General features: G+C 41.2%; 3 protein-coding genes across 7 annotated transcripts; 2 read left to right on the plus strand and 1 right to left on the minus strand.

Annotated features, from left to right (window-relative positions):
- The first annotated feature begins 6,313 nt into the window (after positions 1-6,313).
- Positions 6,314-11,431, plus strand: kcnj15 (potassium inwardly rectifying channel subfamily J member 15). 2 transcript variants are annotated; one of them, XM_010870861.4, is made up of 3 exons: positions 6,314-6,375; positions 8,417-8,547; positions 9,704-11,431. In XM_010870861.4, the coding sequence occupies exon 3, from the start codon at positions 9,772-9,774 to the stop codon at positions 10,792-10,794; it is 1,023 nt and encodes a 340-aa protein (XP_010869163.1). In that variant the 5' UTR covers positions 6,314-6,375; positions 8,417-8,547; positions 9,704-9,771; the 3' UTR covers positions 10,795-11,431. The 2 variants fall into 2 exon arrangements, with proteins under 2 accessions (XP_010869163.1, XP_019904048.1); XM_020048489.3 differs by lacking the exon at positions 6,314-6,375 and adding an exon at positions 8,162-8,228.
- Positions 11,432-11,700: 269 nt separating this feature from the next.
- Positions 11,701-85,732, minus strand: erg (ETS transcription factor ERG). Of its 4 annotated transcripts, XM_029120997.2 has the most exons (12): positions 85,649-85,731; positions 65,013-65,097; positions 28,264-28,481; positions 23,638-23,792; positions 18,845-19,048; positions 16,908-16,988; positions 16,378-16,452; positions 15,841-15,903; positions 15,578-15,634; positions 15,449-15,496; positions 15,185-15,247; positions 11,701-15,023 (listed from the first exon to the last, which is right to left on the minus strand). In XM_029120997.2, exons 2-12 carry the CDS (start codon positions 65,049-65,051, stop codon positions 14,503-14,505), a joined length of 1,524 nt encoding a protein of 507 aa, XP_028976830.1. In that variant the 5' UTR covers positions 65,052-65,097; positions 85,649-85,731; the 3' UTR covers positions 11,701-14,502. The 4 variants fall into 4 exon arrangements, with proteins under 4 accessions (XP_028976830.1, XP_019904046.1, XP_028976832.1 ...); XM_020048487.3 differs by lacking the exon at positions 16,908-16,988 and having other exon boundaries at positions 85,649-85,732; XM_029120999.2 differs by lacking the exon at positions 15,185-15,247.
- An 8,927-nt stretch (positions 85,733-94,659) lies between these two features.
- ets2 (v-ets avian erythroblastosis virus E26 oncogene homolog 2) lies at positions 94,660-102,264 on the plus strand. The gene is made up of 10 exons (XM_010870865.5): positions 94,660-94,869; positions 95,394-95,460; positions 97,273-97,393; positions 97,794-97,913; positions 98,141-98,341; positions 98,535-98,609; positions 98,783-98,986; positions 99,167-99,436; positions 99,918-100,036; positions 100,220-102,264. The coding sequence occupies exons 2-10, from the start codon at positions 95,401-95,403 to the stop codon at positions 100,433-100,435; spliced, it is 1,386 nt and encodes a 461-aa protein (XP_010869167.1). The 5' UTR covers positions 94,660-94,869; positions 95,394-95,400; the 3' UTR covers positions 100,436-102,264.
- Positions 102,265-115,163: the final 12,899 nt, after the last annotated feature.

Here is a 115,163-nt window from a genome sequence, read left to right on the forward strand (position 1 = left end):
ATAACAAATATATATAGCTGCTGGGGCCTATAAAATCTGTGCTCTCTGGACTGGAAAGAAATATAGAATTGGAGCCTCTGGCCTAAAGGAAGGGTGCCACAGTGCACTTCCTGTCATCCGCACTTCCCAGACCTGCCCCAACCCCTTCCTCGGATGGCGTCACCGGGTTCCGTTGAGAGACTATTTTTGGTGCTCAGATTTTGTTTGGTGCTCTGATAACATGCTCTCATTTTCCCAATGTGAAGACTGGGTCTTCCTTTGCCCTAATCTGCCTGGAGGAAGAGAGAGAATCTGAGAGTCTGGAAGTACTTCGGGGGTCACTGGGAAGATCTCCAAAAAGTGTTTGTTTTATTTCTGGCCTAACCTTGAAGATGGGAAACATGAAACCAAAAATAACATTTTAATCATGTCAACAAAACAATAACTTTATTAAGTCTGTCAAATAGATTTCAAATAAATGGATAGAAATAATAAAGGAGAACCAGATAGTGAGACACTATAGTATATAGTTTATCAGGGATTTGTCATCACCCATTTACATCAGAAGGGCCAATGTTGTTCACATTAGCAGTTTGAATTGACACACACACCATTTTTACTCTGTATCTGATAGAATCAAATGTATTCCTGCAGCAAATCTTATGTCCATGTGGCTGGTGTCTGAACGGTCATATCTGATTTATTTGACCCAAATTGCTTTTTCAGTCACTACCTATGAGACATGTTGTCCGGTGTCTTCACACGTTCACAAATAAGACAAGGTTCATGGAGTCTCATAACTATAACAACTACCATAGAATGCAGTCAGTGGCAAATAGAACAATGACAATATCATTGGCATAGTCAAAAACTCTCATGATGTATCATAAAAGGTCCACAATGTAGTTGCTTAACATTTAGAAATAGTATTTTTCCAGTTGAGAAGTGACTGGTAATGGGTAAACGCAGGTGGTATGAGCTGGTAGCATTGCTAACACAGTTCATGGTTTTAAAGTTAGTTTATGAGGTTTTTTAACTGTAATGCTGTGGATTGTTGACATTAACAATATTGGGGTTGACACCGTTACTAGCATCATACATACATGTTTACTTTAATTATAGTGTGAAACAATAATGAGGAGATTCAAAAGGTTTCCCCCATGGCAATGTTCCCCAATGCTGTGACATTTCTGTTGCTTGGTGTGACTCCCATGAACCTCTAATACATCTATGTTAAATTTGACCTTACTGTCTGAACGCAGACACATCTGATTTGTCACTAGTAAACGGTGTTTGAACAGTCAGTATTCCAAATCGCTTTTTTTTATTTATTTACAGCTTCAACAGCTTATGTTACTTAGCAATGGATGGTCATATTGTGCCCACCTCCCTTTCACACAGAGCAGGCAGCTGCAGTGTTACGGTACAATAATATTCGTGTCAACAGCTTCTCCTTCATTGAATGCATTCATCTCAAGATAGTAACTAGGTGGGATAATCACACAACCCGGCATTAGCACAAAAAAAATTACATAATAATGTAGCTATCTGCAATGTCGGTGCTAGAAGAAACAAATAAATATACCGGGTGGCAGAACAAATAAACCGTACCATGCTGATTGTGACATGGAATTAAGCGACACATCAAAGGGGGGGGGGCATTGTGTTTTTCTCTCAGTCAAGGTTGGTGCAAGGACGTCACAATAATGTCTTAATTATGCTCTTCTGACCTGGAATCCTGTTTTCATACACTGTAACACTACTACTCACCTTGTGAATTTCACTCAGTTTGGCTGGAGTTTACATTGCTCCACGGGGCCTGATTCCACCCTAGTACAATTACTGGAAGACTGTGTAACTGAGGAGGAACACAAACACCCACAATCTACAATGATCATGGGGTGTTATAACCACATACATCATTAACAAGCTATTTCCAGACACAAACCACATGATGAAACTCTGGACCATGTATACCGTTCTATTTAAGAAGCTCAGGGCATGTGAATGTGATGCTCCAACTCATCCCAACATAGAGACAGCAACTTAAAATTGCAAATCCTGTAAACCATACAGTGAAGAAATGGACTGACAAAGCCACTGGAGGGCTTTGCCTTGACACTAGAGATATTCAAAGACAACAATGACAACAAATACACAAATACACTTAATAACATCACATTCTACATCAAGGTATGTGAAGAATTTGCATCCCATCTAAAAGCGTTTGTGTCACATGCCATGGTTAACTAACAAGCTCATAAGTTTCCACGAAGAGAAAGAGGCAAGGCAAGTTTATTTGTACAGCACATTTTGTATACAGGACAATTCATAGTGTTTAAATTTGATTTTTTTTTTAGGAAAATATCAAATACATTTTGCATAAAATAGACAGCATACAAATAAAGACATCACATTTAAGGGACATTGTTCAGGTACAGATCCTTTAATCGGGGGGCCAACACATAACAGCATAGCAAAGTCACAGGTACACAGCCGGAGCATAAAAGCTGTTTTTTTTGTTGTTTTCTTTTGTTAAAGCATTCTGGAGTTCACCAGGTACAAACCAAAATCCCACGCAGTTCCTGTATGCCTAGTCAGGCCAAAAAAAGCACTGGGTTGTAGTGCAGGCTCATAAAGCCCCCCCAATAACCAGACAATCTCACTCCCCACCTCCTCCTTTTCTCCCCCTCTCAAAACTGTTCCCTATCAGTCCCCCTACCCTCTACCCTATGGGAGCTTTTCCACTGCATGGTACCAGCTTGACTCTACCCTATGGGAGCTTTTCCACTGCATTGTACCAGCTTGACTCTACCCTATGGGAGCTTTTCCACTGCATGGTACCAGCTTGACTCTACCCTATGGGAGCTTTTCCACTGCATGGTACCAGCTTGACTCAGTGCTACACGACTACACGAGCTGGTACTATGCGGTGGAAAAGCTCCCAAAGCAAGTAGAGGTGAGACGAGTAGAGTCGAGCCAGTACCATGTAGTGGAAAAGCTCCCAAGTAGAGGTGAGGCCAGTAGAGTCGAGACCAGTACCATGCAGTGGAAAAGCTCCCAAGTAGAAGTGAGGCCAGTAGAGTCGAGCCAGTACCATGCAGTGGAAAAGCTCACAAGTAGAGGTGAGGCCAGTAGAGTCGAGACCAGTACCATGTAGTGGAAAAGCTCCCAAGTAGAGGTGAGGCCAGTAGAGTCGAGCCAGTACCATGCAGTGGAAAAGCTCCCAAAGTGAGGTGAGGCCAGTAGAGTCGAGCCAGTACCATGCAGAGGAAAAGCGCCATATCTGTCATCCGTCATGGTCCCAGAATAGGAAGTGTCCGGTCTGAACAACTACAGACCTGATGTGGTACTCACAGCAGTTATTGTGTAATTGTTTGAGCACCTAGTCCTGCACAGATTTCCCCTTATACTGACCCCAGTTTGCCAACAGTTCTGTGGAAGATGCAATCGACATACAGCAGGCCTACACTACACTCTCCAGCGCCTCAAAAACTATACAAAGGATACCGTTAGTGGACTTTAATTAAGGATGCAACATACTACAACACAAATTCTCCAAACGTAAAGAAGCCAAATCCATCTTTGACCAGTTCCAGCTATCACCATAGAGAACATGCGCATTCTTCCTCAGCCTGGGTCCGCGTTGGCCCGTTGTAAAGGGTGAACTGCAAAACACTGTATAATCTGCAGGAAGGGCAGTAGACTGCCACCGGCTCTTCATCAACACTTGCCATAATTCTAGGGCTAGAAAGCATGCAGCGAAGTCCAAGCCTCTGCCCCATTTCACTTCCTGGGATTTTCTAGATTTTAGGTTTCTAGGTTTTTGGATTCTAGGTTTTGCTCACCAATTACAATATGTTTCTCTTTGAATACTTCTTTCAATGCATCACGCTGCAAATCCATCAAAGTGTTGTGCATATTGTAGCGGGGCAAAGCAAGGACACCAGACGGGATGCCAGTAACAAGGCCTGAGAGTGTTTTATTTCAACAAACCAAGGTACTAATGAAGAAAAGAACGAGAGCTCAGGAACACTTTCAACAATAAGCTAGTTTGTGCTGTATCACTGATGCGGGTTTGTCTGTGATCTTCAGTCACAGTCTGAAAAACATGTACATGAACACACAAGTCAATAGAGTAGTCATCTTTATCTCTCTCCCCCTACCAACTTTTCATCCAGCTCACAAAGCTGTACTTCCGAAATTACTTGTAATTAGAGGCAGGTGCAAACAGTGCCATCTCTAGTCTTTTGAGGGCCCTAAGCAGAATTTCATTTGGCTCCCCCTCTCTCGTAGCGGTTTGGGGCCCGAAGCGACTGCTTATGTTGTTTATGCCTAGAGCTGGCCCTGGGTGCAAACAAGTGTGGCTATCCATACCAGCCACCTCTTGAATGTTCCAGCAGTCTGCCGTGCTCTCCCAGAGCGCAGGGCACTCTCCAGTGTTGTGAAACTCCATAGTCAATGCAGTCTTGCTTGACGGGAGCGAGACACTAGCCGGAACAACATTCGCTGAGCTGTCTGAAGAGGCAATAAAGCTATAAAATAGTCTGTATTTTCCTATAGTCATTGGCCGCTACTGGGGTTCATATGCTGGTGGGTCATTAACATGATACTTGACTAACGTGAACATTTTTGAGATTTGCATTGATTTGGCTAGCGCTCTAAGTCAAGCCCACTGATCAACACAAAAAAGTCCATAATGTCAAAGTAAAAATTAAAATCTACAAATAATTTGAATTTAATTACAAATACAAAAAAGAAAATAATTGACTGAATAATCCCCTTTGATAGATGCACGTTTGGCATCAATTACAGTCAGTCTTTAGATAAGTCTCTGCCAGCTTTGCACATCTGTACACAGTAACATTTGCCCATCCTTCTTTGCAAAATCGTTCAAGCTCTGTCTTTTTCGTTGGTGACCTTTGGAGAACAGTAATTTGAAACTCTTTACACATATTCCCAAGTGGATTGAGGTTTCTTTTTGCCATTCTACCATGAAGGCCACTTTTGTGAAACACCTGGGCTCCACCGTGGAAGACTATATCAATAAGACTTCCCATGGGCCTCTTGGTGTCCTCCCTGAGTAGTGCCCTCCTCGTCCCGATACTCCGTTTTTGAGGACGCCCTGTGGTAGACAGATTCACAGTTCCGTCATATTCTCTCTATTTCTTAATAATGGCCTCTACTGTGTTACAACAGATATTCAGTGTCTTGGAAAAGTTATATTATCACACTCCTGATTGGGGTAGAAAGTAATTTCTTGACATCCAATCTATATTTAAGACAACTCAAATCGGTCTGTGTCCTCCGATGCACATCTCTCTCGCAAGTGTCTTATCAAACGGCGCACTCAACCAGTTATCCACTGGGACATACTGTACACGTTGCAAAGAGAGTGCTTTCTCTGGCCAACAACCACAATACAGGCCTGTAGACACCCAACCTACCACAATGGTTGCAAGAGCACAAGACAATCCTGTCTGCCATCCCACCACGGCTGTGCTGAGACAATGTGCACCATCCTCTGTGTGACCACTGAGCATTGTCGGTGTTAGGCAAAACTGCTCTTTCTTTGAATTCTCTTCTTCTTTCTTGCCTTTATCCGGGACTAGGTTGGGTCGGCTGGGTATTTCAATGATTTTCTCAGGCTCCATTACCCCTCTAAGTACCTCTCTACCCCTCAGGCTTATTTGGGAATTGAACATTTGGCAAACATTTTAATTCTACATATTTGACTTCACATATCAACATATCTTCACAGCTGACCTATAAAATAGATTTGAGAGCCTCGGGCCCAGCATTTACAAAATAACCTTTTAATTTAATGATCTATTCAGCTCTGCACACTTAAATAAAGATATGCAAATTAATGCTTTGCTTCAGGCCGTGTGTGTGTGTGTGATCCAAGGTTTTACTATACATGTGGGGACCAGAAGTCCCCACAGTATATGTTTCTGTGCTATGTCCATGCAAGAGTGTATGGCTGTATATGATACATTAGCCATTAACTGCCTTCATAAAATTTTAACTTATCTTTAGTTATTGGTTGCAAATCTTAGTGCAGGATCCTAAGGCAATGTGTTTGGTTATGAAAAAAAGTCTGTTAACAAGTAAGTGAACCATACAATAACACACAACCATACTGACACAGATAAAAGGAAAAACAGACAAAAAACTCTTCGTTTAAAAAATAACCCCCAAACAGTGAAAAAGGGCAATTCTCCAATTAAAAGACGAAAATGTAGGCTATATTTAAATTAGAGCGTGAAATGCACGTTCAATTAGGTTACTTTCCTGTCCTATTACTTGATCGCTGTAGTTTTTTTTGTTGAACTAACCCTACAGGAAAAATGCACGTGAAACAAAGCCGCGCTCTGCCTACTTATTGCTTCTGTGGTGAGGCTATCGTCTTTAGTGAATACGTTTTCATTTTATCTGCAAATAATCGCTGTTTGAGTAAAAAAAAAATTATATGAAATTAGGGAGGCAAATTACTAACGTTTCCTTTCACCAATGCGATTTGGCACCGTTTCCATAATGAGCTATTTCGTTTATTTATTTGAAGAACATGGAATTGGCAATTTCATACGCGAAAGATTGACCTCGGACGCTTATTTCGATTGCAGATGCCCTAGTCCTTTCTGTTTTATCCTTCAAAAACTAACGTGTTTCTGGATATAGGCTACCCCAACCCTATACTGTCGACACACATGTGCAAAGAGTCGTAGCACAGCAGATAAAGATTGCCATCTACTGGTTCCTTTTAAAAGTAATACGTGTGTAATGGACCATGAATGGCATATAAACAAGAGAGAATCAATCATATCCATTGTCGATCGTGTTCTGAGCATTACGAATGTGTAAATTAACATACAAAAATATATGTAATGCATTTGTATTAGGTTAAGGTGTGATCATCGTTGACTGATTTGGAATTGCATTGCAACAAGTTTGCATATTACTCTAAATCCAAGCGGAAGGATTTGGGTCTAGTAAAACAAATGTTCTTATCTGATCCACGTTAGGTTTATCGGTGTCATGACATAAAGACATGCTAGCCACTAGATATAAGGTTTTCTGTTAGCCTACCTGACAGCTATCCAGCAAAGTTTGATCACAAGATATGCATACTAGCTCGCCAAACAATTCTTAAAGTAGCTAAACCATCAAAAGCCAAACCCAACCGAATTGTTTATTAGTTCCATAACAGCAATTGCCTTTGTCTGTGGTGCTTTATTAGGTAGCTTGACGAATACTCCGTCCCATCCCACAAACATAGAAAAGTTGGAAGGCTTACCTGTGAGATGTATATCATATGTAATTGTTATCCACTATTTGTTGTTATTGTAAACATTGAAATGAAATTAACACCATCAGTACCGAACCATCACCTAACGTGCGCAATTAAAGAGGTTTTACAACTCTAATACGGTCTTCTAAAGTAATTCCAAAACTCAACACTCCAAAGTCATGTAATTTTTTTAATCTTCACTAGTTATAATAACATGAATCAGTTCTCGTAAAGGATCCTGCATGAAAGTTGCAGGGAAGAGAAGATTATGCCAATTGTAAGCTAGAAAAAATACCAACTCAAAGGAAGTCATTCTTTAATGAGATAGACTAAACTAAAAAACCTTGCGCTATGAGAGATTTCCAAGTTGACGAGTAAGACGATTCTGGAGCAGTAAGTTAATAATTTAATGGCTTAAACTTTACATTTTGTCACATCTGAGGATTTCTTTATATCACGAAATATGATATCTAAACACACTTGAGTATGTTACAATGTATGACACCTAATTCAGTTTTATGAGAGGAGCTGAAAAGTTGCAGGGAAATAGGGAGGAAATACGTCATGAGTTGGCTTCAAGTATAACCAGCCTGAGAACATAAGATTATTCACTACCAATTCGACTCATTATATGTCACACTACCAATTAGACTCATTCACATTTGGCTAGATATAGGTTTTAGGTAAACAGTTCACATGCATGTGCTTTGCAAAACAGCTGCAATATATTTGATATGAGTATTTTAGATATGATGGATTCGGATTTGACTTCCCATTTTATTAATGGAAAAACAAATTATAATATTGAACACAATTTTTACATTTGTTTTTAGCTGTTTATTTGTATAGTTAACTAACATGACACAAGGTTAATTTAATTTCCCATTCAAGGATTTTGAAAGTCAGTACAAGGCCTTGGAGATGGTAAATCAGGTGTGAGTACAAAACAAACCATGAGGTCAGTGAAATTAAAGTGTGAGAAGGAGCACTTGTTGCCATGATTTCCTCTGGTGGGGTGGGGTGGAGTCGATAGGTGGAGTTGAAATACAAGGAGACCTTCAGGTAGCTAAGAAGTCATTGAAGTTGTTTTCTTTCTTCCCTCTCCTTTTGTTTTCACAAACTGCCCTAAATATTATTGTGCCAAAGTTCAATGCGCATATGCAAGGACAATGGAGGTGTGGACTTTGTGAAACTCCCCAGAAGGGACATCAGGGTTCATATTACAGAATACATCTACTGAGAAAAAGTTTATCCACACACCTGAGGAAGCAACAAATGTAAGTATTTATCTCCTACTGTGCATTTTTACGTTATAGAACTGTAAACATAATAGAGAAGTCAGAACTTTGACAAACTTAAATGACCTTAGACGTTCTTCAAAATGTGTTGCTGCCTTCTGCTGAGTTAATTTACAACTTCACATAATTGTTTATTAACTTCAGACATCAATGAGTAAAATTCGCTTCATTTTTGTCTTTGCCGTGTCTTTGGGAACACCATTAACACAATATATTTGATAAATAAGGGAATGTTTTTGGTTCACTGGTGAGATTTCTGTCGACATCATGAAGGGCATATCAAACAAATTACTATCTGTATTGTGATGGTCCAGATATTTCACTCTGTTACCATCTGACAGTAGTATCAGGTCTATTACCATCAGACTCTGATGCAGCTTTTACCACAAGGCTGTTAGGACTGTTGAACAGCCATCAACCAGTCACATACATTTCATAAAGCCCTTTTTACATCTGCCGATGTCACACCATGCTTACGCAGATATATAGCATAAACCCCTATAGAGCAAGCAGAACAGTTGTTGAAGCACAGTTGCTAGGAGAAATTCCATAGAAAAGAACCTAGGAAGAGGAGCCAGACACTCAGGAGCCAATCAGGGTAACCAGTCCCCAGTACCAGGCTATCATACACCAACCTGCAGCTTTGGTACTGTACCCTTCTGTAAACATACAGCCTCATACACATTCACATACAGTAATCAAATACACGCTCACTCATTGGTACAGTACACACTCACTCACTGAATTACTCACACACGCTCAGTCTACACTGCTGTCCCATATATAAATAGATATAGAACATGTCATACTTAATGGCTCTACATAGCTCAAATTAATATTCAAATCTATTTGTGGGGATTATAATAGTACATTTATCTCATGCACATACTAACATACATTCTTGAAATTTGAAATATTGTTTTAGATTTGTCAATTCAGGCATTTTTCTGCATTCACTATAACATCGACTTAAATGTGTATCAGACCAATAAACTTGAAATACATTTTGATTTGAACCTGGTTTTCAGATGACCTAATTTCAGTTTGATACCAACCGATTATAAAATAATGTGTAAAATGTCCCTTATTGTGTCCTAACTGGTTTCCATTAACACTGATTCTTCTTCATTTTCAGTCCCACTGCTTGAGATAAAAAAGGGTGACGTCAAAGTGCCATCCAAAGAGAGAACCCTTTGGACCACAATGATCACCACGAAGGCAGATTTCCAGCGGAGGATTGTCTCCAAGGATGGACACAACCAAGTGCGTATCGATAACGTGGAGGGTATGGTAAAGCTTTACCTCCACGACATCTGGACCACAGTGGTGGACATGAAATGGCGCTACAAACTCACCCTTTTCTCCTCGACCTTCATCGTAACCTGGTTTCTCTTTGGCGTCATCTTCTACTTAATCGGCATGGGCAACAGTGACTTTGAGGGTGAGCTACTGTCCAACCACACGCCCTGCATCATGAATGTCAAAACCCTGACCGGCGCCTTCCTTTTCTCTCTGGAGTCTCAGACCACCATTGGCTATGGCTTCCGCTACATCACTAGTGAGTGTCCGTTGGCCATTTTCGTCCTAGTGGTCCAGCTAGTCACCACAGGCCTGGCTGAGATCTTTGTGACCGGGGCCTTCCTGGCCAAACTGGCAAGACCCAAAAAGCGGGCCGAGACCATCAAGTTCAGCCAGTCGGCGGTGATCTGCTGGCACAATGGCAAGCGATGTCTGATGATACGCGTGGCCAACATGAGGAAGAGCCTGCTGATTCAGTGCCAGCTGAGTGGCAAGCTGCTCTCGCCCAACGTAACTGAGGAGGGCGAGAAGACTCTGATACACCAGAGGGCTGTGGACTTCTGCATGGATTCGTGTGGGGAATGCCCATTTCTAATTCTTCCCCTCACATTCTACCACGTGCTTGATGAGAGCAGCCCGCTGGCAGGACTGACCGCCGAGAGGTTGCAGACACGTGACTTTGAGCTGGTCGTCACCCTGAATGCCACCATGGAGTCCACGGCAGCCACCTGCCAGAGTCGGACCTCTTACATTCCCCAGGAGATCCTGTGGGGCTACGAGTTTAAACCTGTGCTCTTCAGCACCGACAGTGGCCGATACATAGCGGACTTCAACTTCTTTGATAAGGTGCAGATGAGCAGTGATCGCACGTCACTCAGCGACAACAAAGAAAAGCTGAAACTAGAGGAGGAGTACAATAATGAATAAGGGCTGTTTATAGGTGCGTACCCTGAGTAGAATCACTGTCATTCCATAGTTGTAATGACATGGGCCAAACATTGGCACATAGATGTCTCCATAGCACACAATATTTGGGGTCCTCTTTTGGCTCGACACTTTTACAACCAGTGGCTAATAATCACTGAAGGCATCTTTATGATCTGTCCTGCTACTAATAACTGTTTTGAAACCCTTTCTACATTTACTGAATGGAAATATGTCTGTATTTTGAATAACTCCTAAACCCAATACATTTGAGTGAATGTTGACACATTGGCATGTTCCTAATCAGTATGTATCTGGTCAAGGTACATTCAGGTGCAGATTTGGCACAATGTTTGGATCTATATGACACAAATAGGAGAATATACAAGCAGAACAGTAGTTGGGTCTCAGGGTCTGGTGTTGGAGTTTAATAAAATGTTTGTGGCAATTAAAAAATCGATAAAGAAAACAGATGAAGATATTCAATATATTATTGCTGTGTATCACCAAATTTCCTATTTTAATGTATTAAACATAGTTGATTAGGTAGATTCCAGGGCAAAAAAAAAAATCTGATAAGCGATGTGTCATGATTAAGAGCTGTTTTGTTCATCTATGAATAAACTATTGACTTTCGAAAGAGGTGTTCTGTATTGTTCCATTGTGAGAGGATGCTTTTATCTATAGAGAAGTACCTCTATAAAACTCAGCCGGCCTCCTTACATTACCCTCATCCCACACTCTTCTAGTCCTCATCCTCGTTGTTGTGGCAACACTCAGAGAACAGCCATTGAGGTCTGTCGTTTGGGTCATGGCACACTGACTATTTTGGGTCAAAACAATAGGACGTGGAAACTTCTTTTTATACTGTATGCAGAGGAAGCACAAAAACATAATTGTTGACCTTCCAAGACAAGTGGACAGCAAATTGGTGGAAAATACTTTATTAGAAAGGACACAGTAGAAAATCTATCCAAGTAAGCATATCATTTTAATCGTCCCTTTAAGTCAAAAATCTCAGTATCTCAGTCCTGTTTCCCAGCTGATAAGGCTGGCATAGGTGTTTTACCCAAGCCTGCATCCCATAAAATAATACTGAACAGGTCTGAAATGGCACGCCTGGTCTGAAATGGCATGTCTGGCCAACACAAAATCAGTTTTATATTAGTATATATAGTTTATGTTGTAAACATATACAGAGCTTAATGTTCAGGCCACAATTGTTTTTTAATTGTTCACTGCCTGATTTGGTCCATTTCAAAGACTTCTGTTTTGTCACTATCTCTATAATAAAACATTGTGTCTTTGGCTGGCTGAGATCAACTCGTAGTGTATGAATGTATTAGTTATACATTTATCATATAAAAACAAATATAACACTGACTTGTATACTTCAATCTAACAAACGCACAGCGTTCGCGACTCAGAAAAACAATAACACAAAATTGGCATTTTGTAAAGTCTCTTCAACTAAACTGTGAGTTTCTGTGGTAAGGCACTGGTCAAGAAAACTCCTTCCATCCAAAAAGATTTGAGGTCACACACAATATTTTACGAATGTTGCTTAATTCCAGTTTTTCAAAAAAAATCCAAAACACAGATTAATTGTTTTCAAGGCACTCTCTTTAAGAATAACAGTCAAGTAACAAAAAGCTCCCCTTTAAGTTTAATTATGCCATATGCACTAGTATGTACTATAATGATACTGATTAGGCATAAGGCAGTTTATATCCAAGGAATAATACTTTTCACATATTTCAGTGTCTTATGATCTGCGGTCCTCTCTGATGTGGCCCCACCCTTGGTCAGAAACAGTCCGTGAGCCCGTCCATGAACACGCGAGGTGATCATCTAGCACACGTCTACCCAAGGTGTTTCCTGCTGGTGCCTGTTTCACAGTTTACTACAGCCAAGTTCAGGTGCCCTCTCTTCCTCTGTGTACTCTGAAGGGAGTCCTCATCTGTCACACCACAACCCTCTCCTTACCCAAATTCCCCTTATCCCGCCCCTTCTTTACAGTCTTTGATATGTTTGCTTCATTAAATAAGGTATTCAAAACATATATAATAAGAGCTGGATTCAATATGTAGCGCTGAATTTCATCAGCTGAGAATGCATTCTGGGTAAACATAAATTTCCTTTTTCATTTTGATCATTACATTTGTAATGATTCTGCGATACAAACTGAATCCTGCCCTAAGAAACTGTTCATGCAGCTATTGTATTTTTTGGTATACTTATCGCCCCTTACAAGGAGTATCATGTAATATAATCCACTGCTTATTCCCTTTTATGTCAACACCACAAGTGTGAGACCGATTCCACGGACGGACTGGTGACCAAGACAAACAGTTGAGGAGAGATCCTTTACTGATTATTGACCTAATTAATCAATCAAGCACAGCAACAAAACCTGCAGATACCTGGCCCTCCGTGGAACCCATTTGCCACCTGTGATCTACACTAAGATTTTCTTTCACTGTTTTTAGAAACGACATATCGCACAATGCCCTTGGTTACAATAACGTCTTCTGTGACCTTTTTTTACAACATCCTCTGTGACCTTTTTTTACATTTACAGTTTTCCCTCCCATGTTGTCGCATAGCAACACGTCCGTAGCCCTCCTCTCAATCCTTCAAACCTTGAGTTCCTCACCTGCTAATGCCCTTGACTTAGGGTGGAAATACATTGGCGTATCAAATGTCCAGCGTTGCGTGGGGAAAAGAATAGTGGGAGAATAGGTCCTGTTGTAGCCAACCAAAGCAGCTATGTTCCCTGTTCTGTGTTGGTTCTTCGTGCATTTTGGCTGGGTTGGTAGGGTTCTATGTTTTGCAGCAGACTCTCGGCTCAGAGCCTTAGAAACCATTCCAACATTATCATTGGTGGAAACATGAAATTAGCTGATATAATGGGACAATATGGATTTCTTTAGGCCATTGTTATACCCTTTTCAGTTGTTGTTGATTCAAATTACCAGGCTACAAAAGAATATATACATTAAGTGAGAAGTTGTCTTGTATCTTCATCCATTTACCTGTGACATGGGGGTGTGTATGGGCAGTGAGTTGATGGGAAGAAAATACATATTTTAAAGATATTTTAATAGGCTATATATATCAATATATATAGTTACCATTTGTATTTAGCATTCATATATTTTCCTATTTGATCAGGTTACTAACATAGGCCTCTGGTACTGAAAATTGTGAGACGTATCCAGATTACTGACCAGAAAGCGCTTGTTTAAATTCTCAAGTTTAGTAGGACTCATTATTGTGACTATCATCTAAGCGCAGTTTAAATGCAGTTTCATTCCGGATCTAATCATCTTTTGTTGTTTGGATTTATTGTTATATTTGTCATGACTAGGTGCTAGTATTTACACATACTAAATGAGTCCTTTTAAATCTTTTTGCAGAAGAGCTGTGGATAGGTTTAGCTTTCAAATGAGTCGACTTTGACCGACGGGTTTGCGCTCTGCTTACAGCGTGTTTATAGCAACCTAAATACTTAAGCCGACACCACGCTGTGGCGATGCACCAATGTACCCCAAGTCTCATTCCTGATTCCCTACCTCAACATTAGTCCTTTATCATTGATCCTGACCCATTTTTCTTTTGATTCCGACACTTCTCAAACGGAAGCACGTTTTGTTTGCCCCTTATTCCTGTTTTGTCCTGCGGTAGCAAGACGCCCTCCCCCAGGCAGATCTAATAGTAGGTGCCCAGGTGGGAGGGCATGTGGGCGGCTGGGTGCCGGGTGTTGGGGTAGAGGCCCCCGGTGGGAGAGTTCCAGTAGGGATTGGGAGCAGCAAAGAAGCTGGAGGAGGTGACAGGCAGCGCTGGGGGATGAGGAGTGACAAAGTTGACCTTCTGTTGGTGTGCATGGTAGGTGCTCATATAGGACAGGTCGGAGGGGTACTTGTACATGGAGGACTCTGGCGGGTGGGGTTGCAGGGCCTGGGCGATGCCGTGGAAGTCAAACTTGTAGGCGTAGCGCTTGCCGTGCACCTTGGTCATGATGTTCTTGTCGTAGTAGTAGCGCAGGGCGCGGCTCAGCTTGTCGTAGTTCATGTTAGGCTTGCTCTTCCTCTCGCCCCAGCGCCTCGCCACCTCGTCGGGGTCGGTCATCTTGAACTCACCGTTGGTGCCCTCCCAGGTGATGCAGCCGGAGTTGGCGCTGTCTGACAGGAGCTCCAGGAGGAACTGCCACAGCTGGATCTGTCCTGAGCCTGCAGGCACACCGGGAGTCAAGACAGTTACTAATAAAGGCCGGGATTCAAAGTGCCCTACGCCGACGTCGCACCGCACTTCAGTTTCAAAGGCGATTTCCTTGACCTTCGCGATCGCATTCAGGGTAAGCGCCGCGGATGTCAGCTCAAGCGTAAATTACCTTTGAAGCTCAAGAGTAGTGCGATGTCGGCAGACTGCGGTTTGTTTGAGTCCCGGCCACAGCCTGGACAGAGATGGGAAGTCAAAACCGTAACAATGTACAACACAGTCTGGTGAGAGACCTTACGCCACAACAACCACTCATAGCAACAGTCACTACCATGAAAACTATTTATGCGAATGGTGCCATTGTTGTAGCATTAAAAGAAAAAATAACGTAATCTGGTCTGAGGTGACAATCACTTCCACCTTCCCTTAAACCTACCAGGGTTTGCCAGCCTGCTGCTTGTGGGACCCAGGATCTGGTAAGGATCTAAGAAGGAAACATTTACATTAGTCTGAGACAAGCTTTCATTGGGCTCAGTTAGAGTACTGTTCAACGCTAGTGTCTTACCGAGCTGAGGTCTCTGCTCCTCTGTTTTGGTGACAATGGCTGGCGAGGTCTGGGAACCTTGAGGAATAAAGTTCCCAAAATATTAACAGGGTTTTCCTTGAGGGCAACGTTCCAAGTGTATACAGTGTAGAAATACCTTCTTATCTTGAGGTATACAATTTCCTGTTATGTGATTCTGCCAGGCCTGTTTTGTTCATGTCTAGTCCAGAGGCTTGTGATGTTGTCACCTCTCAAATGAATTGGGATTCATGTTGACTCCTTACCTTTGGTGGAAGACACAGCTTGTGGAGCCCATCCAGATCGTCTTGCAGCTTCATATGCCAGGTCTGTAAAATGTAATAAATGACATCAGGTCACCTTGCTGTCTGTAGTTATGGAAATTACCCCTAGAGGGCGCTATAATAAAAACACAAGAACATGCTGATGGGAAAGTGCATTTCTGTGGTTTACCTCATCGGTTTGAGGCAAGAGTGGTGGATTGCCAGAGACTTCCCATAATATAAAGGGCGCAAACACAGAGGCACAACCTCTGCAGTCCGAAATATTATTTTAAGGGCAGGGGATGCTTGAGTTGAGATATAAACATATTAAATCACCACTGAAATATTATTTTGGCATACTTCTAAATATACCTTTAGATTTATTTCTAAACGGACAAAGGGCAAAGTGTAGTACTTTGTTTGCCCTGGGTTTTGTTCCCTTTTTCTGTTTGACCCTGTACCTTGCTGTCTCATTGGATGTGCTTACAGAACGATCTTACGTTTATCAAAATAAACCTTCAGGCGTAATGATTCACCCACCTGGACGATGGGAAACTCTGGGGGAGGTATCTGTGGGATAGACAGGAGTGTTGGGGAAAATAAAACTTGCACCCCCTGCAGAGAGTGAAAGAGTGGATCATTAATATGTCATTTTAATGATGATGTACCCGCAATGACACATTCTCATAATACATTCCAGCTTATTGCTTTGACGAATATCCACATGAGGAGGGACTTCGCGCAGCACACGGGCAATTACAGCATGACGCACCCACGTTTTACTGGAGCGCATGCTTTCGTCTACGCGTTAAAGCCACATTGAATAACTGTAATGTCGTACAGCAACCTTCGGGGGCGCCGCACAGAAACACACATTAGGAGTGATAACAAAACGATCAGATTAGGTTACTAAATAATCTGATAACTGTAAGAATAACCAAAACGAGCAGTGTGCATGTATATAAAGAATACACTGTACATACATAGGTGAGAGCTGTGTGCGTGTGAGGGTACTGTAGTGGCGGGAGCAAAGCCAGGGAAGGGGGGGGGGGGGGCAGGGGTCTCCTTACCTGTGTTGCGAGCATGCATTAACCGCGGGGAGTTTTGTAAGGCTTTGTCAACATCATCGGAAGTCAAGTGAGGAAGTGGAGCTGAGAAATAAAACATTCTTTTGAAAAACCAAAAAAAAATAAAAGAAAACAGCTCAAAACAACCTATGATGTGCAAGGACTGATGCGTTGGGGGGGAGGGGGAGTGGGGTGGGGGGTGGGGTGGGGGGGAGGTTGGGGGGGGGGGGGAGCAGCCATGACAAACACAGAGATGCACCAGGGTTATGAGCTGCTCACGGAGCTGCAGGCAAGGCGCGGCGGAGGGAAGGAGAGGTTGGGGGGAGAGGGGACGTGGACTGGGTGAAAGGGGGAGAGACGAGGAGAGAGGGAGCTCGTAAGTGTGGCACACATCGCCAAAGCATCGGCGGGAGACGATGGTAGAGGGGGCCCAACCCAAATAAACAGTTAATCGCCCGTGCCCACAGATGTCCGTGAGAATCCATCGCGGTCCCCAATTTTCCCTCCTCCAGAGTCAATTTGGCGAGCGTGTGTACACATAGGAGGGAAAGAAGAGCAGCAGTCTTTGCCAATAACAGAAAGAGGGTGGATAGCGGCATGAAAGGAAAGCTTGTAAGGGCATTCTTCCTTTTCACCCCATCACTAGTGGCTTTTCCAGGCAAGCAGACCTGAAAGTCAAAGGCAGCCACCATCAGTGGCATGAATAGTGAAGGTGTACCTACCCATTCCCTCATACCATTTCTAATCTAGGGCAGGGAAGAAGACTTCTCTGGAGACAGCCAGGAGGACCAAAATGTATTATTTATTATTTTCAAACTGTCCACAAGATAGAAATGAGGGTGTGGGGAAGAGGTGATGACATTAAAAGAATGTATGGGTAAAGGCCATTCAAAGGATGTTGTGAGACTCATGCATATCAAGAGAGCTTCACGCACAAGGTTATGGAATAATGCAGTGTTACACAGCACCTACATTCAGTCTGAATGGTGACAGTTGTTTGGATGTGATCACACACGAAAATGAACAACAGCCCAGGTCAGCCCGGTGGTTCCAGCTGTGTCTGGCTTTCTCATTTCTGTGTGCATCTGCGTGCCTTAGTGGCTAGCGTGATGGCAGGCTCTATCGCACCGCTTCGTTTGAAACTTTCTCCTATCACTCACCTTCCCTGTACATCTGCAAATCAGTAAATCCTACCAAAACTGACACTAATATAAAACCAAAAAAGAAAAACGTTCTGAGAAATATAACGGATCATTGGAAAGTTCTCTGCGTGACCAAATGGAACGTGAAGTCCCTTATTACTGCCATGAGATGATGAATTTATCAAATTATTATAACTAGAATAGGCTTTTAAGACAATTATTCCTTTATTGATGCAGGATATATTCCTACTCAAAATCAACTACTGTTAACGGTGCTGTTATGGTTACACTACCACAGTTACTACACAGTTACTACACAGTTACTACACAGTTATCGCTGTCAAACAGCTAACATCATTAAAGCGCGGTGCTTGTCTGTGTACGCTCGTGCGGTGGGTGTGTGCACTTGTACATGAGCACTTGAACAAGCATGTGGGTGACATACACAAAGACAGCAGAGAGGGGGTGAGGTGGACAGGAAAGCAGGCCTTGGAGCAGTGAGTCATTCAGCCCAAACAGCAGAAGCAGTTACAATCCCCAGTCAAGTGGCTGGGGCCCTCCGGTGTTTGTTAATGACAACTCAGCCTTAATGGACAAAACATAAAAAGGACCAGTGTGGCTCGCTGCTGGAAGACCACAGCAGCCCTTCAGCGGTAGCCGTTAGCAGCCCGTTTCTTTAACTGCCTGCTATTGCCTCGTGTCGGCCGGCTGGGGAAGAGGGGGCAGGGGGCGGCAGCGCGGATGGGTGGAGAGAAGAGAGGGACGAGGAGGGGGGAAAGAGAAAGGCACGACACTCACTCTCTCTGAGGTAGTGCAGGTGGGAGAGCAGGATGTCTGCGTTGTAGCTGAGCGTGAGCCTCTGGAAGTCCTCCTTGCTCATCTTACACAGGTCCTTGCCGTCCACGTTGTGGAAGAGAGCCACGTCAACCTCCAGCAGGCCGTACTCCTTCACTGCCCACTCCAGCCACTGGCGCACGTGCTCCGTCGACCAGAGGGTGGGGTCTGCCAGAATGTAGTAAGGGGCAGATTGTGTGTTAACGCCACAGAAGAGTGGGTAGAAACAAGGATCTGAAGCAAAGGACAGTAGTAAACTCTCACCTCCAAACGTATTTAGTTTATTACAGTTGATACTTGCCCTTTTTTTATTTGATAATAAAAAAAATATGTACAGTTATAGACCACCTACATTACTTTGATCAGTACTGTGTTTGGTACTGTGTTTTAGTACTGTGTTTTAGTACTGTGTTTTAGTACTGTGGGTATCTGTTCCAGACAGAACTTTATTCCTTACTTTGTGCCCTAACTACACCCTAACAGGCCCTACGACCAGAGCCCTAACAGGCCCTACGACCAGAGCCCTAACAGGCCCTACGACCAGAGCCCTAACAGGCCCTACGACCAGAGCCCTAACAGGCCCTACGACCAGAGCCCTAACAGGCCCTACAACCAGAGCCCTAACAGGCCCTACGACCAGAGCCCTAACAGGCCCGACAACCAGAGCCCTAACAGGCCCTATGACCAGAGCCCTAACAGGCCCTATGACCAGAGCCCTAACAGGCCCTATGAAGAGAGCCCTAACAGGCCCTATGACCAGAGCCCTAACAGGCCCTATGACCAGAGCCCTAACAGGCCCGATGACCAGAGCCCTAACAGGCCCTATGACCAGAGCCCCAATAGCCTAAGTGAGGCCTGGCAAAATGAAGTTGAAAAACTTGGATTAAAGATGTAGAACCTGGTTTAAATTAGTAATGCCTCACAACACATGAAACCCAATGAAATGCTTTACTTGGGTGGAGCTCCAAAAGGTGCTCACTAAATATGGTCATGGCTCCAAGGGATGTAGCTCAGGTCAATTTGATGTCAAACTCAGGACTCAGACTTTCCATCAGATAGTTATAGCTGCTATAGCTGACTGCTATAGCTGACACCACCAATTGTTATAGTATACAGTATATCACTTACTCGTTTAAATTCACATAACTTTTCTATGACAGTGTCATGCCCATTATCAAACATTAGTCCCTTAAAACATAACATCATGCTTTCCAATAATGAATAGCTTCCCCCAAAAAATAACTCTCCAGCAATTATTTTGTCTACCGCCATTTGAACTGTAAGCAGCAGAGTTTCCTTAGAACCTGATCCTCAAAAGAAATAACTTTTCATTGATTTCACTTAATTTTAATACACCAAAGAGTATAGGTGGTGTTAAATGGCCACACAGTTGGCTAGGCAGCCAGTGGGCCAGGGAACAAGCTTCATGGGTCAGGGTTTTGGAGGAGCGTGGTTTACTGGGCAGATAGTGTGGAGACGGGCCAAAATGTATTTTTTCTGCAGTACAGTGTTTAAGCTGAGGAGTTGTAATGGCTTCATTGACTCCATTTTGTAAGTACTGCGCAATATGCCCAAAACAGAAATAAACTTAAATTTTCTTCCAATTTCTGCAATTTTGCAAACTAGAATATAAAAATAACAACTCTCTGGAATATATTTATTTTCATACTGTATAACAGAAAGGAAAACTGTTGAACCACACCTTCACGAGCATCTGTGTAGAAGTTACTTAACATCCAATTGAAATCTTACCACTAGGAGCCTACAAATTCAAACCTTTTTTGAAATATAATAGTTTCCAGACCTCCAAGGAGCGAGATTTGGAGGGTATAGCTTCTATACTGGGCCTTATGACCAGAGCCCTAATGGACTTTTGTCAAAAGTAGTGCATTGTAAAGGTGTTTTCTAGAATCTAAGAGTGTAGGGAAAAGGGTTCTGTTCAGGGCACAGCCAGTATCTCATCTCTTTGTACAGGGGTTAGAGAGGGACAAATAGTAAACAGAGGATCTGGAATAAACAAGTACTTCCACAAGCTCAGAGAGCAAGGGGCTACTGTAACTGTGTTAGCATTCCTCACTACAGAGACACGAGGCAAGGATCAGTGGGCTGAAGGGGAGGCTGGCTGGCTCAAGGTCTACTCAGCCCTCAGGTCTGTCTCGGTGCAATTTTGGAGGACTTAACCATCCAAACAATATAGTGGATGTGGCATTTAGCAATGAATCCACCGTAATGCAGATGTGAGGAAACAAATACAATGTACTGGATGAATACCTTTTTCAATACTGCGCTTTTCTGCCACTCCAACAATATATTGTTGTTAAAGACTGTGACATTGGGTGGGGCAGGGGCTTGTTGTATTTGAAGTTTAAATGTCCTTCCCAAGTCCATCTACCAAAATATCAGGAATGCATTTCCTATACGTAGAGCAGAGAAGCCAGAGGCAACCTCCCATTCCATTCCACAGAGAAGTGTGTGCCTATTGTCCTCTGAATGAACAGCAAAAACAGGATGTTCTTAACATGCCGCGTCATTGTCCTTGTCAGCTTCGGTTGAAGAGGAAGTTGCGCTACGCCAGAAAAACTGTGTTGCACCACCCTTAGACAGAGAGTACGATGCTGCATGCAATCATGGACAGGTCTCTCTGTGGGAAAAGTATTTGAAACTAATTATTTGATAAAGGTCTGTGCATCGATTTAAAACATGTTTATGTTGAGATAGATTAAGCAAAAGGAGTGACTAAGTCTGGCTTTACATCTGAGTTAACCTGTTTAGTTACTATTATGTAACTAAATTAAACAAAAAGAAGAATATATTTTTTCTAGTTTTCTAGAATTAGTGGGCTGATTCATTAGAAAACCTTAAAGAGTGTTCTTTGGGAAATCACTGCAACCCTAAACAAAGAGACTCAGTGTTAAAATGTTGATCATATCTGAAACCACAAGCTTTGAATTTGGTACGAACCGTCCCTAGGTTCAGACAGGTGTACAGTGCGTTGTCTACAGAACAAGCCATGGCTACATGAACCTCCCATTTGAAAACAAACAAATACAATAACAACTCTTGACGCAACACTGGCACAAGCATGTTGTTGTGTGTCTTCCCAGGTCAAATGACAATGTATTCTCATTCAACCCTACCAGGTCAAAGAAAGAACATTTTGACTAAAAGGGTTGTCATTAAAAGGGCCAACCTTTCTGGTTGCAAGACTGAATTGAAAGCGACATTTCTGACCTCTGAATTTGTATGAGAGTTCTTAGGCCGGCCCTGTGTTTTAAAGACTGGATTCGTGCTGGGACACATTTTGACTGTGCACTGCTGCAATGAGATCCCTCCATTTTTCAAACTACAAAAACATTCTCTACTCGCTAAATTTGCCTTTCTTGCCATGCTCACTTCACTTGGCACATGCTTGCAGTTCTGGTTTTGAAAGCGGATGTAAGGGTAATGTATTCATCATTTATTTAAGTTATCCATCAATGGTTTTACATTTTGCGAATATTGCAATTCCTCAACAAAATGTAAAAGTTAGCATTCTTAGTGGTATAGTTAAAAGGGAAAAGTGTATATATTTTTAGAACTACTTCAAAAAAGTTGTTCATAACATTTAGTTTTTTGTATATTTTATATATTCTAATTTATTAAATAAGTGGGTCCATTTTAACACACTTAAGTATACTTATTAATGCTTAAAAAGTACTTAAATGCTATGTGGTCAGGGGTTTGAATGCGTTGCAAGGCACTGTATTGTTGTGTTTTTATCGTTATAATCAATGTTATTTTAGCTGGGAGCTCTGTTTAATCACCAGTTAGAGGGTCTGCTTCAGGGTCTGTGATATGTACCCACATGTGTGTTTTTGACAGAAGGTCCGAAGGAAGATGATGTTACAGGTTTCATTTGCCATTAAATTTCACTGGATTTGCTCATGCTTTGTAAAATCTTGTAAAAGGACTCTCCTGTTTCCATTAACTTGCAATGGATTTCCTTCTTCTGCATGTTCAATAGAGACGTGGGTGTGAGAATGTGTGTGTGGATTTCTACAGATAATTACTTTATGTATAACGGTTTAGGCATCTAAAACTAGCTACATGGTTATAAAAAGGTTTCCTGTTTTCTATATGTTTTTTTTCCCGGGATCTGGCTTCAGCTTATTGAGCTTGGGTTGGACCAGCTTGAATTTCCAAGCCTGTTGAGAACTCTAATTTATATCAAAGTAAAAACATTATTTTAGAATTTCCACAAGGTCAGCATTTCATTTCAAAGGTGCTTTATTTTGGCTACTCTACAGCCCCTTTATACTTCCAAAGACACAGCACAGCCTTGTGGGTGTTCTCCAGTCAGGATTTAGTGCTTGTATTCTAGGTGTGTACCTTTGAATGGGGAACTGATAAGAATACATCCGCCCCATTGGTCCTGGACCATAGGATGCCGTCTAGACAAGGAACACTTCGTTACAAAATGCTGGGGCTTCTGTCCTGCAGATCACAGGAAGTCTCTCCTCGTGACAGATGAATGTATGTCAGAAACACAAGGTCCCCTAATCAAAAGCATCGAGTGACCCACAGACTGGACCAAACTGATTGGGATAGGCACGGACAGCAACACCCTGCTTCTCATTCCTAAGAAGGTCCTCCAGAAAGCTGCGTATACCCACTGTAATTGAGTTGATCTAACTAAGGGTTCCGCTGTCTAAAGAATCTGGGGGTTTTCGTGTTCAAACCCCTATGATGTCCGTCGGTGTGATGTGGTGTCCTGTTACCTGCAGGAACGATGACGCGCCGCTCGTTGGTGGTCATGTTGGGGGGAGCGATGTGCTTATCCTCCAGGTAGCTGCTGTAGGTGACAGGGACTGTGCCCTCCACTCCGCTGGGCAGCTTCCCGTTCTTCCCCACACTGCAGTTGTCAGGAGAGTTCCTGTCAGGACAGGACACAGAGGGGTGGAGTCAGTCACAGTGATGAGCGGGGTCATCCACGTGGGTGGCATCAACCCTACAATGATCACCAAGGCGAGATCACCAAGATCTAACTACATTGGGGACATTTGTTGGCCAGCAGTTTGTACTGTAAGCCATTGGCCATTGGTTTGTAAACCATAAGTAAAATGTTCGTTGATGATTATTTAGCCATTGTTCACGTATTTATCACATGCAGTCAGATTGACCCAGAAATCCACAAAGGCTAGAGTCAATTCACAAACAAAGGAAACTGTTTACAATAATTGTGATTTCAATTCTCATCCCACCACAGAATGCAAAACAGTAGTCTCAGATTTTTTTCGTCTCCGGCATTCCAATCCCTCATTCTTTCAAATATCCTAACTTTGCCCCGCAGCTCTCCTGAAGCCACATAAAAAGAGGGATCTCCACTAAAACAGAGTGGGAGTAGTGGGGGGGTGAACCCATATTCCAAATTACTTTTCAGCCATTATCATAGCTGCTGATTCCCCCTGGGCTGTGGCCACCATATGGGCCAGATCAGCCATTGGAATGTCACATAAATTCATATCAACCTGCCATGGCCAAGATACAAACCATTTTGGGACCATTTGTTGGAATCAAAGTCATGTGTCAACCAACTGTTGGCCTCCCCTGACCTGACAAGATGGACGGCCTGTTCTGCCACGGGTACAGGCCCCAGATGCATGTGACTTGGGAATAGCTGTTTCAAAGTTAAAGTAACTGCCCAGGCAAAAGTACCCAAATAATGTCCGGTGTCAAAACGCATTGCGTTAAGTTAAACGATCTGCTTCAGTGCCTGAAATATGAAATACCATAGTATGCTGCCATACTCGAGAGGAGGTTGAGTTGGTCAATCAGCAGTCTAGACCAGTGTTTTTCAACCCTGCTCCTGGGTGCCCCCCTGCCCTGTGTGTTTTTAGATCTCTCCCTGCTCTGTCACACCTGATTCAAATGATCGGCTCATTATCAAGTCCTTGATGAGCTACATCAGATATGTTAGGACAGGGAGAGATCTGCAGGGCAGGGTGTCCAGGAGCAGGGATGAAAAACACTGGTCTAGACAAGGAGCTGGCCAATATTTGCAGCAATATTTTATATGACCGGTAAACTGTATGCCCAGACATTGTCCAAAACAGAAAAAGGGTTTATTATAAATCAGTCGTAGTCTGGTGTTAGAGTTTTTTTTTTAACCAGTCATATATATCCCGTCATATTATTCTATTGCACTTTAATCAACAGATAATTGGTACTATTTATCTGTAATGAAACCACAGTGTGAGTAAGATAATGAGAAGCATTAGTTCCTGTGCACTAAACAAATAGCAAAATCCCAGGTGTTGACACATTTCAGAAACGCAGGGAAGGGAAGTTAGAGCGCATCTTTCTTGTTCAAATCTCCACGCATATGGACCCAACTTAATTGAGCATCTGATCCAATTACATTCAGTTTGAGTTTGACAAGTATATGACACAGGACTAGGCAAAAACCTCTAATATGATTGGAGGGAATTAACATGGTCCAAAGTATTATAAAATGTATCCCAAAAACATATCAAAATCTGTCATTTCTTTTGGATAAAGACAAACCTAAACTCATTCAAGGTACATTTATCTGGAATTTATGTTTTATTGAATGGAAAAAAATGGGAAGGATTGAGAGTTTTCTTTCTGAACGGGCAGTGGGCAGGATCCAGACCCCTGCAGCAGTACACCCTCAATGGGCTGGGACATCCAGGCCACATAAAATTATTATCTGCATTTGGAGACAAATCATACATTTGATGCTTTCCCACAATCTAATGCACAATGCCGATAGTCAAAATGTCGTATGTCATTTTAGATAATGCATAGAGAAAAATACACAAAGATGAAGAGAATTAGCAACAGCATTCAGTTTTGAAAAGAATATACTTTTTTTTCCAGCTGGAGAGGGGGACAACCAGATTGTGTTTCTGTGATCAATTTATGCTTTACAATTTGGGCACAAGATCATACTGCTGCAGCCTTCCAAGATTTAATGGAGAAATAATCTGTTGTTCGTTTGACTGTGGAAAGCTGCCATGTCTGCACATGTTGTTTGAAAAACATCAGAAAACCTGAGGATATTATCTATTATTGTCAAATGGATTGAGGCGTGTGTGCTAAACTTGAGCTAATTATCTAACACAAATGAATGAAATGTTGATGCAATGGGATCAGGGGTGTACTGTATATGGTTCTCCTTGTCTCCATTCAGAGACACAAACTCTGACAGAGTGGCTACACCACACATCTTAAATCCATACCCGCAGTACTGGAAAAACTTGAATTGCAATCAATGTACACACGTTGCAGTAACAGATAGGAGCACCACAAAGACAATTCCTCAGATCCGAGGGCATCAGCTTTCTACCTAGGAGAGGAAAACCGTACCCTGGACATTATGTTAGGGGGTCATCGATCATATCAGTAATTAGAATTAATTTAATGTTCGGTATATTTAGTCTGTCTTAGTTAGTTCAGATTTAAAGCCACTAGTTTCCATTGTTGGTGATAATGTGTATCTGAGGCAACTGAGGGAGGCTTAATACAAAAATGCAGTGATGCAGCTAAGTATGCTTAAGTTCAGCCTTACTGGAGTGTGGGTATCTGTGTGCTTGCGTATGTAGGCTTGCAGAGAGAAGGAAAGAGCGAGAGACAGGTAAAAAGAAAAGAAATGGAGAGATAAGGAGGGTAAGGTAAATTAGACAGAGACAGAAAGAGAGACAGAAACAGAGAAGAACAAACAATCCAAGGAAGCCTAGTGTAGAGGAGGCCTGTAGTCCTGTCTTCAAGCTAACATTGTTCATTGTTCTCCAGGTTCGGGTCGGCTAATTAATCTGCCAACTGCTTTGGCTCCAGGGCCCACTTAAGCTCCCACAAACCCTGCGGCAGATCATGGAGGATACTGGCGTGGGGGGCGTGGGAGGGTTTGTCCGAACACCCCTTAAATCCTGATAATGAGGGTGGCCTCACGACCCCACCGTCAGCGTTCCCTGTAATAATTTCCATGGCTGAAGCTATCCGTCACCCAGGCTATCCCTCATCCAGGCTATCCGTCATCCAGCTTCACGCGAACGCCACCTCCCTTCTGGAAAGCTTCAGCCCATAACTCAGGCTGAAACCCCCCGTTGCTGTGGCATGTAATGCAATCTTTAAGATTATCCACTGTGGAAACTGGACCAACCTCCTGGGACGTCAGAGTGCTGTGGAGCTCTCCGGGTTTCTCTTTGGATCTCAAGGTTCCCACATACTGGGCACATGCATGCACCTCGCCTACACATAGACCTTGAAAACACACACACACAGACACACACACACATACACATAGCTCCCAACATGCTAACACCTGCAGTCTCTCCTTCCACATACGTCTCAGTTTGGCAGGACAGTAGACCTCCCTCTGGCAGCCTGGCGAACAGAGGGGTGGATGCTGGTGTGTGCAGAAGCAGCAGCGCTGTCTGAGGGTCTCAGCTGTAAATCCTCCACTGCTCCCTGACTCATCACTAATTGGAACAATCTTTCCCGTGTCTCAACGGCAGATAAATAAGACCCTCTCCCGAAGTCTGTGGAGAAGCCTGTTCCAAAGATGTGGGGGGGGGGTGGGGGTGGGGGGGGGCTGGAAGGATGGAGCGGGGGATTTAGCGCGTGTGAGACATGATATAAATATTACTGCAAATGCGGGCCTTTTTTTAGGGGTACAGCTGTTTTGAGTTTGGAATTCCAGCAGCAGCAATTCGGTCTTAGATTGGGGCTCAAGCAGATTTGCCTGTTGTTTTTTTCCCTCTGCTCCCTTCTTTCCTCTGAAAAACCCGGTTAAGTTGGTAGTCTGTTTGGCAGGTGGCTTGGCTGTCACTGTGCAGGCCAGGTGAGACCACTTACTATCAATGGCCGGCTTTGGGGTGTGAACCACACACGCCTCTGTAACGGACCAAAAACAACTGCATTGCCTTTTTTGTCGCCGTCATTCCAAAAAAGTTTCAATTTCAGGCCACAGTGACCTGACTGTTTAAAATACATTCATAGAAATGTGGACAATAGACAGGAAAGGAGAGTCACAGGGAGCCCAGGCTGCAGCACAGTGCATGGTGGCCTCAGAGTTTGGCACTGCGACCCAAAGGAAGAGGTGGTTCTATGTCACGCCATAAAGTTGAACTCTCCTGAGCACCAAGGATACTGGCCAGACACATCATATCATGTAGCATAATATCTCACTCCACTGACCAGAAATCCGCACTGTGAATGCAAAGACAGGACCACAGGCAAGCCATCTTTCAAACATAATTATGATCTGCTCCGGAAAGCAGGTTATATGGGTTTACTGAGATTTTATTGAAAGTACACTGAGAAGTGCAAGTGATTTTACCACGATGGAAGTCAACGTGGAGGTTGTGGGGACTGGTGTGTACCTGCTGCCGTTGACGTGTCCACTGTTGCCTTCCATCTTGATGGTGACGCGTGTGGACGTCTGGGACAGCCAGTCCTGCTGGTGCACCCTGGGGCTCATCTTAGCTGCCTGGCTGTACTCGCTGGCTGCTGCCGCCGTCATCTCCGCCTTGGCGTGGTGAGGCGTTCCGTAGGTACACTCAAACAGCGACTGGTCCTCACTCACCACGGACAAAGCTTCCTGTCGTGACAAAATAAAATAATCAAATGAAGATCCTCTTATGTATATATCATTTCTGTTCACTTGGTTTACAATAAACTGGAGCAGATTCATTGAGAACCCTAATTTAGCTAGAACCCTTAATGTAATTGGTAAATCAGTGGTTGGACTTACTGCTACAGTGGATATAAAAAGTAGAAAATTACAAATAAAAAATTACAATAACCTGGTTGCATAAGTGTGCACACCCTCTTATAACTGGCGAGGTGGCTGTGTTCAGAATTAACCAATCACATTCAAACTCATGTTAAATTTAATTCATTACACACCTGCCATTCATTTAAACTGACTCTGATTAATCACAAATAAAGTTCAGCTGTTCTAGAAGGATTTTCCTGACATTTTCTTAGTTGCATCTCAGAGCAAAAGCCATGGTCCACAGAAAGCTTCCAAAGCATCAGAAGGATCTCATTATTGAAATATATCAGTCAGGAGAAGGGTACAAAATATTTTCCAAAGCATTAGATGTACCATGGAACACAGTGAAGACAGTCATCATCAGGTGGAGAAAATATGGCACAACAGAGACATTACCAAGGACTGGATGTCCCTCCAAAATTGATGAAAAGACGAAAAGAAAACTGGTCAGTGAGGCTTCTAAGAGGCATAGAGTGAAGAACACAGTGAAGACAGTCATCATCAGGTGGAGAAAATATGGCACAACAGAGACATTACCAAGGACTGGATGTCCCTCCAAAACTGATGAAAAGACGAAAAGAAAACTGGTCAGGGAGGCTTCTAAGAGGCCTAGAGCAACCTTAAAGGAACTGCAGGAATTTCTGCCAAGTACTGGCTGTGTGCTACATGTGACAACAATCTCCCGTATTCTACATATGAATGGGCTATAGGGTAAGGTGGCAAGACGGAAGCCTTTTCTTACAAAGAAAAACATCCAAGCCTGGCTGTATGTGGGAAAATGTGTTATGTTCTGATGAAACCGAGGTTGAACTTTTTGGCCATAATTCCAAAAGGTATGTTTGGAGCAAAAACAACACTGCACATCACCCAAAGAACACCATACCCACACTCAAGCATGGTGGTGGCAGCATCATGCTTTGGGGCTGTTTTTCTTCAGCTGGATCCAGGGCCTTAGTCAGGGTGGAGGGAATTATGAACAGTTCCAAAAACCAGGCAATTTTGGCACAAAATCCGTTAGAAAGCTGAAGATGAAGTTCTCCTTTCAGTATGACCATGACCAAAAGCACATATCCAAATCCACAAAAGCATGGCTTCACCAGAAGAAGATAAACTTTTTGGAATGACCCAGCCAGAGCCCAGACCTGAATCCAACTGAACATCTGTGGGGTGATCTGAAGAGGGCTGTGCAAAGGAGATGTCCTCACAATCTGACAATTTTAGCTAGGAGTCCTGTCTCGTTAGTTAAGTTTAAAGAAAACAAGCAGTAAACTGCACAAAACATTCAGGTCAAACATCAATAACTCTAGAAAGCTCACCTGAAAACCAGGCACCCTTATTATAGTGACATTACTGTGGCCAATAAAAGGAATTCAGTTTGACTGACTTGGGTTAAATAAGAGCAGAAATGAACAGAAGAATCCGTGATAATTAAACCATCAGGGTGTCTACCAGTCCCTTTGATACAGAATATCTACATTAGAAAGTGATAATCTGCATATGATCCATTCCAGAATATGGGCAAGAATACTTTAAACAATTCCAGCATCTATTTTAGACATAACAACTATGCCAAACCTGTTGGATTGCTCACAGGAAATAAGCTAGCCTACATCCTGGCATAACAGGTCAGAGATAACGTTCATCCAGTGACAAGCAGAAGTGGATAGACCTCGACAAGAGTTTGGGGTCTTCTAAAGTGACTTCCTGTTCTTTTACATTTTAATTGTTATGTAATTAATTAAATTTAAACAGATAACTCTCATATCTCTTAATAATATAAAATAACCCAAAGCCTGCTTAAAGGGTTTCAAATTAAATACTCTGTGTCAATGACATTGACAATCATCCAAATCAAAATTAATGTAAATTCATTTAAACTTTTTAGACTTTTAAAGGTTCAGTATCTTGCTGTCCAAGGACCCCCGGTTTAGCTGTAGAATGAGCTGCAGGCAAAGCAGAATGCAACAATGCCCTGACAGAGACATCAACAATCAATTTGTATTTGATACCTAGGTATTATTTAGTTCATTGGGTTAAGTCAGGGCATGTTATTCTGCCATTCTTGGAGACAATAACAGTTGAGACCGTTCTTCCACCAATTTGTTGTAATGTCAGGAGACCACAGTGCAAACCACTTCCATCACTGGTTATCCTCCCTAAAACCACAGTGGTAGAAATGCTTCAGTCAAGTCTCTATGTGTCCTACTTCCTACTCCAACAAAGATGCAATCACATGCAATACATAACAAACACAAACAACAAAAAAGTGTGCCTAAAATATATCAACAGTTTATACTATACAAAAATAAATGGCATGCTCTAGCTGAGGATTTAAATCCTAAATCTGGATTAATCTAGTGGTTGTCCTTTAATTCAGAGCAATCCCTTCTGGTCTACCTCAAATCGAGATCCCACAGTAAAAGTCTATTCAACACCAATGACTAACAACATGACTAACAAAAGTGCACCTTTCATGGCAACAAATGCCATGACGTGGAAACATGTCTACATTTGTTCCCAGGATTGTTCTCAGAATATTCGAATTTTAGTTCCATATACCTCAGAGGGCTCCCTAAAGCTGAACAGCAACCCCTCCCTTCTCTATTTCCTCTGCGCTCCTCAGCCCTCCTCAACCTGCCCTTCTCTCTGTCTCTTTCTCTCATAAGGAGTGCCCCACGAAATATCCCTGAGTAAGTGACCCATCCTGATCAGGTGACGGGTCAAGAGGCTGGCCTCAAATCAGTTAGGAGGAAAAGGAAGCTGTGTCGGAAAGCAGATTAATCTAGAGGGAACTGGGCTTCCCTGATATGTCAGCTGCAAACCACATTACAGAGCAGAGCAGGCCGGGCACACTGACCCTCACCTGGGAGGAAGGAGAGACAGGGTCGCACAGAGCGAAAGACGGAGAGAGAAATCGAAAGATGCACTATTCCTAATATGGGTGAAGGGAAGAGACAATAGTAAATACAGAAAAACACACACACACAAACACACACGCACACGCACGTCAAACACTAACAAAACAAAATCACTTCCAGTCACCGCTAATGTTCTACCAGACAGCTCTGTACTTCCTGTGCTTTGATCCTATGGAAAAAAGTTGACAGGCCAACTCAGAGATGTGTCATAAATCACAGCAGCAACTCTTGCTAGACATGTTTATTTTCGTAATTTTTTTTATGATCAGGGTCTTTTTACATCAACAGATACCCACCCTAAAACCCAAAACAGCAAGAGAAGAGAAGTGGCTAGCAGGGACAAACCTAAAAGAAGCCTAGCTGAGCAGACAGAAGTCAAGAAAACGATTGAGTGGCATTTTAATGTATTCTGTTAACACTGTGTCTGGGACCAACTTATGGAAAACAACTGGTTTCTAACCAGTTATTGGAAAATATTTGGCCATCATGAAGCCAACAGAAATATGTGAGAACACAGCATGACACTAAATACTAGATCTGGCGTTCATAAAATAGAGCATATTGAGATATTCCATAAATATCAGGACAAAATGAAGCAGACATAATTCACATTTAGATTTAAAGGTCCTCATTTGGCAAAAAAAAATAAATAGCAGCTTTAAACTAAGTACCATCATACCACATAATTTAATGCATATCTATTTTTATTTTGTGTACAGGCCATTTAAAAAAAAAAAAAATGATTCAGACCCCTTCACATATTTTGTTACATGACAGCAATAGTCTAAAATGGATTAAAGGGTTTTTTCTCTCATTAACCTAAACACAGTACCACATAACAACAAAGCAAAAAAAGGTTTTAAGAAATAATAAATAAATAAAAAACTGAAAACAGAACAATGTACAGCAATATTCAGACCCTTGTTCATTATTTTTCCATTAACAATCCTTGAGAGGTTTCTGCAACTTCATTGGAGTCCACCTGGACATGATTTAGAAACGCACACACCTGTCTATTCAAGTTAACAATTAACAGGTCATGTTAGAGCAAAAACTAAGCCATGATATCGAGGGAACAGTCCGTAGAGCTCCAAGACAAGGATGGCGTTGAGGCACAGATCTGGGGAAGGGTACCAAAATGTCTGCAGCATTGAAGGTCCCCAAGAACACAGTGGCTTCCATCATTATTAAACGGGATACATTTGGAACCACCAACACTTCCTATAGCTGGCCACCTGGCCAAATGGAGCAATCAGGGACAAAGGGTCTTGGTGAAGGATTGCAACCAAAAACCTGATGGTCACTCTGACAGAGCACCAGAGTTCCTTTGTTGAGATGGGAGAACCTTCCAGAAGGACCGTCTCTGCAGCACTTCATCAATCAGGCCTTGATTGTAAAGTGGCCAGACGGAAGCTGCCCCAGTAAAAGGCACATGACAGCATGCTTGGAGAATGTGACCAATACCATCCCTACGGTGAAGCATGGTGGTGGCAGCATAATGCTGTGGGGACGTTTTTCAGGATAGAGGGAAAGATGAATGGAGCAATGTACAGCCAGATCCTTGAGGAAACTCCAAAAGCGCTCCTTACCTCAGACACGGCTAACAGTTCTCCTCCAAACAGGACAGCGACCCTAAGCACACAGCCAAGAGAATGCAGGAGTGGCTTTGGGACAAGTCTGTGAATGTCCTTGAGTGGCTGAGTCAGAGCACAGACTTGTACACCTCTGGAGAGACTTGAAAATGACGGCGCAGCGACATTCCACATCCAAACTGACAGAGCTTTGGAGGATGGGAGAAACTCTCCAGATACAGTTGTGTCAAGCTTGTATCTTCTTACCCAAGAAGACTCTAGTTTGTAATCGCTGCTTCAGCAATGTACTGAGTAAAGAGGTCTGAATACTTTTGTAATTGGGATATTTCTGTTTTTTTTATATACATTTGCAAAAATGCTTGGTCATTATGAAGTTTTGATTGATAAATAAATAAAATTATGTAATACATTTTAGCATAAAGCTGTAACATAACAAAATGTGGACAACTGAAGAGGTCTGAATACTCTCTGATTGAACTGTAAGTACCACTTCATACCAATTTCTACAGCCTCCATCCAGAAAACAATAGGTTAAGAAAATGTGGCGCAGACCCAGCTGACTCTCCACCCAGATGCTATGACAGTATCTGGCAGTCTGGAGTACTTTAAAATCCCCTCTCCACCCAGATGCTATGACAGTATCTGGCAGTCTGGAGTACTTTAAAATCCCCTCTCCACCCAGATGCTATGACAGTATCTGGCAGTCTGGAGTACTTTAAAATCCCCTCTCCACCCAGATGCTATGACAGTATCTGGCAGTCTGGAGTACTTTAATATCCTCTCCACCCAGATACTATAACAGTATCTGGCAGTCTGGAGTACTTTAATATCCTCTCCACCCAGATACTACGACAGTCTCTGGCAGTCTGGAGTACTTTATCAACCTCATCCTGCATTAACCAACAAAGGCATATCCAAGTCTGTTTTAAAATGGAGAACAAGTTTTACTGTTTTTCGTGGCCAACGTCAACCTTAAAACTAACAGGCAGCACAACAGCAGACTGGCCAGGTCTCCATCTTCCCCAAACTCAGTACTCATTCCTCTATGGCCCATTATTCCTCCTCTGAGAAAAGTGAGAGATTGTTTCACCGACGTAGTGTCCCAGCCAAAGAAAATGAACACAGAATTATGCAGGGAAGAATGAGGCTGCGTTGAGCACAATTTTCCTACAGAACACCGAGTCCACCAGAGAATAAGTCATACAGTATAATGCACACTTTCATGGAGGTCCTCTATGGGAGCGTGTTGTAGTTCCACAGGCTGACGTTCAAATGGACTGCAGCACGGCCTTCTAGGTAGGGGAATGAACTGGTGACCAGAAGGGCAGCTGTTTCAGATCAGAACTTGAGCCCCTCAGAGGCATTTATAGTAAATTACCCTCCATAAATATTGAGCTTCATAGCATAAAGTGTGTAAAGTTCATGGGTCAGCAACCTGCATCTCTTGAGCTGCGAACGTCTTTATTAACATCCCTCTCAAGCTTCATTGCTCCATTTTTAGATATTGTTTTTTATATTTTCAATTAGAAATGTTAGTAGACCAAAATTTTTGTTGGGCCCTGGCGCCCCCTCACAGATCGCATTTTTTAAAAAACGTCTCACTTAGACCACATGGGAAATGATTTACAGTTAGAAAGTCTGCCATTTGACCTTTAACCTACTTAACCCAAACATTTCCAAAATGTTTCACCATTGTGACCAATGCTTTAGTTATGTTGTAATGTTTGGATTCAGTCTTGTATCAGGTAAACTGTTGTGCCCACACATTGCAGATAATTTCCTCATAATCGCCAAACTGTTCTCTTTCAACTACTAGTGTATAAATCCTTCTCATCCTGTATTCCCTCTAAATGGGCCACTGGACTCATTCAAGCAGAATAACCTCGGCAGTCTTCCCATTAAGACGTGGCAGCAGACAGGAAGCTTCCCTTTTCCAGCATTTCCTCCATTGAAAGTTCCTGATAGTGCAGGAGGGATATCGGGAGGCGGGTTGCGCAAAAGGGGAAGTGCCCGTCCATCGGCATTTTGATTGTGACCAAAAGACTTGGAATGCTAATGGAGTTGATGGGCGGACGAAGAGAGGGAGAAAGAGAGAGAACGAGGAATGGGAAGGAATACGCCCTGCCATTTCTAAACAGCAGGACATTGGGCAGTTAAACTTGCAGTAACGTCAATAGTGTAGATTATGGCCTCACACGTCCCCCTCCTGCCATCTGGGGCACCCATTCTGGATGTTGTTTCAGTAGCTCCCTCCCTGATTCCATCAATTCTGACAAGCATACTTTCCATTTAGTCAGATGGAAAGGCAACATTGGGATGCCCTACTATGAATTGACAGAGACAAAGCTTCCTAGTCCGAAACATAAGATCCGTTTACAAAATCCCTTCTCCTTAAAACATGACAAACGCCTGTGTTACATTTCCACGGAAGCCATTTTGTTATCACTGAAAAGCAGCCCCTCTTCAAAGGATATGGGAAAGTGTCTGGAATACAGAATTGGCTGAGGAGGTATTGTTTAAGATGTAATACCCCATTACATATCTTATTTGACCCATGTTAAAATAACACGTCCATCTTTTCTCTGACTTGAGACAATGCGTTTCTTTGTCATTAAAGTTTCGGAAAGCTTCTGCAAATGTGCTGATCCCTTTCTGTGCATGTATTTATTGTATATATACACTCTTTAAAGAGTCCTGCTGAATTTGTCTCTACATTTACTTTCTTGCCCGCTGCTCTCATTTGATAGACCTGCGAATTTAGCCCACGTCTGTTAAACAGGAATAATTTAGAGACTAAATATATGCGCAGATCGTGATCCGCACTGCCTTAACTTAAACCATATGTTCCTAAACACTTCACCAACATTTCTCTTCCATGTTTTTGCCCATTTTCTGCAATGTTGCTAACTAGCATATGGAACAACTCTACAAAATATCCAGTGGGAAACAGTAGCAAACAAAAAACTTACCATGCTTTCAACAGTCGTGTGGGGGAAGGGTTCTTAAAATATAACGTCCAATAGAAATCTTAGAGCTAATATAATAAAATAAAGGTTTCCAGACCTCCAAGGAGACATTATGAGATGTTGAGGTAAGGCCTTGGGAGGCTAGGATGCAGATAAACCCCTCTGATCCATTTTACCTTTAATAGTATGTTGTTTGCTGCCATTAATACTAAGTTGTTATGCTTACAGGGATAATTCAGAGCTTTCAAAATAACATTATACTAACTGTCATAACTGAATATGCTGCAAAAGACTTTGACTGTCGCTTGTATGCTTTTTTATTTTTCAGCTTGTCTTTAGTCATTATTATGGAACGAAAAGGAAGAATATTATTGGTGTATTTATTTCCATTTCCATAGGTCAATGACAGAGTTCAGACATTAATCCAAGCCAGAGTTCTGTAAATGTTGGTTGGCCACAACATGGATGCCGCTCTGGTATGAGTATTACACATATACACACCATCTACATTGTTTCTCTGTGATATCCTGATAAATCTATAGACTGGAAACTGGTGCTACAGTATAACATGTCTTTAAGCTGACTCTAGACTGTAAACTGGTGCTACAGTATAACATGTCTTTAAGCTGAATCTAGACTGGAAACTGGTGCTATAATATGTCTTTAAGATGACTATAGACTGTAGCTTGGTGCTACAGTATAACTGGTCTTTAAGCTGACTATAGACTGTAAACAGGTGCTACAGTATAACGTGTTTAAGATGACTATAGACTGTAAACTGGTGCTATAACATGTCTTTGAGCTGACTATACAGTAGACTGTACATTGTTGCTATAACATGTCTTTAAGCTGAATGTAGACTGTACACTGTAGCTATAAAGAGAATTCAAATTGACAATAGCGTGACACTATAAAAAATAACATGACACAACTTTTCAGTCTTTGCTTTTGCTCTATTCAGCAAAGCTATTACCCAATCATCTTGTGTTATTGTGACAGAGTTCTCCAAGAAACATTGACAGTATCTGTGTCTGTAGTTCTGAATGCTCTTTATTATAGCCATCCATAAAATATGATATATCTCCATCAGTTGTAAATTAGAAGAAGCACTGACAAGTGGAATAAACCCTGTCAAAGCAAGGGGGAGACTGAGGACAAAGCACACTGGCTGGATTTAACCCCCACCAGCAGACTTGTTTAACACAAAGCCAGCCAATGCAGAAGGAGTTGATAAACAACGGTCACACTCTCCTCTCCCTGGGACCTCAACTCAACCGCAGTCCCACTGCCACCATATTATAGGTCAAAGAGAACCAAAATCCTTTTCTAAACATTTGTGTCCTACTCCCAAACCTGTAACTGTTTACATCCAGTGCCAGCAAGACAGCTGATTATGTAATTATAACTTCCTTGTCTTTGTTTTATTGTTCACACTGTGTTTAGGCTCTTGCTGTAAACCTCTTTGTGCTGCCACTGGCAGACACACTAGAGAGTGGAAAGCTTAGGCGCCGTTTTGAATTAGGTTTCCAGGTGACTTTGACTCCTTAGCCTGTTTATTTAGCATGTGGGTGACACACCAGTCAGTGCCTTCCTATTCTGTCCATTGTCTAATGGGCATTGTTACAGTACCTATACAAAGTTAAAGACTAACACAAGGATAGCCAATCTGAAACTACTAACTACTAGTGTAAATACAACAATTGACCATTAATAATTTGAAGAGAGGATAGGCACTAGTGCAGTAATAAGAACAATGTCATGTGTAAACGCAGCCTGAAAGTAGTGGCTTAAGGCTGCTTTTACATGGGCAGCAAAAATAATATATTTGTAGTAAAAAAAGTACACTACACTTTTAATGTGTGTTTTACAGTGTGAAGATAAAGTATACACAGAATATACTTGGGATATACTATAACAGTTGTGTGTTACTGTGATGTCATTCTCCAGTTTGGGTCCTAGAAAACACCATGATGCCCGTGAACGCAACTCTCCCCTCGCCATCACCTGGACAACGCCAGGGTGCCCTTGAACATAGCTCTGCCCTCAGGTCGCGATCACCTGAATTCTGACCGCCTGTGTTTGTTCTGTGTTCCCTAATAAGTTCAGGTCTGTGTCTCATTTCTGTTGTGTGGTATTTTTTGTCTTGTGTGCATCAGTACTAAGCCTGTATTTTCCTTGTTAAAGTCTGACTACCCTCCTTGTGTCCTGACCTGTGCCTGCCTTTTTCACCATGGTCTTAGGGATTATCCCTTTTGTGCTTCTGCTCCGCTCATTCCGACTCTTGTGAACCGACCTTCTGCCTGTGCTCTGTGCTTGTGTCCAACTACCTCCCTGTCATCCGAGTGCATTTGTTACAATTACTGACATGATAGTCTTTCTAAGTGTATGTAAATATTCTTGTAATACAGTCGATTTCCTTTTTTCATTTGGGAATTCATTTAAATTGGTGTACGACTGAATGGATATGTTGTGGCCTTTGTCATCCAGGTTATAAAAGTGTTTGAGAAAATATGAATCAGGAATTTGGAACCAGTTGAGGGAACAAAACAGAAACCTGAAAAATGTTTTTCAAGAAACCAAAACAGAACCAGAATCAAAATGATCTTGTGTTCAAAGTGAACAAACTCATAATTTATAAAGTATTGGAACTGGTTAATAATTGTGTTTTTGTTCTAGGCACTGTTTTCAAGACCCACAAAAAAAATTATAAACATTCATTCCAAAAAATCTCTGTCACTCAAACAGCCTGCCAGCTGTAAATATTTGTCATTGTATGTGTGTATGTGTATGTGTCTGTGTGGAGGCTGCCTGCCCTCCCCCTCCAAGACATAAACCTTACTGTACTGAAACTAAGTATGATTCAGAAGATAGTACCAGACAGCTTTGATCAGAGAAGAATGGAGTAGCATTTTCAAGGCTATCTAAGGATACTATTGTTATCACCTTTCACCATGGATTTAACTACAAAAGCCATATACGTGATTTTGTTGCCACTCTGCACACAAGCCTGTAACCCTTCTCCAGGGTTTGACCCAACCCAGTGTTCAGAGAAAATTTGAGTTTCTTTCACTGTACCCACTTCGTATTTGAGTATATGATTAGTTAAGTAATCATTACTGATTATCTTATGATGATGCCTAGGGCTTCAAGTAAAGCCTTTTATGTCAACCATTCAACAGTAAGAGGCTTTGTTTTTTCTGCATTGATTGCATAATTTATTAGATAAGTGTAAAAACCCAAATTGCAAAAAAATTGCTAAAAGGACCAATATAAACAGGTGCATTTTTGGTTGTTCAAACTGCCCCATAACCTTATTTCTGCTGATCAGTATAGTGTAATGAAAAAAAATTTGGGGGTTCTATTCAGAACTAATTACAGAAAAATACTTTTGGTAAGAAAATTTGCAAATCATAGTAAACATAAAATCTAATAGTAAATTACACAAAATACAGAACATAGATAAACATTTTGAAATAATTTTTGGCTGTGCAAAGATAAAATATTAACAGGAAAAACATACTGAACGTTAAAATGTATTCCCCTTTATAATCAATAAAAGTCTATTTGAAGTCTGCTTTATTCGACAGACGTCACAAAAGCCCACTGAAAAAGTTACTTCAGCATCCAAAATAATCAAATCCCATTTTTTAAACCCTCTGAATAGAAAAAACAACATTTGCTAGGAAGTTTTGATGCACTGCTATGGTAGAAGGGTGTTACCCTTTGCGTATCTGGTCAGTGTTTAACAGCGCTTAACAGTGCCACTAAAACAAAAGACAATGCCCAAACATTACAGAAAATGACAAAAAAAATCACAAATATTTGCACATAAATACCAAACAGACTTACCTTTATAGTACTAGCCATATCTCTTCAGGACCTTTAAGTCCTGGTAAAACCAAAAACTGTAATTTTTTATGAATTTTTTTTTCTGGATAGCAAGCTAGTTGAGGTTCCACTATGCGTTGTTTGGAGCGGATGAGATTGTGCTAACGTTGGGAAGTGAAGTCAGCCAATAGCAGGAAGCGGTTTCTATTGGTCCTGGCCACCGCAACTCAAAGAAACAGGATATTTGGGAGTGAGGAGATAAGAAGGGCTAAAAACAATGTTGTTATTCTTGATGATGCATGTTAGAAGTTTTTATTTTTCATAAGGGCCCCCCCAAGAAGGCAGAAGCAGGCAGGTGCGAGGTGTGTGTGTGTGTGAAGTGTGTGTATATGTGTGTCTCACACACGTAAACCAATGACAGGATGCAGATGTCTGATCATACGTTCCATACATGACACGCTTGGCTGCCATGAGCCTCTCTAGAGGGCTAAGAGTGGAGGACAGAACCACTGTTTTGACTTTACTAGCACTCCAAACTGTTGAGCAGCAAATGTCAATACTTTTGAACAAGGGGCAATTAAAAATTATTACCCCTTTAAAAAATTCGGGTTTTGTACAGTGTACTCCAGTAGAAACATACTTACATAAACCCACTGGTCAGGTCACATGTACGCCTCAACTCATTAGACCGCCTGCATAATGAAAAGAGCTAAATGTCCTCAAATTGAATCAGTGTTGAATTAACGGAGAACGGGATGAGAGCGGCCTGGCCCTCCGTACTTTAGGGTCTGCAGACTAGAGGTGAGAAAACAAAAAAGGCTGAGAAGGCCTGATAAGGAGGTAAAGTCAAGGAGAAAGTAAAGGACAGGAAATCAGAGCACAGCCTGACATCCTGCTGCCGACCTCTGTCAAAACACACCCGTGACTGACCACCCCTTGTCCTGGACGGTGATTACACACGCACACACGCACACAAACACGAACGCACACACACGAACGCACACACACGAACACACACACACACAAAAAAAAACTGAGCAGATTAAACTGCACAGCGGCCTCTTCCACTGTCAGGTGTGGTTGAACGACAGTAAAGACGTGAAAATCCTACTCACGTAGGACTCCATTTTACTGACTGCTGAGAAGTTATGTGGTCCGAGACAGCATGGCAGGGGGTCGCATTGTGTTTGCAAAGCAAAGCGTTGCGTCACATCGGTTATAAAGAGGAAATAACTATGACAAGAACAGTGCTTTCTCTATTTTGTGAGGAATTTTGTAATTTAACACCTGATATGTGACCATTATCTGTTATTGAATACAAGGCTGTGGCCTATTATTTTTTTGCAGAATTCAACACATTGTGTTTGGGAGGGTGTCCGATGTGCTGTCCAAGTCAGTATGCAGTATTACCAAAAGCAACTGTGACCTGACAGCATCTTGTGATTTAAAACAACATTTGTGTGTGTGTTTTGTAAATCTTTGCAATGTTGCAATTATTTCAAAAAACTGTCTTTCAACAGAAAATCACAAGATGTGACCAAATAACACAATATCAAGGAAAAGCTTGAGGATTTTGTTTTTACAAGAGGAAAATTCATCAAAACATTTGCTGGCACTCAAAATGTTCCAACTGAAAAACATTGTTGGACAGTAAGACTACAATATGCTCCATTCCTTTGGCTTGAATGGGTCTTAACTTTATATATATTGAGATATATATATTGAGATCGTGGAAACGTCCACTCTCACAAAGAATGCTAACAATGTCGTTTTACACTGTAGAACATTGACAACTTGCTATGGTGAGTTAAAGAAAGCTACACTGATTTTGTGCCTAACAGATCGGCCAGTGGGGAAGGGCGGGTTGGCATTGGTGGGATACTTTCAGGGTTTACTCTCATATTTTATTTTGTCTTGCTAGAATTACTGTAAAGTGACTTATAGTTGCTTGTAAGGATGTAAACTGTAATTAATATATTGTGTCTACTGAATAAGCAATACTTCTGGTCAAGCCACGACAATGCAATCACTGTGTATAATGATTAAGTGCATAAGAGTATTTACTGACAAAATAAATCATATGTTTTCTGTGAATCTTCAGTTAATAATGTCAGACCATGGAGTGTGTTAAAGAATGTCCAACAGTCATGTATAGTACTCCCCCTCAGTCTCTCCTGTTGTCTGACTGGCTTTATGTCCTCCTGCAGGAAGTCTTCAGGATGTGATCTCTGTTTCCCTCTCAAACCAGATTTAGGTTGCCCAACACTGATGAAACACATGCACGCACACAATGTAGCCATTACCACTATGCCTCCTCACTTCCCTCCCCCTTTCAACTGTTTTCACCTCTACCATGTCACCTCCTCACACCACCTCTATCTAATCTACCGTTCCTCTACCATGTCACCTCCTCAAACCACCTCTATCTAATCTACCGTTCCTCTACCATGTCACCTCCTCAAACCACCTCTATCTAATCTACCGTTCCTCTACCATGTCACCTCCTCACACCAGCTCTATCTAATCTACCGTTCCTCTACCATGTCACCTCCTCAAACCACCTCTATCTAATCTACCGTTCCTCTACCATGTCACCTCCTCACACCACCTCTATCTAATCTACCGTTCCTCTACCATGTCACCTCCTCACACCACCTCTATCTAATCTACCGTTCCTCTACCATGTCACCTCCTCAAACCACCTCTATCTAATCTACCGTTCCTCTACCATGTCACCTCCTCACACCACCTCTATCTAATCTACCGTTCCTCTACCATGTCACCTCCTCACACCACCTCTATCTAATCTACCGTTCCTCTACCATGTCACCTCCTCACACCACCTCTATCTAATCTACCGTTCCTCTACCATGTCACCTCCTCACACCACCTCCATTTAATCTACTCTATTTCCTGTATACACATCTTTCCTGCTCCTCCATCTCTAACATAAACCCAGTCCCTCTCCCACTCCAGCTCCTCCACCTCTATCTCTAACATAAACCCAGTCCCTCTCCCACTCCAGCTCCTCCACCTCTACCCTATCTCCAATATACACCCAGCCTCTCTCCTGCTCCTCCACCTGCACCCTATCTCTAACATACACTGAGGCTCTCCTCCACGTCTCCACCTCTACCTCATCTGGCCTGGAAGTGCTCTCTCCACAGGGAGCTGGGAAGCTGGGCTGCAACCTCTCATAAGAACGTCCTGTACCACACACATGCATGGGTTCACACAGACACAAACACGTCTATAAATACAGCAGCATCCAACTGTACTCAGGGTTGGAGGGTAATTGATTGCATAATCTGTATATTAACAGCTAAAGCTAAAATATTTTAGCAAATTACAGCTTGGATTTAAAAAAAAAACCACAATGGTTGTTTATGGGTTCACTTTCAAATGGATGATAAAGAAAGGATGAAAGGAAATGTGGGCAACATAATAATTACACCAAGCATGTTTGATCTGGTGTCTAACAGGACTAAGGTATTACAGTAAAGGATTTGCTCCATCTAATCTGTGCTCATTCAAAAAAGTACATCCACATGCTTAATGGACACAACCTATTCAAAACTGTGCACTTTTTAATAGACTGGAACATCTGACATGAGATGTCGAAGTTTCACCAAACAAAATAACACATAAATATATGTATGGCCATATTTTCAAAATGTTCAAATAGCCCTTTCAGTAGTACAATCAGAGGCAGACTGACAGAACGTGTGTAAATGCATTGTTGTATGGGGAAAATCATGTGGTGAATGCAATAGGGGAAATGTGTGAGGGGCTTGGTCACATGTTTGATATTGTAAACTCTCGAGCACTTTGGCAAACAGCTAATTCAAAGCCGCTACTCCTCTGTTAACGGCTCCATCTACAGACAGCTTGGTGACACAACACCTATAGTGAGCAGGCAGGGGGCATTGCGTTGCCAGATAGGCTTCTGCAGTGTCAGAGTTTCTGTGTGTCAGCGGTAGACATCTCTAAAAACTTTGGCATTTATATAGGTGAAGTAAAAGTGTTTTCTGAGAAATGGCGACATAGCAGACTGAGATGAAATTATGCTACAAAAGGGTTGTAAAATATCAGCCAGCGCTCACAAATCCAAATGGTTTCCAAACATCCAAACCTGCCGCTGCAGAAAAAGATGCTGGATACTATGCAAAAAAATCAGCTGTGCTAAACTCATTCAGAGTGGGCCTAATGTATCCTGTTTTTAGTTTTTTCCTTTCAATGTATTTCCAATGCTAAGACCTATGCTGAAGCAACAAACAGACCTCTATTCCCTCAACTCCAACCCCTGCCCTCTAGTTGCATGTTCACACATTCCTCAGTCAAATGTCCCAAAGCTGAGGGAGTGAAAATGATCAAGGTGTAGTTCAATTTGGAAATTCGATTTTTTCAAGTGGACCAAATATTGCATAATTCAAGAAACGAGTGTGTCCCAGATTTGATGCATTTCTAAACCTTTAGCCATTGTGGAAGTCAGCTTCAGACTTTTAAGGCTGTAATACGTGACCACTGAAGGCATTCCAAGCATAGAGGCAGGATGGGGATTTCCAGCAAGACAACAAAGTGCAGGAGTTGCTCTTAATTAATCAGTGACCTTAATCAGTACAAGGTACAAAGTACAAGGAAGTGAAAACCGACAGCTAGTCAGTCCTCCATTAATTGAGTTTGACACCTGTGTGCTAAATGTTTGCACATAAGTTTTTACATATATATTTTGTGGACAGTTCAATATATACACTTAGGTATAGTGTCTAACTATAAGCATGCTCCCTATGGATTTTCTCTTGTAGAAAAACAATCACTATCATTGTCAACTTTCTCTTCCTCTGCCCTCTTTCTCTGCGTTTACACAGGAAGCCTAAGTCTGAAGAGTATTCTGTTAGTTTGAACGTTTGCTAAGTTGCATAACACTTCTTACTGAATGACACGTTTCCCCAAAATGTTCTTGTACATTCCTTAACAGACTGAGTTATGCTTGCTGCTGTTTGGGTGACAAGATGTGACTAGAATTATTGAGTGATATATTTAAAAACAATTGTGATTGCTAAAGCAATTATGTCAAGCAGAATTAACGTGGATAACCCCAATGTGGTCCACTGATGCTCTACAAATGTTCTGCTGAATTTCAGTAACACTAACTATCCACTAACCCTAACCTTTAACCTAACCTTAAATATACCCTAAACCATTTTCTAAACCAAACAGTAACTTTAGCAAGCAGCAGCTTATCAATAGATTGTTTGTTGAACATTTGTTGACAGTATTACAATCTATTGAACATCTGAAATGAAATGTAACTTTCAACTTTTCAATATAGTTACGGTATGGTGAGGATCAGCGCCATCGTGCTGTGCACTCCCAGTTCCCATCACTCCATGAACTCACCATGGACTCATTCATGGTCTTGTCTCCCATCATCACTCACACCAGGTCCCAATTATGTCATCACTATGTGTTTAAATGTTTCTCCCCTCACTTCTCAATCAATGTTGTTGCTTGTATGTGGCACGTAACAGGTGGGTGTTTTGTTCTTGCTGCTGAAGTCAGCACTTTACTTTCAGTTTATGTTGTATTCGGTATTTGTTTTCAATTAAAAGTCTTACTCAAATGCAATCTGCCTGCACCTGGTTCCTCTCCACCACCATTGTTATGATAGTGGACACACAGGTCCAAAGAACATACTGTCAGCCAGAATGACAAATCTAATTTGCAAAATACTGCTAACTAACAAAACTCTGATATATTTTACTCACATATTGTACTCTAACGTGTGGTATAGCATTGTGCGATCTATTGTCATTTAATAATCTTACTTAAGATGCTACAGTTGATATGATGAAATTGGTCTGAATGAGATCATATTTGTCAATGCTTTATTGCAGGGTGCTTTTCAATATTTTTTTACTATCTCTGCTTTACATGTGCATTGATTCTTTGATTATGCTACACAAAGACAAACCAGAAACCAGAAACAACTGCAGTATGTAAACATGTTATCAGTGTTAGATTTATTACACCTGTTACTGAAATTATTGTTAGTGTAGATTATTGACATTGGCCCAGTTTACAATCTTCCTTACTGTGGCAGTGTATTACCTCACTCTCACTGGACTCCTACAGGAATTACATATTCTTTTGCAAACAGGCATAACCTGACTCACAGGCCTAACATGGCCAGTGATCCAGGAGTTTCTTGATGCCCCTATTTTTTTGGAACAACTAGACCCTGTGACAAATTATGATAATGTAATAGAATGTCATGTGATACAAAATCACATTTAAAGTGACTAGTGTCAATGGTGAAACCATTAACAGAGGGTTCTAAGAAAAACCTTTAGATAATACATACAGCTCTACAAAAAAGTTGGTAAGGAAGGTGTTGAGTGAGGAACAGAAGGGTTAAAATTAAGAGACCCCTGCAAATTGAACGCTTCTGTTCCTCACTTTTCCTACCTTTTTTGGTAAGGGAAAGGTACAGTGGTCTTAATTTTTTCCTGAGCTGTATATTTAAGGCAGGTTTCCTATGTGGAAAAACTGAACAAATGTTGCAATTTTATTTTTTAGACCGCATTTGAAACCATACTCGTTTCAGGCTGAATTACAAATTAGCCTAAATCTATTTTTGACGGACCGACAGCTTTAATTAAGGCTGTAAATAACGTCACTTTATATGGTGGGGTTGCACATCTTTTATTTTTTAATCAAAATCGAGTCAAGGGCCAGTCGAGTCATTTGGGAGCCCCAGATATAGTGTGCCAAAACAATCGAAGCCAACTTTCAATATGTGTATTAAAGTATATGATGGTATACAGTGCAGCTTGAATGTATGTGAACCCCTTGTGCAATTATAGATTTTTATTTTCCCCATAAAATCTTTATTTAATCAGGACCAGTCTTTTTTTTTTTTTATCTGACATAACAGGTTTATAGATGCCAACTCCATATGTTGGTTTAGAGGAAATTGTGTGTAGTAGAAAAACTAAATTAAAACTGAATTAGTGTAGGTGCAAAAAGTGAACCAAGTTGCGTTGGTTAAATCCAGTGGGTAAGTAGAACAAAAAAGGAGGGCTCTTTAGGAAAGTGTTTGGCCAGGACAAGAAACCTGGCCTGTCTGGTGTTACCGATATAGCTGAAGGCAAAACTCACCATGCTGCAAAAAGATTAGCACATAGGAAGAGGGTAGTGAGAGAACATCAGTCAGGTGAAGGCAATACAGCCATGTCGAAAAGATCTGAGCTCCATCTTTCCAATGTGAGGAACATAATTCACAAATGGAGAGTATTTAACATGATAGCAACTCGGCCTTGAAGTCAACGCCCTTCCAAAATATCCACAAGAGCCACAAGAAAAATAATAAATGCGGTAAATGCCAAGCCAAACATAACATCTGGAGATTTCTAGACCTCCCATGAATGCAGCAACAATAAAAACAACACTGACTCGGAATTACATTTTTTTAGGGTTGCTAGGAAGAAGCCTCTGCTGTCAAAAAAGAACTGAAGTACCCATGTTAACTTTGCCAGAGACCACATAGACAAACCTGAAAGTTTCTGGAATGATGAATGGGTCCAAACAGATGAGCCCAAAATGTATCTTTTTGGTCACAATCAAACCACTGATACATGAAAATCCAACACTGCCAGCCACTGAAATAACATCCCAACTGCCAAGCATGGTTGTGGGAATGACAAGATCTGGGGCTGTTTTTCCTCATCAAGACCTGGTCAACTGCACGTCATGAAAGGAACCACAAATTCTGAGTTTTCCCAGGATATTGGGGGGCAGGACATCAGTCAAGGAACTAAAGCTGGGCCAAAAATGGGTCATTCAACAAGACAATGACCAAAAGCCTTCCAGCAATTCTAATAAAGAATGGCTCAGGAAAAATATTTGTGTTTTGGATTGGCCAATTCAAAGTCCTGACTGTAATCCATTTGAGATATTGCAGCAGGACCTGAAGTAGGCAGTACATGCCAGAGACCCTTCAAATCGGAGTTCTGAATAGAGGACTGGGCAACAATCCCTCAAAAAGATGTCAAAGACAGATTAACTATAGGAGACGTTTACTCCAAGATATCAATGCTAATGGAGGTGCCCCAAGCCACTGAATGAAGGGGTTCACATATTTTTGCTAGCATGAAAGTTTTTGTTAAATGAACCACTTTTGTTAAATAAGCAATAAAAATGTATCACGTGTTTTTGTTTGTCATTAATTTGGAATGTCTTTATTATGAATTGGGGTTTAGTCTTAAAGCTCCTGAAGTTTGTGGATGACACCACCCTCATCTGACTTATTTCTGATGGAGACAAGTCTGCTTACAGGTGGGAGACCATCTGGTGTCCTGGTGCATTCAGAAAAACTTGGAGCTCAACGCCCTAAAGACAGTGGAGATGATTGTGGCCTTCAGGAGAAGCCTCCCATCACTGTGGGTGGCTCCCCAGTCGCTTTCTGGGCACCACAATCACCCAGGACATAGTGTCCTGAACATCACCTCTCTTACAAAGAAAGCACAGAAGAGGATGTACTTTCTGGGTCAGTTGAAAAAGTTCTACCTGCCAAAGACTATGATGGTGCATTTCAACACTGCCATCATAGAGTCCATCCTGACCTCCTCCATCACCGCCTGGTATGCTGCAACCACTGCCAAAGACAAGGGCAGGCTGCAAAGCATCATCCGCTCTGCAGAGAGGGTGATTGGCTACAATCTGCTGTCTCTACACAACCTACACACCTCCAGGACACTGAGGCGAGTGGCAAAGATTGGGGCTCATCCCAAACACCCTGGAAATGTACTATTCAGGGCATATTCCCCCCTGGCAGAAGACCAAAACCTCCCGCCACAAGAACAGCTTCTTTCCTACAGCAGTACGCCTCATGACCACGCCCCTGGAACCAAACTGACTGTAGCCCGCTCCCAACATACCCACACACCCTCAGTGGGACAAATCTATAACCCGCTCCCAACATACCCACACACCCTCAGTGGGACAAATCTATAACCCGCTCCCAACATACCCACACACCCTCAGTGGGACAAATCTATAACCCTCTCCCAACATACCCACACACCCTCAGTGGGACAAATCTATAACCCGCTCCCAACATACCCACACACCCTCAGTGGGACAAATCTATAACCCGCTCCCAACATACCCACACACCCTCAGTGGGACAAATCTATAACCCGCTCCCAACATACCCACACACCCTCAGTGGGACAAATCTATAACCCGCTCCCAACATACCCACACACCCTCAGTGGGACAAATCTATAACCCGCTCCCAACATACCCACACACCCTCAGTGGGACAAATCTATAACCCTCTCCCAACATACCCACACAACCCTCAACTGGACAAATCTATAACCCTCTCCCAACATACCCACACACCCTCAGTGGGACAAATCTATAACCCGCTCCCAACATACCCACACACCCTCAGTGGGACAAATCTATAACCCTCTCCCAACATACCCACACAACCCTCAACTGGACAAATCTATAACCCTCTCCCAACATACCCACACACCCTCAGTGGGACAAATCTATAACCCTCTCCCAACATACCCACACACCCTCAGTGGGACAAATCTATAACCCTCTCCCAACATACCCACACAACCCTCAACTGGACAAATCTATAACCCTCTCCCACATACACACACAACCCTCAACTGGACAAATCTATAACCCTCTCCCAACATACCCACACACCCTCAGTGGGACAAATCTATAACCCTCTCCCAACATACCCACACAACCCTCAACTGGACAAATCTATAACCCTCTCCCAACATACCCACACACCCTCAGTGGGACAAATCTATAACCCTCTCCCAACATACCCACACACCCTCAGTGGGACAAATCTATAACCCTCTCCCAACATACCCACACACCCTCAGTGGGACAAATCTATAACCCTCTCCCAACATACCCACACACCCTCAGTGGGACAAATCTATAACCCTCTCCCAACATACCCACACACCCTCAGTGGGACAAATCTATAACCCTCTCCCAACATACCCACACACCCTCAGTGGGACAAATCTATAACCCTCTCCCAACATACCCACACACCCTCAGTGGGACAAATCTATAACCCTCTCCCACATACACACACAACCCTCAACTGGACAAATCTATAACCCTCTCCCACATACACACACACCCCTCAACTGGATCTACCAGTTATTTAGAATATTTTATACAAACCCGATTCCAAAAAAGTTGGGGCACTGTACAATTGTGTAGACCGCATTTGAAAACAATAAAGACAGAATGCAATGATGTGGAAGTTTCAAGTTTCAATATTTTATTCAGAATACAACATAGATGACATATCAAATGTTTAAACTGAGAAAATGTATCGCTTTAAGGGAAAAATACGTTGATTTCAAATTTCATGGCATCAACACATCTCAAAAAAGTTGGGACAAGGCCATGTTTACCACTGTGTGCCATCCCCTCTTCTTTTTATAACAGACTGCAAACGTCTGGGGACTGAGGAAACAAGTTGCTCAAGTTTATGAATAGGAATGTTGTCCCATTCTTGTCTAATACAGGCTTCTAGTTGCTCAACTGTCTTAGGTCTTCTTTGTCGCACCTTCCTCTTCATGATGCGCCAAATTTTTTCTATGGGTGAAAGATCTGGACTGCAGGCTGGCCATTTCAGTACCCAGATCCTTCTTCTAGGCAGCCATGACATTGTAATTGATGCAGTATGTGGTCTGGCATTGTCATGTTGGAAAATGCAAGGTCTTCCCTGAAAGAGACAACGTCTGGATGGGAGCATATGTTGTTCCAGAACTTGGATATAACTGTCAGCATTGATGGTGCCTTTCCAGATGTGTAGGCTGCCCATGCCACATGCACTCATGCAACCCCATACCATCAGAGATGCAGGCTTCTGAACTGAGCGCTGATAACAACTTGGGTTGTCCTTGTCCTCTTTAGTCCGGATGACATGGCGTCCTAGTTTTCCAAAATGAACTTCAAATTTTGATTCGTCTGACCACAGAACCCTTTTCCACTTTGCCACAGGCCATTTTAAATTATCCTTGGCCCAGAGGAAACGCCTGCGCTTCTGGATCCTGTTTAGATACTGCTTCTATTTTGACCTATAGAGTTTTAGCCGGCAACGGCGAATGGCACGGTGGATTGTGTTCACCAACAATGTTTTCTGGAAGTATTCCTGAGCCCATGTTGTGATTTCCATTACAGTATCATTCCTGTATGTGATGCAGTGCCGTCTGAGGGCCCGAAGATCACGGGCATTCAGTATGGTTTTCCGGCCTTGACCCTTACACACAGAGATTGTTCCAGATTCTCTGAATCTTTGGATGATATTATGCACTGTAGATTATGATTACTTCAAACTCTTTGCAATTTTTCTCTGAGAAACTCCTTTCTGATATTGCTCCACAATTTTTTCGTGCGCACCTTTGGGGGAATTGGTGATCCTCTGCTCATCTTGACTTCTGAGAGACACTGCCACTCTTAGAGGCTCTTTTTATACCCAATCATGTTGCCAATTGACATAAGTTGCAAATTGGTCCTCCAGCTGTTCCTTATCTGTACATTTAACTTGTCCGGCCTCTTATTGCTACCTGTCCCAATTTTTTTGGAATGTGTAGCTCTCATGAAATCCAAAATGAGCCAATATTTGGCATGAAATTACAAAATGTCTCACTTTCAACATTCGATATGTTATCTATATTCTATTGTGAATTAAATATAAGTTTATGAGATTTGTAAACTATTCCATTCCTTTTTTACTCACAATTTGTACAGTGTCCCAACTTTTTTGGAATCGGGTTTGTACAAAAGTTATGAGATCTGGGGAACATTGTGTTCCTCAAACTATTCCTGAACCATTTTTGCTTTGTGGCAGGTCGCATTATCCTGCTGAAAGAGCCCAATGCCATCAGGGAATACCGTTGCCATGAAAGGGTGCACATGGTCTACACCAGTGTCTCCCAACCTTTTTCAGTTACTGTACCCCCAAAATGTTTTTGCATTGCTTTCAGTACCCCTGAAGTACCCCCTCATGTTAATTTCACTAGTAAGTCTATGGTGTCATGAGTGTTTTCAAGTACCCCCTGTGGAGAGGCCAAGTCCTAGTACCCCTGGTTGGGAACCACTGGTCTACACCAATGCTTAGGTAGGTGGTACGTGTCAAAGTAACATCCACATGAATGGCAGGACCCAAGTTTTCCCAGCAGAACATTGCCCAAAGCACCACACTGCCTCTGTCAACTTGCCTCCTTCCCATGTGTTCTCCAGGTAAGTGACGCACATACACCCAGCCATCCACGTGATGTAAAAGAAAATGTGATTCATCACTCCAGTCTACCTACTTCCAATGCTCTGTGGTCCCATTCTGACGCTTACGTGCCCATTGTAGGTGCTTCAGGAGTGGACAGGGGTCAGCATGGGCACCCTGACTGGTCTGCGGTTACACAGCCCCATACGCAACAAACTCTGATGCACTGTGTGTTCTGACACCTTTCTGTACCAGCATTAACTTTTTCAGCAATTTGAGCTACAGTAGCTCGTCTGTTGGATCGGACCACACGGGCCAGCCTTCGTTCCCCACGTGCATCAATGAGCCTTGGGCGCCCATGACCCTGTTGCCGGTTCACCACTTTTCCTTCCTTGGACCACTTTTGGGTACTGACAACTGCAAACCAGGAACACCCCACAAGGGCTGCAGTTTTAGACATGCTCTGACCCTGTCGTCTAGCCATCACAATTTGACCCTTGTCAAAGTCGCTCTGATCCTTACGCTTGCCCATTTTTCCTGCTTCTATCACATCAACTTTGAGGACAGAATGTTCACTTGCTGCCTAATATATTCCACCTGCTGACAGGTGCCATGATAACGAGATTATCAGTATTATTCACTTCCCCTGTCAGTGGTCATAATGTTATGGCTAATTGGTGTATTTTAAATCTCCCATTTGAGCTGGATAGTAAATTTAAGATATACAAAAAGAACATTTCATTTTATGTAGAGTATATTATCTCATTATTTGTAGTTTAGTAAGTATACTTATACTTCAATAAAATATGTTTCTTTACTTGGTTGGCTTCCCCATTATAGAGTAGCTCTGGTCAATTTTGGACAGGGTAATGTAACCTGACCCAGGACTGACCCTTGTTGATAGTGTAGCCACTCTTTCCTGAACTGGATTACTTGGCTTTTGGAGTTTTACTACCTTTATAGTAAAGATAGTAAATAGCAATGTAAAAAGGGCATTTATGATTCTTACTCATTGACATGTTACATATTTCTAAATGCTTAAGATCCTGTTCCAGACTCTAGTACATGTTTTTCTCTTGTTCCCTCATTTAATGAATGACTCACAGTGCATCTAGCTACATCAATTACACTACCTTTAGCAGCTAGTGGAGCTCAATATGGTTCTCCGTTGAACTTTGGCTGACGTAAACTACTGTAAACACTGCACGGTTTCAAACTAATGTTCAACTAAATTGCCAGGTACGTGGTTCCTCCTGTGGAACAGAACTTATAAATTCCAACAGCAGATAGCTGGCACCTACAGCGCCACCCTCACTGTTTGAGAGCGGCAGGCTGAACAGATCCCTGCCTGTGTGTTGGTGGTCTAGCTGTGGTAGCCTTGTGGGGAGGTAGGGTGGTCACGAGAGAGAGAGCAGGAAACCAGCATCCCTCTGCGTTCCAATGTACACTACGTACCCAACGGCCACAGACTTTTATGGAGATACCTACAGCTTGCCTAGTACAATCATCGTGAGGCCTTATAAGCACATTAATGATCTGTTGTAAACGCTACTAAAGATCCTAAGTGGTGTCACAAATTGTACATAAAAGATTTGTAGGTTGGATAATGGTTCATAATGAGTGCGAATCATTTTGGAACCGCCAACAGATTTAATGGCTAGGTATATCATGTCAGTCTGAATGGATTTTCCTACCTAATGTGGGAATTACTTGAGCAGCAATCTCAAGATGTGAAACATCTTAATAGATTTCTCTTGTGCAGATTCCTAGTTGTAAAATGCAGACTGAGCATGGTAAAGCACATACTTTGTTTTTTTAGGCATGAAAGGGGGACATTTGAGGATAACAAAACTGCACTATTCTTTAGGGGTGTTGCACAGACACTGGATTAGCATTCCACTGCTGTATCCAAGGGTTTGGGAGGGGGAAAACGAATGAGGATACTCTAGGAGTTGGTTAGGCTAGGAGGCTAACTGGCTTACTTGTGAATAGGTAAACCATGGTCGTTCATCGTTACTCTCACTCTTAGTCAGTTTAATTTATTACATTTTATTATTGAAATCAGAGAAAAAATTCACAATTACCAATAATATGCCTGTGGAAAGAAGGTGCTGTCTCTCATATCAGTACTGGGCCAATGTCCCGTAACCATCTTGGCCAGAGCTACGAAACTGCATTCTTATAGTGGTGGTCCAACCCTCAAAAGCTCTCTCAGCCCGTGATTTAGCTGGAGGGGACGAGAGAACAACTTTCTTCACTTACAGGTTTGATATTCCTAAACTGTAGTTTAGTGTCAATGTTTATCAAAATGTTTCTATTTTCAGAATGTATCTAAGTCATTGTAGCACTGGTGAATGGTAATGAGGAGTCTATAAAACACAGTAACCTCATAAACATATTTTCTGGAATTAAAGACATTGGGAATAAATAACCAAAGAATAACCTAGCTAGCCAGTTATGGGAAACTGTAGCCAACTAACAATAGCTACCTGAATAGTGCTTTGTTAGCTTGCTAAGGCTCTGTTGAACTTTTTGTACAGTCGCCTCGGAATTGTGAAAAATAACTAAACCGTGAAGGCTCAGCACGACGTTCCCTTTATCATCCATCTCTGGTACAGTCACCTGGCCTGATTAGCTGTACATGTACATCTTATTGTGACGGCTGCTCCGCGTGGCGCTGCGTGGCGCTGCGTGGCGCTGCGTGGCGCTGCGTGGCGCTGCGTGGCGCTGCGTGGCGCTGCGTGGCGCTGCGTGCTCCCACCCCCCCCTCCGGTGCTCCACCTCGCCGGTGTAGTAACCACTGGCTGGAGCGGATGGCAGCAGCGCATCCATCACAACCACACACCTGTTTTCAGTTAGCAATTATGATGTCTATTTTAGTTCCTGGTTTTCACCCGCACCTCACGGGTTGTTGTGTCCACATTGTTTGTGACCGTGTGGTGCCGACTTTTTGATAAAGAGAAGAACGTGATCCTTCGTGTCCATTACGCACTCGCTACCCTCACACCTCACATATATAAAAAGCCTACACACCCCTGTTAAAATGACAGGTTTTTGTAAAAGAATGAGACCGATAAATCTTGTCAGAACTTTTTCCACTTTTAATGTGACTTTTAATGTGAACAATTCAATTGAAAAAACAAACTGAAATCTTTGAGGGGGAAAAATTTGTTAAATAAAAACCTTAACTGGTAGGCACTGGGTAGTCTCTCTGGTGATCCCTCAGGACCTGGAACTTGTAGCGCTCTGTAGAGGAAAGAGGGACCTCTTTGTTAATGAAGTAGCTGGTTGGACTCCTGAACTTGGTTATGGAAAGGACCCTCGGGCCCCTGGTAATAGCTGTGGCCTGTCCGCAAATTAGTGGGAACCTTTTGGGCCCTTGGTAGTGACTGTGAACTGCCTGTGGTAGAAAGATAAAAGCTTGAATCCTTGGACCTGGATTGCTACTCTGCAAGCTTCTTGCGGAGGATGTAGCCTCTGGGAGGGTTTGTTTCCTTTTCTGGTGGTATGAGCAAGCCCCTGTGCCAGGTAGAGGTAAGGTGAAAAATGAGGTAACTTCAGTGTATTTGTCTGAAAGGAATCTGGCATAGATGATGGATGGGATGGTGTTCTGTCATTGTGAAAACTCGCAATGGCACATGCCATCTCTCACTCACACAGACTGCCCATGACTGCTCATCCAGTTGCTATAGGAGCTCATCAGCATTTTCTTCTCACTCCATAATTGATGACATATTGTCTCCAAATCCAGACACAATCATCTTCTCCTTTAAAGCAGCTGTCTGAGAGTCACTGTCCCCCTGAGAATGGGCAATCTGCCTGATTGTCTTTTACTGGAATATCCCCTAGGGAATGGGTATTGTTGTTATGCAGTTGGAATTGTGGGTCCTTTCCACCACCATCATATAGGACCACTGAAAAGGTATAATGGTACTCTGGCAATGGTTAGGTCTGAGAGGTTGACTGGTGGACAGGATAACCTTGGTTAGATGGTTTAGTGGAATGAAATGACATAAGAAACATAATCCTCTTTGGAGAGTTTAATTATTTCAGGATGTGCTGGAAGGGTAATCAGGAAAATCCCCCCAAATAATTAATAATATGCTGCATTGCATATGTACAATTATCATAAAGGTGGAGCTTTTTAAGGTCAGTGTCTCTCAGCAGCCATTTAACTCAGTGGAAATTGTCACTGGTCTTAAAGGACCAGTGACCCATTTTTGGAATTTTAAGAACAGGCTCTGCTGACATTTCTGTACAAAAAGAGAGGAGAAAAAGCCATATGACTTGAATTAATCATTGCGGCCAGACAGTTATATTAAAAATAACATTATAATGGGTCGTCTGTTGCTTGACAAAACACTGGCCTGAAGCTGACAGTATGACGGGCTGTGGGCACTCTCTATCATATGTTTTCAATTTGACAGGAGCCATCCAATCTCATAACGCAACATCATCCAAATGATATGACAGGATTGCATGTCTCAGGGCACTAGGAAGAGCACACACTCTGGGAACCCTGAACCCTGAAGTGAATATGGTTCAGACACAACACCTTGCTGTTCATATAGAATTTTTCTATACCAAATCGCACTTGTGCCACCTACGCAAATTTACAATGATATATTAAACCATGTCAATTTCAAAATAAGCACATATCAGGCTTTAGTATGTATAACCTGCACATTTTCAGTTGGGGAGTTGTGTTAGAGTAGGCATCATGTGTACAGTTGAGAGGTAATCACACCCATGATGTGGGTGAAACAGGAAGTGGTAAACCACATGGGCAGCCTGTGCACAGGCCAGGAGCAGAGGGAAGTGACAGCGGGAAAAACTCAACCCAACGTGTTCACTTTCTAGAAACACAAACTATTTCTTTTGATCGATAAGACTAAAGACAAAACCAACATGCCAGAAACATCTTAGAGAGGACATCCATATTATTTACACTGGGGATGATCATGGATGACCATGTACAGTTGAATCCCACAGTAAAAACTATAAAAACCACAAAAACATTTTACTGCAGCGTACTTAGAATTATGATAAATTGCATAACAAATTCCAATATTTGAATGGTTCCACCCCATCATTGCTGTCGGGCAGAAACCTTTTTTTGTTTTTTTTGATAAGTCAACGCTATTGGTCACCCTTCATGTCTGTCAGTGTGTTGCACAAATATTTAACCAATGAAAAGTATTAAAAAGAGCTTGTGACTAAACCTGGTAACTCCATTGGATCCTCAAACTGTCGGCAAAACCTTGTAACTCCACCCCACCTCCATCTTGAATTAAGACTTTCCTTGCACAGCGGAGCGGAAGCTAAACAGTAACGATGGCAATTTTGTCTGACTTCATCTGAGGCGCCATCTTCGTTATCAATTTGTTTGTATAGGGATTTTTGTATTCATTGAGTTTCTTTTTGTTTTCACTTGTTCTTTTGCAGTTGGTTATTTTTCCATGGTTTCTGACATTCTAAGTTTTGTATTCTATACTTGTTTTGGATTCATTTGTGTTATTCGATCCACCTGTTCCTTGTTTAGCGCAGCTATTTATTCAGTGGCCATTCTCAGTTTCCTGTGAGGTATTGTTTTTCATTCACCGACGTACTGAGCCTTCATTATTTTTCCTACGAAAACACCATAATACCTAGATATTCCTGTGTAAAATAGCCTGCTTAAGCCTTCTTGTTCTCGAAGTTTGCTTAGCCTTGGTTATTTTGTACCTTTTTTTTTTCTGGATTTCCTGTTACCGACTGTTTATGGATTTCTGACTACATCTCCGGCCTCGCCCTTTCTGGAACCTTGTTTTTGTTTTCTAAATAAATCCTCCAACACTCCGCATATGGAATCACAACCTTCTCCCCGACTCATCATATCAATATGGCAAAGCGTGTAATCAAAGTGTAGGCCCACAACACCTGTGAGCAGGCTATTGCATTTGAAAATATTTAGCAAGGCTGAATAAAGAACTGATTGTTTGAATAAGTAGACCTACAGCATTTACTTTACTCTACAAGAAACAGTACACCAAGAAACTGAGGGGCACTGAGGGAAGAGGCACAGCAAGATAACTAGAGTTTCTAAAACAAGAGAGTTCCCATCACTAGTCAACAAAGCATGCATACTACTTTGTTGCCCATATTTGAGGCCTAGCATCAGCTACAAGAATATTTGCACCGGAGCATCAGCCAGCACAGACTTTAAACCATAACTGGTTGCTCCTGTTCTTTTCTGCCCTGTAGTCACTAAACCTCTGGTAGGATTGCTCTAAATTATATCCAACCCTATTAATGTGTTCCAACGTGTGGATATTTTACCTAGCGTCCAACCTACAAATTATAGAGCAAACCCCTCCACTCAACTAATTAATGAATTTAACAATTAATTTTGATTACATAGCATGTTCAGTATAAAACCGTACATTTTCCCTGAGCAGCCTCTAAGCTACAGTCAAAGTCATAGTAACCCCTTTACTGTGTACCTGTAAGTTAACCTGCATTATCACAAGGGTAGAGACACAGGCCAACTGCCTGAAACTCTTTGACAGACTTCATTTGGCCAAACCCAGACCGCTGGCATACCAGCCTTTCGTGAGTCACGCTACAAGACTAGCTGGGTAAGCCTACGGAGCAGGAAATAACGTCCAGAAGAATGTCCATGGCCAGGAGGAAAGAAGTGAAGGATTCCTGCCTTCTCACGTCACTGTGCCAATTTATTCTGTATGCGCAGCCAGGACAAGTCAACAATAAACATTGGGTTTAGTCCTGTATTGCTTTGCAGCATTATGAGCAGCAGGTTATGAAGTTTGATATTAAAAATGGAGCATGATAATGAAAGCATCAGTGGTCCATTCTCAGGGATCTTTTACACTCGCATCTCCAGACATGGTTCTATATTTCATGGCAGCATAAGAATAAGCCAAATATACAAAAATGTCAGAAGTACAAAACAGTCAGTACATAATGACTGCATGTCCACATCCAAAGACTTCAACTATATTTATTCTTGTCAATGATTTTGATGAGAAGAACGTTTCTTTTTTTCTTTGGGACTGTTGCCTTGTTAAAATGCCTTATTAAAATTGTTGAAAAGGAGTGTTACCTTGTTATGGGTGAAAATAGAATCGCAGGCTCTCCATTTCCTCTGACAATCGGAAATTTTTTGTTTTTTTTTGTTTTTGGGGGATAGAGTGGAGGGTGAAAGGACAAATACACAAGCTCTTGACATTCCAGGCATGGCCTAACTTAGGTTCCTTCATAGTTGTGCTTTATTATGTAAAATATGATTTATGAAGCACAAAGATATTTATTACCTACTTACATGAACATCTTTATAACACACATTTTTATTCTGCCTGAACGGTTATTTTAACTAATACATTGATGGTATACATTTAAGCTGAAGATCACACTGTAAAAACTGTTGGGTAGTTTGGGAGCCCACAATCCATGGAAGAAAAACAGCAACACAGGGTATCTGCCACAACAAAAAGCCCTTATTCCCACCCCAACCAATCCCAACCAGTGGAATTTTCCAGAACATTCAGTCCATCCCTCTAGCTGTCTGCTTGGGTCACTCTACTAGACACTTAAATACAGTCATTTGGCGCATTGCAACAAGTGGTGCTTTTGAGTGCAACCTGCTGCAGGCTAGTTTTCAGACAGGCCCTTTGCCTTGGTCCTTCGCTCCATGCCAGGAACGGAGCGTTTAATGTTTTTAGCTGAGGGGGGCACCGAGGCCAGGGCCCTGAGACACTACACACAGTGTACTGAGCACTTGGAGTCCTCAATGGGACAGCATCAGTCATCCTGATGGTGGAAATAAACAGTCAATTCCTGACTGCTGCTGTTGCAGCCTCTGATCCTAAGACTGGCCCAGTCTGTGCCTGAGCCTGAGCCAGCACTCAGACCCTGCTAACCGAGCCTACAGGGAGACTCTGAGGTTTATTTATGCTCCTCACATCCATGAAACCAAAGGCTTGTGCTGCCAATTAGGGAGAAAGCGACTGGGAATTGCTATTGTATGGAGGATAGAATAGCTACACCCGGTTGTTTACATATAGGGTTGCAGTTTATGTTCGAGGTATTCAACTGTGATTGGATTACATTGGAATTACAATTGGACAAGGCTGTTGCAGAATAAAGGCTGAGACCTAAAGTAACTAGAAGCTTATGATCACAAAAAAGTGTTATTAAAAAATTCTATACATTTTCACGAAATGTTGGTAAATTAACTTTTATTGGTTAAAGGGGCAGAGCATTTAAAAAACATGATTTTTTTTTGTTTAATGATACTGCTGCATGAAATCAAAATAAAACAAAGTAATAAAGTAATTTGGAAATTATGATGAGGAGCTATACGTTTTAGCAGGATTTGCTAGCAAGAACACTGAGTCACTAACAGCCACTACTTCGATAAATGTCAATACTGTAACTTTGACCATGGTCAGTCCTGTACTTTTCTGCACTAACATTTCTGCACTACAATGCAAGGTGACACATTTGTACACATGGTCCCTTGTAGCTCACTATGTAAGAGCATGAAATGGTTAGTGGGTATAATTCAGAACAAAACAGTATGAAAATATAGGCATTAATTAACCCCACCAGCTAAGTGTCTCTGGATTGCTAAATTACATAAATGTGATTACTTTTCTATTCGTATTCTTTCTAATAAGTATGCAACTAACAGGTTGATATTTTAAATGGCAGGAATCTTGAGCAGCTACTGGGTATCATAATCACTTGGCACTTCAAGTGATCTGGTGATATATTCTTGTTGATTTAAAACAACTTGGATAACGGAATGGATTTCTAAAACATTATTAACAGAATGTACAAAATATCATGACTATTGCTCAAGCTGTATGGGATATGCTTCTTCAGTTTCCAATAAATTACTATAGCGCCCCCTTTAGGCCAATCAGTATAATTTGTAAATAATGTGTCCTTATTGAGGCAAGTTTTGTCAAAATCGGGACAGTGGTCTCTCAGCTATCACTTGTGACTAGTGTATAAATGGAAAGAGACTAAGTCCCATCCCCATTTCCATTGTTGGGGATCAATTAATGAACACAAAATAATGATAGCTGTTTAGTTATTTAGCAGATATTTTCATCCAGAGCAACTTACAGTTAACGCATTCATCAAGATATATATAGCAGAAGCAACCACATATCACACTCTGAATATAATGTACACATTTTCTTTGTCCAAAAATATATTTTAATAGAATCTTGGAAAGCTACCAAAAATCTATAATTCCTGATAAAAAAATAACTTAAGTGTGGAAACTCTTCACATATACACAGAACCCCTTACAATAGTACAGGAAACTACAGATCTTTCCTTCTCATGCAGAACATGTAAAACAACCTGTGGTCTTTAACCCAGAGCCTTACACAGGACACATAGACAGACAGTATGTTTAGAGCATTGAGCATTGTCTTACATGCGTACGTATGGACAGCTTGTGAGACAATGAAGGTCGGAGACCAGAGATAAGAGGAGATGGGGAGAGCAGAGTGGTCGAGAGACTACAAGGAGGATGTGTGAAAGAGGCCAACAGAGGATACAAAGGAGAACATTTATGACAGGAAAGAATGAGAGGGCACAACAAAGTAAATGGGGGGAGATTAGAGTTGAGACAGTAGAGAGTAGACGAGAGACAGAATCTAGAAGAGGAATTTGGGATGGGTTACCTCTATGCACTGCAAAGCCCTGTCTGTCTCTCTCTCTCTCTCTCTCTCCAGCTGCCACGCTGAGCAGCACATCTGGCTTGGCTGCCTTGCTGCCTGCAGCCTGGACTGTGCACACATGTGCGAGTGTCAGCGCCTCGGTCACCACTTGGCAACTGCTCTGGCCCAGCGCTGAGGTTGCCGGGAAACAAATGACTGAAATATCTACCCAGCTTTGGTCCACATGCCGGGCCTGCACAGAACTGAACAGTACGTGACCAGACCACAAGTTTCTCCCTCTTCGCCTCGAGCCCACACTCCCCCCTTCAGGGGATTCAAACACACACGCACGACTGAAAAATCCCAGGATTTTAAGAGAATAAGAGACAGAAAAATAAAAGTGCTTTGGTCTGATCCCTTAGCAAATAAAATTCCTGAATGCCAAATTTCTTGGAAGTCCAGGCGAAGAGTTCCACTCGCTCCTCTGTGTTGGACATCTTATGAGCTGGGAGGATGTCTTGGGATGGCGCGTACAGACGCTAGAGTCCCCTCAAAACACAGGAAAAACCTTCATACAGACCATTCAACTCAATGGGGACTGAAAAGTCTCGGTAAATATGGAGAGAAAAGTGGAACATAGGCTCACTCTCAAATTGCATACTTGCATACTATATAGTATGCCACATTAGTATACGAGAAGATTAGTATGTCCCAAACCGTATTATGCTGAAAATGGTATGCTGAGAAAATGTCAGGAAAATCCTACTAGAATAGCTGAACTTGAATGTTTGAATGTGATGGGTTAATTCTGAATTCTGAATTTACAGCCACATCCCCAGGTATAAGAGGGTGTGCACACTTATGCAACCAGTTTATTGTAAGGTTTTTATATTTCATTTTTCCCCCTTGAAGATTTCAGTTTGTTTTTCAATTGAATTATTCACATTATAGGTCACATTCAAATGGGAAAAAGTTCTGACATGATTTATCTTTGTCTGTTTTTTTTACATCACAAGAACCTGGCATTTTAACAGGGTTTGTAGACTTTTTATATCCACTGTATATAGATAATTATTGTATCAATGTCATTCATGAATTAAAGAAAAACTATTGTTTTTGTGCCATGAAATTAAATAGTTTTGGCAGTGAAAAGTTCATCTTCAGTCTCGCAAGCAATTGTTCAATTCTTATGACTATTCCAAGTAGTAAGCTAGTAGATACTCATAGGCCTATAACTGGCTTCTAAGCTAGTAAAACGGCCAGTGGCAAAAGCCATACAATTCATATATGCTATTTGTGGTGGAATAAAATTTAATAAGAAACGTTAGTCAGTTTAGCACAATGCTTAATTGTCTCTAGCTAAATATTCAAACTTGGTGTGATGTTAATGCGCAACAAAATGATCTAATGTCAATTTTATGACGTGGTAATATGCCCCAATCAGTCCCAATACTGGCATACTAGCTTACAACAGTATATATTAAACAGTACGTAACTCATCATCATCCGTGAAGTATGTACTTGTAGTACGTAGTAGTATGTAGTATGCGATTTGAGATTCAGCCCTAGATGTAAGCCACAAAGATCCTCTTGCCTCCGTAACCACAGTCTGTCCTTTCCACAGAACATGTGGTGATGAAACATCCAATGTCCAGTCACAAGCTACACATTAAATAAAGTACAGTGTCTTCAATCATTTTGAACCGGCCAAAGATTTCACTGACAGAACCTAACAATATGACAAATAAACTAGCCCAATTATGAGGCGCTGCCCTACAGACGATCAAATCATACTTCAAACCATTCTTCTTCATGTCTTACCCACACACAGAGGACATCAGAAGGACATCATGACACAACCTCCTGACGTTACGGGGACATCCCAACGACAAAATCTGGTTTGTAGGGTTATGACTGGCTTTTGTCAAATGACACAGTTGGCATTAAGCTGCCAATTGCTATGGCCAAGCACTAGTTGATGCCTAACGTGTGAGTGGTGTGTCAGTGAGACGCAGAGCGTGTGGACAGCGGCGTAGACTCGGCGGTCCTGGGCCAGCTGCCAAACCAAAATAAGAGTGATCACAGATGAGGTTCTGCTCTAGACCTTTATGACAATGAGTAAGTGCTCCGCCGCTGGGACCTCCCTCATAATGACACACTGGAGCAATCCACATTTGTTTCCCCCAAAGGCATATCTCCCTGTCATCCACCCTGACCAAAGAAGAAAAAGGACACAAAGCATTGCACTGACTCAACGCAACACGTTCACACGTATTACATAAAATGGTGAACGGAGGACTTACGTGAGTGCGTCCTAAGTGGAGGAGCTGAGTGAAGAAGCAGTCCAAACAACACTCCGACAGATCAACAATGTCGCCACGGCATTCCACACAGGGGCCAAGGTAATAAGGAGCCCAGACAAATCAACATGAGAAACGTTATCCTCAGGCTTCACTGTCCAATGCTGGACAATGAATAGATACAATCCTGGTCTATTTTCCTTTTCGAGAGGTATTCTCCAGGTTGATTTGAAACTCTATCCTGTGAATAAGATCCTTGGGGGACCTCCGTCTGGCCAACCTCTGGATTATTGAGGAGAGAAGGGGAATAATAAAAAAGGGGCTTTGCAGCCAATTACCACGTAGCCGTAAAATGAATGCCCAGCAGTCACACAGTACACTGTCATGGCTTTAGCAGACAAAACAATGATGGAGCAAGTTGGCCCACTCTACTCCACTGGTATGGAGAGTGAAAGGGATGGGAAAAGCAGTCCGGGTCTATCACTCCCAGAAGACGCCAATGAAATACTTACTTACACATATACAGCACATATACAGCACACACACACACACACACACATGCTCACATATCCCACACAGAGTGCATGTACACTACTTCTTCACCCAACTGCCCCTGTTTAGACACTTGTGTGTGTCTTCCGTTCACATTGTCCGAGCCTCTTACGTCGTCCGAATATCCAATAGGGTTCACAAAGTATCCGCTCGGACTAATAAGTGAAATAAGAAATCCATCGCCTTTAAATGATACAGGGCAAATGGACGTGGTAGAGTGTCTGGTCGGACTTACTTTGGCGGGGCCTGCAGGGTCCGTTCCAGTCTGAATCATGACCCCCGGCTGACATGTGAGACGAGCAGCACACACAGTCCTCTACCTGAGAGACAAAGAGGGAGACTGTGTGAGAAGGAGATGGTGAGCTATCCATTCAATGTCAATGAAATGCACCTTTTTTTTTTTTTATGAGTGTGTTTACTGTCTGTATTATAGGGACTTCCTGGTGCCGCACCCACTACGCTAAAGTTCAACGGGGGAGTTCCATCGGTTTAAAATGGTCATCCAGACCTTCTGGGACCCACGCGGTCGGCACACTGCATGAGAGAGCTCCCCTGGCTTTTAGGAAACGACCTCGTTCAGCACGGTTCCATAAGTGAACGGCGTGTTTGGTCATGGCTGACTGTCAATGTGAATCTCAGGTCTGTAAAAGCCCATTAAGGTTAACCAGCAGGGCAGCAGAGATAGGCACATCTCCCACCCTCCATGGGCTTTCCTTGCCTTCCCCCTACCACCGGACACATCTGGGAGCCATCAGGGTAAAGACAGCGGCCCTGTGGCCACAGAGAGTGTTCTGGCTGTAATTACTTATAAAAGCATGTTAATCATAGGCTGGGCCCAGAAGCCACCGACGCACTTGTTTATAATTTATATTACTTTAAGCAACGGGATGCTCTGATTATCCTGGGTCATTGCTTAATCACCACTGTCATAGTGAAATAAGCCTGGGACAACAACCAGTTAACCTTAGGAGTGACAATATCATTGTATGGGAGTCATCGCACTGAGTCAAGTATTTGTCATCTTTTCATTTTAATGAATAAAAAAACTGCAAGGCATGGCTTCAAATGGAAATGTATTTCTGACATTCAATTTTGTAACTTAACACTGGTCCATTACAACAAGATGTTAATCCGGCCACTTTATAACACCAAATGGGAGCTAACCAGCTGTAGCCTACAATACTAAATGCAATATTTCTTTAATAAGCTAAAAATGCATTGCATTCACCTCATCACAATTAACAAGAGAAGCAAGAACTGCCCTGTTCCTCAAAGAGTCGGATATCTAAGCCAAGAATTTCTTGCAACTTTCTCAAAACATTCTCTAACTATGGCCAAGTTTGACAAACTGTTCCACCATAATAAGAAGTGGAATGAGATAAGTGTGGCAGAGTTGGATGGGAGGGGTTTGTGGAGAGGTGGGATGGGAGGAGGCTGCGAAGGGGGGGTGAGGAGTTTGTGGAGGGGGGGGTGACAGGAGGCTGTGAAGGGGGGGGTGAGGAGTTTGTGGATGGGGGGTGAGAGGAGGCTGTGAAGGGGGATGAGGAGTTTATGGAGAGGTGTGATGGGAGGAGGCTGTGAAGGGGGGTGATGAGTTTGTGGAGGGGGGGGTGGGAGGAGGCTGTGAAGGGGGGGGTGAGGAGTTTGTGGAGGGGGGGTGAGAGGAGTCTGTGAAGGGGGATGAGGAGTTTATGGAGAGGTGTGATGGGAGGAGGCTATGAAGGAGGGGTGAGGAGTTTGTAGAGGGGGTGATGAGAGGAGGCTGTGAAGGGGGGTTAGGAGTTTGTGGGGGGGGGGCTGTGAAGGGGGGGTGAGGAGTTTGTGGAGGGGTGGGATGGGAGGAGGCTGTGAAGGGGGGGTGAGGAGTTTGTGAACGAGTGAGATGGGAAGAGGTTGTGAAGGGGGGTGAGGAGTTCATGGGGGGGGGTGGGAGGAGGCTGTGAAGGGGGGGGTGAGGAGTTCATGGAGGGGGGGGTGAGGATTCTGTAAAAGTTTTTTGTTAAAATGTTATCTATGTGGAAAATAAAACAAGATTAAGCAATTTAAAACAGCTATAATTGTAGAAATACATTCGCTTGATGGAGAACTGTTCTAAGTACAAAACATGCAGTGCATTTATCTACATGCCCCAATTCACTTTCACAGAACCTATAATGAACTATGGGTGACATTCCTGATTTTGAATGTGTTAGGTGTAACTGGTAAGCTGGGTGATAGCTACTGACATTCCTTGATGGGTCAATTCTGCTCATTTTGCTAATAAACCCCCTAAGTTGGGAGCCCCAGGTCTACAGACATGTTGCATTGACACTTCACCGCAACTATGTAAGAGCACAATATTGGTATCCTCAGATGTCCTAACCCTGAAAGTTCAAGAATGGGACAAGACGGCAGCCATTTCGGTCCGTCAGAGAGAAATAAATGTTTAACTGGAATTAACTGCAGTTCACCATTACAGCACACAAAGAGCAGAGAGCAATGGCACACAGAGAACAGAGAGAACACTGCAACACATTCTAGAACACCCACGGACGACAGCCACCACAGAAAATGCAGACCACATACAGACACGCATACACCCCCCCCCCCCCCCCCCCCCATTAAGGCCAAGTTGTAGTGTGAGTGACAGGCAGAACCAGGGAGGACTATGGGTAGATTTGTGCTGCTGCTGCTGCAGCCAGTGGCATGTAATTTCAGCCAGAGCACTTATAATTATCTCCTGTTTTCTTTGACCAAAATAAAACTTTCCAAAGACTAAAAACGCCCCAGTCGAAGAAAAGAGTGGTGAGTGACATCATGACCAAGTAATGGATTTTAAAGTGGCTCAGGTTTAGTTTGAGATTAACAACCACTCAATATCATACGGATGCAGTATGTGAAAAGGACAGATTTCTTGGTCAACAAATTGCCTTGGTTACTATGAATTATTTTCACTACAAATTTTATTTTAGGTCCAACTGTTATGATTATTTAACCATATACAGTGACTTAAGAATTATTGGACTGAAAAAGGTTATGGATTATTTTAATTTTTTTATCAGCTTGATCTGACACTACAGATTTGGACAACACATTTTGGCATGAGCTTCATTTAGTACCTTGTGCACCCTCTCCTTGCCAAGATAACATAACTGAGTCTTCTGATGTTAACGATGGGATGGGACACCATTCAACAACACCGATCCTTCAGAGTCCTTGGTCTTCATTTGTAGTCTCCGCCTCCGTTCCCCCCACAGGTTATCAATGGGGTTCAGGTCAGGGGACTGGGACCTGTGTTGGAAGGTCCAACAGCCAAGGCCACTGAATGGGGCAGCACAAAAGTCACTGTCCCACAGTTAGATGCCTTACTGTGGGACTCAAGTTCTAATCCTGTACTGGATTACAGCAACTCACAACTGGTATGGCTGCCAGAGTGTGCCATCAAACCCGGCCAATTAATCCAGAATGGCGTGGCCCACCTGGAGTTAAGCCTTGTCAAGTTCACTAGTGTCATCCTGCTCCTCTGCACGCTCAAATGTCTGAAAGCTTTCATCCACTACAAGACCATGGCACTTGCCCATGGAGCAGAAAGGGGAGTTTTCCCTCCTTACCTTCATGCAGTGCTAATACCCTACATCCCAACCCAGGCTCTTTGTTCAGCCACTTCTGGGCTCTTGGCGTTCCTGCCCCTACAGAAATGCAGCATCAAATCTGCCCAGTGTAAACACTTACCAAGATTGGAACCAGGATTTTCTGTGAACTAACGCTTGTTATTCCTGGTTGAGTAAGCAGAGTGATATGAACCACAACGACATTGGATGTGCTTCACAAAACAGATATCTCACCATTAACTGTCCTGAGTCTGATGGGAGCTGCTGCCATGAAGCAGGGCCTTAATAACACATCAAGACATCCAAATAGCTTATTGGCATGGAGGTGCCAATAATATTCTTGTAGAATCTTTTAAGTCACAACACATTCTCTTTCCTCTGCATGGGGTAAAATCCACTTCCAGGCAGGTTCATCACATATACAGTTGATTTTAACATCTTCACTAATTCTCTAATAGTGGTGATGAGACTTTTCATCTCTGTAACAATTTTCTAAAACAATGCCTTTATGAAGGTCAACAATCTTTAATACTGCAATGGAACAGGAAGTTACGAACGACCATTTAAGAGTTCCTAACAACTCAGTTAAATTTGAATAAATGTAATATATATACACTCCCTGTGGACCGCTAACACAATGACAAGTACATGTTCTATTTCTATATATATATATTTATTTATATTTATATACAGCTCCGGAAAAAATTAAGAACAGGAAATTTTTGAGTGTATATGAATGAAAGGATAATTGTCAACTTTTAGGAGAGCCAATAATCGTGAAAAAATGAACTTCTTGATTAAGCTCAATTAAAGGTTAGATTGCTCATATTGCGCATTTAAAGTTGATAAAAACTATTATTCTTTTATAGCCTTTTTACCTATCTTTACTATGAGGCAGTATTAACACTGCTATCCAAAATCTAAATCTAATTCCACCCTTAAGTATGATTAGACCCTCTTTAAGTCCTTGGCATTGAAAGATCGATAGATCCCTAAAACGAATCAAAATGGCTTGATTAGCTGTGGCGCTCCTGATTGCCATGAGTTATAAATGAACCACAGAACCAATCTATTATTATATTAACAACCAGCATTAGTCACACTGACACTAGTCTTCCGCCCTGTTCCATCACAGTGGTGCCACCATTAGGTTACAGACACCACAAACCTTTCCATTTAATGTTCCATTAGTTGGATAACAAAGGAATATTTGCAACTCCCACGCAAACTATCTTGTTTTAAAGCATTTTGCGGGTTTCAGTCAGAGGAACCCACCCATACTCACTTAAAATACTATTTTATACGTATGTCTTTTGGATGGGACAGACAGAAAGCACAGGTCCGGATCAGCAGTCTCAAGCCTTCTCAGTCGTTTGCATCTGATCAATTCTTTATCTATTTCTTGTTCAGTAGCTGTGCTGCACGGCTAACTGGTTAACAATTGGTTGACAGTGAAACGAAATGAATGTACATCAAAGACATCCTGTACTGCGTGTTGGGAGGCTGCGAACCACAGGTAACTGCCAAAGTATACAGCATAAAGTGCCCTAGAGTGTTGGGTAACCACAAGCCGCCAGAACAACTTCCCTATACCTAGCAAGGACACTACAAATGTCTGACAACTCCACTGAAGGGATGCAACACCATTCCTCGGCAAGAAATTCTATAATTTGGTGTTTTACTGATGGTGGGTGATCTGGCCATGGCATAACACGAGCCGTCAGCTATTTGACCATTCTTTGTAACTGAAGCTCATGCCAAATGTGCCAAAATAATCAACCCACCTTTCAAAATCATTGAGATTTATTCTTCTAGACATCGCAACCAAAATGAAAGGCATCTTGCCCTGCCCAGAATGTTAATTATGGCCCTAAGCTCATGAGATGTTAATTCCACACCTGCGTGAAAGCTCCTGCGTTCAATGTACTGTACATTGTATCCCTCGCTTACTCAAGTGTTTCATTTATTTTGGCAATCACCAGTATGTCTTTCTGGGATGAACTGTGTCTTTGCATTGAGTAGTGGAGTACAACAGTACTTATTAAAGGAATATTGCTTCAGCATATTCCAGCTCTGCAAAACAAGCCACCCAAAGCAATAGAACGGGTGGTCTTATCAGCCTTGCTGTAATAGTCCTTAAAGAATTACACTACTTAGCATATTTTCAGCAAATTAGGCACATGTGGTTACGGAGAAAGGTTGGCTCGCAAATATACTGACAAAGACAGACACAGACACGCACACAGGCACAACGTATTTAACTGTCAGAGAATGTTGGCACGTTGCTCATTGATGTGGGGCTGCATTGGTTTTGCCTAATGTGAATGTTAAAACGCTGTCTAGGAAAAGACACCATTCCGTCTGCTGCTACTTCGGTAGTCTTTGGGAAGATACTGTATATTACGCGTGAAGATGGAGATGACCATGGCGTCGATTGTGCCTAACCTCCCTCAGGCTGTGGTATGCCTCCACCACCAAGCCCAGCACATGCCTATCTGGAGAACGCAACATGTAAATAATTCTATAACGAGGGCCAATCACTTTTGGTTCCTTGGGCTTTTCGCAGTACATGGTGAGCGTCATCTCATCTGGCTGCCTGGAGTCATAAAGCGGAACATTCTAACCCCATACATGCCTGTGGCCCTCATGGTCTCTGTGGTGTTCTCCACATATAGGCTAAAAACAGACAGGGAATCCAACCTTCTCACTCCCTGTGGACCGCTAACACAATGACAAGTACATGTTTCTATTTCTCTCTCAGCTATAGAAGGACGACTGCCTGGTAGAATTTCTCATGATGGAATTGACTGATTGTGTACGAAATCGAATAGAGCTCACCTTGAATCCATCCACCCATCGACCCATCTGGCTGGCTGGCTGGCTGGCTCTATCACTCTCTCTCTCTTTCTGTGTGTGTGTGTGTGTTTGTGCGTGCGAGCGTGCACGCATGTATGTCTGTCCTTCCCTCTCAATCTGGTTGGCTGTTTGTCTATCTGCATGTCTTTTTGTCAGACTTGCCGGCTGTGTGTCTGTCTGACTGTCTGGCCATGTGTGTGTGTGTGTGTGTATCTGGATGTGTGCCTGTCTGGCTGGCTGTGTGTGTCTGCATGTGTGTGTGTGTATCTGGGTGTGTGCCTGTCTGGCTGTCTGTCTGTGTGTGTGTGCATGTGTGTGTGTATCTGGATATGTGCCTATCTGTCGGACTGTCTTGCTGGCGGTGTGTGTGTATCTGTTTGTCTGTCTGGATATCGGACTAGTAATCTGTCTGTCTGTGTGCATAACTTCACACAAACTTAACCAATACACAGACAATCAGATCATGTGCAGAGAAGCTATATCAGTTCCATGAGTTTAGCTGGAATGGTGGAATTTAAGCCTGGGGGAAAATAACTGCATTTAAGGCTTCATGGAAAGCTGTAATAATATCATTGCTTTGACTCCACCTATGTATGCATTGGGTTTTTCTAGAGCATTGTGCCAAATTATTCAGGCTCTTCAGCTAGCCACAAATGTCTTTCATTTGAAATGTAACAGCGTCAGTATGCTGAGAGGGTAAGCAAGAATACAGTGTAATTACTCACCACAAAAAGGGATTCATATCTCACCCAAAGAAAAGCATGTGACACTTAACATAGACGATTTGGCTGCACTGAAAAGCAAATTCAGTTTGAACGGATAAGTGAAATTGTATGCACCCACAAAAGGGATGTGTGTGCTACATTAAATCAGAAAGCTGCATGCTTTTGGTCATCAAGACATCAAATCTGTGTGTATGACTTATACAAATAAAAGGTAAAGCACAACTGTAGTTACAGCACCCATAACACCAGTGAGATATTCTCTGGCATATTCTGACATTGCTGTTATGATCTCCCCAAAAACATGTTTCTCAGGTAGTAACAGGTGGACTGCTGGCAGGACCAAAGTCTTGTAACTTCCCTACCAATCTAATAGAACATGTCCAGCTTTCACCGCCTCTGACTGGAGCCAAGATGTAAGAACAGTAAATACTGATGTTAGCCAACCAGGTGAATCAATCCACCGAAGAGGAGAGGGAGAGATGGGAAAGGGGGGGTGCCCTGCTGTGAAAAGAGGTGATTACTTACAGGTGGTTTGAGCTCTTCTCCTTTCCCTTTACTCACTCATTGAATTTCAGCAGATGACTAATATCTGACTGGACTTCCTCTCATTATTACAATAAATCAGCTCTTTTTATGCACTACATTCTCCACCCTGAGTTGTAGATCTCTATTTTGTGACAGTATAATGACTTCTTTGAATAGTCCCGAGTAGCCTGAATAGTGTAGGTCACTAAACATTTAATGTAATTTAAAAAATTCTGTGGTCAGTACATTTATTTTAGGGTTGTGTCTGCGAATCTGGCTTCTCTCCGACCTTTTGGAAAAGTAATCCCTGGTGCTAAAAAACAGAATATAGATTATGTGAAGTGTCTGGATTATGTTCTGTGCATTTAGTAATCTTCTATACTCTCTTTATGTAAGCTGTGTTTGTTTCCCCTCCATCATATAGATCACTTGCTGGGGACAATAAAAAGGCACTCTGTAACAAAATGCAATGCCACAGTTGACTCAGGTTTTGACAGAGCATGCAAATGGCATGCTGACCACAAGAATGTCCACTAGATCTCCAACTTAATTTAAGAAGAATCTGGGAGTTCTTGCAACCAGCCTCACAACCACAGCAGCTTCTTCACCTGCTGGATCATCTAATACCAACCATCCGGAAAAGCTGATTAACGGCCAAAGAATTTCCTCACAAACGTTTAGAAACCATGTCGGGGAAAGTCATCTGAGTGCTCGTTTTCCTCAGTATGATCAGTTCGCCATCCTAACTAACTAATTGGGCATTTGCTCACCTTCAGTGACCACTGACATGATGCTTCTCTCAAGGACCAGGTTTCATCTGTGAAGTGTGTTCTTTACAGAGGTGTGTTCTTTACAGAAGTGTGTTCTTTACAGATGTGTGTTCTTAACAGATGTGTGTTCTTTACAGATGCAACCCAGTTTCATTTGTAACGGGCACATGGCCAACAGCGTAATGCTTGTTGAGTTTATATGTCTGGTTAGTCTGAGACTCCTTTCATTGCAGTTATGCTTAAATGTTTTGGTGTTGCTTGCTCTTTAGGATTTTAGGCTGGATACCTTCATGAGCACCAAATGAGGGGTATTGTACAAAACAAAGTATTCAATGATTGGATCATCTTTAACCAACCATATTTTCAAAGCCAAAAATAAACATCTGTGGTAGTAGTGTAATGCTTGGCTGCAGCAAGGATTTTGGATAGCCAGGCAAGGTATTTTTTCACAAAGAAACACTTTAATGAAAGTAGCAGTTTTTAGATAGAAGTCTAAATAGAAATATTAAAAACAATTATTTGAGATGACCACCAGAAATAACCAGTAATAATGGGTAGTCTGCCTAGACAGGTAAAAATAGTTATAAATTGCTGAGATGTATTTTCTTTTGAGGACATAAGCTCAAGAGCATGGAAGAAATATTTTTAAAACAAAGCTTTAAATGTTTTGGAAGGTTATATACTGTAATAACATTTAGACTACAGCAGACTTTCATTTTAAATTAAATGTATTTGTATAACTGTAAAATATGATCATACTTAGTGACCGTACAAAATTGGCAACATTTTAAGTGATCACAAAAACTTCTGTTCTAAACAATCCCATTCACATGTTCACAGACTTGTTACTTCAGCTTTAGGATTCTCTCACTCTGTGACCTAGGGAAAGCTCTCATGCTACAGTACATATTAATTTAGTTAGAACTCCTGGCAGTACTTTGCCTATCAACAGGGATACTTAAGAAGGCTTCAGGAGACATAGACTTGCAGGTAAAATGCACATGAGGGGGTACTTCAGGGGTACTCCTCGCATAGCAAAGTTCCCTTGGTAGTACAGTAACCGAAAAAGTTTGGAAAACACTGATTTAGACCATTTGCAGCCCATACTAAGTTTCAAGTTCATTAGTCACAGTTCATACTCCTCAAGGCAAACCACACAACAACATCCTTAATTGAAAGTTCCTATACGACAATGCTAAGAGATTACAGTAGTAAGACAAATATACAACCATAGCAGCAATGACGATTTTTCAAACATATAAAGTTTGAGTAGTCAGTTGGACAAAAAAGTATAGATTATTTTTGCAGACTAAAGCCTTTTTGAATATAAGTTTTGTAAACTATTTGAATATCCAAACAATAGCCTAGTTCATGTAAAGCTATTGTTGCTATTTTGTCTATAGGTTTTAATTAACATGGTCCCAGCAAATCTGTGAAGTTAAGAACAAAAGTTAAGAATAATAATTAGTCTGGTCTTCATTAAAGTTATTTGAGATGTCAAATTGCCGCCTCACAGTGCAAAAGTATGACCTACTCTTTCCTTCTAAATGTTGAATAGACATTCAGACAAATGATTGCATACACATAAGGGAGCCTAATAACACGCTATTCTGGCATCATCAAACATTTTAATATATTATGTGTTATTTAGTGGTCCGGGATCAGCTGTCGGAAAAATCTATTAAGGCCAGTTTGGGTTGTATAGAAAAATGTGCGCTGATATGTTGGACATCAGGTTGGGTTTGGAACTGTTGTGTCCAAAAAGCAGACACAATCACGATTCTAAAATTGATTGCCTGTTTGTGCTGGGCCGTTGTTTCTAAAGTTTGGCAGTGGCAGAAGCAAAATCTACATAGAAAATCCTGTGCATGCAAGGAACCTCCTCCACACATGTGTAGAAGCTTTGGACTGTTAGCACCAGAGACATAGTATGAGGTCAGAGAAAAGGCTCATCCCAGCCAGTCTGTTTATTTTACCACCTTCTCTGCTAAATGTGATGGCTGAACACTCCTCATCAGGAACAGCAGCGGGACGATTCTTCCCGCAAAGTGTCTAAAATTACAAACTCCAATTTCAGCCAGAAGAGCAGGGCCAGAGTAACCATAGGTTCACAGCAACGGACTCTATCAGTCAGTGGGTTACCCTCGGTGGTGGAATCAAACCCTAGTTATTAAGACTAAATGGACCATCATCACTGACGTGATCTCCAGTGCTGCTCATGCTAGTCTGTTCACCCCGTGCTCTAGTGTCCTGTGGTGTGGTCCAGCAGAGTGCAGGTTCACCACGTGATAAAGGGCATTTAACGGGCGAGGAGCGGCCCATAAAGCATTAGCCTGGCCCCGGTGCAGGTCCCAGCCACAGGGCAGACGCTGGCCTCTCAGCAGATCAGCCACCCTCCTGCAAGCAATCAGCCGTGACGTTGCGCTGAGCAGGAAATCTAAAATTAGGTTTTACTACCTATAATGGGAGATTTACGCGATGGTTTAATTCGCAAAACTTGGGGCGAAGAAACTGCACTTTGCTGAACAAAAACAAAAGCACTGGCTCTGTTTATATGTTGGGGCTGAGGTAGGGGGGGCAGAGGGAACACAACTTCTGTGTGGTAAAGACACCGGTGGGCATATCACTGTAAGCGAATGTTAGTGCCAGGTCTCGCTCACATATTGTACACCGACAACACACTAACTAGCAGGTTCCCTCTGCTCTCACAATCTCAAACACCATACACACATGCACAAACACACAGGCATCACACAAATATCACACACACATGTACGTGTCGCGCACACATCGCACACGTATCACCCACACATGGACGCGTCGCGCACACACTAACTCACACACGTTTTCAATTAGTCAGACAGGCCTGTGCTGTGTCTGTACAGGGCCAAGTGTGGGGTTTACCACCTCATTCCTCCCCACTGGTTCAGCCAGGCCTTTACGGCCGTCTACAGCGCCATTCCTTCACTTTTATACGGTAGCAGCCTGCATTCTAATGTGTCACAGTGGTGTTTGTGACTCTGCTGCACTCCAATTCACACATAAACGTGTATGCGCACATGCACATGTGCACAGTCAGCTACATTACCTAGACCCAGGCACAGACACACAGTCAGCTACATTACCTAGACCCAGGCACAGACACACAGTCAGCTACATTACCTAGAACCAGGCACAGACACACAGTCAGCTACATTACCTAGAACCAGGCACAGACACACAGTCAGCTACATTACCTAGAACCAGGCACAGACACACAGTCAGCTACATTACCTAGAACCAGGCACAGACACACAGTCAGCTACATTACCTAGAACCAGGCACAGACACACAGTCAGCTACATTACCTAGACCCAGGCACAGACACACAGTCAGCTACATTACCTAGACCCAGGCACAGACACACAGTCAGCTACATTACCTAGAACCAGGCACAGACACACAGTCAGCTACATTACCTAGAACCAGGCACAGACACACAGTCAGCTACATTACCTAGAACCAGGCACAGACACACAGTCAGCTACATTACCTAGACCCAGGCACAGACACACAGTCAGCTACATTACCTAGAACCAGGCACAGACACACAGACAGATACGCACAAGGTGCTGATGTATGTACTATAAATTACTGCATCACCTCTTATACTCAAAACTTAACATATTGTACATAATGTAAGTCATCTTATGTAGATTTTGTGTATTCAGTCCATAAGTTGTCTTCCACTAGCAGCATCTTTACACTGATACTTTGTCCTGAATAATTCTAAACATTCTGAAGTAGCATACTTAACATTCTGATTTAAAATATGTCACATGAATGATTAAGGAACTGAGGTGTTTGACAGTTAGGAACATTTGTGCTTATCCTTCTTCCGTGTGCACATTGCTGTGTTTTTAATATAGATAAATACGTTTATTAACAATTCACAACAACCAAATAAGAAATTGTTAAAAACTGAATGAAAACATCTGAGAAAAATCAATACCATCCCTTGACTTCATGACCATTGTAGAAGAAAACATCTATATGAACATTAAATGCTGCATGTTATTGTTGACCACCAGATCTTGCTAATGTACATTATTTTAAAAACTCAGAGTCATGAAGTCACAGCAGAGGCTCTCTTCCTTTTCCCCTGAAAACTGGAGGCATGTGATGTTAGCCAACCCAGTTGAGGGCGACTGCCAGGATATGATATTGCAAACATAACACACCCACATCAATCCACACTCAAGAATCAAATCTTGTTTTCAATAATGAGCAGCAAAAAAAAAATAATCACACAGGGAATCATTGAGTTCAGACGCTCTTTAAGGCCCATTTTACCATTCAACCCACACAGGCGCATAGATTTGCTGTTGTTTTGTAAGCTTGTCTTTGTGATTTATGCAGTGAGGACAGTTTCTGCAACATCTGGTTTGCTCCTCTATCGTATCAAAATGTAGATCTCCATTCCAAAGGCAACATTTAACACTGGGTTGCCAGGTCTTTTCCGGCCCATGTGTCACATCTTCTGAATTAGGATTTGGCTGAACATTTACCAAGTATACTCTGTTTCTGGGTAAAATAACTGATCCCATGGTCCAAGTGACTTTCACTGCACTTAATTCGTTTCTCCCTATTCATAACATGTTACTTATGTTATGTTACTTATCTATCTTTCTTATCTCTATTGCAACGTAATAGAAATAGAGATGTGTTGATACCTCATGTAATTCACATTTTTCAGATTAGATCTTTGTGATTCCGAGAATATGCAGTGGATTTTACATGAATTTAGGTTGTGGCTCTGAAATGGCCATTCAAGGATATTTAGCTTTTCATTCCTTAGTCACTCCACTGAAACTTTGGCTGGGTGCTTCTCGTGGTTGTCTTGCTGAAAGGCAATTCTTCTGTCCCTGGTTCACTTTTCTTGCAGAGGGCAGCAGGTTTTATTCAAGAACTGTTCTGTACATTGCCCTATTCATTTTTCCTTCTATCCTGCAAATTGCCTCAGTCCCTAATGATAACAACAATCCCCATAACATGATGCTGCCACCAGCGTATATCACAGAACGGATGGTAATCTGTGGGCGATGAGCCATTATGGGTTTGCACCAAATGTAAGGCTTTGCATTTAGGCCAGATATTTACATATCTGAGCAATGGCTTCTTCTTGCTACTGTACCAAACAAGCCAGATATGTGGAGGGCTTGGCATATTGTTGGGACATCCACAAAAGCCTGTAGCTTTGTCATCTTGGTAATTACCTACCCATACCCTGACCTGTCTTTCCACAACTTAGTCCCTAAGTTCTTTCAAAAGCGTCTTGGTGCTAATGGTTTAGCATTTGATTTGCCATTCACTACCCAACAGAGGGAACCTACAGAAACGGTTGATTTTATCATAAAAGCATTTAAATCATTTAAATCACCAGTGAATCACAGGTGGAGGCCAGTTAACCTTTTTGAAGGTGATTGGTTACACCTGAGCAAATTCTGGAGCGCTATAACAAGGCGAATGCTGAGTTATCCAATATTTCTGTATTTTTTACATATATTTAAATACATTTATTTTCATTTTACAATAATAATAACAACATTGCCTTTTAAAGTGCGTGGGCACAGTGAGGAGATAGGTGGCATGCAACTTAACCAATGCAACGCTTCCTTACGCACCAGCTGCAATAGTCTGGACATTGAGTACTTTAACATTTAGTAAGTGGTTGGGCTGGTGATGGTGAGGAAAGTGTAATGGGAGTGCTGAGATATGAAATGTGGCAATGTGTATTCCAAGATGCTGGTGAAGCTGTACAGACTCTCTGCACACCCAACAGCAGGGGGAAAAAGACTTAACAGAACATGAGAAGTGCTCAGGAACATCTTCCTGGGCACAGAGGGACAGAGAGACCCATTTTCTGTCATTGCCCTAAGAACAGATCATTGAACTTGTTAGACTTAAGTATACTTTGGTAGCATAATGAACAGAGCTAGTCAGCCAACAAACAATCAAAACCAGAGATCAAATACTTAAATGGCTGGTTTTATTGTGCCGAACAAGAAGTCAAACTTGTCATGTTGGATAATTCTTACATAAATTACTTTGAAACATTTTTGGTCAATAAAGTAGAAACGGTAATTTCATGATGTGATAATTAAACGTTACCAACAACTAGGGGTGTGACTGATAAAAAGTTGTGACATTTCAACGACTGACATACCTAACATTTAGAAATATTTATGAAATGCAAAAACGATTGTGCAAATCTACCTAAGTCCCAGTGATCATTAAAAACTACCATACGGTTTTTGTTACGGGCATACTGTGGTATTTAGCAGAACCGGGGAGACAGGTAAACGTAGTGCTTGTTATTGATCATCTCTTCAAGTGTTGGTCATAACGTTAGAGTAGTCAGATTACTTTAACGGTAACGTGTTAATTATATAATTTAAGTAGTCCTTTACTAGTTAATTTTTTCAAATACCACGCTACTCAATTTCCCTTAATGCAACCAACGTAGCTTTACATAGCGTTTATTTTCTCCAGTAGCAATTGGCAATAAAATGATGCAAAGATGGCAGCACCAGCACTACCTGTTTAAGTTATACACCTACGCTAGGCTCGGCTATTTCAGCGACGATAAGTGCTGCTGTAAGTTGAGCTGCACGATTCTGGCTTGGGAAGCAGAATATTTTGTCTATGTCATTATTACCTTCGCCTATAACTAATCACGGGGTTGCCGTTGGACAACCAAAGTTTGATCCCAAAACATCCTTAGTTGGACAACCAAAGTTGATAGCAAATGAACATCTAAATACATGTTCTGTTTCTAAATGCGTTTATTCTGAATAATTTCAAAACAGATTTAGTAATTATTCACCTCAGAATAAAGCCATGCATCATTAATGGACTATGCACATTATTGCAAATAGATTCCCAATAGCAATGTGCCTACCGTTCTCTTTTTTGAGAAAGCATGTTGATCAATGTAGAAGGCAGCTGTGTTTTTTGTTCTTCATTGTTCATTGCAATTAATCTCTCTAGTATTGAAGTCTGTACATATAGGCGGCTGAATAAGCCTGGCCTGAAAATGTGGATCACACTTGCAATACAAAATAATTGATTGATTTAAGAGATTCTTGATCAAAGAACTAAACCCAAATATTGTTTCTCATTATGGTATATGATTACTTCAGATGGGATTGGTCATGCTTGCTGTATAATGATTGATAATGTTATATGCTGGAGAGTGACACTGACTACGCAATACCTGCTATGTAATTATACGATAACCCATTACATGTCTGCCATCTGGGCATAAGTGACCAACTTTTAAAAGTTTAACGTTCCCCAACATTAATGGTAAGTAGTATTCTTCACACTGAGGGAAGATTACGATAACTAGCTAATATAAATGTTGTCTGTGTGTTTCTAATCTCCATCTCTATTCCAATTATTAGCTAAACCGCAAGACTACCTATTTGGTGTTGTTTCATATCCTTCTCATTATATCTTTTAGTTCTGTAATTTTTATTCCATCTACACTCAATTGGCCAAATTCAGTTAAATCCTAATAATAAGGTATTAACATGAATTTAGTCTTCCATGATGTTGTGATTGGAGGACAAGCAACATGTGCCAGTTGACGTAATCTTTTTTAGGTTTCTAATGATTTTAACAGAAAACCAATAAACATTAAGGAAAATTGACCATGAGTCACATCTCTACAACAACCACTACACCTGTTTGACAATGGTGTTAGCAATAGTTTTGTCAAGGATTTTGTAGGACCAAACCTAGCTCAATTTCAAGCTGCAGATGAAAATGATGCTGCACCATCCCTAAAGTGACCACTGAACTTGAACTCTAACTCGTAAATTCTCTTTATAGGAAATCAACAATGAAAGCACTTTCTCCATTCTGGCCTGGAAAAACAGATTGGATCTACGTTTATATTATATTTATGAAAAAAACAGATCCTTTTTATAATTCACTCCTGTAAAACTGCCTTCAATACTAAGGGATTACAGCTGTTACATATTCTGGGGAATATTTGATGTTATTTGTGAGGAGGAAAAGGAGGCCTTCCCATTAGGCCCTGCACTTTAGTTAAAAAGTTTAAATTGTAAAACCTCTGCTGCACTCCAGAGATGTGACATGATATCAATGATAATATTAGCTGCTTAACATGACTGACATTCAACTGTTGTAAATGCAGGTATAAAACATACATTGTGATACAACATGCACTGCTGTTTATGACATCCTAACTACTGCCGCAACTGTGTGATGTAATTTGAAGTATTTCATGCTTCCATGAGCTTCAGATCTATTATTTGGAAAAATAGAAGTTTTATAATGTTGACATATGTCTGTGTGTAGACTTTTTATATCCACTGTACAGTACTGTGCAAACGACTTAGGCACCTAAGTCGAACTACAGACATTTATTTGGATAGTAGGTGTTTTAATTAAAATAAATATATAGATATGATATAAATATAAATACATTAATATAATATACAGCTGCGGAAAGAATTAAGAGTCCACTGCACCTTTTCCTTTCCAAACAAGTTTTGAGTGAGGAACAGAAGCATTCAATTTGCAGTGGTTTCTTAATTTTAACCCTTCTGTTCCTCACTCAAAACCTTCCTTTTCGACTTTTTTGGAAAGGAAAGAAAAAGGTGCAGTGGTCTCTTAATTTTTTCCAGAGCTGTATATATGTATTACAAATAAACACTTACTATCCAAATAAATGACTTTAGTTCGACTTACAGGTGCCTAAGTCTTTTGCACAGTACTGTATATATTGTTAGAACAACAATGTGAACGTTTCTCTTGGATAGTAGCTACTTGATAAACGATAGGTATTTTCAGCTTTGCAAAGTTGTATCTAACCAGATAGTCAACAAATGCTGAGTAGGCATTCTCACTGTGTGAACTGATAGTGAATGTTAATGTGACTGTTTAACACTTTAAGCATAGCATGATAACATGTTATAACATGGTCAAACAAGGTTAAATAACAAGTGGATAAATTCAATATCTGATCTAGACAGCAAGATGGACATGATGAAATACCTGGTGTGGCACACTGATCAGTTGGAACTGTTAGCTGGCATAAGTGTGTCATAACAGCTGACATGACTTGTCAAAACCTGCCATAACATATTCATAACACTGTCATTATACATATTGTCTGGAAGTATATTTTACCTTACATAATTACTACACCTTAGAGAAACAAACACAATATGTCAAGTCGTGTACTTTCATGGATAACATGCTTGTGTAGCAGTAAATAACATATGCTTGTTTAGCAGACCAGTGTGGTATCAGGTGAGTGGACAGCGATTTTATGTTTCAGAGGCCACTGATGACACTAAAAGCATACCAATACATAGCAAATACTGTACTTTTAAGAGATGCATCTTGGTCTGAGAAGATGCTGTATGAGGTGTTTGTAACTTTTGAGATTATGACCCGCAATGCATTCAATTTAAGATAATGCCTTTTGTGACATGATGATGTGTTAATTGAGTATATCTAAATCAAAAGCTACAATGGTATTCAATATAGTATACTTGACCATAGTCTGAAGACTTCAATTTACCAAAGTGCTCCTATGCAAGGCTGCCTTATTATTGTACCATTGTCCATTTTGTACATTAAGATTTATGTATATTCTTTTCTCAATACTACCTAGAAAGGTGAAAAAATATTCCTTAAAGGGCATGCTCCCAGACCCCCCACATCAAACTAGCTCCCATCTCTGATTGACGCCCTCACAAACTCAAAGCAAAAAAAAGTTATTTTGCTTCAAGGGGAATTAAGTCATATTATATAAAGATGGTCCCTGTCAACTGAGCTATTTACCTCCTGAAATTTGTGGAAAATTACTTTTGACTATACATAGTCAATTCTACACATTCTTTAATATTTAGTTCAAAACTGATTTACACTAATAGAGGATAAAAAGCCAGCACACTACCTATCCTATAAAGGGGATGTTCACCTGTTTTTATATGTGGCCTCGTGTTCACTACTTCTGCGGTTTTGGAGAGCGTTTCTGCACTGATCTTTTTCTAATGTGCATACAAAACACATTTTCATAATGCATTGTATTCATCCATTTTGTTGGCCATGTGAAAGGCAATGCAGGCTTAAATCTAAATGGATTCCTCAAATATAATGAACCAAACGCAATGGGAACTCATTGGGCATCCGGTAATGCTCTACGTTTGAGGGTGCATCAAAAATATTAACCAGTTTTCACAACCAGTCCAGACTTCAGTGCAGTGCTGACATTGGCACGAAAGGACTGAGTTTTGATGAAAAAATAAGTTGCATGTATGTCGAGGTTTGACCCATCGCTGATCTAAATGTTGCTCAAACTTGTTGCTCTGTTTTCATTCTTGGGTAATTCATCATTTTCAGAATTTTTTTTTAATTAGTATAAAGCAGCTTATATTGTCATAATGTGTAATGGTTAATGTTGAATGAACATTAAAAACATCAGGCAAAATTATTCATAAGGCATTCAATGCTGCTGAAAAAACCCACTCAAACATTTCCAACTTTTAATGGTAATGGTAAATATAGTTTTCTGCAATGTTTGAGGTAAAACCTAGATTTGGTGTTGTACTTTGTTATAACAGTAAATTAGATAAGATCTACAGCTGTAAACGCAGACAAAATAGGAAGAACAACATGAATACAGCTGTGAGATCAGTCAGTGATGAACTAATTATGGTTAATCCAGAACTATAAACTTAGGTCTTGGTTCATCAGATACTTGATTACGTCTGTCACAAGTTCACATCATGCCAGTAACTTGTAATTACAACATTCATATGGGAAAGATACACATGAAAACCCCTCCAGCTCTCAACTACTGTGACGTCCTGACGTGACAACTAGAAAACTTTGGTATGATATATGATTCCATCTTTCCAACATACATAATTGCAACAAACATAATTTAATTATCTAATTTTTCATAGAACAGCAACAAATATGAATATGAACAAATATGAGAATATGTTTGTGATCATGTCACCACATACTACTGATCATGTCCCGTGCAGAATAACAGAAGATGGCAAACATTAGCTAATGCAACATGTACGTATTTCCGTAGGACCAGCGAGCAAGTGAAGCTAGCTAGCTAAGATCTCCACCTTGACATTCTTGTGTTTCTTCTGATCTCATAGCACATGAATAATCCAAGTTGTTCCTCTGAAGTAAACAAGTCGTTTCCCCAATCCCTCTGAGCATTATGAATGTGGAATAAGAGAAAACTTTGAAACCAGTAAAAAGCACTTCACCCCTCTAAATCCCAAAATTAGATGCTAAGATTAGCAAAATTGTGATTTTTTTTTCAAAGCACCAAATGCAATTTTGCTCATTATCTCAGTGCATATCGGTTTTGCATGACAAATCAACAATATAGTTTATGTTGATGTAGAAGGTTCACAAGAGATTGGTGGTGAACAATCATTCACATTCTTAAACAAATGTAACACATTGGTTGGTTGGTCATTTCTGTTTTAGTTGCAGTCTGCTTGATCATTTGATGAGCTACTAATCATTGCATTAATAATCTGTTTAAGACAACGTCAATATAGAACGTGTTAATAATTCAAGATGTAACTGTCAGATTCTTTAAATTAGTTTTATATATCCTAGCGATGTAATCTTACACTCACACACCACTAACCCCCTCTTACTTTAAATTTATTCTTTTCAGTAAGTATTTAATCAATAATGACATCAACTAGGAGAATAGCAGGTTAAATCACATATACATATGATACTTTATGTTGGTGTTTAATGTGCTATGGATCTAGCCATCTTGGATAAACTCTAAAAACCAAAGCTTCAAAATGGATTCTTAGGGGGTCCTCGAAATTACCCCTTTTAATGGCTGGTTGAATAGCCTTTTGAATATTCATTTGGGGCTCATATTTTAACTTCCCACTTCTACTTGCAGGCTACACACTGGATACATGGATAACTTTTTTAGTGTGTTGTCTTTGTTCTTAAAAATGTTTCAGAAGTTTTTAACTTAACTTTCCCTAAAATGAAATGAAAATTTTAAAAACAAAATGTAAAAAGTATTACATACAATAATTGTAATTTTTTGCTTTCCCATCAGGGTACGACCTGACGATTCGACCTGTCAACTGTCAACAGTCTCACCGACCATAGGAGCATCAAGCATGTATCATCATCATTGAGCATGCTCAATTCCATCCATTCCTCAAGTTCACTAAAACTTTTTAATAAAGATAAGAGGTATGAGCAAACATTATTATGTACTTACTGAGATAAAATAGCTAGATTACAGCTCCAGGTAAAGAGCGGGACAACTCGATACATATTTTACTAAAGGTTAAGAGAAGTAAAGCAATGACTTACGTTTGGTCGTGAAACTTTGAATCGTTGTTTCTGACAAAAACAGAAGGTGCCACACTGAATAAAAAAAATTAAATGAGGGGATTATGTTTTCTTGTTGTTTCAATGAACTACTCTTCAATCTGGCTCAACGGCATACACTATATCGGAGAAGCGGAGGAGGCAGGCACAACACCACTGCGCACGAGAGGATGGGGCGGGGGGGTGGGGGCACGCAGAGCGGTAGCGCGCAAATCGTTTTCGATACAATTTCTATGATATCTGAATGTTATTTAGAAGTCTGATTATTATTCACCATTATTTAAAGTTAAGGATGCATTTGTTGTATGCATAAATATATACTTTATTTGTAGTACGCATAAAGCTTACATGGCATGTGAAGCTGTAGTATAATAGTATTTATTTAAACAACTTTGTCATTCAATAAAACCTCTATGGTTCAAGAGGTGGAAGAAGAATTGGGTGTATTGTCAGGTATAGGGTGTGACACCAAGGTTACAAAGAACCTCTTAAGAAACTTCAAGGATGCCAGTCGAGGCCGATGTTATTTACTGGTGCAAGAAGACAAAGATTGGTTTGTGCTTAACCAGTTTCTGGAAAGATCTAATTGAGTTTAATGATAACATAATTGTCTTAAATTGCCAACTTTCCAGGCTTAAAAAGTTTCCCACACTTTTTCCATTGCCAAATTCAGAATCAATAATACAAAAAATTATTTATCAAACATTGACAAACTTACAGTATGTAAATAATCAAAAATGCTATAAGAGTCAACTTTTAGTAATTATTATTTCAATCATATCTACTTCAGTGCTCTGTTCTCAAAGTTTAAGGTTTCAAAAGCAAAATAATTTGTGTTTGTGTTCCCAAAACAATGCCATTGTGCAGAACAAACTGGCCTTTGGTGACAGTTTTGGACAGGGTGCAGCACACAGAAGTCTGCTTGTGACGGAGGGGTGTTTTCAATGAAAGCGAAGTTATTTTAGCTCCAGACATGTTTACATTTCTGTGGTCTAGTCTCTAACTTTCCCTCTTTTTTTCCCCTCTCTCATTTCAGAATGCTGCACCATGAGTGAAGGCTCAATCCCTCAGCACCCAGACATTCCTTCAGTCGGCCAAAAAGTAGAGAGGAGGAGGAAGAAAAAAGTATAATATGAAAGAAGCACACACACACACACACACACACACACACATGAACCCCCAGGTCTGGATAAGGGGAGACGCATGGTCACGAAGGGTCCCCTCCTCCTGCTTCTCCATCCTCCCCCTCTTCCCCAAGCCCGACCTCTGTTTGAACACCCTCAATCATTCTGATCCCAGCCCTCTATAACACAGAGGGCGGTTATTGCTTGTGCCAAAAACCCCTATGGCAATTGTTCATTTTCTAAGATGCTCTATTTTACCAGAGTATTGTAATGGTGAGCTAAAGAACTCACATAACCACACCACTAATGTCCTGCTATGTTTGATAGTACATTTCGTAATATATTGTGATCTGATCTTAGAACATGAATTCATATTTGTTAAATGAAGTGTATAAGTGTTAATCACTTGTGGTGTACTTGGTTAAGCTTGTTTAGCTTGCAAGGTTTTCAGAGGAGCAGTTAGCACTTTTGAGACAATTCTATTGGTTCCATTGTGCTCTGCAAGGTAAATCAAGTACCACATATTAAAAGGCGTTTTACTTACATTTGCCGCAGGCTTGCAAAGCATCTATGTTAGGTGTCCTTAATGAAAAACGGCTGTGTAGAATTTCAGTGAAAAGCTGCTGGTACTGCTGTGTTATAAAAGTGTATTATAACATATTAACAAACATACATTCTGATATTAAAAAAAACACTTCTTCAACTTCATAAAAAAATATTTTTACATCTCAAATATTTTACTTTAGTATGGGCATTTTAGGTGCCAAATAAAGTAAAAGGGTGGATTGTAACAGGTTTACAATTTTATCAACTATAAATCCTGTTGTAAAAGTGGGGATGGAACCTTGTTGTGTGCAAAAGCAAGGGCCTGTTTTATGGAAGCTGCATTCTCCCACAACACTGGTTGATCCACCGGTAACAGGGTCAACATACAACCCCCCCCCCTCCCCAGTTTTGCACCACAAAACAACAGACAATTCACCTCCTTTCAAACTATAATTTCTCTATTAGATAGACAATATATTTTAAAAGAAACAGGCTTGACATTACAATGAAACATGGAACCATATAAATGAATCACTAATGAATGTTTGTGGAAGCCCCCCCCCCCCCGTGTTCCCTGTTCACTAACAACTGCATAGTCACGTGTGACACTAACTCAACCAAGTTCACGTGTTACACAACAGTCGTCGGCCAGATCACCAACAACAATGAGTCAACAAGAAGGGAGGAGGCCAGAATCCTGGTGAACGGGGTGCCAGGAAAATAACCTCTCCCTCAGTGTCAACAAAACAAAACAGCTGACCATGGACATTAAGACGAAGAGAGGGTGAGCAGAATTCCATCCGAATTGACTTGGTCACAGTGGAGGGAGCAAAAGACTTAGCCGAGGACCCAGACTGCTCCCTCCAGGCGAACAGTGTGAAGTATGTGGTTAGGATGGCACAACAGCATTGCCGGCTGGTACGCTAACTGCTCCATCCGTGACCGTAAGTCTGGTGAAGTTATTCCAACCCACCATCAAGGGAACTGCCCGTGCTTCAGGTTATAATGTGAAGTGACAGGAAGGTTTTCTCTGGGTCCAGAACTAACGTTTCCAAATGTCCATATTGCTCATATTAACAATATACACCGATCAGTCATAACATCATGACCACCTGCCTGATATTGTGCAGGTCCCTCTTTTGCCACCAAAACAGCCCTTACCCGTCAATGCATGGACTCCACTAGACCTCTGAGGGTGTGTTGTGGTATCTGGCACCAAGACGTTAGCAGCAGATCCTTTAAGTCCTGTAAGTTGCGAGGTGGGGCCTCCAGCAGATCCCACAAATGCTTGATTGGATTGAGACCTGGGGAATTTGGAGGCCAACTTTTTGTTGTGTTCCTCAAACCACTCCTGACCCATTTTTGCTTTGTGGCAGGGGGCATTATACTGTGGAAAGAGGCCAATGCCATCAGGGAATACCGTTGCCATGAATACCGTTGCACATGGTCTGCACCAATGCTTAGGTAGGTGGTACGTGTCAAAGCAACATGCCCATGAATGGAAGGACCCAAGTTTTCCCAGCTGAACATTGCCCAAAGCATCACCCTGCCTCTGCCAACTTGCCTCCTTCCCATAGTGCATCACGGTGCCATGTGTTCTCCAGGTAAGCAACGCGCACACACCCGGCCATCCACATGCTGTAAAAGGAAACCTGATTCCTCAAACCAGGCCACCTTCTTCCATTGCTCTGTGGTCTAGTTCTGATGGTTTGGTTCACAAATTTGTTATTTGGGAGTAATATTTTCAGTAGTTTATAAAATAAAACAAAACTGTTCATTTTACTTAAACACATGCCTATGAATAGTAAAAACAGAGAAACTGATAATTTCGCAGTGGTCTCTTAATTTTTTCCAGAACTGTATATATAGTGTGGTTATTTATCCAGTGAATGTATTTATTGCCACTTCCCACTGATTCTTCTACTACACTTTCTTCATACTGTGTATATTGTCTACACATATTGTATTCGTTGCATGGGTTAATTATGATAAAATCTTTCTAGATGTTGAAAAAACATGGAGAGAAACCTTGTCAAGGAAGGTACTTTCTGAAATCTGACAGGCTTTTAAAATATAGTACAATTTCTACTTAAAGTATCAAAGGGCAAACTAAAGGTACTCATTTCATGGAACAACCCTTCTACTGTCCTAGTAAGTCAGTACACAGAATATTGGCAGACTGAGCCAGATTTACTTTCCTGTGACAAACAGACAGCCAAGCAGAGGACGTACCACTTTAGTCATATCATGGAAACAAACATCAAACCATATGTACACAAAGAACACAGACATAAAGGAGATTCTTCCCTGAATAAACAAAATAAATATTGAAGGGAATTGAAATCCTTTAGGTAGCTTGAGGCACACAAAGTACATTTGTGCAGGATTGACAACTACCAGATGGTATGAATGAACATGGGTAGTCAAAAAAAAAAAACTGTTTCCTGTACCCGCATAGAAATGTTACTTAGGGTAGCGAGCTTACTATGATGTGTAACTTCTACGCTTCAGCCATGATGACCCGTTTCCAAAGGCGTCATGGATTTACCAGCAGGAGCCTGAATTAACCCTTTTTTGGGTTGAATGAAAACAATCAAATCATTTGTTGAATGAAGAAAAAGAACAGTTGATCTATTATCATTTATCACCAGATTTGCCTCATTCCCACATAGAACATCTGGAATAACAATGGAATGTTAACCCTTGTCTTATAATTAGGAAACGTTCAAATGTGCCAAGCCTAAGTGTTTATGAATTGTTTGCATTTCCTGTAGTTTTTCAGTAGCTTTGTCATCTGCATTTACTTTGAGATTCTAACCTAATGGTCCGGTGCTGAGTTTTGAGTGATGGGAACCTGGGATTGACTGTCCCTTGTAGAGGGGATGGAGACCTGTATGACCGAGCGTGACCCCAGGCTACATCACTGTTGCCTGTGCTAGTGTGGTGAGTGAAGAGGTACAAGAGAGTGACAGCACCGCCACATCTGGGCCGCCACAAACGTGTCTTAGATTGAGGAAGGTAGTAAGAGAAAGAAACGAGGTGGAGGGTGTAGAGTGCCGAATTTCCCAGCTTCGTGGTGTTTTGTGTTTTCTACAGAGATGGAGAGAGAGGGAGAGGAGGGGAGAAGAGGGGGAGGAGGGGAGAAGTGGGGGAGGGAGGAGAAAAAAAGAGCAACGTCGAGTCTAGACAGTGGAGGTTGGGATTGAAATCTGGAAGCCATTGACCCTAGTTTTGAGCTTGGGGTTGCCGCTCTCTCCCTCTGCAGCAAGGGATCACATTTCACTGCCTAATTACACATGAAAAATGGTCAGATAATTTTTTTGGGTTGCTTTTTTTCCCTTCTCAACACACAAAACTGGGTGGGGAAGACTGGCTCTCTGAATGAGCTGTTATTGTGCATAGAAAATGTTTTGGCATGTCTCTGAGCAGGGGTTTTAACATGCATCATTCATTTTGGGATGAATTGTGCGGCCATTGTCATTGACAATTTAAAAACAACAGCTTCTGCTGAGTGGATGTACTGCATTGTTTTCTAATGCTTATCCCTGGATACATTTGAAATGTGGAACGTAATCTCCCGTATGTCAAATTATACAAGCCTCTGGATAAGTATAGTTGTAAAACTTTATTTTGAGAGTCCCAAAAGTGTTTTTCTGTAGCTGCTTTACAGATTATCTACTGACTATCAGAAACATTTTAATTAACTATTTACTAAACCTACCCCTAACCGTAACCTTAACTTTTATCCTTACACTAGCCTTAACGCTTAACCTAAACCTACATAATCTAAACCTAAAACTAATCTTAGAAAGCAGTTGCTTATCAACAGTTTATTTAATGTTTTGGATAGTATTACTATCTAAACAAACTCAACAGAAGGAAATTGGGACTCTCAAAAGAAAGTTTAATTTCTTATACATGATGGTATTTTTCTTATTGAAGAATTCTGTAGTGTTTGTTCAGAAAATTATCAAGATATTATTGAAAAATATATTAGAGAATTAATATATGAACCAGTGTGTACATTTCATCCATAAAATGAGTTATTGGACTAAGAACCTGACTGCATTTCAGGTTTTTGGCTTTTGTTTGCAAACCCAGTGTATGCATTACATTTCGCCAGCAGGGGGAGGTACAACCAAGCAAATAAAATTCAGCCAAACAAAACAATGGCTCCTTGTATTTACAGAACTGTTCACCGAGTGGAAAGGTGGAAATGCCTCAATCACAGTGTGATGTCAATAACAACAAAAGATATGGACAAATGAGCAGGTTGATTCAGTGTAAAGTTCCCAATGTATTTTTTACTCTACCCATTAGACTTTATTCCACATATTGACCCAAATTGAGCTCTAGTGAGTCTCTGTGCTCCTTTGGACCAGTGGATCTAGAAAATAACACGCCTAATGCTCGACAGTGGAGATATTCAGTGTGAAGAAGAACATTTGATTCCCACCTGCTAAGTGACCAGATGTGAAACACAAATGGTTTCCAAGGGACCCAGCGGCATCATCCCTTCCAGGACCCATTATTGTAATTAGACGGCCTCTTAAGTGTGACATGGCACGGTAGAACTTCATGAAACGTGGATTCAATACTATACAATGTATATTGGCATCAACACCTGCAGCTCTGAATGGAAAAGCTATGATACACTCAAGACTTTAAAAGACTCCAGAGTGAAAAATGAAATGCAAACTCCTTGTTTTTCTGTAAACCAAACAGGTGTCTGTTGAGAAGCTCTTTGACAGTGAGCATGTTGTTCTGAGCGAAGCACCAGATCGTCTCTGGGAGATTATTTTATGAGGAACTTTCTCACGGTGGGTTCTCTCCTAGGGGGGTCTGACAGTTGGCCTGGGGTCTGTCCTTCCAGATGCCTGAGCTCATTTCACCACTGTGTGTACACCACAAAGTGTTGTTTTTTTTCTGTTGCACAGGCTGTTGTGAACACTCCAAGAAAGGAAAAGAAGAATTGTTGATGAGTCATGCAAAAGCAATTGGGGGAGGTGGTTGTGGGAAAATTAAGTTGTTAGAAACACATACACTGAAAAAACTCTGGGTGTGATGTGTTGGTTGCGTTTTTGTAGAATAGGCTCTGGGAAACTTATTTCTTGAATAGTCGTTTGAGAGGTGTTCTTTGTTGGGCTGTTGAAAATTTTGCACAATGGGGTTAATCATGATGGTGGTTTGTCTCGAGGAGCTTTTATCTACCATTATTTTCTGCTCTCATCAAACATCAAAACTGAGCAGGCCAATTTTTAGAAGGGAATTTGTTTTTTGTTTCTGGGATGACTAACTTATGTTTTGATACAGTCACTATCAGAGAGAGGCTCCAGATCTGGAGATTGTAGATTGGCAGCCAGGTATCTGAAGAAACTTTTTTCCCAGCGACCTGTGAAGTCAGCCAACACCCATCACTGGTTCTTTTACCCTTTTCCCCCATCTCTCTCTCTCTCCCTTTCCCAGCTCCCCATCTCTCTCTCTCTTTCCCAGCTCCCCATCTCTCTCTCTCTTTCCCAGCTCCCCATCTCTCTCTTTCACATCTCCACATCTCTCTATCTTTCTTATCTCTCTCCCCCCAATTTCAGTCTTTTCGATTCTATCTTATCCATGTCTCACTCTCTTTTTCTCTTATTTCTGCCTCATCACATTCTCTCTGTCTCTCATCCATCTTTCTGTCTGTTCACATTGATCACAAAAACAGACAGAGAAGAAAGGTTGTGAGTTGCTTAGCAACAGGAGATGCAATGAGTGCAATGAAAAAACGAAATCACATTTTGCAAACCCAAGCAACTTGCCATGCCACCTAACTGTGGTTTCAGCAGGCAAGATTGGTTAAACAATGTTAAAATAACGTAACATTACTAATTATTGTCACCAAACCACTCCATGCTGTTTCAATACAGGGCTGCTGACCAGAGAAATACAGTGAAATATTAGGGTCAACATCCTGAGCATGGCATTCTGGGCTATTTAAATAACATTGGGGGTCCACATCTTTAGTGGATCCACATTTATTTCCTAGCCTATGTGCCAGCAGTTTGAAACTTGATTTATGTAAGTATAGTTTTTTAAGGAGGCCACAACAACAACAAAGCTCCTTATGACAATAAGAAAAAAATGCTAATGACAACAGTTTTAATATGGCCTCTGTTATAAGTCCAGTTGCCAATTCACCATTCGGGCCACCAAATTCTGTCTCTTTACAATTGTCCGTGAAATGTTGGTGTAAAGTATCTACATCGCAAAGATGTACCCTATCCTCCATAGTAAGTGGGTCAAATAGGTCAACACACATAGAATGGTTGTATGCACCTCACTAAACACAAACTAATGTGCTTCATGCTAATGAAAATGGGCCGTGCCATGTCGGACTCGCAACATGATTAAAAAAGAATACAGAATATTACAAGGTCCATGATTACAGATCAAAACACAACTTTCTCAACCAAGCTTGAACATTGACACTGAATTTTTACCAGTTTGGCTGGCTTAGTCCATAAACCTCAACATGGCATCTGTTGCACTTCTTTCCCATGGGTTTCATTTTAATTGTTTGCAGCCAAACACAATTGGGTTTACATAATTGCACACCTCATGAAGAGTTCGACAAACAATTGACTGGAAGTCTTGGGAAGGGCACTTACAGATACATCTTATTCACTGATTCACTTGTGCTATCTGGCCTGATGGTTGAGGTGTGAATTGAAGGTGACACTTCATTTATCTCTCTCTTTTACAAGCATTGTACCCCGCTGTGGTGTATGTGAGTGGGAGGATGCGCCAACAGTCAATGTCATTTACACAGCATAATTTAGGAAGGGTTGGTAGTCACTCATTCAGACATGATGGGCAATGCGCTGACACACAACTGGTGAAATGTCCCTTAAACGAACACAAAATGATCCTTACAGAACTTTTGTTCTCCTGTATTTTGGGGTCTAGGCCAAAGCGCATCATATTCACTTTGGTAAAAATGTGAATATACACACGTCAACAAACAAATTGTTGTTGGTTAATTGATTTATATCCTGAAGGGAGCAACAGATTTGTAACAGATTTGACACCCTCAGTGGGCTATATTCACAGTTAAGTTAATAAGAACACTTTTGGGTAAGTGCGTCAGAGGTGCTAGCATTCGGCACGTTCACTCCAATATTTTACAATGTTTATATGTGGTTAAGCTTATCTAAAACGTTCCACTATGATCATTTTTCCACTGCGAGTGACGAAAACTAATATGGGCACGGGCTATTTCTTGCTCCTCCCACCGAATGAACTATGCTGCGCCTTATGAAAACAGCCGAAAGTGCTGCACTTCCTCTTTGACTGGATACATTCATCACATACATGAAGAACGACAGTGGAATGTTTTGATTTTACACTGGTCACCGTAGCATTTCTAGAAAGTTACAATTCTGAGTCTGTACACGCCTGCGGGCTGTGAACATTGAATAGGATATTTTTTAAATATCGGTTACGAATACAATTTACATTTTTGCTGCTGTGAGGAGCAGACCATCAATTCAACAGGTACGTCCCTGATCTCACTTCTCTCCCTATTTGATCGATTTACTTTCACTGTGGCGTTTGACTCGGTTTGAATCAGTTATGTTTTCTTTAATAGTTTGTTCTCAATGTCATTTGAGATATTTCGTTTGTGGAATAATTACAAAAAATCCATCCCGTGCCTTTGGGCTATGAATGAGATAATTTTTTTTTAAATGTTGAGTTATGTTGAATTAATCTTTATCAATGATTGAATATACATCGGTAGGCTATTTCAATGGTTGAATGTAAGTCTGCAATTCTAATACAAAGGACCACCCTCCCCATGACGAAGGACACTGAGTCATTTCGGGGAGACTTTCAACTTGTGACCAATGAGAGAATTATGCGCTTTTTTTTCCTCAGGAATTTGGATTGTCGTGAAACTGATGTTGTGTGTAAAATGTCTGCCTGTTTTAATACAACCTCATTGGCAGATATGAAAACGTGAGTGTGGAGTCATTATGGACGAGTTGCTCATTCGATTTTTCTCTGCACATGACCTGTAGATTCCTGATGTGTGAAATCATGGACCAAGTGGCACCCCAGTCTTCTGGCTACCGCTCCAGCCTTAAGGTAAGAGTTCACAAGGCTGCGGTAGCAATACAGTTGATAAGTAGGAAACTTGCATACAATACTGAGAATGCATAGTGGAATGTATAGGACACATGACAACTGTATCACAGCTAACAATGCAAGGCTGGAACAAATTGTCTGCAAACCTAATACATAGTAAATCAAGCTGAACTGGAATTGGAGCACACTTCAGCCAAGACTACATTTAAATGTAGGCTAGCAATGCAAGGTTGCTTGGGACGAAGCCATTAAACTCTTTATGGATTGAAAGGATTTTGTTGTGTTCTTCATCTCCAGTGTGACAAGCCTCTATTTAAGTAAGAGTCATTATGCTATACAGTATTAGCTAGATTTTACAGGCGCATGAAGGCTACTTTACCTAGAAGCCTGGTTGTATAACGTCATAATAATTTTTATCTGCATCTGTAAGGGGCTAATACTGCCATTGGTACAGTGCAGATTCAAACAGAGAGCTCATCTAAAAAGGGATCCATCTTCAATAATCGAATTGTGAAGAAGCGCCTGCTCTGCCTAACCTGATTTGTAAAGGGGGAGCGAGAAAAAGGAAAAAGGCAGAGAGCCAGAAAGAGGGGGGAGGAGGGAATTTTTTTTCTCACAAAGCAGCCGCCCACGCTCATGAACCCTCAGCGTTTAACTGCCGCCAGCTGCCTAAAGGGGAGTTCTGAGCACTGCTACGGAACAGGAAAGCCATATATGGACGTCCCCTCCCAGCAGTTCACGGCAAGGCCTGGCTCAGAGAATGAAAATGGCCTGATGTGCTTGACTAATTATGACAGATTAGTTCTACTGAAAAGGAGTGCCCGCATACAGTGTTGGTTTTATGTTTCTGCCTGCTCTGTTATCATTTGCCTTTATCTCGCATGTGATTCAAGTGAATGAGGTATTTTCATAATGAGGTATTTACATATACAGTTGTTACACACATACTATTATACTGTATGTACATATAGACACCATATATATGTATAAATGGCAGATTTTCAGTGGAATATCTACATAGGTGTACAGAGGCCCATAATCAGCAACTATCAATCCTGTGTTCCAATGGCATGTTGTGTTTGCTTATCCAAGTTTACCATTTTAAAAGGCTAACTGATCATTAGAAAACCCTTTTACAATTGTTAGCACTGCTTAAAGCTGTTTTGCTGATTAAAGATGCAATCAAACTCTCCTTCTTTAGACTAATTCAGGTTCTTCAGCATCAGTGTTTGTCTGGTTTGAGACAGTTTGTGCTGTTTTGTGAAGGGAGTACTACACATCGTTGTACGAGATCTTCAGTTTCTTGGCAATTTCTCGCATAGAATAGCCTTCATTTCTCAGAACAAGAATAGACTGACAAGTTTTAGAAGAAAGTTATTTGTTTCTGGACATTTTGAGCCTGTAATCAAACCCACAATTGCTGATGTTCCAGATACTAAACTAGTCTGAAGAAAGCCAGTTTTATTGCTTTGTTAATCAGCACAACCGTTTTCAGCTGTGCTAACATAACTGCAAAAGGCTTTTCTAATGATCAATTAGCCTTTTAAAATGATTAACTTGGATCAGAAAACACAACATGCCATTGGAACACAGGACTGATTATGGCAGATAATGATCCTCTGTAGATATTCCACCGAAAATCTGCTGTTTCCAGCTACTGTAGTCATTTACAACATAAAAAATATCTACACTGTTTCTGAACGATTTGTATACACACAGTAGGTGGTGTGTGTTTGTGTGTTTGTGTGTGCATGTAAACAAAAAAAACATTGCCGGTAAAAATACAAAATACGGTATGTTTTCTCTTTTCAGCGTCAGGCAGCGTTTGACCTATTTGAAGATCCAATGTCTCTGTTCTCGGGATACTTCTTCCCTTCAGACGATGAGCAGTCTCTTCAGGAGGTTCCCTCTGGTCTCAACTGTGTCTCATACGGTAAGGCATCACCACTCCCTACCAATGAGTGCCAAAATACTATGCCCTTTACTTTACACAGAGTTTCATAACACCTACACCAACTAGTGAGGCCAAGCCAAGGTCAGAACACTTCGCAAAATGTAATATATTTGCCATACATGATGTCACAAATGTAATTGTGAATATGAACTGATTGCTGGCTTACCAACAGTTTTAATGAATAATTGAACAAAAAATGTCATGTTTGTTTAATGTATTTTGTGGTTAACAAAACATCACCCAAATGTTATTTAATGTCATACAGGTGCATGGGAGTTGGGTATTTAGATTTATAAAAAATAAAAAATATATTATGCTATCAACACAGACTAAAATATTGATCCTTAGAGTGAACAAACTGTTCTTCTCCTATCCCTAGACATGGTCCCTTGCTCTGTTCCTCTGTTGACCCCATGCAGTAAGGCAGTGATGAGTCAGGCCCTGAAGGACAGCTTCAGTGGCTTTTCCAAGGTCCAACACAGCTGTGGCATCTCCAACAGTGAGTTGTCCTCTACACCTTTTCATGTCTTTTCATTAAAGTGTATTCTGTTTTCAGTATTCAGGGTTGGGTTTAATTTGAAATACCAATTTTAAGTCTACGATTTGCTAGTGAAGTGGAGGTATTACATTGTATAATTAATTGTACTCTACTTTCAACAACCTTTAAGTTATTGAAGTTGCAAAACTATTAAGACTTATAATGGCTTTTCCTTCTCTCCTATACAGATCCTCGTAAGTGGACAAAGCAACATGTTTTGCAGTGGCTCCACTGGGCAGCCACTGAGTTTAGCCTGGCCAATATCTACTTCTTTAAATTTGAGATGAATGGTCAGGAGCTTTGTGATCTGGGCAAGGAGAGCTTCCTTGACTTGGCCCCAGACTTTGTTGGTGATATCCTCTGGGAGCACCTGGACCAGATGATGAAAGGTACAAATGGCAGTGGAAATGTTAAGTCATATGGCATTTATTTGGAAGCAGGGAAATAATGGATTAATATTTTTCTGACACCTATCTGATATTTTTTTATAATAGGGTGGAAAGAGTTTCGTTTTACTGTAGAATTTCTGAACCATTTACCTTAAAGATGTACAATAAAATCAAATCCCATGTTTTCCTCCAGAGTGTCAAGAGAAAGAAGAATCCAAAAGCACGAGAAGTGTTGTGCCCTCAGTAACTAGCTGGTTGGATTCTGTCGGTGAGTGGCAATTTGATAAACCAAATAACCACTGGAGGCATTCGAATCCAAGTAACCTTCAGATAAACAAAACTGTTTCACTAAAGCTTAATTTCACCTCAGAAGCCTTAAGTTGTATGGAGATGTGGGACTAATTAGATAAGCTAAGTAGGCATTTTTTCTGTTTTCTGCAGGCTTCAGTCTGGAAGAGACCCAGGGTGCCGTGCAGGAACCTGACCACAGCGGAAGTCTGCTGAGGGAGCTGTTTGAGACCCCAGACAAGACCGCCCAGCTGACCCCAGATCAGGAGTTCTCCATGTTCTCAAAGCCCCAGCTGAGCACAGTCAATGTCAGCTACACCAGGAGCAACCCAGGCCCTGGGCAGTTTTCCAGTGCCTGTGAGTAGCCCAACCCACTGTTGTTTAAAAGCTATTAGTCACTGTTCATTAGGAGCATTTTGGATTAATGTAATATTTGAGAGAAAAACAAGGGAACACATGTAATGCAATTCCCAACAGATGTTAGAATTCAGTTCCAGTTTCAGTTTAACCAACCAGCTCTATTTTCTGCATCCACAGTTCCATCCCGGGACCATAGTCTGTGTTCGTTGGAGAGTGTGGACAGCTTTGAGGGGCCAGATTCCAGGCTTCGCTCCTGGGGCAGCCAGTCCTCCCTGGCAGAAAACCAGAGGGTACCGTCCCATGACAGCTTTGAAGATGAGTACAACAGTAGCCCGCTAAACTTGGGGAAACAGGGCCTATCATTTAAGGACTACATCCAAAAGAGGAACGAACCTGTGGAAATGGGAATGCCTGTCATACCTGCAGCTGTTCTGGCGGGCTTCACTGGTGAGTTCATGAACTTGGTGACAAGTCTCTGCCATTCCCAGTTTCCACACCAGTTCTAAAGTACACTGTTAAACCATTAAACATGTAAAAACATATATAATGTTAACCTAAACATTAAAACTTCAACATTAGGCATTTAAATCTTAAAGATCTTAATGGAAATACAAAATTACACATGAAAGTTTCTCAGTTTTACTTTCACATCCTATTAATAGTGAACAAGATGTACTCATCCTGGTTAGAGTGAACAACATGCATGAGTTGTTAGTTGGATTATAATTTTTTTTTGAATAATTTGACTTTAATATTAAAATTTGTTTTGTGCACATTGATTCATTTACCAAACTTATTGCACAGGTTACTGAAATGTTAATTCCACTTTAAAAGCATTATGTTGTATATATTTTTTATTATTCTCTATACACAGACTGCGTTTTGATCATGTCTCTGACTCTGCTGCCTCTTTTTTTCCTCCTAACAGGAAGTGGTCCTATCCAGCTGTGGCAGTTCCTTCTGGAGCTACTTACTGATAAAAGTTGTCAGGCCATCATCAGCTGGACAGGAGATGGCTGGGAGTTCAAACTCACCGACCCAGATGAGGTATAGTATTTTTCTATTTATTATTATCTGTAACCGGAAAACTACAATCATTACCAATCATTTACAGGATCAGAACATTCTATAAGCTTTTTAAGCTATTCTTTACACTATTACAGAACATCAAGATTTGGTAAATGGTTTTGTTCTCCATTGGTGTTTATCATCCTCTCTGTCCTCCTTAAGGTGGCTAGACGCTGGGGCCGCAGAAAGAACAAGCCCAAGATGAACTACGAGAAGCTGAGCCGTGGCCTGAGATACTACTATGACAAGAATATCATCCACAAGACATCAGGAAAACGCTATGTCTACCGCTTCGTTTGTGACCTGCAGAACCTTCTGGGCTACTCGGCCGAGGAGCTCCACATCATGCTGGGGGTCCAGCCAGACACAGAGGATTGAGACAACTCGCATTTTATACCAAAGGGAAAGGGTTGACGATATAGCCAGTGGGGCTTCAATACCCCAACCAAGCAAAGGTTGCTCATAGCACAGGCCATCTGAAGATCATTTCTGGTAATTAAAACAGGTGGCACTGATTGATGTGCACTGAGTCACTACACTGTTGGGCAAACCACATACGCATCTCTAATTTGGAGAGGTGTCTTCTGTCTTGGCTCTTGTGCCATCAGTGTGCATCGTTGTGCAAGCTTCGGGTGAGAGGGGTGCCAGCATTTAAATCAAAGCATTCCCTCTCAGTGAAAGTAGTCCGGTGCAAATTGCAATGGACCAGCTCTGTATACATCTGCAAAGTGTCGAGCTGTCGATTGCACGGGTGTTAATGGAGACCAGTGCAAAATACTCTTTATTCCAGCCTGATACTCAGCAAGTGTGTCGTTAACAGAGTCTAAACAATGGACATTTTGGCTTTCTGTGAATGATTTTGGTGTTACCAAACAAGACAGCTTTTGAGGTAGCAGCTCTTAAGTATGAGGTTTGATACACCATGTGATGGACAATGTATTGTTGATTTTACGAAATAGCTAACATTTCCTTTATTGTCGTACTTTCTAATGCATTGTTCTGCTGACCAGCATGCAGCTCAACTGGAATGCCAGTCACTGTGGCTACTGAATTTGTCCTCTACTGAAAAGCGGGGGAAAAATAACTGTTCTATAAATATGAATATATTTGTCATGCTTGACAAGTTTCCGAAATTCACTTGATCACGGCTTTCGAATTTGAATGTAATGGTGTAGCAGCTATCGTTATTTATTTTTTAAGAGGTTTGTGTATTCATTTTTGCTTGTTTCAATTTCTTGCAAAGCAACATGTGGGTGTATATGGTTTATTCTAAACTACATTTGGATTTTGTTGTATGTTTTAAAAAAGTATGTACCAAAGTCTGAGTATATTTCACATTACTACTGTAATTGTAAATGTAATGAATATTCACTGTGTATTCACTGAAAACTATAACCAAGCCTATTTCAAGTGGTGGTACTGATGACAGACAGACAAAGATGGCATTATTTTGGCATTGGCACAGTCTTATTCCTCAAACACAGCAGTGTGCCGTGCTGTTCTCTTTATTAACGGATATTTCAGGATTTGTATTTAGTGTTATCTACTTCCCAAGAAATTGATTACCTCTTGGATATAGTTTTTGTGTATCTGCATTCAGTATGAAGAAAGCTGTGAAGGAAGTTTTGTGATAAAATTCTAGCAAAAACTAGCTTAACAGAAAGACTGGATGTTGACTGGAACAGTTAGCATGTTAGCTTTTTCCATATACATGCAGTCATTGAGTTAGGATTTTCTCATTGAAACTACCTCCTAAAATACTTCAATCTGGAAAAACATAAATAATATCAGTAAAATTAGTTTGTGCTTTGGGAATTACAAAAAGGGCTTTATTGCCAAACTCCATTCCTTTAACAATTGTGGACCTCTTCTATGAATCGATATTGTATAAAATATATGCATAAGATCTTTTTAAGAATTATTTTGCGGAAAAGTTAATAATAATATAGAATATTTGAACTGAAATTGAAAAGGACATGGATATCATACAATATTTTACATTATTGGTCTATTTACATCTAAGCTCTAAATATGTAATTAACGGTGTGTCATGCTGTACTGTTTGCTGTAACTCAAGATGTGCATGGCATCGGCATGGCATAGGACTGTGGAACTCATCGTAGAGACGTCAAAGACATTGTCAGCATTTCTGTGGTTTTAAAATGAAAAGTGGCTAAATGACTTTCATAAAAGCTTTATTTTTGTAATATTGTGTCTGTTGTATTTTCATTTGGTAGCTCATTGTAGTGGGTGCTAGGTAATTATAGAGGCCAGGTTTTTAAAGAATGATTAGTTAGGTACCAAAATGTGGGAATCTACTCAAAAACACACTCAAAAACAATTGATCACACCAACACTCAATCTTAAAGTTAGTCAGAATGCCGAAGTACAAGCTTTTGTCTTTTTTCTTTATTTTAAATAAATAATTTTATTTTTATTTTTAAGTAGATCCACAGTCATTGTCAATTCATACTATCACATTGGTCACTGTATCTGAGAATATCCTACTTATATCTCTAGGTACTTTGATAAAGGAATAATGTAATATGGAATATATTTCTCATCAGTGGATAGTGTTATGACTATAACTATCTGATAGTTATAGGACTGGCGGTCTCAAATGCTGCTTGAGAAGATCTGGCCAAACAAATGTTCTTGGTGGCAAAGGTCCAAACAGCTTTTTGTTATTTGTCTGCAAAGATACAAACTCTCACAGCAACCCATACAAAAACTATTTCATCATTTTGTAGGGCAGGAAGTTTTAATGTTTATTTCTTGCAATTGCACACCCTTTGTCATGTATATAAGGGATACGGTTCATGTAAAAATGATATCATACTTTGGCTCAGAACTTATCATTGGCATCTGATAGCTAAGGTATGTTTTTTACAATAGGTGAGCAATATATAACCTTACAAAAGACGTTAAACACATCATATCTTCAATAATTGTGCACTATAGACAATTGCAGTAATTTGTATCACACCCATACATACTTCCTGGGTGATACATACACTGATAAGCAAAAACATTATTACCACAGGTGAAACAAATAACACTGATCATCTCCTAACAAGGGCACATATCAAGGTCTGTGTAGATTAGATGGTAAGTGGACAATCAGGTCTCGTAGTCAACATGTTTGATGCATAACCAATGGGCAGGACCTGAGCAACTTTGACAATGACCACGCCTGGGTTGGGGCATCTCTAAAATGGCAAGGCCTGTGGGATGCTCCCAGTCAGCAGAGGTGAGTACCTACTCACAGTGGGCTGAGGGACAAACCACAAACAGGCAACAGGGTGTTGGGCGCCCAAGGCTCAATGATGCATGTGAACGGACCTACCATTGGACGGACCCACAATGGGCATGCAAGCATCAAGAACCGTACCTGGGACAGTGGAAGAAGGTTGTCTGTTCTGTTGAGTCCCGTTTTCTTTTACGTCACGTGGAGAGCTGTGTACGCGTGGCACCAAGATACACCGTGGGAAGACAACAAGCCAGTGGTAGAAGTGTGATGCTCTGGGCAATGTTCTGCTAGGAAACCCCTGGGTCGATTTGACACGTGCCAACTATCTAAACATTGTTGCAGACCAGGTACACCCCTTCGTGACAATGGTATTCCTTGGTGGCAATGGCCCCTTTCAGCAGAATAAGGCACCCTGCCACACTGCACACATTGTTTGGGAATGTTTGAGGAACCTGAAGAGGATTTCAAGGTGTTACGCCGGTCTCTACATTCTCTGATCAAGCATCTGTGGGATGTGCTGGTCCAAACCACAGCGGCTCCACCTCACGACTTACAGGACTTAAAGGATCTGCCGCTAATGTCTTGGTGCCAGATACCACAGGACACCTTCAGGGATCCATGCCTTGGCGGGTCGGCGCTGTTTTGGCGGCACGCAGAGGACCAACAGCATATCAGGCTGGTCATAATGTTTTGGCTCATCAGTATAAGTTAAGAGACTGTCGGTACAGACCCTCAAAAAGTTAGATACAAAGATTTCCTGTGAAGGGAGCAGGAGGGGGCTAAGCTAACTGGTCAACGGGGCACTGCAATGCCCGGAAGGGGAGAAGCAAGGTAGTCAATAGAATGCTGGAGAAAAAGTGATTTTAGTGAAAGGGTAAAGGTTATCTGCAGGACGTTGAAGAGCGAGGGCTCGTTGTGTGGGGCTGAGCTGTTCAAAGGATGCTGAAGAACCGTTTTTCTTCTTGTAGTGGCAAAGTACAAGGACTGACTATCAAGTTGGGATAAGGTTCTACATAGGACCACTCAACCTTGACCACTGTCCTCACAGAGGCTCACCAAAATGTTCTTCTCCTCCTAGATCTATCAACACTGTGAACCTCTCCACCATCTCAGGACGCGTCTTCTCAGTCTTTGTACATTCTTGGATTGCATCGTTCTTGACAGGTCCCTCCTATCAAGTTACTGGGCAAATGCTCAAATAGTCCCTCAAATCATTGCTGTGAGGATGACATTATTACTTTTCTCCTCCCCCCCCATCTGACACCCAGCTGGAAACTTTAATTTCTGGGTGCCCTGCATATGTCTGCTTGGAAGTGCAATGAATCTTAGCATGACCCTGAGCAAAAACTCCTGGGACCACCTACATACATGTGCACAAGCTTTTTAAGATGTTGGCTAATTTGCTAGAGGCTCAAACCCTCATTGCTCTTATAAAATAAGGAGATTTCTTGTTGCGGGAGGGAGGTGATATAGATTGTTGGATAGCTTAGGATATGATCCTTCTTTTCAAAACTTTATCAGTTTAATTACTTGTCTGAAATATTAAAACCATGTACACACAAAGGCTAGTCGACTGAATTTTTTTAAATACTGAAAGAGGCATTTCTTCTTGCGCACCATCATGTTTGAGAGAATTTTAGGTCAGTGAGATTTTTTTCACACTTAACTGGCCAGAAGGAGCACAGAAAAGGGATTTACATACTAAGAAACACACTCTATTACATCAGAAAGTGCATTGAAATACTAACCAGAAAAACTTATGTACTCATGTTCTTTTTACATTTCCCAAAAAATCTGTTACAAAGTGTAACATAGAGGATTCAGACAACACCCAAACTCAATTTGGGTGTAGTCGCAGTTGTCTTTCATTGATAATTAAATGTCTTTCAGTGAGGTTTCTATCACCAAATATCTTGATGTTGTGTTTGCTTTTAATTAGTACAGCCAGGCACAGAACATTAGATGGGCATGATAAAAAAAGCTTTTAAAAGGGTATTTTGTGCCTTCTAAAAAGTATTACCATCATCATGGTACCTTCAATCACGATTTTGTTAGGAAGGTGGTATTATTTCATGAACAGACGAATACAAGGCAAATCGATTATACTGCAGAATTTATTTGTTCTAGATTGTGTTGATCATATGCTGTATGTTTATCACACAGCTTTGCTATGGTGAATTTGCTGTCCAATTAATTTGAATGAGATATTAACATTGAATTACTCAAAATATTAAGAAGCTTGTCGGTAGCAACCAACTGCACACTCCATTGTAATATGTCGTGGACAGGTTGTGTAAGAATAAATGGTACCATATATCAACAGTTTATGTAAGATAATGAGCAGTAGTTTTGGTGCCTTGGACCAGTCCAGAAATCTTAACATTATATAATTCACACATGGACCTGGATCGAGCATCCGACCAATTATAGAACACTTTACTTACGGGTTATCCAAAATTAACTCCTTCACATTTATATGCAGTTCCTGTGATCATTAATCAACATTTGAAATCGTCCGGTGGAGCTCTAGTTAAATTAATTAATGAATTAATAAAGCCAAAACTGTGTGAGAGACCACCTACACTGAAGTCTTCCCCATGTCACCTAAGAGACATCTATGTGAGAAGTCCCTATATGCTTTAGAGACATCTAAACATACAGTATGACATGTCTCCAGACAGCCCCCAGGTAACTGTACACAACCAGTTTTCCAGTACACATAGAGAACAGCAAGCATCCTGCAGCTCTGTTAGCACCGCCTAAAGGGTGCCCCCGTCCAAGTCCCTTCCAGTACACGACTCAAACATTGTCAACATCTGCCTCAGCAATAGTGTGTGTGATCATATGTGTGTCAACACTGACCATAGTAGAGCCTCTGAAATAAAGTGTGTGTGTGTGTGCAGAGCTGCGTGTGTGTTTGATCATATGCCTGCTTGCACATAAAATATATGGGCAGGGTTTACTGTCAACGCTTTAAGAACAAGGAGTTCTGTCTGTATTTATTAACCTCTATTGCTCAACCTTGGATTTCCCAAAACCACAATTAGGTGTGATCTAATGAACCCAACAAGCGCCTCTCTCATTGTAGACAAGAATGTACACTGCACAGCATTGATTAATACAGGGGATCTCAAGAAACGAAATAAAAATGGAATTGATAAGTTTTTTAGTGTTTAGTGACATTTAATGAGTTTTTGGCTCACAAAAATGTCGTTATTTCAAAAAGAAGAATCGCTCATTGGCAAATTGTTCTAAATTTATTACAAATATAAAACAGAACAAAATTGATTGCATAAGTACTCAAGCTCTGGTGTAACCATTTGTCTTCAGAAGTCACACAATTTGTTGAATGGAGTCCACCTCTGTGTGTCAATGTAATTGATGATTTCTGGTTGAATACGTCTGTCTTTGGGAGGTCCCACAATTGGTTTGTACAAGACAAACTACATCATCAAAACAATATAGTAAACAGCCCTCCAGAACAAAGGTCTTCAAAAGCACCAATCAAAGGTAGGATATAACAACATTTCCAATTAATTGAACATCCCCTAGAGCACAGTAAAGTCCATTATTACGAAATGCAGAGGATATAGCAAATGGAGAGAATGACAAAAGAAAGCCAATGTGGAAAATATTCTTACATTAAATCTTGGCTGCCGCATGTAAGAGACTTTGAGAAGTGGAAGAAGATTCTAGAGCATTTTGTCCTCAATGCTAAGCACTATGTTTGGCACAAGCCTACCAATGTACATCATCCAGAGAACACCCTCCCTACCATGAAGAATTATGTTGGCAGCATCATGGTATGGGGATGCTTCTCTGTGTCAGGATCTGCAAAGCTTGTGAAGACAGAGATAACCTGGAATAAAACCTTTTCAAGACTGCCTTTGACTAAAGTGTGTGAATACTTTTTTTTACAATTATTCAATCAATTATTTTCTGTTGTGTATTTTTTAATACATTTTTAATATTTTTTTATTTTATTGTTCACTTTGACATAGACTTTTTGGTGGTGATCATTGGAAAAAACTATAGCCACTGTACACAGCTGATCTAACTCCAAATGTATTGTACAACACTATTCTGTCTTATGGTCACTAACAACAATCTTGACACACTACATATACATACACAAACTCAGAAGTCACATTTAAAGGCCATTTCAGAATCCTTTTGAAACAAACAGGAAAGGAACGTTTGTTTGAACTGCAAGACCTCTTAAGTGGTACATTTTCAAAAACACATCTTGTCATGCAAAATATTCTGGCAAAAGATGTGTTATCTTGTACAAGGAAAAATATGTGGTTGTATTAGTAACCGTAACATAACATACGGGCACATAGCCAGTCTGGAGGCGTCTCCCATGGGACAGGCACCAACAAGACCCAACTCAAGTGCTGCTACTATACATTCACCCACACATAACCTTAACCAAACATACTGCAGCTATTGTGTTAATCCTGTAGTTCAAGACAAAAACATGACTGTCTCTCTGCATTGGGGGACCATAATTAATTAACACTGTGGTGTACAAAACTTGGTTTAATATTCCTTTCAAATAACTGGGTGCTTTGAATCCTGAATGCTAAGAGGCAGATAGCTGTGGTATTTGTAAGCAATAAGGCCTGATGGGGTTTGGTATATGACCAGTATGACACGACTGAGACCTGCTCTTAGGCATGACTCATCACGTGGTATTTGAGATACCACCGCTATCAGCCAGTTAGCATTTAGGATACAAACCACCTGTAAGCAATAAGGCCCAAGGCGGTGTGTCATAGCAAGCTTCCAAAAAATACGAATACATAAAGTTATTGTCATTGAGTAAATTGACATTTAGCCCTTTAATAATAGACGTCTGGTGTTTGCTATGCCGTACTTGTCAGATACCGACAAATGTTTTGATAGTTATGGCCCTGAACTAATTGGTTTTAACTATAATCTAGCTAGCTAATGTTTTTTTGAATTAGGTCTATTTTGCCAAATTTTAGTTCTGCTGCTGCACAATCTCTCCATACAGCTTATGCTATAGTTCATTTTAGAGTTTCTCCATCAAAGGAACATAAACAACCAAGACAGATGTGCATAATTTCTTGAAATGATTGATTCACATAAAAAAGCCTTGTGCCTCAGGACCTGTCACAGCACGTAAGAGTGTAGTGTGTGAAAATACCCCCTCAGAATTATGCTAACTTTCAAAAGAAACCTGAGGAACAATGTCACTGAAATCATGACTAGGTTAATTGACAAAAACAAATGTATTTGTTTGGATTATTTTGCATATATCCTGGAGTATAACGAAAGGGAAAATAAACCACAATGCAGGTGTCATTGTCTGCTTATATTTTAGGTAAACAAAAGGGGGGGGGGGTCTTTGAGAGTCCAGGTGGCTGTCAAAATTAGCAGAAAATGCCTCTTCCAAAACTGAAAAGACAAGATGACACTAACAAAATCTAGTCCACCACCTGGGTCTTTCTATATAAATAAGGATAATTCAGATGGCGCCTCTAGGCATTCTATGTAGCTCAGTTATCTAACCTCATAAATATATCTGTCATATGATGAACATAGTAGCTGCCCAACATAATTAAATAAATCTGTCATATAATGATAGAGAAGCTGCCTAACCTGAGGGAAGGGCCATGTTTGTTGCTTTATTATAATATGATTATAAATTAATATGACAGTACTATAAACCTATTGAAATAAACATTAATATACAAGAGTGTTAGTTGACCTGCCACAAGACTTTGACACATACACTTTTGAATATCTACATGTAACTTGTGTCTCAGATGGACTGCAAAGACTAATGAAGGAGCCAGTCTGCCCCTTTCTACCACATGTCAAATAAAAACCAGCCACTAAAATCGCCTGCTCCAAAAACACTGTCATAGCCTCGTCCATGAAACTCTAAATATGACATTCCTGCTAATATCTTGACTATTTCTGTCAAAGGGTAGCTCAACTGATTACAATGGCCCTCTTACAGTACACCCAAGATAACACAATCCTAATTTTCTGTTTATTACCCCCCGCTAGGTGTGACTGAGTTTTCTCAGGAAATGCTCAGACTCTGAGTTGTCCGACTTACAGTAATCATTAGTGTCAATTTACTGACTGACTGTTGCTGCCATGGGAAGATATGACAGACAGATAATAGTGTACACACATACAATATAATGACAGCTGCATTACTGTACTGACCTATTGTTTTGATCACACACACACACACACACCCTCTGATCAAACAGTGCTGCATACTATAACAAAGTGTGCGCTGTGCCGTTGTCGGGTTACCCAGCCGGCTACCCAGTTCCAGGAACAGTGCTGTGGGAGGGGAGTGCCAGCCAGCCAGTTCCAGCTCCAGCTCCATCTGCAAGTGGTTACCTGAGAAACTGCCTCTGGCGCTGCCATGTACGTCACACTCTAAATAAGAACAAGGTGATGGCCTCCAGCCTACAGACGTTGCAGCAGATCTCCAGTCATGCAAGCCCCTCTTGTGCATGTTCCCTCATGTACACTCAGAGAAACCACCACCACCTCACTGAACGCATGCATAGTCACATACACAGAATACTTGAATGATGGATAATTACCCTTTTGACACGGACAAAAAGTCCAGAATTTGCCATCCATGAATCTTTAGACAAAGACGGAAAAATAAAATCCACCTAAGCAATAGTCATAATTCATGCATTTTCACAGATCCTATAATCAAATTCAGGGTCTGTGTGAATACTACTTTTATTTCATATCTTGCTGTTTAATTAATTAACGCTTGTATTGTTTTACACCTTTTTTTTCAAACTTCAAACCACCCACATGGTTTAATAATACCACCAGACCTCAAATAAATTTACCAGTGATTGACTGATATGAGTAACATAAGTGTTGAGAAATCAGTGGAAAATAAGAGGCTATTTGAAATTCAGCCATATAAACATGTATTTCTTTTACCGGTAACATTACTGTATATTGTACCTGAAGAGGGTCATAAAGACAAAATCATGTCCCAACTTACACAAAGTAAAGCCCATATTTTATGTATGTTATGGAGGGGCTGGAATGTATGTTGGGTAGGTATGCTTTATCTGATATTATGGAATGCAAAGGACTTCTGAAAGAACATTACCATGATTCTGTACTTTAAGAGAGCTGCACTTTAAAAGAAAACAACACAGCAGCTGAGTCAGAAACGATCTTTCTCTTCTTTTTAGCTACTATGAAACCTCAACATGCAGAAATGTACAATATCCAGCAAGAAAAAGGACGAATTGCATAAATAGATTTCAACTGAAGGCCTCCCAGAGTCACAGTGTAGACCAGCGATATCAGCCTGGATGGAAAATACAAAACAATTTCCAATGTAGTGCCCAGCTATGTAAATGAGTTGTTTCAGTTAAAGTGATATGTTAAAAAGTCATAAGCATATATGTTGATATTTATCAAATGTAATTTCTTGGATCTTAAAATATATCTTTTATATTCAAGTTTAAATTGGTATTAGGAGAAAACCTTGCTTAGGTCTGGTATTTTTCCTGTTTACAGTTGAAGATTTTTACCAATAGTTCCAGACAGTGACACAGCTAGGGTATTCAGGGTTAACACAGTCTAGTAGCTTTCTTGTATACTAGGACATCATAACATTGTCATATGACATTATCATATGGACATCATGATACTTATGTATCATGATGTCCATATGCAGAACATGACCCGAGCACGAACCAGTAAAATCCCAGGTGCACTTAAATATCCTTTAGTTATAAAACCTCACACCTATTTAGCACATAGTAAAGAGTCATTATTTTGACGTTTTGTTTTCTTTCCTAAAAGCGTTGTGTAGTAGCCTACAAAGTAGCTTAACCAAAAAAGAGCAGACAGGTTGTTAGAAACCAATAAACTTTCCCTATCATCAGACTGTGCAGTGACGTCTGGCTTCTATGGTAACCATCCCCGGCAGAGGTTCATTAAAATGCTCAAGTGGATCATTACAACATGGTTTTAGTGCACAGACAAACCACAAGGTCACAAACCAGAGGCCATGGGCTTCTCTGGGAAACATACTTTTAATAGACATCATACATTCAGACATCATACTCATCATCATACTTTACAGTATCAGTCATTAGTATAACAGTATGACAGTAGGGCATTAGATGACATACCAGAAGAGACTAAATGCAGTGTTGCTTTATTCTAATGTCATGGTAACTACATGCTACCTGTCAAATGTACAATGCTTTCTGTTTTTATGTGTAATTACGTAAGAATGTGGTTATTAGAGAATAATAGACTGACCTTGTACCGGTCAGGGCCAACCTTTTGTTATTCTTACAATTCTGACACTGTATAGGCGTTGTGATGGCAACACAGCACATTTGGTAAATATGTCTGGTTTTGATATTGAACGACTACAAAGAAGTGTTACTCAGTGTTTAGCAAACATAATTCGATTTCGCTCAGTGTCTGAGGCAATTTCAAAATTCTCCAGGACATGGTATGTCAATCTGATAAGAGACCAAATATACACCGTAAAAGATTAGACACATGAGAGAGGCCCTGCATTCCACAGGTATTTGGAAACTTGGCCCAAGTATGCATGCCACACCCACTGTGACTATAGCCTGGTTGCCATTCTCTGCTCAAGTGGCAGGTTGCCAGCTGTCTTTAATAGTGGAGGCCAAGGCTAAACAAAAGAGAAGTGTCTTTTCTGGGCCAAGGCAGTTCTTTCCCTGGAAGTAGCAAGGGTTCAACAGACTGACAATCAGAGAGATATCCACTATGATAAATGTACCTAACTCTCTTGAACAATACTTTAGCAAACAAATGATTTTGAAACTTGCAAAAACCTTCTGAGTTAGAGAGCCCCTCCCCCAACAGATTACTGCATTAGATAACATATTAAGTGACCTGTTTCTTTTCTTCTAAGTATGCTTAAAGTAATTTCCGAGATGAAAAACTAGAGACATTTCCGAGATGAGATGTGCCATCACCTTAAAAAAAAGAACAAGTTGAACAAATATAATTCAAGGTAATAATTAGGACAAAATAAATCTAAAATTATTTTGGGGTGAGATTGATTTCATGTTAGGAGATGCTGTATTTGTAATAAAAAAAAAGTATTCAACCCCTGCATAAGTATTCAACCCCTACACACATATTTGGTGGAGTCACATTTTCCTGCAATAACAGGTTTAACTCTTTTGGTACTGTATGTACCAGCTTTGCAATGTCGGAATGGTTTTTCATCCACTGTTCTTCATAAATTCAAATCAGGCTGTTCAGGTTTTGCTATATGACACTTGCAGATCACAATTTTCAAATAGTGCCGCAGATTCTCTGATAGAAATGACAGCAGGACTTTGACTGGGATACATGTTTGTTCTTTAGCCACTCCAGTTTGCTTTGTCTGATGCTTGTGACCACTGTCCCAAGCTTTAGTTTGTTTGCAGACTTCAGCAGGTTCTCTTGCAGTTGTCGCTTGTATTTTTGCTCCAATCTTCCTTACATTTTCATAAGGCACTAAGTCCCTGCTGATAAGAAGCATCCCACGCTGCCAACATATTTCTCTGTAGGGAGGGTGTTTCTTGACACACGGTAAGTGTTAGATTTGCACCACACATAGCACTTACATTTTGGTCAGAAGCAAAATTTTTGGTCTCATCTGACCCCAAAACCTTTTTCCCACATTGCAGCTGGGAGACTCGCGCTTCTCAAGGTACTCGGAGTAATGGCTTCATTTCAGGCACCTTTCAGTACAGGCCCATATAATGCAGAACTGTTGTCATGGTTGACTGATGTTCCATTACTCCACTCCCCGTCACAGACCTCTCACAGCCCCTTCAGTGTGACTGATGGCTTCATACTTTTCAGTACTTATGCAAGGCACTTTATTTATATATGAAAATAATAAGAATGCTTATTGCCTGACTGTTGACAAGAGTGGTAGTGGCAGGGACATTCACACGTTCATCACTTGGTGAAAAAACTGTGTTATCCTACATTGTGACTGGGTTCTTGTAACTGGGACTCCTACCTGTGCTGTGGATGACTGGGAGTGACATGAGTGGGAAAGGGACCAGTGGATTTCAGTTGCTAGAGAATGTCACTTACAATATCAGGGTTATGGGTTCAATTTCGACGAGGGTCAGTGCAAAAACATATGAAACTATATGCACTCATATATTTCTGTAGATAACTCTTCGCTGAATGGCACGTGTAAATGAAAGGGACAGGCTTTTCAGTTTTCTATGACCTGGCTCTAAAGCATGGCCAGTAGACCTCTTGGAGATTCTCATCAAGGCGAAGGCCAGATATCAAGCACCAGGGTATAGCGTCTCCCTTCCTCAACACTTCCTGGCATCATCTGCTTGCGAAATGACTGTGTATCAATATGGGGTAGCCTATTTACTGCAGCTCAAACCACTCTCAGTGTAAACCACCGAAGAGCGGGGCCCTCATTCGGCAGTTCAGTCAGCTGACTGTGTCAGTGTTCATTGTGGTTGAAGAACATCACACATATACACCAGGCACGGCGCTAAACCAGGGCCAAGGGGGAATGGTAGAGGGATGGGGGGGGGCTATGGGAGGGTTTAGCCACGTCACAAATCTGCGTAGCCCCAGTTTAGCCTCCTCAAGCATTTTAGTACTTTAAAAATGAGAACTTTCTTATAACTCTGAAGTCATGAAAACTTATTTTCATAGCCCCCCACCCCATGTATTGGCCAAGCTCGCCCTGCGCCACAGGAGAGGAAACATCTTGGCGCTGTGCCTGTACGTCATCACAAGTTTACTATGGTTGCCATATAGTGCAGTTTTAATAACAGTAATGAAACAGGCATTGCACACAGTCCTTCTGTCAGCATGAAACCCAGGAAATGCACATGTCATCTACTCATTCCTTCATCATTTCAAAATATTCTCACTTGCACTTTTTGGCATTGCCCAATGTTCATGGCCTGCACTCATTTGCAACATTATCAACATCCCCATTCAGTCGCAACATGAACAAACTCACCATAAAGAGGAAATTGATACAGCTCATTCCAAAAACTATGATTGCATTATTACAAATTAGTCCTTGTCTTGCCAATAAATAATTATGTGTGTTCTTATGAGTTTCTGTAGCAAATAGACATAGCAGGATATTAAAAGATTAGCTCCATGAATATTGTGCTACAGGGACCCGTCGACTCACACAGCTGTGGAAATACAAATTACTTTGCAGTTGAACTGGAACAGAGAAATAAGAAATGTCAAGAAGACCGTCCCCTGAACACAACTCCAGCTGTGAGCCATGTTTTAATAGTGTTTGATATTATGCCTCTGAAAAAAAGTACAGAATTTTCACCACTTCTGTCTTTTTTTATAACTTTGCAAGTTGTGGTTTACATGGAAGCTCATATGACGCACGACAACAGTATCATATCAGTTGTACAAACTGAAACCACCGCATAAAATCAGCATCATAGACATTGTGTATGAGTCATCTATTAAGCAAGTCAATTGGTGATCTATAATGTGGTGGTCAAAGTGATGGGTCATAGATAGAGACTTTGAAGTCTGTACCAGTGTCAACACAGACACCGTCACACCTATATCTTTATAGGTTTATGGTGATCGAAATTGATAATCTATCAGTGTATAGCCTGTACAATCGGGAGGAACTTCAAAAAAATCAACAGTCCTCAAACAAAAAGTCAACTTTCAAAAATAAATTTAAGGATCATGAAATGTAGTAGCTTGGAAAGAAAAGGCATGTGAGACTCAAATTAAATAAACTTTTGACAACAGGTTGTGCTGGGGGTTGTTGTAACGAGGACAGTTAACTGCCATTGTGTAATAAGTAAT

Source organism: Esox lucius, chromosome 7 (assembly GCF_011004845.1).
Source record: "Esox lucius isolate fEsoLuc1 chromosome 7, fEsoLuc1.pri, whole genome shotgun sequence".
NCBI lineage: Eukaryota > Metazoa > Chordata > Actinopteri > Esociformes > Esocidae > Esox > Esox lucius.

Bases quoted from the DNA above. Each gene is read 5' to 3' on its own strand.
- kcnj15 (XM_010870861.4), top strand. From the start codon at position 9,772: ATGATCACCACGAAGGCAGATTTCCAGCGGAGGATTGTCTCCAAGGAT.
- erg (XM_029120997.2), bottom strand. From the start codon at position 65,051: ATGATTCAGACTGGAACGGACCCTGCAGGCCCCGCCAAA. The intron at 15,904-16,377 runs GTGGGTGAATCA...TACATTTTACAG, and splicing joins CAGAGTTTCCCATCGTCCAG to ACCTGGCATATGAAGCTGCA. The intron at 15,497-15,577 runs GTAAGACACTAG...TTTCCTTCTTAG, and splicing joins GGAGCAGAGACCTCAGCTCG to ATCCTTACCAGATCCTGGGT.
- ets2 (XM_010870865.5), top strand. From the start codon at position 95,401: ATGTGTGAAATCATGGACCAAGTGGCACCCCAGTCTTCTGGCTACCGC. The intron at 98,342-98,534 runs GTACAAATGGCA...GTTTTCCTCCAG, and splicing joins CCTGGACCAGATGATGAAAG to AGTGTCAAGAGAAAGAAGAA. The intron at 99,437-99,917 runs GTGAGTTCATGA...TCCTCCTAACAG, and splicing joins TGTTCTGGCGGGCTTCACTG to GAAGTGGTCCTATCCAGCTG.